Source organism: Eumetopias jubatus, unplaced genomic scaffold (genome assembly GCF_037043125.1).
Source record: "Eumetopias jubatus isolate StellerSeaLion01/CBP00866 unplaced genomic scaffold, mEumJub1_p1.0 scaffold_1, whole genome shotgun sequence".
Lineage (NCBI taxonomy): Eukaryota > Metazoa > Chordata > Mammalia > Carnivora > Otariidae > Eumetopias > Eumetopias jubatus.
In genome coordinates, this window is record NW_028274807.1 from 114,935,071 (window position 1) to 115,079,249 (window position 144,179).

General features: G+C 36.3%; 1 protein-coding gene across 2 annotated transcripts; it reads left to right on the top strand.

Annotated features, from left to right (window-relative positions):
• The first annotated feature begins 12,550 nt into the window (after positions 1-12,550).
• On the top strand, positions 12,551-106,964 carry PLOD2 (procollagen-lysine,2-oxoglutarate 5-dioxygenase 2). 2 transcript variants are annotated; one of them, XM_088021023.1, is made up of 20 exons: positions 12,551-12,659; positions 54,973-55,064; positions 58,628-58,764; positions 69,432-69,595; positions 72,675-72,787; positions 75,009-75,072; positions 76,301-76,398; positions 83,280-83,381; positions 86,294-86,419; positions 88,047-88,168; positions 91,229-91,333; positions 95,258-95,383; positions 97,630-97,771; positions 98,922-98,984; positions 99,990-100,103; positions 102,923-102,988; positions 104,960-105,064; positions 106,242-106,388; positions 106,496-106,621; positions 106,809-106,964. In XM_088021023.1, the coding sequence occupies exons 1-20, from the start codon at positions 12,551-12,553 to the stop codon at positions 106,962-106,964; spliced, it is 2,277 nt and encodes a 758-aa protein (XP_087877149.1). The 2 variants fall into 2 exon arrangements, with proteins under 2 accessions (XP_087877149.1, XP_087877150.1); XM_088021024.1 differs by lacking the exon at positions 98,922-98,984.
• Positions 106,965-144,179: the final 37,215 nt, after the last annotated feature.

Genomic DNA, 144,179 nt, shown 5'->3' on the forward strand with positions numbered 1-144,179 from the left:
GTAAAGATTGGTAGAGTTACACCAAGACCTATTTGTCTACACAACAGGAAAGCAAGCATACTTTTTTTTTTAAGATTTTTTAAATTTATCCATTCATGAGAGACAGACAGAGAGAGATGCAGAGGCAGAGGGAGAAGCAGGCTCCCCATGGAGCAGGGAGCCCGATGTGGGACTCGATCCCAGGACCCTGGGATCATGATCCGAACTGAAGGCAGACGCTTAACTGACTGAGCCACCCAGGCATCCCGCAAGCATATGTTTAAACAAATTTACATGGCCTCAAATTAAACTTTATTTAGTCCCTCAAAACACTGTCTTTTAAAAATTCCATAATTAAACACCTTGGAGAAATGACAAATATTTTATAGTAAACAGTTGATAGAAAAATGAATATTTTTTGAAGAAATCAATGTGACATCATGTTCTTAGTGATGTCCAGTTTAGATTGACTGACTTTACAAAATACTAGTAAATATATTTTATTAAAATCAGAAAAGGTTTTGGGGCACCTGGATGGCTCAGTTGGCTAAGTGCCTGACTCAATTTCTGCTCAGCTCATGATCTCAGGGTCTTAAGATTGAGTCCGTGTCAGACACCAGCTTGGAGACCGCTTAAGAGTCTCTCTCTACCTCTCTCTCTGTTCATCCCCTGCCAGCCCCCCTCTTGCAAACTCTCTCTCAAAAAAAAAAAAAATTTTACAATAAAAAAATCAAAAAAGGTTTTTTCAACCAGTTACAGTTTTCTTATGTTGTCTGTGAGTTGCCTCTTGTTTTCTTTTGACTTCTGATGGGAGAGGTAAATTGAAAACATTTTGTTCTTATCACATAGTATTATTATTTCAAATCTGATAATACATCACACTTGTTTTTAAATATTTTTAAATGCCAGTTTTCAGATAAATTCTGATAAGATTCACAATAAGTCACAATATAAGACAGAAAACTAACATTATTTTTTATTTATGATGAAACTAGACTTTGACAAGAAAAGAGCATTATGGCTCAACTGAACATCCCTCACTGGACTGAAAAGGTACCATGTTCAATAGTCACTCTTCCCAAACTGATAGTACATGGTGGTAATCTTAACACCAGCTTCCTAACATCTGAATCAAAAAGAAGCGGAGAAGTGGAGATTCAGGTATAATGATGCAAGTGAAGCAATTAAAAACTGGGCTGTACAACTATAATAGTTTATAGAGTGGGCAGTGGTATACAATTATATAAGAGGAGTCAATATCCTGTTTTATTAATCTTGGGATAGTAAGTAAAATAAGTATATATCAATTACTGAAATACTGGTTAAAAAAAAGAAAACAATGAATTGGGTCTTTATATACGACAGGGGGAAAATAGAAAAGGCACTCATTCATTCATTCATCAGATATTTATGGCATGCCTACCATTTTCAAGGCTTTGGGGAATACAAACATGAATCAAGTACAGCCCTGCCTCAAGGGAAAATACAACCCATGTGCGAGGAAGTAAATATACTCTGAGATGGCATATGTGATGAAGGATACAGTCGAAATGCCAGGAAGGGCAGAGAAGGAAGGGGTACTTGCAGTGGCATGGATCAGGGAGGCCCTTTAGTGATAAAATGATTAGCTGCTTCTTTTTTTTACAGAATGCCCAGACACCATTAAATGTATTCTTATTGACTAGGTCCATCCTGATGATATAGTTTTTAAAAAATAGACCTCTAATATGTTGATCACTTGGACCTTATGTAGCCTATAGTGATGACGATTTCTATCAGGCAACACTATGGAAGTCCCTCAGGTTTTGATAAATGAAAGTTTGACAATTAGAAATATTAGAAATATTTATAAATCCATTTCTAAGTCTCACTCACCCTCCCTTCTCCCTAAATCATCTTATTCACACCAATAATTTGCCCATAGGAAATGATTACAAAAATATCATTATTTATAACCACAACAAAGAGATAATTATTTGCTGGGATGGGGGACAGGGAGGTAAAATCAATATGTACCAATGACAATGGGTTTTCTAAGCTTCCATTTTGATGATTTCAGCCCAGTAGGCCTACATGTCTTCAGCTGTGAAATGCATGATTGTTGACTACAAAGATGTTTTCTTTATTTAATTAGTAGGTTCTTAAACGCACGCATGAAAAATTCAATTCAATTTAATTAGAAAAATATGTATTAATCAATAAACAGAACAGGCAACATTTCTATTCTTACGGAATTTTTAATATAAAATAGAATTGAACATATTTTCTTGTGCATTATTTGTTGCATATATGTCTGTTTTATAACTATAATAATAATAATAAACATTAAGTTGCTGTTTATTATGTGTTAGGCAATGTACTAGCAATTTTAATACTTGCTCCTTTAATTCGTCAACCATACCATGAGCTAGGTACTGTTAACATTCTCATTTTATTGACGGGGAAATTGAGGTTTAATGTAGTTAAACAGATACTTAGTTAAATATAGCAAATTAAACACATGCATTTCTGTCTTTCTCCAAAAATCCAGCTTAAATGTTAAGGGAAGGAATAAAAACTAAGTGGCTAAACCCAAAAGCTAATACAACTAGGTTGAGAGTAAGTGATATCAGTAAATTATGGGAACGTGTGTAAAGCAGATAGCTCCCTAGTAACCCTCCTAGCAGAGTGGAGAAAGCTGAAACCTGAGTGCCTGCAGACGAGAAACAAAACAGTTCTTGGTGGAGAAAAGGCTCATAATTTGGAGCTGCCGAATACCTTGGAATGCGACATTGAGTGGTACAAACAAAGGGCTTGGTTAAAGCTCTGTATAGAAAGTCTGTAGGCCTCAGATCCCCTGTCCCACCTGCATTGCCAGAACACTACTCTTGCTTTGACTTCCTTCCTCCACCAGTAGCTGGAAATTTATTCTCTGCAGAATACCGAACAGAGGGCATGGATTCAGGGACCCACATTAGATGAATATAAGGAAGGGGGGAGGGGCAGAGGGAGCGAGAGAATCCTCAAGCAGGCTTACTCACTGAGCGCAGAGCCCGCTGCGCGGCTGGATCTCATGACCCTAAGATCATAACCTGAGCCGAAATCAAGAATCCGAGGCTTAACCAACTGAGCCACCCAGTGCCCCATGACAGTTAAATTTTTAAAAATATAATTATTAATCCAAGGAAAAACAGAAAACATACAAGAAAGGAAATGAAACCATAGAAAATTATTTACCTTAACAGTGAATATTATTTACACAACAATAATCATGCAAATTTAGATAGTAATCTAACTAAAATCATGACACATTTTGGGCGGTTTAGAGAGGGAATATGTGTGTGTGAGAGAGAGAGATTGAAGTACTGAATCCTCAATTTACTTGGTAGCCAGCCAATAAACAGATAATGGGCTATGTTGGCTGTCAACCATTTACTCATTCTTCCTAATGGAACCTTAATTTTGTTTTAAGTTTCCAAAAAAAAAAAAAAAAACAACTCCCTCCCATGTGACTCAGAGAAAGGTGACCCTATCCACATCTCTAGGGAAAGATTCTGACCAGGATGTGAGTGGCAATCCCTTTCCCCTACCATGACTGGTTTAGTAATGACCATGTGACCTAATTCTGGCTAATGACACCAGGGGAAGTCTTTTGACATGTTTTTTGGGGGCTGCTGCTGGGCAAAGACATGAAAAATGGCAGTTCCTTTCCTTTTTCAGTATATCTTCATGTCAATGTAATGCCTAGGACGCCTGCACACATTCTGACCAGTCCAAGAACGAAGGTAGGGCAGGCCAAGAGCATCAGAAAGAATCAGAGCCACAGACCTAACCCACTATGCCTGGGGACCCTCCTGCTTCTGGACACCGTTGGTTGTGCAGTAGCAGATTTTCTTTAATTTCAACCAGTTCAAGAGGTCAAGAAACCAGGTCAAGATTTCACAGGTGTTAAGTGGTAGAATTAGGATTGGGACCCAGGTTGACCTGAGTTGAAGATTTGAGGTAAACATAATGCCATATCACCACTGCTGAAATACCTTCAGCATATACTTTAAAAGTATACTTCAGAGTATATTTTGAATACTCACAAAACTGGTTTTGTGACAGAGAAAAAAAATTAGGGCACATGAAAGTTTAACTGATAGGCAATATTGGTCATGAGTAATGGCTATATTAAAACTTTAATAACTTACCTTTCAATGCTTAAGTTTTGCAATAAAAATGACATTTTTTGTGATTTTTTTATGTAACTGAAGTATCAAAATTAATTATTTCCTAGGTGTGCACTATACTGAGAATTGACATGGATAACAACAAAAAGACATGAAAGAACATAATATCTCTTCTATTATTTAACTGGGTACCAAAATCGGTAAACAACAAATGTTATTCTTATCCTTATAAACAAGAAATGACAAAAAATATTACCTTGAGAGGATAATTCAGATTATTATTTTATCTGGGACATCAAGGTCTATCCTGTCCCTAATATTCTGTTATCCAAAATTCAGAACATTTTTTTCTTTAAGGAATTTTATTTAGATATACTATAGACTAAAGAAATGCATAATATGATTTAATTTACTATATAGCACAGTGATTTAAACACGCATGAATATATTCAAAGTGAGAGAAGTGTCTAATTCATTTTGAAATCCTGAGGACAAAGTAGTGTCTGGAATATGGTTCCGGCAGGTAACTATTTGTTGACGGAATAATGAACAACTGTGCATCTACTTTAAGGAAAACATGGGTAGAATAAAGAGAAAAAGGGATTTTCCACTTTTGTGACTGATTTGTGGCAATTTTGCTGTGTGGATACTAGTTGTAACATTTATTTGTTTTTATTTATGCAATAAATAATAATTATTGAAAAACTGAAAAATTCAAAGGTTGGCATTTACATACCTGATTTGATAATACTTTTCATTTTAAGAGATTTTTAAATTTTTAAGAAAAAAATTCTTGTTTAAGAACTTCTTTACATGATTATTTACGCCTGAAACATTTTTTTTAAGCTGATAATCCTTTGCAGCTAAATAGTGCTCCCACTTTAGGTTAAAATTGTGGTTTTTAAGAATCATTAATAGCTGGAAAAAAATGATGGCCACACATTAACAAAGTAACATGAGAGCAGTAATTAAGAAAAACACTGTGATTGAAGGTAAAGATAAATTAGAGGGCACTCACTAAATGGCTACCTTCAGATACCAGAGTGGTGTCAGAGATAATATCAGAGAACTTTGCAAAATATGATGCCGCAGGGAGTTCACTGAACATTTCACATATAATACAAAGAGGCTCACAAGCAGTCAGCAAGTGCGCTGCATGATCATTACAACCACCTTCAAAGGTATGAAGGTACTCTGTGAATTGAGATCTGTGTCTATAATACATCGGATGAAAACCATTTCTTTTGGAAACCTGTAATGGAAAATTCTCTAAAGAAGACAATACTTATAATTATGGGTGCTGCATTCAGAATGGGCATGGCATGGCACGCTGACCAATGCCATGCTTTTCTCTATTGACACATCCTTTAAATTAAATCCTACCTTTCCGTTCTATTGCAAAAATATTTCCTTTAATGTATGTCACAAAATTCATTTTCCAGATTTTAGGAATGATGAATTAAAAATAGTACTAGTGCTTTCATGGCATATGTTTAAATAATATTCATTTCCTTGGGGCCAAAGCTTTATAATATTCTATGATTTTATTCTCTCTGTTCTTTTTATAACACCTAACATTAAAATTACTTATGTCTGTTTTACTGCATAATGGATCTATGTATTTCTTAGCTTGGCTATGATTCATTTCCAATTAACATCATTGGAGATCTCACCAAGTGAAATTATAATACAATCATTTTACTCATAGTATTCTGGCTGAGTCAAACACTCATAATCAATGTATGCTAAGTTCAGTTCTGCCTTAATCAGCTCTGCCAGAACAGGGATGTTCAGAATCAGACCAGTCAGTGGTGGGGCAGAGAACATAAGGAAGCACCCAATAGCAGATGGTAAGATGGTGCCAGCAGGAGGCCTTCAGGAGGTTCAGAGGTTGGCGAAGCTAAAGAACTCCATTCTCTGGAGATTTATGGGACAAGGAAAGCTCTGGGTCTGCGATGAACTAGGCTATCAGGCAGGGACCCAAGATATAGCTAAATACTTGAGCTAGGGTATGCAAAGAAGAGCCCAGTCACATAGGAAAAAGGTGACAATGTCATTTTTAGAAACTGGGCCTGGTATAATAAGATCAGAGTTGACTCAGGAAGGTGCAACTCCAAGCTGATCAGGAATTACTGATTATAGATTCCATATATTCTCAATACTTATGGAAAGGATTGGATCTAGATTTAGGGGTAGGACAATGAAAAAACCAAAGGTTTAAAGTTTATATCAGTTTAGGCATTTTTAAGAAGAAAAAGACCATAGAGTTACAAATATAAAATAAGGTAAAGAGGGAGTACTTATTTAGGGTAAGAAAAGTAAACCTAACAATTGATGGAATCCTTGGGGTTCAGGTCTCCATTTTTTTCCCTAAGATCTCCTTTGGTAGTTTCTGCAAAATGCTTTTTTAGTACCTGTTCCTGATTACAACCTTGCTTCCTTCTCAACACAGGATATTATACAATTCCCAGACTCTCCCAATACGCCCAGGGGCTCTTGCAAGTGAGGGTACTGATGCTTACACTCTGTTAGCTTCAGGGCAAATGTGCCTCTAGGTAGAGATGTTTCCATAGAGAGGTGTTAAATGGTCCTGAGAAGAAGCAGGTCTGGGAGAATGAGGGACCAGAAAATAGGAAATAGGAAATCATTACATACTACTGTTGAACAAGAAATTTTTGACACTATATTGTGGTTAATCAGAATTAATGTCATTCTGGTGTCACCTATGTCAGCCAATATGTCACAGCTTCGGTATGGAACTTTGGCAAAATTGTTTAGAAGACTGAATGCAGAAGCCACACATTTCTTCTGCTGACCTTGTAGGGTGACTCATGGCCCAGACAGTGTGAATAGTCATAAAACATCTGTTAGGATCATCTTTGGAGTCCTTGTGTGCTCTCTGGCTCTCTTTACTATCCTGGTCTTCTCTTCTTACTTTGAATCTGGCTGAGTTTAGCTTTAGGTCTGACATCATTTTGCTAGGTATGAGGGTTTCACAATTCATACCTAGCCTAGGGGGAGATTCTATACAGTCATGCTCAGATGCCTAAATCATATAATGAAGGTTAAAAAAAAAAGTGGCTGAACGTGCTAAATGGGAACTTGAATTTAAAAGGGGCTTCTGTCTTTTCCTGAAGACAAAAAGAAGCCAGAGAAGTAAAAAACTTCAGAAAACAGCCCATGCACATTTCCCCTGTGATAAATAAAAGTTGTTGTTGAAAGCTTTTTTGCTTACCATATGTTAAACATATGTTTATTTTCTCATACTGGTCTTGTCTGGATCGCCAACTCTTGAAAAAGTCACCTTGGAAATCCTTCCCCTCAAATTGCAGCTTGAAGAATTTAAAAAGAAGATGGCTGGGACCCACAGAGTGTGCTACGAGCCTCTCATTCGTAGAAGGCACCTTCAGCTTGGTGGCAACTTGCTCACCCTAAATTTAGAAAGGCTGGCTGTGACGTCTGCCGGGAGGCTGATTTAGACCAGAGGGGCCGCCTGAGAGTTCTGTTGCGCAGTGTTCTCCATGCCCTCATCTCTAGTGTATGTTACATTCTCTGTGGTTTCTGCTCCCATCTAAGATTTTGAGCTTAAACTCATGTCCATAGTGCTAAAAGCACTGACCTTTTCCCAGGCTTTTTTCTATCCCGTCTCTCTTTTGCAGAATGTTTGCTATTTCTCTGACTTTATCAGTCTCCTTCGCTGACTCCTCCTCTTCCCCTTAAAGCATTTGTCATCTCCAAGTTTCAGCTCTTGGCTGTCTGGTTGTTTTTCCTTCTCATCTATTTCATTTAACCTCTCCTTTCCTCTCCACGCCCAGGGCTATTTCATGTCTTCCCAAGGTTTGACTTCTCATTCATTCAACAAATATTCATTGAATAAATATCTCTGTCTCCTTTTTTTTTCTCACACCTACATTCAAATGATCAAATTTTGTTGGCTCTACAATCAAAATCTACCTAGAAGCTGACTTGCTTTTACCAGGCTGAAAGCACCATCATCTCCTGGACCACTGCATTAGCTTCCAAATTCATCTCCAGGCTTTGTATTTCATTTTCCCATGCCCCTTAGTCTAACCATGCATCTGGATTCTGTGAGCCTTCTCAAACCCTACACCAGACCACATCATTACTATGTGTACAACCATCTGGATGGTGTTCTCTCTCTCTTTTCTCACTTGTGGTGAGAACACTTACCATGAGATTGATCCTCCTAACAGATTTTTTAAATGTACAGGAGATTATTGTTATCTATGGATGCAATGTTATTCAGTAGATCTCTAGAACATACTCATCTTGCATAACTGAAATTTTACAGCCGCTGATTAGCAGCTAGCGCCCCTTTTCCCCCTCCCCCCAGCTCCTGGCAACCACCATTTTATTTTTAGTTTCTATGAGTTTGATTGTTTTAGATGTAAGTGGCTTATTTCACTTAAATATAATGTCCTTAAGGGCAAAGATATTACCAAACTCTATGACTGACCTCACACTGTCTGCATGTCCACTTACCTTTGCCCTCCTTGTCACTTCTCAGGGGCTACATCTCTCACTGCTCTTAGCCATGGTCACTGAACTCCTGCTCATTGCTAGCTTGCCTTCTTTTACCACTCTAGCTATGTTCTAGGTTCAGAATCTTTAAACTCCCTGTCTCTTCTTCACAGAACACAGTTTTCCCATACAGCACAATGACTCTGTTTCCCTCACCACTTTTAGGTCTTTGCTCAAGCATCATCTTTTTAGTGAGGCCTTCCTAGGACTTCCTATTCCAAGTTTCCGCATACCCTCTCCTCCTTGGTCCTTCCTAGTTACCATTCCTGATTTATTTTCTCTCTACCACTTATTACCATTATATGTTTATTATCTCTTTCTTTATGTAAGAGTCAATGCATAGGGATGTTTGTTTTATCACTGATATATTTGTTTTATTAGCATCTAGGACAGTGCCTAGTCAGAGTAGGTACACAGTCAGTGTTTTCTGAGTGAATGAATGAATGAATCAATGAAAGAATACATGTAACTATGTGCCAGTTACTTAGTGTGCAACGATGAAGAACAATTGGATTCAAAAAACAAACTGTTTAACAAAACACTGTCACTAATGAGAGAGTTTTGTTTAAGGAGTTAGAAAGCCTGGAATAGGGATACCTAACTCAGTCCAAGGTAGGATGAGGCGCCAAAGTTGGGCTTCCTGTAGGAGGTCGCACCTGAGCCTGACAAAAGTTAGCCCATTGAAAGGAGAGGTTTGGAGAGGAGCCTTTTAGATGGAGGGACAGCATGAACAGAGGCATGGTGCCTGCAGATGCTGTTAGTGGTCCTCTCATTTCTCCTCAAAGCTTTTTACTATTTCCGAATGTGTCAACCTGACTCATGGCCAAGAGCTGCATCATTACTGGGAGCCTGCTGTGCCTATGAACATAAGCAGGCTGGAATGCCTGAGAATTAATAAGTGCCCCCCAGCTCTTAATGACTAATGAGTGTTGGGGTATGTATACCCCTGTTCTCTTGCCCCTTGGCCAGGATATTTCTGAGGGGTAAGGACAGCAATTTTGTGGGATTGATATCTTATTTAATCACGGTTGTTGATTTAATAATGTACCCATTATCGACGAAATTCTCTTTCCTGTGTCACTTCACCCTCAACTACCCCTTTTCTTTGAAACTCCAACAAACTCTTGATCCTGGAATCTTGGCTTAGGATTGGCCCTGGAAAAACTCAAATGAAGACAGTGATTTTTACCCAAACTCTAGAGAATAAAAATAAAAATAAAAATGGGACATAATAAAGCAAGCCATATGGGTTGTATATAGGTATAGGGAGAGGTGATTAGGTTTGATAGTAAAGGAATTTGAATTCTACATGAAGGGATTTAGAATGTTTCCAAATTCCTTATGAAATCTTTGAGTTTGGGGATAAAGTAATCAAAAGAATATCTGAGTACGATGAATCTAGCTGTGGTATATAGTGGTATTGTACTGGGGGCAGCAAAGGTCTACAGTTAGGAAACAGTTCAGGCAACACAGTTAGGATATATTCAGGAGTGCATTAGTGAAGCGGCAGTGAGAATGGAAAGGAGAAATGGAATGGAGAGAAAATGTCAAGGGAAAAAATGACAAGATTTGGAATCGAGTTCTGCGTGTTGCGGGGGTGGGAGAAGAGCAGCAAATGTCTGTGAGTTAGAGAGCAGAAGTATCATTAACAGAGATGAAGAAGCTGTGAGTGGGATCTGGATTTGATGAGTTAAAGACATCTGGGGTTTGTGCCAATGGAATGTCCAAGCAGAAATGTTCAACAGACAGCTGGAAATATAAGAAGGCAGGAAGGATTTGGTTTCAGAATTGGGGCTCTTTTAGACAGCGATAGATGTGCCTGGCTCTGTGAAAATCCCAAAGAAACACTTGCTTTATACAAGTCTTATAGTCCTGACCTTGTGACTCTCAAAAGAGGAGAAATTTCCTAGTAACCTGCAGGCATTGATGGACTTTGCAATTGAAATACATACTTGTGATGTGGAGAGGCTGTAAGTGTGTATAGAGGCAAAAGGGGGAGTGACAGGGCAGAGAGGTATGCTATGACCAGGTGAATTCTTGAAGATACTGGACAACCAGGGAAGCAAGAAGTCCAATTCAAGGAGTTTGGCAGAGTTCAGGTACGGTTGACAGGTTCTGGAATTCTGGAGACTTAGATTTGGCCAAAAGACCAGCCATTCCTTTCAGAGTCCTCAGGCTCAGAAGACTGATGTTTGTTTTCTGCCTAATTTTATGGAGTGGCACTGGCCACACGCTGAAGGATGTTATTAAGGAATCCATCCCTTAACTTTTCCTTCTTCAGGCTAAATAAACCTATTTCATTCTTCTCACAGGTCATACTTTCCATTTCTTTAATTATTTGTTATCCTTCTCTGAATGTTCTCCAATTTTCCTTTAAAAATCCCGAGACCAAACCTTCAGAACAGTAACAACTGGCTTAGTTCTGGGCACAGGAAATGATTTTCTAAAATGTCACACCCAGGCAACATTTCTTTGCAGGTTTTTCCACCTGTTTTAAATGCGACCATTTATTACTCATCTTATCTAGATACCATTCTAATTTTAGACAAAATGTGATCATAATGGGATATCTTTTTCAATAATTTTCTGTTTTAACTTCACAGGCTCAGAGTTGGAAAAGGTATTGGCTCGATTTTTTTTTTTTCATTTTAGGAAAATGAGGTAGAAGATTACAGAATGCCACCGTATTACCAGTCTGATTCTTTTTCTCCCATAAGATAGCTCATGTCATGAAATATATCAAGCAAAATTGTCACGCTTGTACCTTTTGCCCCTGCTCATCCCAACAGATTAAATACTGGGCTAGCTAAAATGTGATGAGATGTAGTACAGAAAAAGGGCATTTGCTTAGACATGAGTCAAAACTGGAAGCAGGGGAGGACGTGCCAGGTACCTGAGTGATCGCTCAGACAACTCTGGGAGTAATTTTCCATGTGGACTGAAGGAAGATCTTGTAAGGCACAGCCCCAGGTTACACATGCTGGACTCCAATTCCGCAGTATTTACAAGCCATTACTGGAGAGAGTCTATGGCTCTCCTGGCACAGGCAGAAGAGGAAGAAATGTTCACCGGACAATAAAAAATTTCGGTTTACAGGGTAAAACAAAAGCAGGGCCTTCCTTCTACGGAGTGAAGAAACTTGCCCCCCGAGTAAGGGTTGGGGCGGGGGGCGATCCATTTCCACGACTCAAGAGTCTGGCGAGGTCTCTTCAGCGAAGATTGCTGAGGATTTGCAGTCACTTGTGATTAGAGAGTAGTCTCCAAATTCAGAGAAGAGCAAATTCACACCCTCTGAGGCTACTGGGAATCTTCTGGTGCTGAGGCAGCAGAGAAGAAGGGGAGGGGAGCACCGCCCGCCCGCCAGACTCCCCGCGGCTCCTCCCCACTCTCCCAGGCCCACTCCCAAACTTAAGTACACGCTCCCCTGTTCCAGCCAGAAGCCCTGCGTGAGCCTCTACACGTAGCCGCAGACAGCTCCTTAAATAGGTCGGAGTTGAGCAAACAGTCGCAGACGTGGGGCCGGCGAAGGCGAGCGGAGGCGACCGCACCGACGCGGCGGGTCAGCTGGCGGCCAATAGCCGGGGCGCGCCCGCCCTGTCGCCTCCCCCTCGGGGAGCCTATAACTTGCCCGCAGCGCCAGGGAGCGCCCGCTCCTCCGCGCCTCCGCGCCGGCCTCATTTCGGCCGCTCTCCCTCTCTCCCTCCCGCCCGCCGCTCCAGCTGCCCGCCGCCGGTCCGCTCCGCTCACTTGGCTCGCCGGCTCCCGCCCGCAGTCGTCGGCCCCGGGCGGACCGGGGGGTCCCCGCGCTCTCGCGAGAAGTGCGCCGCTGCTGGGCGGTGGGGGTGCCGGAGCTGGCGCGGGCTCTCCGGAGGCCGAAGATGGGGTGCTGCGCCGTGAAGCCGCAGCTGTTGCTGCTGGCGCTTGTCTTCCAGCTCTGGAATCCCTGCGTGTGTGCAGATTCGGAGAAGCCTTCCAGTATCCCCACAGGTGAGCCCTCCCGCGATTTGCCCGTGTCCCGGGAGGCTCGGCCGGGTGGGCAGTTCATTCATCCACCGGCCCTTGGCGCGGGGCTTGCCAGGTGAGTAGGAGGGGCGTCCGTCCCTCCCCAGGACTGCAGAGGTAAGTAGGTGGGAGCCTGTCCTTCGCCAGGACCACCGAGGTGAGTGACTCAGGACCGCTGAGGTCTTCCCCAGAACTGCGCTCGGGCGGCGCTGGTCCTCGGGGAAAGTGTGGGAGACCCCGCCCTCCTGGGTTCTGGGAGTTCACCGCAACCTGTGAGCGCACGAAGTTTTCTTCAGCACAAGCTGGGGTTTCCTTTTCGTCTTGCAGGTCACTGGGCGCCAACACCTTTCGGGCAACTCTCCTTTCTCCTCCTTTCCTGGAATTGGCATGATTTATTCGTGTTGGAAGAGGCAGTAGTCCCTCTGTGACCCAAACACGGGGCTCAGTGTACTTTCTGATTGATGGTGACACATTCCTTCCAGCGCCCCCAGGAAGCAGCCGGTAACACCTACCTTTTGCCAAAAACAAAGCTCAAAACCTTGGTTGTTTTCAGTAAGGCTCCCTGGCTACCCAATACCTCCAGGCGGCGGCTTTCCTCCTTGGGGATTTGGAGGGAAGCTGTGGACACATATCTCCCCTTAGCCACCCTTTTCCTAAGCCTGGTGCCATTTCTTGTTTTCAGAAGCTGGAACTGCTGCGAAGAGTCCAGCCAAGTTCATGTAAAACAAAACTTCTTACATTTACCAAGATTAAAGAGTTTCACCACATGTTTGCCTAAACATACTTCAGTGCCGTTTGCTGCACAGGATATATCCTTGGAGTTTTCCGCTTTTGTGCTCTTACTCCATGCTCAACACTCTGGAATTAGATCTCGTACTTAAATGTCCTTGTGCTGTACTGTTTCTTTTTTTAAATTAGGATCATTTTCTCCTTTTGCTTTTGGTAAGTAAATAGGGCGTTTTTCTGTTGGAACTTTAAGCACAAGGACACATTTCTATTTCAGGTTTACAGTCAGAAGATGACATTTGGTGTAGAACCCAGTTAGTCCATCTAAGCAGTAGTTTTGTCTTCATCTTTAAGTGTTTAAGAAGGCTTCAGTGGGCTAAATTGCCCATCTTTCTACATTCCTGCCAAACAGTACTTGCTTTGTTAGCTTTGAAAAACTTCAGCGTGTAGATGGATTTTTGTCAGTTACATGATGCTTTTCTTTCTTCTAGATAAATGTGTTGGTTTCACAATGGATTTCTGAACACTGTGTGGTTTCTTTAAATTTGAACTGAGTTTTTTCATAACTTTAAAATTTTCTTTTAGTATAACACCTAGAAAATAGACGAGTAAATGCCTTCAGCAAACTTGGAAATGGAGACATTAAAAAAAACAGTCCCCAGAAAAATGACTTTCTTTGTTGAAACACCCAAGGAAACCTTACTGGGAAATAAAATAACCTCGAAGGGTTTTGCTACTTTTAGAGGGACCTCTTCAGCTCTGTATATTTTATTTCAGTGCATTACCAACCCCCCCGCTTTTTTTTATAGATGGCATCTCTTTGTAGCTTCCTTTAGGTTTTCAGTCAAAATCATCTTGCTTTCCCACTCTGGCTTTTAAGTTTCATAGAGCTGGACAGTAAAGTTTTAATGGATTGTAACATAAGGGAAAGGGAATTTTAGATATGAATGTTTTCCTCAGAAACTGACCACATAAAACCCACTGCTGAAATCTGAGGTCTGGTCGATCTTGGTGGGTAGGCATGGAGAATTCAGTTAGTGCCTAAATGCAGGAAAATATTAATTTGTAGTACATGGAGGCAGCAGTAGCCAGTTTGATTATGAACTTTTGTGTAGGTGAATGTGATGAGCTGATAAATATAGATGATACACTGCTCAATAACACGGCCAGTCATGTACTATGTCCCATTTTCTCCCTAAAATATTGCAACCGAAAATTGCTAAATTGGAAATTTTATTTATCCATCTATCAAGTGAACTTTAGAACTCTAACTTGTTTCACTTAATAGGAGGTCTTTAAGAAAAGTACTTATCACTTCTATCCACCTGTGTTTGTCACCATGTCCCAGGTAGCCGTGAAGAAATAGATTAGACCAGGCTTTCTTGGCCCAATTGACATTTTGAGCCAGATAATTATTTATTGGAGTGGGGCTGTCCCATGCATTGTGCTATGTTTAGCAACATCTTTGGCCCCTACCCACTAGATACCAGTAGCACCCTCCTCCATGTGTGAGAATGAAAAATGTCTCAAAATGAAAAATGTCCAAATGTCTCCTGAAGGACAGAATTGCCCAGGGTTGAAAACCCCTGGATTAGAAAAATCAATGTGTATCTGAGGTAATGTGGCATTATAATGTTACTGGAATGATACTAGCAACTCCTTTTTGAAAGCAAATGTTTATAGTGATTTTCCATTTTTCCACTCTAGTAGGGAATGTGCTATTTGAATCACATTGATCAAGTTTTGGAATATGTTTTTTCCTAGCTTTCTTTGATGCTGTGTGTTGACTAGAGTTGAGAATACCACTTTTAGTTATACCTACTGAGGGTTTTACTGTGTACTGTGTTCATTCCTATTTGGTTGCCATTTTGTTTTTTAGCATGGAAAGAATCTAAATAAGATTTTGGTTAAAAACAATTATTTTCTCCTAGAATTATTTATTGGAATTTTCCCTTAAAATTTTATCCCTGTGGGGGTTTTTGAGGCAAAACCCTCCTAATGAGTGTCCACAAATCAGATTAAAACCCTGATTTATCTTTCATCTACTTTTCTGCCTTCTGGATGAGAGTGGATGTATTTATGCCTCATATTTACAAACCAGGTGTCCAGGCTTGGATAAAAATTTCTGTATGTTTTCTAAGGTGCCTTGACTATTCCATGATCTAAATTGGGCAGAAACCAAGTTTTGGGCAAAAATGGAGGAAATGGTTTCAGATATTTCTGTCAAGACCAGTATTTTTCAACCATGTTCATATATGAACTCTTTAATTTACTCTGGCACATTCAGGGAGGAAAGGAAAGGTTTGTCCCATCTGCTGAAGCAAACTGGCAATTTTTGGGGTGGAGAGGAAAAGACCAAGGTCCTGGAGAAACCTCTGGAAAGGAGAGAGCGAGGCCTGTCCTCTGTGTACTTTCTGTGTCCTGGGCTCCAGCCGCACAGAACGACTCATCATGCTTAAGCAGACTATGCCTTTTATTTCATAATATAAAAAGGGACCTATGAAACACCTATGGAGAATGTGAGGATAGGAAATGAAAATTAAATTGAGATACCCTTTTCTACCCATCATGTTGACTAAAGCATTTAAAAAATGAACTCTGTTCATAACAACTGTTCTAAGGATGGGAATCCGCAAACTGTTGATAGAAGCACATCATTTTTGGAGAACAGTCTAGTAGAATTGATAATCCACATACCCTACAATTCTAGATACATACATGTACAGTACTCTGAAATTTCTGTGTCTGTCTGTTCTTAAAGTTCTATTCATTGTTAAATCTAGCTCCTAGGAAATTCTTCCCCTTACTTTTTTTTTTTTTTTTAAGATTTATTTCTTTGAGGGGGGCGAGTGGCAGAGGGGAAGGGAGAGGGAGAGAGAGAATCTCAGCAGACTCCCTGCTGAGCGTTGAGCCAGACGACGATGACAAAGGACCCTCTTAGGACCCTGAGATCTGCCCCTGAGCTGAAATCAAGAGTCCAAAGATGCTGAACCCACTGAGCCACCCAGGCACCCCCCCCCCCACTATCTTTTGTTTGGCTCACTTTCTAACATTTTAATGCAGTTGGTATATAGATCATACCTGCTTTGTATGATGGATTTTTATGTTTAATAAATTGTAGATTCTTTGAAATGAGGGACTAAGTTATTCATTTTTGTGCTCACAGTGTCTTCTGTGTTCTAACACAAAGATTCTCATATTCTTTCATATTTGTTGAGTGTCTGGCCCACATGTAGAATTTTGAAAAGTGGCATCCAGTCAGTGAGATTGCTGGATGCTCATTTTCCCAGGATTTTAACTAAATTCACTGAACTTCCTTTCTCTACCTGGGGACCCATATACTACCATGATCTAGCAATTTATCAATGAAATATCTGGCAAGGCCTTGTTTCTGAAGTGTGGTTTGGCAACTCTTCTCTACAGGTTCTATTTTTCTGCTCTACTTACTTTATTCAATATAAAGTCACACCTTCAGAAATACTCTCAGGTGATTGGATACCATGATTTTTATTTCTTTTTTAAACTTTATGGATGGTGAAGTGGAGACCTTGGAATGGTTATGTAACTTGCAGAAAATCATGTAGCTGGAAAGCAACACAGGTGGGGCTTGTGTCCTTTCTCCAGACTGTGCTCCATGTCTTTCCTGACCTCCTTATTGTTCTGTTGGACTTTTGGGACCTCTGGGAAATAAATAGAGACTAGACATCAGAGCCCTAAAGAAGTAAAAGGAATGCTTTGCTAAAAGGAAAGCACATATTTGTAGGTTTGTGTAAATGGAGGGGAAAGGGATTGGCACAGGCTGAAGGAAAACGGCCCTAGCCCAGAGTGGCAAATGGTGGCCCGTGGGCCAAATCTGGCAGGCCACAGCTATCTGTTTTTGTATGACTGGTGAGTTAACAATAGTTTTTACATTTTTAAATGGTTGAAAAATATCAAATGAAAAATAGTGTATCGTGACATGTGAAAGTTCTATGAAATTCAGTAGTCAGGGTCCATAAAGTTTTATTGGCCAACTGCCACATTTATTTATTTACATATTGTTTGTGGCTACTTTGGTGCTCCAAGGCAGGGTCTTATAGTTGCCATAAAGACTGTGGCTTGCAAAGTATAGATTACTTACTACCTGGCCCTGTACAGAAGAACTTTGTGGATCCTTGCCTTAGGAGATGACATTTCCATTTAAGCTATGGCTCATGCTGAGCTGCTGCTGTCTTGGAAGGAGCAGGATTCTGGACAGTAGCAGCTGATTCCGGGCATTTGAACAGTCTGTTTTTCATTTTAGACTTTCCAGTGATTCCTATGGTGTTTTTAATTCAAAGATAAAGCTTCTCTGTTACATCTTTTTAAACATGGCACTTGATGCTAACTAGACATGTGCTGTGATGTAAAGAGTATACTCATGATCAAAAAGGAATAAAACACTGACGGCTGATTGGAAAGGAGATGCATGTTTCTTCTTCATAGCTTGTGGGTGTTCTAGAATTTGGTCTAGAAACTTGCTTATGAATTTGTGGCTCTGTTCCTGGGAGGAAATGATTAGCACATTTATCAGTGAGTACTTTTATTTTTCTTCAACAATTGCTACGAATTAGGCTAAACTGAGAAATTGGTGGCTTTTAAAGTGACATATTTTTCTTCTACATTTTACTAGTTTGCATTTGCAGTGGTGTGCTTGCCTCACTAAGTTAAACTTAAATAACAGAACTAATTTTTAGAGCTATGGAGATTATAGTTAGCCAAGAAACAGTTACCCTGAATAGTAGAATTATAGACAGTCTGTTATGATTTGTTATCAACATTCTTCTTACTACCTTAAAGCTTATGTGTTGCAGTCTGTGTTTGGAAATGCTGTTAGGATGGTGTAGCGGTACAGAATTTATTACTATCCTATCAACTATGTCATAAGAATGCCCCTGCAAGGGGCGCCTGGGTGGCTCATTCAGTTAAGTGTCTGCCTTCTGCTCAGGTCATGATCCCAGGGTCCTGGGATCAAGCCCCGCATCGGGCTCCCTGCTCAACGGGGAGCCTGCTTCTCCCTCCTCCTCTCCCTCTGCTGCTCTCCCTGCTTGTGCTTTCTTGATCTCTCTCTCAAATAAATAAATAAAATCTTAAAAATAATGCCTCTTCAAAAACTGTTGTTTATAATTAAAAAACAACTTTTCAACATCTCCCACTCAGGATAACTTTCTTTTTTTTAAGATTTTATTTATTTATTTGAGGGAGAGAGCTCAAGAGGGGGAAGGGTCAGAGGGAGAAGCAGACTCCCTGCTGAGCAGGGAACCCGATGTGGGACTCGATCCAGGGACTCCAGGATCATGACCTGAGCTGAAGGCAGTCGCTTAACCAACTGAGCCACCCAGGTGCCCTTTTAAAACAAAATTCAAAGAGTGGAGGTATGTTATTTTTATACACAGAGGAAAGATTTCTATTACATATTTTCTTTTGTATGTTAAAAGTGGGAAATTGACTTCTGTTAATAATTTTACTTAATTTTTAAATATAAATCTCTTTATTAAAAAAACTAATTCAGGGGGGCCTGGGTGGCTCAGTTGGTTAAAAGACTGCCTTCGGCTCAGGTCATGATCCTGGAGTCCAGGGATCAATACCCGCATCGGGCTCCCTGCTCGGCAGGGAGTCTGCTTCTTCCTCTGACCCTCTGACCCTCTTCCCTCTCGTGCTGTCTATCTCTCATTCTCTCTCTCTCAAATAAGTAAATAAAATCTTTAAAAAAAAAAACTAATTCAGGGTAGTGCATTCATATACTTAGTTGCTGAATTGACTCAAGTATTTTTCAGGTCTTAAATTGTATTAGGAGCATACTGTAGCAGTTTTGGGAAAATAACAATCACTTTTTATTCCTATTGAAATACGTATATATCTTTTCCCTTAAATTTATATCTTTTTTAAAAAAAATATTTATTTATTTGAGAGACAGAGTGAGCGAGAGAGAGAGCACAGGAGCGGGAGCAGAGGGAGAGGGAGAAGCAGGCTCCCCTGCTGAGCAGGGAGCCTGATGTGGGCTGTATCCTAGGAGCCTGGGATCATGACCTGAGCCAAAGGCAGATGCTTAACCGACTGAGCCACCCAGGCGTTCCTTAAATTTATATCTTAAAGGAGATGTGATTAAGTGAGAAAAAGCTTAATTTGTTAGTAAAGAAATATACTTTACTATTTCTCTTCTACAAGAAATTTGGTTTTTTTTAGATTTTATTTATTTTATTTGAGAGAGAGAATGAGAGAGAACACAAAGAAATTTGGTTTAAAGTTTAGTTTGTATAGGTTTAGAATTAAATTTTGTCTAACAAGGGAAAAGCTTTAAACAGTAAGTAGTAGATAGTCTTTGCTCTCATTTAAGATCAACACTGAAATATTTTCTTTTACTGTTCTTTTGAATTTTACTCTTCTTACGAGGGAGTATCAGCCAGTTTCTTTGCATATTTCTGAATGATGGGAGCACTCCAGTCATTATTAAGATGGAATGGCAGGGTCTACTACATCTGAGTATCTTCTCCCCTTAGGCTGAAGGCTCATATTTCTGGAGAATTACTGGGTTTATAATCAAAGTCTTCACTATGAAGGGAAAAGAGCCCACCACATTTTAATTTTAATACAATTCAAAGAAAATGCAAAAATATATTCTCTACATATACTCTATAATAAGTATACAAATATATAAAACTTAATTTTAACACTAATAAGAGTTTTGGTGAACATACAGTTAAAGTGAGGGGCTAAATGAGGGCAATGGTCAGGAAAAGTGTTTCTAACAAATATGTTTAAGTTTCTAAAATGCGTCAGTTTCTAAATATCACTTGTTATATTGATTGTTATGTTGATTTTAATAATTGCTTTCATTATTTTGGGTGCACAAGACATCCCAGTGTGTATCACATTTACTGGCCATCTATGCATTTTCTTTAGGATTACATTCTCAAACGTGTAGAAGGAATTCTCCTATTTATTTTCTAGTTACTGTTAGTCTGTTTTATTTATTTATTTATATTTTTTTAAAGTAGAAGGAATTCTCCTATTTATTTTCTAGTTACTGTTAGTCTGTTTTATTTATTTATTTTTATTTTTTTAAAGATTTTATTTATTCATTTGAGACACAGACATACAGAGAGAGACAGAGAGAGAGAAGCAGGCTCCCCGCTGAGCCAGGAGCCCCATACGGGGTTCCATTCCAGGACCCTGGGATCACGACCTGGGCTGAAGGCAGACCCTGAACCATCTGAGCCACCCAGGTGCCCCTCTGTTAGTCTGTTTTAAAGTTCCTTCCAAAGAGAAAGAGAGAGGGTTTTCCTCTGATTTAAATGCTGATGTGGTTCTGCTTCTCTATGCTGTGGACATCACAAAGGAAAGGTTCTTAGGGCCTGAAGGAACTTCCAAGCACATGCAATTTTTATCTCTTTCACCACCATCTGCGGTCAGTCCCAGACACAAGTACACTAAGTTGAATATGCGTCAGCCCACCCAGCTTCACCCTCCGGTCCCCACAGCGCAAGTGGAAGATGTATGTGCAATCCCGGCAGTTTCAGATTCCTGATTCTGGGCATTGTTCAGGAGAAACTCCAGCTATACCCCTTAATTCCAGTGGACACAGAGTCTCGGTCAGGGCCATTGTCCCATTAGCAAGGCTCTGTCATTGACTAGTGACTGGTTTGAAGCCACAACTTTCATGGTGCCTTAGGGTGCTAATTACTTATAGGTACTACACACAGTGCTAAGAAGGAAGCCAGTTACTTTTAGATATTTTAAATACATTCTCCGACCGGTTCTTTAAACATTTAATCCTTTCCTTCCTGGTTCTGTCAGGATGATAAAGACCAGCAGCTATTTCAACATCAAAAAAAAAAAAAAAAAATCAGCAAATATTGAACTTAAATCATTTCTTAAAAAAAGAGAAAAACTGGCAAACATTTTGCAGGCAGACTAAAATGACCTTCCTAATTCAATCATCTAGGGAAGTCTCACAGAGCTGTTATGCAGTGAGCAAACTGGTCCTTTGATGGGATTTTCCAGTCATGCCCAAGCCAGCTCTGAGGCCCCTTGTCTTCAGAGGTACTCCCTCTCCTGCTCTAGCCGTGCTAAGTCTTTCCTTGGCCTCCATCTGGCACCACCACTGTGACCAGAGTGCTCTGCTTGTCTAGACCCTCTGAAATTCTTGTCAGCCACATCTAGAGAAGGACAATTCTCCTTTTCTTCTTAGTTTAGTTTAAACAGGGTTGGAATTTTTTAAACAGTGACTTTACTAGGTAACCAAGGGCAAAACAAAACAAAACTCCAAACTGGAAAACCACCAAAGCAAAGAAATGAACAGACTTACAAAGTAGAGACTGAGTCCTTACCGTATTCTGACTTTAGTTAGAGACCTGCATACCTGGCATATTTTGGGGGGTTCCTAGGTTCTGTGTCCTGGCTTAGCTTTTCTTTCTCCATTCTTCAATTCCATTTCTACTTCTTCTTACCATGTTCTTTTACACAGACAACTCTTTCTTCTCCAGGGTTGGAGTCCATAAAATCACGGACTTTGTAAGTCTGTAGTGTTAATAGGTTGTGAAATAATAAGAAATATGTATTTTGGTCTCTGCCCCTGGTTCCTGCTAATATTTGGTCTTTGACCCTGGTTCCTGACACAGAGCTTCTAAAACCGTTGTAATTTTTGAGTGATAGGAGTACCTGTCATAGAACTACTAAATCCCTTAGAATTCCCTGGGTGAAAAGAGCATCTTTTCTTCTAATGATGGGCTCTCGAATGGGGGCTGATCACCAGAAAGATCAAGCCATGATTAGACTCTTGAAGCTTTCAGGGTGCCTGGGTGGCTCAGTCAGTTAAGACTCTTGATTTCGGCTCACATTGTGATCTGGGGTCATGAGATCGAGCCCCACATGGGGCTCTGTTCTTGGTGGGAGTCTGCTTGAGATTCTCTCTCTCCTTCTCCCTCTGACCCTTCCCCTGTGCTCTCTCTAAAATAAATAAATCTTAAAAAAAAAAAACAAAAAAACACTTGAAGTTTTCAGCCCTAAACCTCATTTTCTGAAGAGGGGGAGGGGTTAGAAAATAAGTTAATAATTGATTATGCCTACAAAAAAGACCTGAAGTGTGGGGTTTGGAGAGCTTCTGGGTTGGTGACTGCATATATGTGCGAGAAGGGTGGTGTACCCCAAATCAATGGGGACACTTGGGATCCTTTCAGATCTCATCCTATTTATCTCTTCATATGGCTGTTCATTTGCATCTTCTAAAATATCCTTTGTAGTAAACCTGCAATAGTAAACTGTTTTTCTGGGTTCTATGGGCTGCTCTAGTAAATTGTCAAACCAGAGGAGGAGGTCTTGGAAACTTGGCCAGGGTGAGAAAAAAATCTACACATCTGGTATCAGAAGTATTGTGTGTGAGTAGGTAGAGGAGAAACATGACTGTGTTTTCCGTAGACATAGGGCGACCTGATATCTCTAAAGTTTCATGGAACACATCAGCATAGCCCTAGCCATTAGGCAGTCTGTTTTCTTCTGTGAGTGAAAGTTTTTATGCATTTTTTTTTTTACCTATAACTCTGTTGGTATTGCTTTAATTCTTAGTTTTGAGTAGCAACTTATATTTTCTTTTATGAGTCTACATACTTTAATAAATCTATGTTTATTTAATTAACTAAACTTTAAAAGTTCTCCCAGAATACATTTTTTATAGAGGTAATTTACATATTGTAACTTCCTAGATACAAATGTATGCTAAGAATGATTCCCATTGTGTAATACTCTGAATATGACAATTAATATTTCAAAATTTAATTCTAGTATTTATTCAGTGACTTGCCTGTGTTCTGTGTTGCCTTATGCGAAGGAAAAATAGAAAAACGAAACAAAACAAACAAAAAACACACCAGGCTCAGTTCCTGCTCCACACTGAAATTCTAAGATTCATGCAGAAGGAATAATGCGTATATAAAACTGAACAAATCAAAGAAGCTTTTAAGGTGAAGCAACCTGGCTTATGGGGAAGAGCACTGACATCTGGGCATCAGGAAACTTTGATCTAAGTTCTGACCTTTCCGTTCACCAACCTTGAGCCAATTACCTTGCTTCTCCAAACTTCCTTTGTAATTTATGATCTTTATAGCTCTGTTATTTGATGTCTCTTGAATTCTAAGTGTCAGGATGTGGAGTAGAGACAAAGGCTGCAGGAGTCAGAAAACAGGCCTGAAGGAAACTTACTATTAAGACATTCGTTATGCCAAAGGAAGCATAGATACAAACTTGTTTTGTGCTTTAATATTCTCGTTATTCTCTCAGGAGTTGGACTTGGACAGGTCTTGATATTGCTTTTTTTCCTAATTAAGTTTTGATTTGGAGGTAAGAAAGTAAATCTAAGAATAACTGGAATTAAATTTACATTTAAAAATATTCCAAGTGCTTTAATGTGAGAAAAGAAAATAGTCTGGTGTTTGTATGAAGCTATTTTCTGTCTTCTGAAAGGAATCGTATACTCTTCAGTACATTTGAATACTGTAAGCTGTTTTAAAAAATAACTACATTCTTCTGCTTCAGTCTTGACTATTTAAGTCCTACTGGTTAACAAAAATGATGCTGGTAACTCTTTAAAGTTAGAAAAAGTTTTGGTTTTTTTTTAAATGAAATGTACTGTTTAAAAATTGGAGGCCCTCTTCCAAATTGTTCCCGAAACAGTTATCAAATCACCTAATTTTTAGATCCACTAAATATCTTTAAAATATGATTGGATTCAGTAAACTAGAAACATGGTAAATAAAAAGAAAATCAGTTTATGGGAGAAAAGTATTTGTGTGAGTATCTGTCTCTGTGTGTTTGCATGTGTCTCTAGCCGTGGAGATTACTGTTAAGCCTTAAGAATGGAGTAGAAAGTTGGAATGCCTTTTGATCTGGAATTTTCTTTGATATGCTGCTCGATCTTTGTCACAGTAACACTTATTCTACATGTGTTTGCACCTCTGGAATGGAACATATCTTGTGAGTGGTACTATCTTAGACCCAATCTTTGGAGGAGATGGTGGTGCCCACTGCTTTTTCTCTTTTCTTGGCTTTTCCCCCTACTGTTTGCAGAAGAATTTTATGTAAATTGAAGGAAACAGTTCAAATAAAACAATTGGAGGAGGAAGAGGGTGGCTTAATTTTGAAAATATATACTGTTGTTGCTTTTTCAAGGGTAAGATTACTAAAAATCACAGAACCATTTAGGCTTGCTGTTGTTTTTGGAGATTAACTGTGATTTTTTTGAATAAGCAAGTAAGCATTAGCAGATATTTTTCCTGTAGAGTAGGTTAGGTTAAAGAAAGATCTATTTTAAAATCTGATAAACTAACCTTTATGTTATGATTTAATATAAAGTGGTTGATATTTTTATATCCCACAAATGTAAGCATAAGGTTTTTTTTTTTTTTTTCATATGGTATAAAACCCTAAACAGCCAAGCCCCTCTTCTCCATAGCAAGTCATGGAATGGCTCTATTGCACCAGGATCAGCAGTGCCATCATGGGCTACAGTTTATGGATGAATAGAGAGGTAAGATTTTTCAGGTTGTGGTAAAAGATAAACTAAGCAGCGTACTTTAAAACATGCAAACTTAAGATATGACTGCAATTGATAGTTACATCTTCTTTTCTGTAACTGGATTTAATTTTTTGTAGATGCAAGATATGAATTTTTCTTAAGTATCAGAATAGCCCATACTTGAATTTGCTTCAAGCATATTTGAGTTGTAGAAAATCCTTTCGAGAGTGAATCCTATTCAGTGTGAAGAGGTGGTGGAAGGTAGAAGGTAAGTGGAGAAAGGAAGGTGAAATTGCATGTAAGCATGTGAGAAAATTATAAAATAAGTGATTTGAATGTGTTCAGACAAGTAATTAAAAAAACTCTGAACTAGAAGCCACTGCCCCAAATGCTGGCAAAAGGGAATTTTGCTTATGTAAAATTGGATATGCACCAAGCAGCAATATGGTTTGCATATTTTCATACTTAGGAATTTGTTTATCTGGATTATGCTAGTTGATGGTATAGCATTTCATATTAACCATAATAAGTTGTATATCTCAGCCGTTCTTGCCATGCCCTGGCCCCTAGCCTAGCCCAGCATACGTGAACCCTAGTGGGACACGCACTAGAGGCAGTGTGCAGTACTGGATTCACTTTTCATTTGGTTGCCTTGGGGATCAGCAGAAGTTCAGGAACATAGGTACTGTGACTCTGTGAAGCCAACCGTGGCCATGTTCATGGTGGCAGAGAGTGCCTCACATCTCTTGGTATTTCTGATAAACTGAGGTACAAGTCTGTTGTGCTTTGAATTATCGGGAAAGCTGTCTTGGTGCCACTTTCATTTTGAATATGGTACTAAGAATTTGAGGGAAATGCTACTTTACTCTTCAAACATTAAGCAGTACAGAAGAGGTTGTTTGCTTTCTAGATATAGCCAAAGAGGGTTTACCAAATAGGAAGGGGGTTGGACACCACTAATTGTGAATTGAAGGTATAAATGGGGTTGCCTGGCTCACTGGGATACATGATTTATTTTAAGGCCAGATGCTAATTAACTGCTTGCCTGCTAATTATGAAAGTTGCCCTGTGGGAGACAGTGTAATGGTTAAGGGGATAGGGTTTTGTGATCAGACAGCTTGAATTTAAATCTCTTCTCTACCACTCATTTGCTGATTATCCTTGGAACAAGTTACTTAAGATCTCTGTATCATAGTTTCTTTATAATGATAATTGTCACCTAGGGTTGATTTGAGGATTACATGTGACAATGCCAGTAAAAGCCTTAGCACAGGGTCTGGGAACAGAAATTGCCCAGTACGTGCTACTAAGTATTATTTTAAACAGAATTCTGATTAACATTATTCTAAAGTGGAACCTAGAATTATTGTATAGAATTAATTCTCATCGTGCCTGGGTGGCTCAGTTGGTTAGAATTAATTCTCGTATTCTGATTGGTAATGGGAGAAAAGTATAGGCTGTCAATAAATTCTAGAAAATAAGTTTTAACAAGTTAAGATTTAAAGACAATTTTTTTCCAGGGGAACCCAAAGGAAATAAATAATAAATTTAGTGGTGCAGTCTCTTTGGTGATGTTCTTTATTTACTCAAATTCAAATCTTTGAAGTCGCTTTTCCTCATTCCTCTGATTTATTCTTGATATTCAAATGTGTTGAATTCCACTCATTACTTTCTCTCTTTTTTCGTTTCATCTATAATGGAAAACATATCTATATATAACATATAATTAAATATCTCAAACAGATGAGTCTTTTTTTAACATAATACCATTATCACAGTCAGTAGTAATTCCTTCATGTCATCTAATGCTTATTGAAGTTCACTTTTCCACCTTTTCTCAAAACTGTCTTTTTACAGTGGGTTTGTTTGATCAGGATCCATTAATTTCTCCTCCTGAATGCCCTCCAAGCTATCATCACCTTAGTCCAGGCTGCAGATCTTGGATCGCTTGAGGGTTAAACCCAGCCTGTTTATTGTTTTCCAGAAAACTTGAACTAAGTCCTATATTTTTAAAATCAGGAAATTTTACTTAAAAATCTGGAATTTACTTCTCTTGGAAGGGGAGGTGGGGAAGAAAGAAAGGATTTGCCTTCCCATGGCAACAACAGCTGGCCAATGCCGAGGGTTCTCTCCTTGGGATGGTGCTTGTGTACCTGTGTTCACCACAGCTCCCACCTGGCCTCTGCGCTAATGTGTGTGTGCAACTCCTGATCTGGGCACACATCACAGAATGAGATAGTTATAATTGCTTGTTAAATGATTACTCTTATCTCATCTTTCCACACTAATCTTTCTGGAGTCCAGTAGCTCTTAACCAGGAGTGATTTTGCCCCTGGCCCAGGAGATATTTGGAGACGTTTTTGACTGTCATGAGTGGTGGGTGCTACGGGCATCCTGTGGGTGGAGGCCAGGGATGCTGCTCAAACATCCTACAGTGCACAGCACAGCCCCCACAAGAAAGAACCAGCTGGCTCCAAATTCTTCTAATCTCTAATTTCATTGCCCTGTTCAGAAGCTTCCAGTGCCTTCCCTATTTTCAAGTGTATCTATTATTTCCCCGTTTTCACTCTGTATTCATACTGGACTCCTCGCTGTCCAGTGAAGGTATCATGCTTTTTCACCTTCCTTAAGTCATATCTGTTTTTCCAGTTCCTTCCCACTCTCAGAATCCCACTTGTCTTTTTTAAGACCTCCATCTTTCCCATTCATGAAGCTGTCTTTGATGTCGCCTTATCACAGTATTCTCCAAAAATCATTTTATTAGAACTGGGAACTTTCTTAAAGAGGACTGATTTTAATATTTCCCCTTACTACCTCCTGCTTCGCTAATCCAAGTAACTGTATCTAGAGGTATTAAGTGACATATTCAAGGTGTCTCCTGGTTCTTTGTCTCCCCCCCATGCTAATATATAATCTGTTACTTAATTAAGTACTTAATATATTATTCTCAGTCTTTTCACGTGAATTAACTTCATTTTCTCAGCTGGATTTACCTGCAAGAGGACAGAGACAGTATCTCTTACTGGGGTACCAAGTCTGTGAATTGCTATGCCTTAGAACTGCATGCCTCTGGAAGTTTCTTTGTGGATCCTACAGAGGGGTCTGATAACCCATGGCTCACCTCAGTCACAACTACCGAGAGGGGTAGGCACCTATGTCTGTCAGAGTTCCATTCAGAAAAGGGAAGCCACTTTAGATATTTGGAGCAGAAAGGGATTTAGCAATAGTAGATATGGGCTTACCCAATTGTGGGAAAGGCTGGAAGGGCAGGCTTTAGGCTGAGCCTTCAGCCTTGACACCTAAGACAGCAGAGCAGCTGACCAAAGTAGGAAGTTACTACCTTGATTATAGTTGGGGGGTAGGTCTATTGAGTTATGAATATGCTGCCGTAAATATAATTCAGGGATCAGGAAGCTGTGTCCACTGACTCCTTACTCACCTGAAGTTGGTGACTAGACTTTAGAAAGCAGAATTCCACTACTTCCGCTGCCACATGTCTGTCTGTCTGTGTGTCTCCCTCCCTGTCTCCTTCATTTTCTCCCTTTCCTCTTCCCACACAAAATGGAAGACTAGAACACTAATGTAGATAACTCCACATCTTGTTGAAACATGCTTCCCAGGAGAAACAGCCAGTAGTCGAGGGGAGAAGACCATCTGTTTTCTACATCTCATAGATGTGAATCTGAAAGATGGTCCATAATTTTTATCTAGAAGTTTGGCTCCAAAGGAGTTGGAGGAATATAGCTTTAACATTTATTTTTGTATGACTTTTTTTCAGTATTGTTCTTGAAGGTTGACAATTCAATTTCAGAATTTTATGTCTTTTTGACAGTGGGGATCCAAGTATGGGGTCAGCATTACATAAAACATTATGCTCTACTCACTCACATGAAGGTCTATTATAAAATTCTAAGATCTTTGAATACTTTCTCAAGTTTTAAGAACAACTGCTGAAGAAAATCATGAGGAAAATGAAATTAAACTATAAAATAGAGGCAGCTAAGTCTAGGATTTTATCTCCCCTTACCCTCTTTTTTTTTTTTTTTTTTTTTTTAGGCCAGTGGATCATAACTTAATGTGGAGGACAATGTAGTGCAGTTTATCTCTAATTACAATTTTATAGTGTTTACTTGACTTTCAGCTATTCATGCATCTTATTTTCTAGTGTTTCATCTCACACAACACCCTATTAGTCTTCAGTAATTACATAGCTGACTAAAGTCACTTTTCAGAGATGAAACAACTGGAGCTTTTTTAAGGTTTCTGGAATTTGAGAAGGTCAAGAGATAACCGGAAAAAAATCTGGCTTATTTAGGAAGGAAGGATTTAATTAGACTCCACTTCTTAAGTATTTATGAAAGCAACAGTACAGGAGAAAACTTTTGGATCACCATAACTATACTTCACAATTACAGATTTAATGATTTTTATTTGAAAGTTTGGTTTTCATGTAATTTTTAAAAAACTTTTATAGTTTCTTTGCCCATTGCAGAAACAAAAAATAAGCTTGTGGCTGAAACTTCTGCTGAGCAAAATCTACAGGACAATCTTGAATTATAGTTAGAATGTTGGGCTTCCTCAAATTTATTGGAGTTGGGACATACAGTGCTTCATTTTACTTCTCTAGGCTCTAAGCTCTTCGCCAACTACACATGGCATTTATTTATTTTTAATTACATGTGTTTTGTTTATTTTTGATAATTTTTGACAACTCCAGAGGACAAGTACATACACTTCAATGTTAAAATGAACAAATAAACAAAACTAGGTTGGAAATGGATGGGTTAGATTAATAAGTGCTAATACAGGTTTAATATGCTGCCATGGAAATTTTAGCTTTTTGGTTTTAAGTACATGTGTTTAAAATGATAAATCTTAAAAATTTTTGCTTTCATTTTGATGAAGATAAAAATCTTTGGTGAATCTGGATTTATTTTGATGGCATGTGCCCAGTAAGCAGTTAGTTTAGCCCTTTCTAAACATGTTTTTCATCTGAAAATCATTCTGAAAACTAGTAAAAAGTGACAAATCTTTTCTAAGACATGTTGAAGCACCAGTGGGAGTCAGTAAGAACTAAGATACAACAGACTTCATGGAGATGGTATAACTTCATTTAAAAATTATATTTTGGTTATAATGAAAGTAAACATATAAATGAAAATGAAGACATTTAAGAAGAATAAATTAAATTTGTCCATAATCTCACTATCATTAGTAAACAATATAAAACATTTTGATAATTTTTCCCTTTTTTGGTTCACATTTCTTCATATATTTTCTTTATAAAATCAGGATACATGCACAGATCGAAAAGCATAAAGAGATAATTTTACATTCTACCATATTCACAAAACACTACATTGTAAGTATTTTCTCATGGCTTAAAATACTGTTCAAGTCATGATTTTTAAGTAACATTTTGATATCTGTTGTGGGGTTATGCCATAATTTGTATAACTATTCTATTATTAGATATATGGTTTCTTTTCTATTTTGTAGTAACAGAAATAACATTATAGGGATATTCTTGAAAAAGTGTTTGGTTTCCATTTTTACAAGATAGGTCCAAGAAACAAAATTTTGAAATCAAAGGATATGAACTGTTTTATCTCTTGTTGCATATTATCAGTTTGCTTTTCAGAGGTTATATGGATTGTCATCTCTGCCAGCAGGTACCAAATGGTCTGTTGTGTGGAATTCTCAGTAGCATTAATTTTAAAAGATTTTCTTCTAGTTTTTATGGGAAATAAGAGTTTGATTCTCAAATTTATAATGATTTCTTTCTTTCCTTGTCAAAATAAAAGCATTTTATTGTCCCTGTTGTTTCTTCTGTGAGTTGCATCTTCGTATCAATGAAGTATACATTCTCGTGGAGTAAGAAAGGACCATAAACAGATGTACTAGGTAGATATAAGTATCACAAAGAAAAATAAAATGGGATGAGGGCCAAGAGTGCTGAGGTTGGCAATGCCATTTTAGGTACTGTTTTCAGAGAGGACTTTTCATATTCGTTACAGACCAGACATGAAGGGAGGACTTGTTGCTGGGAGAAGGACATTATAGGCATCAGGAATCACAAGTACCAATGCCTTAGAATGTGCCTGATGTGTCCCTGGGTTAGCAGGTTTTCCCATGTGCCGGCAGCAGGGGCAGGGAGGGGCTAGTGGTGGGAGAGGAGCTCAGAATGACAGGACCAGATCACTTAGGGACTTGGAAACTATGGTAGGAAGTTTGAATTTTATTGAGAACAAGCCCCTTTGCTAGGTGACTGTGGAATACAACTGCTCAACTATACACTGAAGCCCTCAGCTGACAGAGTTGTAGATGTATCATTTTAGGGACAGTGGAAGGAATAGGTTGAAGTGGGCAGGGATAAATGCAGGGAGATCCTTCTGGAAGCTATTTTGGTAGTCCAGAGAAGCAATGATGGTGCCCAGATTTAGACCACTCACGGAGATTTAGACCACTCACAGGTAAGGCTGGATTCTGTAGTGCTGCTAGAATTTGCAGATAGATTGGATGGGGAATGTGAGCAGAACAGAGGAGTCAAAGTTCCGCATATTAGAAGTTTAAATTTGTCCGGGAGTGTTGATACATATCCCCCACCAATAAGCCAGGGGGAGATGGCGACGACAGTACTGTATATGTAAATCAAACCATCATGCCGCACACCTTAAACATACACAATGATGTATGTCAATTATTTCTCAAAACTAGAAAAAAAGTTTAAATTTGCCTAAATTTGTGTCAGTAATATAGTCTAGCTGCCATTCTTATTTCTCACTTTTGTGAGATTTGTGGATTGGAACTTCCTTGAGGAATTTTGGTAACTATTTTATACAGTTATTTTAATAATCACCATTACTGAAATTTACAGTCTGTTTTGTGTCTATAATACTGTTATCCAAATGTTTATTTGGTAAAGTGCTGGTACTGAAAAACAGACCCCCTACAAGAGAAATTTTGTAAGCGAAGTGAGAGTGTTAAACTCTAGGAGGAAGGCCAGAACAGCTGCTATGATTCACTGAACTGTGAGTTTGGGAGGGAGCACTCTGCAAAAATGATAGTTAAAGTGCTGAAAAATTACAGAGCAGCTTGCAGCAGATTTTTAAGTTTATGGAAATACCATATAACCAAAACAAGGAAGATGGGAACAAATGGGGGGAAGCTCTGGTTTCATGACTGTAAGATCAGTCAGTGCTGCTTCAGGGCTGAGTCAGCTGTGGGTTGCACCAAGGCATTAGTGCATTTGATTTGATCAGAGATTGGAATGTGCTGATAGTGCTTTTCTCTTGTAATTTGATGCAATGTATTAATTAAAAAGCTTTATTTGAATTCAGCTGTTATTGTTTGTTACTTATCATGCTTAATATGTTTAAAGGCAAGCACTAGGAAGGAGATGTATGTTCCTGGAAAATACTCCCCTCAGCCTGCTTTCCATTCAGTTCAATGGGAAAATTAATAGTGTAGTAGAAGAGGTTTGGATTTTGCAGTATTTTCACTGACTATCCTTCGCATAACACATGCAACTTACCCTGTAGTTGGAAAAAGGTCCCCAGTGCTTCTGATATGTGCCACTGTTAGTTTTCTGAAAGGAGATGGAGGGATAAAAACTAGAAAAAGACACTGAAAACAAATAAGCAAAGAGAAGAGAAAAAACAGTAGAAAGAAATGTCTGGAGGGACTAGTTTGATACATCTAGACAGTGAATTTGGTGGTAAACTTTTTTGCTAATTGAATCAAACAAGGAAACTTGTTGGATTGCATAATTTTCTATTTACAGAGAAAAAGAAAATACCATATGCACGTTGATTTAGGTGACAAAAATTTGTTTAGAAAAATTAGTTGCTTTTAATGAAGGAAATTAAATAGTAGGTAGTAGCTGCAGTTGTGGTTTATTTATTGTTACTTTCAACAGGATGTTTTCTTATTGTGTTAAGTTGTATCTTGGTAATCACTTTTCCCACAGTACATTTGGTAAATGATATAGTAAGAGACATTGTTACAACTCCTCTAACCCTCTAGGAACAGAAATAAAAAATCCTGAATAGCTGGCTTTTAAAGAGGGGACCCCTGCGATGTCAAAATTGCTAGATTATATTCAATTCCACTCCCTATACAAACAGTACCTTTTTTCACCTGAACTCATCTTTCCTCCAGGTCTCAGCTTCAGTGTGAATTCCTGAGTTCTTCCCTAACCCCCCAATTTAAAACAGTTTCCTTTATTAAAATCTCTCCTCTCATTCTTGCTTTGAATTCATTCTTAACATTTACCAAAATTTCCACTTATACTTAGTAATGCAATTATCTTCTTACTATCTGCCACTCCACTCCCTATTATATTGTAAAATCCATGAAGGCAGTGATTGATTTTTCCAACAATATTTACTGAATGCCTACTATGTGTCAACTAGGAGTTGGGAACACAGCTCTTAAAGTTTACATTGTCTTAAATTCTGGTATTTGCTTTTATCTCTAACATTTAGCACACAGGGGCCTAGTTCACAGAGACCCATCAATAACTATTTGTTGAAGGAATGAAGATGAAAGCCATTGATGATTATTTGCAGGGCTCAAAGGTAGAGGCAGTCAAGGTTTAGATCTGTAGTTCAGGAATATAAACTTCTGCTGAGGCTGCGACTCTTTTCCCCTATCACAGGCTGAAATTTCCAAGTGCCCCTGCCTATGTGGTATTCCTTTGGTGAACGAGGGTTTCTCTCTGACCACAGTGATCTACCTCTCTGAAAAGGGAAATAAGAATAATCCAGAGATACTGATGATTAATTGGTGTGAGGTGGGTTGGGGCATCAGTTTTTGTTGTTTGTTTGTTTGTTTGTTTAAAGATCTTTAGGTGTTTTTGCATTACGCACACCAGGTCCAAAATTACTATCCTAAAGAAAGAAGAGAATGGAGTTTATGTCTAGAGGGTTCTCCTCTCTTCAAATACTGCTTGTTTTATTTTGGCAGAAGAGTTTTTAGGTAGGGTGTGTGCGTGTATGGTTGTGCATTTTTTTTCCCCAGAAGGAATTTTGAATTTTTTCCAGGCCATTCTAATAATTATCAAAGCAACACAAATTTTCACCAAATACCATGGAAGCCTGAGATATTTTTCACTGCTTCAGCTTGAGGATGTTTTAGGTCAGCATGACTTTTTTTCAATAAAAACCTGAACCTTCCTAATGTTAGATACTATTTTGTAACCACATTTGGGGAGTTTATACAGTTTAAGTAAGTTGCAAGATACATCTCTAAGACTTCAAGTGGTAGTGATCACTTGATAAACATTGTGAAATACAGAAATTTTAATTTTAATATAGTTAACTGTATTTTCATTTTGGACATAATCTAAACATCCAGCTGTCTATATTACTGATAATTAAAGATAGAAAAACCATTTATTGACTTTATTTAATACATAGTATGGACAAATGAGTTTTCTACCTCTCAGGACATAATATGTTATAAAAATTATAAGGGGGCAGTAACTGGAGAAACATATTGTGTTGTTGATAGAAGCAGGCATACTGATATTCAGACATCAAAATGGAGACCAAGAAGTTAAAGGTAAGAAATAGCATGTGAAAAACTTATTATGGGGAGGGATGCCTGGGTGGCTCAGTCGGTTAAGCACCTGCCTTCAGCTCAGGTCATGATCCCAGGGTCTTGGAATTGAGTCCCACATCAGGCTCCTCGCTCAGAGGGGAGCCTGTTTCTCCCTCTGCCTGCCACTCTCCCTGCTTGTGCTCTCTCTCTGGCAAATAAGTAAATAAAATCTTTAAAAAAAACTTATTATGGGGATAAATAGCTGTATAGAATTAGATGTGTTTTGGGGAATTCCTGTATCATGGGAAGATATTGTAAGGAATGATCATGAAACATCAGGAAGAGATTATATTTAGTATTCTCTGCTTAATTAGAGAATTTTATAGAATGATTCCTGTTAAGTGTTTAGAGGCAGATCAAAGTCTCCATGGTTTAACTGACTGGAATGCTAAATGACCAAAAACGCTAACAGAGTCATTTGTGACTTTGAGAAAATATTTTCTATTTTTATTTTAAGCCATATTGTATATTTCTGGAAAATGACACATGAATAGTGTAGCTTAATCTGGAATATCTGATATAAACAATATACCAACTTATGAAATCAATGTGAGTTTTCTCTACTTTGAGAAATTCCAGAATTAAGAGCAAGTGAGGAGTGCTGGAGAGGTGTTCAGTACTAAGAAATACTGAATGCTTACCCCTGCTTCTAGGTCACAGTGAAGTCAGACTGGGGAGCTGTTCTCTGATGAGTAATGTCAGAACCCTTTCAGCAGTGGGAATGTCTCCTTGTTTTACTCTTGGGAGTTTGGATTTTGGGGGACTCCTCACATCAGTGGGTCCCATGTGACACTGGCCAAGCTTTCCAACCAGGGGATTTTCATTCCTATTACAGAAGTTCTCTGACTGAAATGCTGACTCATTCAGATACAACCTGACCCAGTACCTGAGAGCATCCTGCCCTGAATGGATTGATACTGCTGAGATTAGACTGCATTCAAAAGGGAGCTATTTTATAAACATCTGTTTTAAATATGCATCTTGTTTATGACTACTTAATGCATTGCTATGTTTTTCTTCTTTTTGAAGAACCAGTTGAACCATTCATTTCTAATGTGTTGCAGCTAGGTATTAATAGAATATGATTGTACAAGAGACAGGGAAAGAGAGGGAGGGAGAGATCAGCTTTTTCACAGTGACCATCCTCCAACAGTGCTCTTTGCCAACAGCTGATACTTCTTTTCCCCAGCTGCTTTTCAATGTACGTGTTCTAATCCTTGTAACACATTTCTTACTAATGACTCAAAGTGATGACATTTATACGGGAATGTGCAGCTATGCCTTGCTTATTCTAAAATAGGTTTTTTTTAAAAAAACCTCTTACATTTTAGGATGAGCTCAGTCATTATCCTGTTCTGTGCATTATAACAAAACAATCTACATTTAGGTTGTCTAATAGTTGGTGTCTATAATTCCTTCAGGAGCAAACAAATGACAAGGAAAAGTTATAGGGAAGTTATAGGGACTGTATCCCCTTCAGGATAGGGAATATGGCAGTTAGATATTTTTATTATCTAGAAGGCACAGTAAAGGCTTTTAATTTAAACATTTTCTTACCACTTTATCCACACAGCAGGCTAATCTTTTAAGGTTAGTCTTCTTAAACAATCTGGAGTTCTTCACTCCTTTTTCTCAAATCTCCCATTTAATCTATCAGTCAGTTTTGTTTAATCTACCTTCAAAACATATCCAAACTGATCACTTTTTATCTTCTTTACTGCTACTCCTTGATCCATATCACCATGGCCTCTACCCAAGATTATTATTATTGTGAACACTCCCAAACAGGTTTCCTTATTTTATCCTTGACTTCTTTCAGTCATAGCAACCAGAGTAATCCTGTTAAACTTCAGTCTGATTATGGGACATAGTATAGTATAGCAGTTATGAGCACAGACTTTGGAGCCAGGCTGTCTGGGTTCAAATCTAGGTCCTGCCATTTATAGTCTGTTCAATTTAAGGCTACTTATTTAAGTGTAAAATTGGAATAACTGTATCTTTTTAGGTTTCTGGACCCAATGCCTATGGGGGGGCCCCCCAATAACACCTAGCAATTCTCAGACACCAGCTGGGTATCTGAGAATTCAACTCAATTCTGACACCATCTATTCTGGAGATAGCATCAGATTTCATAGGTTAAGTGCTCAGTCCTGTAAGACTGCCTCCCACCCCCCACTTCAGACACCCGTTGCGAAGTTACATGTGCTTCTGACCGAATGGCTATAGACTGGAGGTTCCAGTGAACTCCTCCTTAGGTTCTTTTAATTTGCCAAAATGGCTCACAGAATTCAGGGAAACACTAAAATACTTATACTAGTTTATTAGAGGACGTAGTAAAGTATACGTGTCAACATCCAGATGGAGGAGATACATAAGGCAGGGTATGGGGAGAGGATGCAGAACTTCCATGCCCTCTTCAGATGTGCCATTCTCCCTTAATCTCGATGTGTTTACCAACCCAGAGGCTCTTTGAACCCAGTTCTCTTGGATTTTTATGGAAGCTTCATTGCATTGTCATGATTGCATTGTCTGATTCAACCTCCAACCCCTCTCCCCTCCCCAGAGGTCAGGAGGTATGACTGAAGCTCCAACCCTATAATCACGGGGTTGGTCCTCCTGACAACCAACCCCCACCCTTGGGTGAGGTCCAGAAGTCCCCTTCATTAATAACAAGACACCCATTTTCACCTTTATGGCTCTGAGGCATTTTTAGGAACTATGGATGAAGACCAAATTATATCTGAGAAATATGTTTTGGTCATTGGAATGACCAAATATATATTTCTGACCAATCATTATATCACCCTGTAGTACTTAGATTAGATTAGTTAATAGTATCTACATAGTAGACACTGCTCTTAGTAGTAGTAATAGTAGTAGTTAGCCACTGTTACATCACCCTTTCACTCAAAATCCTCTAATAGCTTCCTATTGCATTTGGAGAAAAGGCAAATCTTTACAATGACCTCCTAGGCCCTGCACAATCTATTTATTCTGACTTTTGACCTCATCTCATTTTCTTTCTTGCTTAGTCTGTTCTGCCCACTCTGGTGCCTGTAGTGTCCTCTCCTCACTCCGCCAAAGACATACGAGGACTGGACCCAGCTTAGTCAGATTCATTGTATTCTTTGCCTCCTTTTCCTGGAAAGCTTTTCCTGAGGTGTCTGCCTAGCTAGCTCACTTCCTATGCTTCATGTTACCCCTTCAGTGAAATTTGGTTATGCTATTCAAAACTGTAACATAGTCAAGACTCCCTATTCTACCCCCCTTCTTTTTAGCCCTGTAAGTTAAATGAAAATATTTTGTTTGGTTTTTGTCAACCACATGCATGTAAACTCCATGATGGCAGTCTTATCCCATCTTTGAGGCCCACCTAAAATTTTTACTTATGTGGGAATATCCCAACTACTCTTGATTTCTTCCTTCATTGTTTAACCTCCTTATTGGGCTATAATCTATAATTGGAGATGTTGAAGTATGTATATTCATTGGCATAGCTGTTCAGCATCATCACCATCTCCTGTGCTGAAGCCTGGTGCTCAGAAGTTATTCCTGAGCTTTTCCCAAGACATACCAAATCAAAAATTCTGGGGGCATGGTCTAGAAATTTTTGTTTTAATAAGCCTTTGTGTATTTCTCATGCATGCTAATATTTGAGAACCACTGGACAAGGACATTGGCATGAGTGATCAGATTGGGAGTGTCTGGATTAAGGATCCAGTTGGATCTTCAGGGTTCAGTGATTCCCTGGGGGTAGAAGGAAACTAAACTGGGTATAGGAGGTGGAATGTTCCAAGAATGAATAAACAAAAGCATTTCTCTGAAATGTATCAGAAACTGGGAAGTATGTCTACAAGATAAAGGGTAGTCAAGGGAATAGAAATCTGTCAAAGATTTTCTTGTTGAGTAAATTTTGGAAAATAGATGGTTAGCAGGGAACTTGGAAGTTGAGTGCTAGCATCAGGCAGATCTTGAGAATGGTAAGCCATGCAAAGATTAAGGCAATGCATATGTCCTTTTCTGGGTGGTGAGCATTTGAGATACCAGCTCTAAGACTGGAAATTTTTGACAGGAACTAAAATTAAGGAAGAGGGTACAAAACCAGATTCTGGTCACCTATCGAAATGATGTCATGATAGAGTTCTGACCACTGATGGAAGAAGGCCAAGAAACCCAGTTATTAAGACAGGAATACATCTCTGCAGAGGAGCTTGGAATTGAAAGAACCTGAGGACTGAGAATAGGTTGGTGTGAGCTCCTGGAACAAAGTTACACAATCTCGGGGATAGTGTTTGGAGGGATTGGTTATCACATAAATCATTAAGGTCAACAGTGTCTACTCTGTGTTACATGTCCAATTAAATATTTTACTTGAAGACAAGTGATTTGTACATTATACATCTTTCTGTCTCTTCATTGCCTGAATGATAATGGATTGAAATCAAATACTTCCATAGCTTTCTGTTTATGAGGACTTATTTTAATCATATATATGTGTTTACTATGTGATAACGATCTTTTTGACTTTCCCCCCCTAAGTTTGGATTTGAATAAAACAGTGCTTCAATAACTGGGAGAATATAGCACATGTTCAGAAAGACTTTTGGCTCTCTGCTATAACTGACTTACCATATGTATTACCATGGGCACAAAACAGAAAAGTGAACATGTTCAGGGTTTTATATTTTGCATGAAATAAGATAGAAGTTCAATTGTATAGAATTTCTGTGCTGCTGTTCTTCAAGCGTTCTAAGCCCCATGTTGAGGTGCATGCTTACCCACACCACACCATCCCCACCTCATGGAATTTGCCTAGATCTGGGAGTGTAGTGTAGGGGTTCTGGTGCACCATGACTAGTGTGACCATGGCCATACTGGGAGGATGGCTGTCTTAAGGTTGTGAGGTTAATCAGACGCAGGCCAGGCTTGTCTAAGAGAGAATCATCCATGTATGTATCTTAACATATGACTTGGTTCAGAATTTAAGTAGGTTTCTATTCAAAATTGAGAGAAGAAATAAGAAGGGAGGAAAAACAGGCCCTTAGACAACAGGGAACTGATTGGGACAGAGGTAATTACACCTTAGGTGAATTTTTGTCATTGTGGCAGATGGGAGCACATCGAGAACCTTCTATATAGAGAACCTTCTATATAGAGCTTTATATCCAAGCTCTATATAGAAGAGCTATTTTATTCATTAAAATAGTGTTAGAAAGCCAATTTTACTTAGAAAAAACCTTTATGAAAAGTCATCTTCCTGTTATTTTTAGTGTTTTGGGGATTTGCATACTTTAAGACATATAAACTACCTTTTGGTTTATTCTGTCTTTAAAACAATCACAGGTCACTACCCTGTCATGGTTTAAATAAGTAATATTTTTCATAAAGCATTCTTGTGTTAATTCATCATAAATTCTGGTAATTCAGAGTGGAATCTAACGACTTCCTTGTTTGGAATAATATGAGAGGAAATCTCAGCAGGTTCATCACTTCATTTATTCAATATCAGCTATACGAGAAAAGAAAGAAATGTGAAAAAATGAAATTTTACTAGAAGAAAATATGGAAAGGTTGTTGTATAGCTGTAGAAGGTAGAAGGTCTTTCTAAAACCTGGAAGACATAAGAGTTAATGGCTGATAAAAACAGCACTATAAAAAAAAAATTCTGCCTGGCAAAAATCATACAATCAAAATAAAGTCAAAAGATAAATAACAAATGGGAGGAAAATATTTGACCCAGAAGTTCTACTTTGGATTTATTCTACAGATACAATCTTATATGTAAGAAATACTTCTATAAATCATCCATTACAGATTTTTTTTTTTTAGTATAGCATTGGATTGGAAACAATGTGAATACCTGTCACTAACATAGTGTTTAATTAAATCGTAGTTTATCTATATGATGGGATACAGTGTAGCTGGATTACATTTGAAAATATCTCAAAGATATGTAGATCTTAAAAAGAGATGCAAAACAATTTTTGAACTACAAAATAGCCAAAAAACTGTTAACAAAATGGCAATAAACACATACTTATCAATAATTACATTAAATGTCAATGAACTAAATTTTGCAATCAAAAGACACAGAGTGGCAGAATGGATTAAAAAAAAAGACTCATTTATATGCTGCCTATGAGAGACTCACTTTAGATGTAAGGACACACTGGAAGTGAAGGGATGGAAAAAGATATTACATGCAAATGGAAACTAAGGAAAGCTGGAGTAGCTATACTTACATCAGACAAAATGGACTTTGAAACAAAGGCTGTAGTGAGAAACAAAGAAGGACATTACATAATGTTAAAGGGCTCTCCAAGAAAAAGAAATAACATTTGTAAATATTTATGCACCCAACATATACAAATAAATATATAAAGCAAATATTAACAGATCTAAAGGGAGGAATAGACAGCAATAAGTAACACTAGGTGAGTTTAGTATCCCACTTACATCAATAGATATTTCATCAAATGGAAAATCATTAAGAAAGCACCAACCTTAAATGATACATTAGATCAGATAGACTTAATAGTTAACATTCCACTTAAAAGCAACAGAATATACATTCTTCTCAGTAACACATGGAAAATTTTCCAAGATAGATCATATGCTAGGCCACAAAACAAGTTTTAATAAATTTAAGAGAATTGAAATAGTATCAAGCATCTTTTTTGACTGCAGTGGTATAAATCCAGAAATTAATTAACTTGAAGAAAATGGGAGAATTCACAAGTCTGTGGGGATTAAATGACATACTACTAAACAACCAATGGATCAAAGAAGAAATCAAAAGAGAAATAAGAAAAATACCTTGAGGCAAATGAAAATGGAAATGTAACATACCAAAATTCATGAGATGCAGCAAAAGCAGTTCTAAGAAGGAAGTTCATAGCAATAAATGTCTATCTCAAGAAACAAGAAAAGTCTCAGACAACCAATTTTATATCTCAAGGAACTAGAAAAAGAACAAATGAAGCCTGGAAAGAAACAACAAAGATTAAAGTAGAAATAAATGAAATAGAGACTAAAAAGATAATAAAAAAGCCAGTGAAACTAAGAGCTGGTTCTCTGAAAAGATACAATTAATAAACCATTAGCTAGATTCACAAAAAAAAAAAAAGAAAAGAAAAAAGTAAAAATGAGGGCTCAAATAAAATCAGAAATGAAATAAAAGTTACAACTGATATCACAGAGAAATATATATATTTTATTTTAAGTAATTTCAAGTATTTTAAGTAATCTCTACACCCAGTGTGGGGCTCAAACTCATGATCCCAAGATCAAGAGTCACATGCTCTTCCACCTGAGCCACCAGGTGTCCCAACATCACAGAAATATAAAGGATCATCAATACTATGAATAATTATTTGTTAATAAATTGGGAAAATGGATAAATTCTTAGAAACATATACCACCACTAAATCATGAAGAAATAGAAAATCTGAATAGACTGATTGCTAATAAGGAGATCAAATCCAGGTCCAAGACTGAATCATGAAGAAATAGAAAATCTGAATAGACTGATTGCTAATAAGGAGATCAAGACCAGGCTTCCCTGGTGAATTCTACCAAACTTTCAAAGAAGAATTAATATCAGTCCTTCTCATTCTCTTCCAAAAAATAGAAGAGGAAAGAACTCTTCCAAATTCATTGTAAGAGGCCCAGCGTTACTGTGATAGTAAAACCAGGCAAGGAAGCCTGGATACAGGATGTCTTTCTGGAAAAGAAAATTATAGGCCAATATCCCCAATGAACATAGATGCAAAAATCATCAACAGAATATTACCACATTGAATTCGGCAATAATTGAACTATTAGGATCATACACCATGATCAAGTGGGATTTATTCCAGGGATGCAAGGATGGTTCAATACCCACCAATCAATCAATGTGAAATACCACATTAACAAAATGAAGGATAATAATCATATGATCATCTCAATAGAGGCAGAAAAAACATTTGACAAAATTCCACATCCATTTATGATAAAAACCCACAACAAAGTGGGTATAGAGGGAACGTGTGGCAACATAATAAAGACTAAAGTAGTGGTAAAAAGCTGAAAACGTGAAGATCTGGAGTAAAACAAGGATGCCCACTCTTGCCACTTTTGTTCAACATAGTATTGGGAGTTCTAGTCAGATAAATTGGCAAGAAAAAGAAATAAAAGGCGTTCAGATTGGAAAGGAAGAAGTAAAACTGTCACTGTTTGTTAAGGACATGGTATATTATATATAGAAAATCAAAATTTCATCAAAAACTGTTGGAACTAATAAATGAATTAGTAAAGTTGTAGACATAGAGTCAGTATGAAAAATTCTATTGTGTTTCTATATACTAATGAACTATCAGAAAGAGAAATTAAGAAAACAGTCCTACTTGCAGTTGCATAAAAAATAATAAAAGTACCTAGGAATAAATTTAATTAAGGAAGTGAAAGACCTATACATTGTAAACTATAAGACAATGAAAGAAATTGAAGAACACAAATAAGTGGAAAGATATTCTATGCTCATGAATTGGAAGAGTTAATATTGCTAAAATGTCCATAGTACTCATAGCAGTCTGCAAACTTAATGCAATCTTCATAAAAATTCCAAAGGCAGTTTTCACAGAAATAGAACAAACAATCCTAGAATTTGTATGGAACCATAAAAGACCCTGAATAGCCAAAGCAAACCTGAGAAAGAAGAACAAGGCTGGATGCATCACGCTTCATGATTTCAAACTGTATTACAATGCTATAGTAATTAAAATAGTATGATATTGACACAAAACCAGACACATAGATCAGTGGAACAGAATAGAAAACCCAGAAATAAACTCATGTGTGGTTAATAGTTTATCATAAAGGAGCCAAGAATATGCAATGAGGAAAGGACAGTCTCTTCAATCAGTTGTGTTGGGAAAACTGGGCAGCCACATGCAAAAGAAAGAAACTGGACTACTATCTTATACTATATACAAAAGTTGACTCAAAATGGATTAAAGACTTGAATATAAGACCTGAGCTATAGAACTCCTAGAAGAAAATACAGGTGATAAACTGCCTAACATTGGTCTTGGAAATTATTTTTTGAGTCTGGCCCCAAAAGCAAAATCATCAAAAGCAACAATAAAATACACAAAACCAAAAAGAAAAAGAAAAACACCATAAACAATAAATGTGTTGTACTACAGCAAACTAAAAAGCTTCTTCACAGCAAAGGAAACCATCAACAAAATGAAAAGGCAATCTACTGAATGGGAAAAAAAAATATTTGCAAACCATGCTTCTGATAAGGGGGTTATATTCAAAATCTATATAAACTCATATACCTCAATAACAACAACAATAACAACAAAATAACGTGATTAAAAAAATGGGCAGAATGTCTGAATAGACATTTTCCAAAGAAGAAATACAGATGGCTGACAGACACATGAAAAGATGCTCAACATGATTAGTCATCAGGGAAAAGCAGATCAAAACCACAATGAGATCACCACACATTTGTTAGAATGGCTGTTGTCAAAAAGATAAATAACAAGTATTGGTAAGGATGTGGACAAAAGGAGAACGCTTGTGCACTCTTGGTGGGAATATAAATTGGTCCGGCCAGTGTGGAAAGCAGGATGGAGATTCCTCAAAAAATTAAAAATAGAAATACCGTATACTCCAGCAGTTCCATTTCTGGGTATTTGAAGATGAAAACACTAATTCCAAAGTTACATATGCACCCCCCATGTCCATTGTAGCATTATTTACAATACCGAGATCTGAAAATAACCTAAGTGTCCATCGATGGCTAAATGGGTAAAGAAATGCAGTACCTATATACATATATACTCAGCCATAAAAAAGAATGAATCTTGCCATTTGTGAAATAAGTCAGAGAAAGACAAATATCATATGATCACTTTTGTATGTGGAATCTAAAATATACATAAAACAAACTCATAGATACAGAGAACAGATTGGTGGTTGCCAGAGGTCAGAGATTGGGGGAGGGAAGGAAAAATGGGTGAACATTTTTTGCTTTTTAAAAAAATTTTAAATAAATTGAATAATAAAAAATTTTAAATATGCAAAATTGGAGTGTAGGATATATATTGACATCTTTTGAAGCATCCATAAGAACAACATTACTGGTAGCTCCTGGGAGAAAGTCAGCTAGAGGTCTGGGAGAAAGATCTGGGAAGGAATATCACTTCCTACTTTATCACCTAGTCCAAAAAATTAAATTACTAATTTGAGTGTCTGAGGAAGGAAAAAATCAGTCATCTGTATACATAAACATATTTTTAAAATCTCTAACTTGGCCCAATGAATGCTAGAGCTAGAATGTTTCTTACATTTTCTGGGACATACTTTCCAAAAAATAGGACATTTCTGTTACATAAAGATGAAAGTTTATGACAGTTTACACAAATTAAATAATAAAACTCCTTGTTTTTTTTTTTTTTGGAGTCTTACAGTAATTCCATAGAAGAAGGTATCCATAGTTGTAGAAATCAAATCATCTACATTTAATTTTACGTTCCCCAAGAATCAAAAATACAGATTCAATTTTCTAGTAATCTCTTACATGGCAAGTTCAAGTTGTTGAACAATGGGGGAGGATTCTGAGCTGCCAAAATAGATGCCATAAAACTTTGCAGACAGAGTGGGGATGGACTGCTGCTCAGATTAAATGTACTCATTTTGTGCAAGATGGATACAATGGAAAATACCTTCTTCGAAAAAATGTATTTATAATCTGTTCATGGCAATGTGGAGTAGAAGAAGCAAATGTTTATGTTTGAAGATGAGGAATGAAAGTTATGACTTTTTTCTTGTTTCCATTTCAGCCACTCAACACTTTATCAGGTGTGCTTTTAATTTTGCAACCCAGATGCATTTATTTTTATTCCTTTAGGTTAGACAGACTTCATAATGATTTTTCTTTTTCCATTATGGAGGAGTAAGGCCATTTTGGTTCAGACACTTCATCCTTACAACTTTCTCTCAGAGCGTGGCTTGCTTGGAGACAAGTCCATCTCAAGTTGGCCTCTGCCCAAGGGCAACTCTTCTTTTCATTTGTAGTTGAATTAGCAGGAATATGTTATCTCAGCCTCTGCTGTTTTGTACTCGTTGTTAACTTTACTATTGATGACCTTTGCTTATGAGTCTGGGAAATATATTTAGTGCTTATGTAAAATATGGAATAAACAGCAATAAATCAAATTTGTTTGAACAAACTACATAACCTTGGGACCAGATTTTTGGCAGGCAATTTAGAGTCTCTGCTAAAGCATTTGGCTTGCAGATGGGTTACCCCAGCCCACTCAACGGAGGTTCTCATTATCGGTGCATCTTTCTACTTTGGAGGTTGCTGTAACCTTTGAACCCTTGGAATTCTACAGATTAAAATCTGTTCTTTCTGTTAGGGGGCAACGCCTTTTCCTTTTGACATTAATATTATAACCGAGGTATAAATTTCATATTTTGAATGTATCAAGTGTTCCCTGCAAGTCATAAATCCTGGAAAATGGACCTATCCTCTTTGTATTAATGTTTATAAAGATAGGAAACACTGCTTTTCCAAGACAGTCCATTCATCCTGGATGCTTTTAATCATATTTTGTATTTGCTATGGTCTGAATGTTTGTGTCCCCCCCACCCCATATTCATATGTCAAAAACTTAACTCCCAAAGGTGATGGTATTAGAGGGTGGGGTCTTTGGGAGGTGCTTAAGTCACGAGGGTAGAGACCTCATGAATATGGTTAGTACTCTTATAAAAGAGGCTCCAAAGAGACCTTGACCCATTTCACCATGTGAAGACACAGGGAGAAGGTGCTGGCTTGTAAACCAGAAAGAGGGCCGTCACCATGCTGGTGGGGTAATCTTGGACTTTTAGCCTCTAGTACTGTGAGGAATGAATTTCTGTTGTTTTTAGGCTACAGGGTCTATGGTGTTTTGTTAGAGCAGCCTGAATGGACTAAGACAATATTGACACAAGATCTGCCTTCTCTCCATTAATTCTTCCCCAGCCAGTTATCTTCTTTAAAATAAGATAGAGGAAATCTATTTTTTTCTTCTCAAATGTGATGAGGTTGGGAGGTGTTGAGTCTTTTTTTCAAGTAGAAAAATTCTCAATCCCTCAACTATTCAATATATGAAATAATTGCCAGACCTCTAACCATGCTGGTCAAACTCCATGTTTGTCAAAATTTTCCTCAGTGTAGCATGTCAGACATCTCATAATTTTCCATGCATGGGCTGCACTGATTACACAGGGATCATCACCTCTCTTGTCAAGATAGCTTTTTTGTTTGTTTGTTTTAGTCAGCTGTCTCACTTAGAGACACTTAGGGCACTTTTTATTCTTTCATTTTTTTGTCATGTCTTACCCAGATCGAAGCCCCCCTTACTGTGATCATTCTCGGTGTTTAAACTTTAGTTTCCCCTTCTAAACTCCAGAAACAATTTGTTGGAACTCAGTGTATAGTTTTTGGCTGCAATCAAGTCCTTGCATTTTTATCTCCATGTTTCTGGAAGGGGATGGGGATGGATGTAGAGGAGTGGGTCTCCTTTAATTTTCTTCTTGTCTATCACCTTTAGGTTGAGTTCTTAAAATTTAGCTCATGGATATTTATTGTGAAGGATGGTGGGGTATTACCAAAGAGAGTTATTGCATTGGAGTTCTGAACAAAGTTTGTTCTTTTTTTTTTTAACACAGTTTGAATAGATTATATTGTTCATATTAATGTTTTTCTAAAGTATGTGAATACTTCTGTAATTAGGTGAATATACATTTATTTAAATATAAATTTATTTAAATTTATTAAAGATGTATTTATGTCAAGGTTTTTCATAAATTTCTCAGTGGTTGCTATGATTAATATGGTTATAGAGGGGCCCATGATTTTTGATATTAAAAATTTCACCTCATTCTAAAATTCCAGTGTTATCCTAATAGTTATTCAAGTTTTACTGACTACAGATACACTAAATTTGATGTTTTTTGCAATATAATTATCTGTTTGGATGCTATTCTTAAATGCCTTTAAGCTTTCGTAGCCCTGTGAAATCAACTACCTGCTAGGAATTCTTGGGCATAATATTAAATAACTCTTTTGACTGTGTCTTGAAATTTGTCTTTCATTCACTACTAGGTTACCTAATAAACTAAACATGGGTATATACCATCAGGAAACATGGGCCCCCAAAAAGAAAATTAGAAAACCTTTTTTAAAAAGGTGATACTAATTTTAGTGTATGTACAATTTTTTATTTGAAAAAAAGTTTAAAATGCATATTATGGTTTGAAATACTTATGAGGGAGAGAGGTGGTCTCTGTCCACTTTGACCTTTTAGGTGCCTAAGGCCTCTGTCGGTCTTAATCTGGTCCTGCTTCACTTGATATCTGGTGTTGGTTGAACTTCTGGTTCTAGAAGTGTTTATCCTTAACTTAATGCCCTCCCACCATTTGGCTCCTGGACCATTTGTCATTCAGTCTTTTATACATAACTGGCAACATTCACTTTCTCTAATCCCACTGCATATACTGCTACAGGGATCAAATTGTCCTGATTTGCTCAGGATTTTCCAAGTTGGTTTTTTTTTTTAATTGTGTGGGTTTTTTTTTTTTTTTAGATTTTATTTATTTGGCAGAGAGAGAGAGAGTACAAGCAGGGGGAGCAGCAGGCAGAGGGAGAAGCAGGCTCCCTGCCGAGCAGAGAGCCAGACATGGGGCTCGATTCCCAGGACCCTGGGTTTATGACTTGAGCCAAAGGCAGATGCTTACCCGACTGAGCCACCCAGGCGCCCCAGGACTTTCCAGGTTTTAAAACTGAAATCCCTGTGCTCTGGGAACCTCCTTAGTCCTAGGCAGACGGGTGATTGGTCACCCTATATACTACCTTCCCCCTACTACCTCATGGCACATCTCCTGATTTGCTGTATATCTGTGCATTGTCCAGAGTGGGCTATGGAAGCTCAGGCATCCATTTGAATGCTAATGTGTGAAGCTGTTCCCTATGTAGCATTAGTGGTTGAAAGTTTACTTTTTTTTTTTAAGTGTTCCCTTTTCTCCCCTCTTTCCTACAAAAATCCTAAGGAATCCTTTGATGTCTCTTTGCCATATCCTTTTTAGGTTTTTTCTTTGTTGAAATTTTTGGCATTAATTGTTCTTGAGGAAACTTTGTTTTGAATTTTTTTTCAACAATTCCACAAAACACAATTTGTTTTCTTGCTACCTACACGCTGTGGGTTTAGTTTAATTGTCATAGTGTTTGGGTGACTCAGGACTTAAGAAAGCAACAAAATTGTTCAATAGGACCTGGAAAACCATGTTTTTAGTAATTGAGAATCTTGAGTTCCAGTCCTAGATTGGTTACCACTGAGTTGCAGGATCCCGGACAAATGTTGTTTTTTCTTTAGGTTTTGGTTTCCTCCTCTCTAAAAGAAGTAGACTTTGCTACATTATGCATCAGGTCACAATTTACATTAACATAAAATGACTCTTGGGGCGCCTGGTGGCTCAGTGGGTTAAGCGTCTTCCTTCTGCTCAGGTCATGATCCCAGGGTTCTGGGATCAAGCCCCTCATCTGGCTCCCTGCTCAGTCAGTGAGGAGCCTGCTTCTCCCTCTCCCTCTGCCCATCCATGCCCCCTCTCCCCCACTTGTGTTCTCTCTCTCTATGTCAAATAAATCTTTTAAAGAAATATAAAATAAAATAAAAGAATATAAAATAACTCTCAGCAGAGGAACAGAGTGTGATTGCCTTATGTACCAAATACTTCTCTAATGTCTGTTTGGAGTCTTTTCTATATCTCTCTAGCATAACCTTTGAGCCCTGAACCTAATACCTAGCCCTTTATCAGACACATAAACTAATTAGGCCCATAATGTCTTTTTCAGATGAAGACTTGCTGCTTGTAACTAGAAGCATGTTGGGTCTGGCATCCTCAAGACCATCCATTCCCAGATTCAACCATTCATTAGGAGGGCTAAGAGGATTTAGCATATAAGTCATACTTATTGTTGTGATTTATTATAGTGAAAGGATATTAAGCAAAATCAGCAAAGGAAAAAGACACATGAGCCAATCAGGGAAATCAGATGCAGCTTCCCAAGTCCTTTCCCAGTGGAGTCACACAGGATTTGCTTAATTCCCCTAGCAACTAACTGTGACAACACGTGTGAAATGTTATTTATTAGGAAAACTCATTAGAGACTCAGTGCCCAAGGTTTTTAGTGGGGGCTGGTCATATAGGCAAGCTCTGTATCAAAATTCCAAGCTCCTAGAAGGAAAGCAGCTGTTCAGCATAAGTACATTGTTTCTACATTTTAGGCCCAGTGAGCCATTCTTATTGGGAATGGTGGGAGCCCTCCCCAAATCCAATTTTCCAGATGGCAGCCAAGGACCAACCTTGCACGCAGGTCTTTCTAAGGATAGAAGTTTCAGCTTGCTACGTTCTCTCTTTTCTACACATGTAGTGAAACTCAAAGTTTGCGTCTAGTCTCTTAACTTCTCACTAGCAAGTAAGTCCACGTGAAATGTTGGAAAGAAATGGACTGAGAAATAACTGAAGTTCTATTCCTGGCTTTGCTAGTAACATGTTTGGGTGACTTTCATAAAATTGTTTAACTTATTTAAACCTTACTTTCTTCATCTGTGAATAGGAGATAATAAAGCTAATGACATAGAGATTTTGTTGAGAACAAATTATTTTATATACACATTCACATGAAGCATAGCATTACTTATCCTTGAATCTACTCATTCACAAATGTTTATTAAGAACCTACTATATGCTAGACATTGATATACCTTAGAGGTATATTATTGAGAAAAAGACATCCTGTAAGACATTTATAGTTTAGCTGCGGGGGAGAGACTTTAATCTCAAATAATAATTGTGAATATTAATATACAATTTGTGGTAAGTGCCCTGAAAGAGAGGTAGTCAGGGACAGTCTCCCTAAGGAAATGGCCTATTGTAAGAATCTGAAATTTCTACTGTAGTAGGAAGGGAGAAGTGAAGGGGGGGAAATCAGAGGGGGAGACGAACCATGAAAGACTATGGACTCTGAGAAACAAACTGAGGGTTCTAGAGGGGAGGGGGGTGGGGGGATGGGTTAGCCTGGTGATGGGTATTAAATAGGGCACGTACTGAATGGAGCGCTGGGTGTTATATGCAAACAATGAATCATGGAACACTACATCAAAAACTAATGATGTAATGTATGGTGATTGACATAATAAAATTAAATTAAAAAGAAAAAGAATCTGAAATTTCAATAGGCAGTGACTTCATCAAGAGGTCAGGAGGGGAATTAGATAATGATGTTGTATAGGCTCTTCTCTTTGGGTGGGACGGAGCAGGTGTTGTTGGAGAGTCAAAAAAGCCAGGGCAGTTGGAGCAGAGAGAAGAAAGGAGGGAGTGATAATGAGTGACAGTGGAGAGGGCCACTGTCAAGGACCACATTTAGGTGATAGAGTTTGGGCACCATCCTAAGAGCAATGGAAAGCCATTTAAGGGTGTTTAGCAGTGGAACAACATCACTCTGGCTGCTTTGTAGAATTGGAGTGGGTTTCAGAAGCCTGGGCTAGTCATGACCATAACTGGAGTTAGTGTTATAGCTTGCTTGGAGCTGGAGAGAAATGTAAACATTTGAGAAGGCATATCTGCATTTTCTTGCTAAATTATTTGATTAAATAGCTTCAACCTGAACTGATTTTACATAGGTTGGTTTTGTGTGTGTGTGTTTCAGTCTAGCATCATAAAATCTTGAGAGTTGGAAGAGATGTCAGATTCTTGAGTATGTAACTCTGGTAGAGAAAGAGATGGAGTTATAACCTGCTGAGATTTGCACAACAATAGCCTACCTTATCCATGCATTTGTTGAGTAGAAATAAGAAGATACTATCTATGTAGATATATGTAGACTTTACAGTGTGTCAGCCACTTTCCATATATTAACTAATTTAATTCTCACAACAAACGTATCAGGCAGGTGCTATTATTGCACATATTACAGTTGAGACATAAATGGAGACACATATAGCTGACTAATTTCTAACAAATAAATGGTAGAGCTGGGATTTGAACCCACGTATTTGTCTTCAGCTTCATATGGCCAACACCAGTGGCAAACTATGACTCTTAGGCCAAATCTGACCCACTGTTTTTGTAAAGACAGCCAGAAAATTAATAATTAAAAAAAATTTTAAGTGTTTAAAAAATATAAAGAATCATGACAGATTATATGTGGTCCATAAAGCCTAAAATATTTGCTTTTTGGCCTTGTACAGTGAAAGTTTGCTAGCCCCTGTGCTACGCTAACCATTACTAAGAAGATATGATATGTTCCTTCAGTAGAAAGTTGAGAGTCACTGATCTTTATAGATAAAGGACATATCTGGTCATAAAATGAGTTAGTTGCAGAGTGAGAATAGCATACATATAGTTCCTGTTTTAGAATTATTTTTCTTGACATCTGCAAATTTAAAATTGAGGACTGGTTTGACTTTGTGTGGAGAAAGTTTCTTGGAAAGATAAATTTATCCTTCCCATAGTAGGATCAAAGGCAGCTGGGCTATTGCTGAGTTACTTAATGTGATGACTGTCATTAAGACAATGAATTTCAGATGAATTTTATGTGTTGCTTTAGCATTTGGAAATGATATATTACACAAAACTTTCTATTTTGAACCCATGGTTTGCTTTTGAAAGGAAAAATTAGGTCAGCACTAAATGTTGATAATTCTGCTCTTATAGCAACACCTATTTGGAGAAAGAAGAATGCCTCTTTAACAATGCATTTCTCCTGTCCCCCAGAACTGCATTAATAAGAGAGAATATAGCATATTTTTGGCCTTTCTAGATAAATTGACTTCTTTTTGAGAAATTCTGATATTCATCTGAATTTTATAGAGAGGTATATGTTTAGCCGCTTAAGTATTTATTAAATCTTACTATAATGATAGGCATTTGGGGAGATTGTAAAGATGATTACAGAAGTTTTTGTTTGTTTTTTGCCATGGTGTGAATTTTCATTGATAAATGGTGGTTCTAATCTACCACACTTTATAGATGCGTTACATGTTTCTTGCTCATGCAAACTGTATTAATCTATTTTATAATAGGGAGAGACAGTGGCAGTAGAGGTTACATTTGGTCACAGTTAAGCTTCCATTTGCTTTTTGACACCATTATAGATACGTTTTGGTAATGGTTGATGCGTGCCTCTTATTCAAGCCCATTTCCTTCCTCTATCATCTCACATTATCATTTTGGTTGTGGTGGGTGGATTGAGTGAAGTACTAATAGTAGTTGTTTAAATTACATTTTTTATTAGAATATTTCTGGTATTTCATCCTTTTTACTTATTTAGACATTAAAAGTTTTATATTGAATATTTTTCTGTATTTTTTCTGATTGGAAGATTAGGGATTGTGCATAAAGTTGAACTCTTTTAATTGTAGGAATTTCCAAACATATAGAAAAGGAATCCAGTTTTGACAGTCATCACATATGGTCAGTCTTGTTCAATCTTTTATCTTCCTCCTTCATCGCCTCCTCTCAACCTCAGACAATTTTAAAACAAACTGTAAATACTGTATATTATTTCATTGGATAAATACTTAAATATGTGTCTCTAAATTATAAGGACTCTAAAAAAATCAATGCCATTAGCACAATAAAAAATTAAGTTTCCTATATCAACAAATATCCAATTAGTGTTCAAATTTCCCTAATTTTCTCAAAAATACCTTTCCACAGTTAGTTTTTCAAATCAGGATCCGACTAAACTCCATGGTTTACATTTGGTTGAATTATCTCTTAATTCTGTTAATATACTACATTAGTTTCCCTTCCATTCTTTTTCCCTTTTGCCACTGATTCATTAGGTCAATTGTGAAATCAAGTATGTATCGTATTTAGGTTAAGGTTTTGACAAGGATACTTCATAAATGGTGACCAAGTTAGACTCTTGAATTGATTGGTGAAACTTATAAGTAGTACATGTCAACACTTTCTTCTTTTATTGCCCCCAATTGAGTAAGATTTATTTCTCATCATAGTAATGATACTGAATAGCAGGTAAGAGGAAACAGATACTTATACATGATGCTATTAAACATACCTTTCTTTAACAAAATTACTAATTCACTATTTTGTTTTGTTTTTGTAATTAGCAACAATAGTAAAACAACAGGAGTCCTTATTTGACATAAGACTGCCAGACATAGACTATACATTTTTAATTTTGCCTTCTGAGTCATTGGATTAGGTAACATTTCTGTCTACTCGGTGGTTTGGCCAACATTACTTTTCCTATTAAGGATGTTAAAGTCCTTGCTGTTAATTTTATACTGAAAATAGTGTCAAAATCCATCTAATCACAATATAAGGTTGTAGATAATTTTTATGATTTATGTATAAAATATTTATAAAAATCTGGTATTCTCTTTCAAAATTTACTGTGAATGGTAATATGTCACATTTTCTCAATCATTTAAGCCTTGTTTAAACTTTACAAATGAAATTTAAAAAAAAATAATTGAAAAAGTACTCTTAAAATATATTGATTTGGTGCCTGACAACTTTATGAAAATAACTTATTTTTCTTTGACTATTTATTTCTCATAATGGTGAAAATTATGTGAAATATACCTTTTTCCAGAAAAAAAAAATGTTGATATTTATCTCTATGGAAATGTTTTCCTTTTTTTGGTTGACTAATGAATGTTTGAATCTGTTATTTCTTCATGTGTATTGCATCTATATATGTTATTGTTTTATTTATTTTAAAAATTTCATAGAAAATTACTTTGATTTATATTAAATTATTTCTAATTAAATTCTATAATGCATTAATGCTATTTCTAATAATTGCCTATTGCTTAGCAGACATTTATGAATTTGTGGATTTTTTGTTATTGGTAAAGGGCAAGTGAGGATCAAACAATACAGCTCAGTGCCTAGAATGTTGAAAAGATGTTAACTTCTGCTTTCTTAGTCCATGGGTCCTTCTTTGTCCTATGGTTGAAAGAAATGTCCCAGCACTTTTGATATCTGCTAATGTACTTGTTTCCTCTAGGCATTTTCCAACATGCCTTTTTCTGACATGGTTTCCTCTTAATAGCTTTTATGGATATTTAAAAATGATTCCTTAAATCTACCTCTTCCTATTGAGAAGTGGTTTTATGTTGGCTAGAAAATAATCATCCATTATAAAATGGCAACTAAAGCTGTGTATTTACTAGAGCAGTGCTGATTTTGGTTCCTTTATTTGTTAAAAAAATGATGCATTGACGGTGATGTAAATGTTGCTGTGGATTTTAAGACTTCATTACAAAAATTAATAGGAGGTAGGCGGGTGGGTTTAGTGAGGAGTGGAAAGTGGGAACATTTAACCTCTTGGTAAACCATCTTATGCTAGTCCCTCTGTCTTTGCAGATAAATTATTAGTCATAACTGTAGCAACAAAAGAAAGTGATGGATTCCATCGATTTATGCAGTCTGCCAAATACTTCAATTATACTGTGAAGGTACAGTATATCTTTTAATTCATGGAGGTGTTAGAATATGTGACTAAAGTACATTTTTTTCATAACAATAACAACAATACCACCACCACAATTTGCAACCCACACAAGGGAGTTGAAATTTGGTTACATAGTTACTGAGTTTGTATATATAGTTGATTGTTTTTTTTTTTTTTTTTAAAGATTTTATTTATTTATTTGAGAGAGAGAGAGAGAGCACGTGAGAGGGGGGAGGGTCAGAGGGAGAAGCAGACTCCCCGCTGAGCAGGGAGCCCGACGCGGGACTCGATCCCGGGACTCCAGGATCATGACCCGAGCCGAAGGCAGTCGCCCAACCAACTGAGCCGCCCAGGCGCCCTATAGTTGATTGTTTTAAGGGTACATTTTGACCTTATTAATACTCTGCCACGTAGACAATAATTTCTTCATATTTGCTAATGCTTTGTATAAACACGTTCCATAAAACAACAGAAAAATATGTTTATATATATGTTTCTTTTGAGGGGTCATATACAAGCACAGCATAACAGATTTGATAGTAATGTTTTTCACTTACTTTGAAGAATTTTTTTCTGTAATGGGTTTGTCTCTCGTAGTCTGTTTCTTCACTTACAGAGAACTGGAAACATGGCAGTGAGGGGAATACCTTTTCTGTCCCATTATTGAGAGTTGCTCTTCCTGTTATTTGTTTTAGAGAAATTTGGGAACATTATAAAAGTATAAAAAGGTTTTTTAAAAGACTGACCTCCAGGGGAATATCTCATCGATAAATGATCAGAGGAAACCTGGGAACTTTGGTAGAATTAGTAAACTGAGTGTGAAAGGCCTGCCTTTTTTATTTACTTATTTTTTTTTTTATAGAAATGAGGATCTGTCAGCCAAGTCTTTTATACAAATAAGAGGTGTATGGGGAGGTATCCCAAGTAGGAAAACAAACAAACCAACAAACAAACTGAACATTTACAAAAAAAAAACTACCCCCCCAAAAAAAACCCAAACCAACCAAACAAAAAACGACTTAAAAAAAAAAAAAGAGGGGGAGATTGTTTTCCTTAGGGAAAAACTGAGCTGTTCTAGTATGTAATGTAGAAAGAAGGCAGTATTCACTTACATAACCCCTCGGAGACTAGGTACAGATGTTAATATAGAACAGCTATTAAGGAGGCTAAACTGTGCTGGAAAAGAGATCTAGTGTTAACAACCAGATGTTTAATGCAGGATAAATGAGAAATATGTTAGAAGTTTGTTAGGATAGAGGAAAAATATACTAGTATGTACTGATAGGAGGCATGTAGAGAAATCAGGGTAAAATGATGCTGAATAATGCTGAAATCTAATAAGGGGGGATCTTTAGAGTTTGGGGAGAGTGTGGGATGTTCCTTATATGTGAAGCTGTTTGGAATTTTATATATTGTATGCTGTTGAAACCATATATGTTAGATATTACTTTGTTTCTAGGTAAAGAAAACTTGCCCCAGGGTATATAGCTATGAAATGTCAAATCTTGGACCCAGCCCATTTGAATGACTCTAGCTGTCTTCCCAATTATGAAATGCAATAGTTCTTAAAGTGTGGACCCCAGACCACCAGCATCAGCATCATCTGGAGAATTGTTAGAAAGGAGATTCTCAAGCCTGACATCAGACCTGCTAAATCACAAACTCTGGCAGTAGGACCCTGCCAGACACAGTAGGACCCGATTTTTTTAAAACATTTATTTGAGAGAGAGCACGAATGGGAGAATCTCAAGCACACCCTTCACTGAGCACAGGGCCTGTTGTGGGGCTCAATCCCATGACCCTGAGATCATGCCTGGAGCTGAAACCAAGAGTCAGGCACCTAACAGATTGTGCCACCCAGGCGCCCCAATGCAGTCTGTGTTTTAACAGACCCTCTACATGATTCTGATGCATACTAAAGTTTGACACACTGATGGAGTGGAAAGAAAATAGAGAATAGAGCTTAGCATGCTGCACTGCACAGAGTAGGCTCTTGGAAGTGGCTGGGTCTGGTATTACTATGATATTGGAGAAATCCAGAAGGGTTTTGGAGTGGAAGTATTACAAATCACAGGGTCAGAGGAGGCCAGTTTTTAGGGCAAAAACTAATAATTCTACTAAATTAATAATTCTCCTAGACTAGCCCCCAAATGAATCCAGATCCACATCAGTTTTGAGTTTTCTTGGTAGCGTTTATCCCCAACCTGCAGTAGAGGTGGTGATAAAGTAATAACTAGAGATCTGAGGCTAGGATCTGGGCTTTGCCAGCCAGGTTTATATTTGGTTCAGTGTTTAGTGATGTTGGAGCTAATAGTATTTATTTTCTAATAAGCAACAAAACTAAAAGGCAACTACTGAGTGGGAGAAGATTTTTGCAAATGATATATCTGATAAAGGGTGAGTATCCAAAATATATAAAGAACTGAGTATCCAAAATATATAAAGAACTGATACAACTCAATACCTAAAAAACAAATAATCCAATACAAAAAATAGGCAGAAGACATGAACAGACATTTCCCCAAAGAAGGCATCCAGATGGCCAACAGACACATGAAAAGATGCTCAGCATCACTCATTATCAGGGAAATGCAAATCAAAACTACAATGAGGTATCACATCACACCTGTCAGAATAGCAAAAATCAAAAACACAAGGAACAGGAAGTGTTGGCAAGGATGTGGAGAAAAAGGAGGCCTCTTGTACTGTTGGAAGGAATGCAAACTGGTGCAGCCACTGTGAACAGTATGGAGGTTCCTCAGAAAATTAAGACTAGAACTACCCTACGACCCAGTAATTGCACTACTGGATTTTTACCCCCCCAAATACAAAAACACTAATTCAAGGGATACATGCCTCTCTGTGTTTATAGCAGCATTATCTACAATCACCAAACTATGGAAGCAGCCCAGTGTTACCATGCACTTGCAATGTGGGAGGCAACTGCGGAGCCTAAGGCGAACAGTGAGGAGAACAGCTACAAGTTTAGCTTTGATTAATTGTGCTTAGGCAATTTCTTGCATTGATAAATTATTATTAAACTTTTGAGAGTAATGTAAGTTTAAGATTTATAAGGTAAAGAAGGTGACATTTGACCTAATGTCCTCTGTCTTTCCTTGAACAATCCATTTGGTTCAGTAGGAAAATCACCTAAGGGCCCTGTTCAGGAGTTTCTGAGCTTTGTGTTCATCATGCAGATTTCCTGCCAGATTGAAAAGTTATGGAAAGTTTCTGTATTTTCTTTTTCATTTTATCTGAACAAATAGAAATAAGATATGAGAAATATTGTTTGTGCCCCCCATACCCCTTGATCTCCTTAGATTAGACTCTACTTTTGAAATGGTAAAATTGGGAATGGCATTTTATGGGGTGGATAACATTGAAGAATCATGACCTGACCTAATGCATCAAGTGTTTTTCTCTGTAGCATCGTGATTTTGTGATTTAGTGAAATGTTTAAAGAGTGGATACTGTGTTATACTATACAAGTTGCTGATGACTTCTAGCTTTTATGATACTGTCATAACTTGAGTTTTGCTCAGTGATAAATGTTGATTTCATTTATAGGTCCTTGGTCAAGGAGAAGAGTGGAGAGGTGGTGATGGAATTAATACTATTGGAGGGGGCCAGAAAGTGAGATTAATGAAAGAAATCATGCAACATTATGCCAATCAAGAGGATTTGGTTGTTTTGTTTACTGAATGGTAAGAGAAATAATTTATGGATTTTTAAGTTTACATTAAATTATTTTTTTAAAGTGTCAAAATTCATATTTGTGAATTATATATTAAATTACTTTATTCTGAAGGAATTACTGTTTTAAAAAGTAGATTTTACTCATAATTATAAAACCATGGTCTGACATAATTATTTAATGGATTGAATCTGATGATTTACTGTAAGCAACAATGAAAAAACATGGCATGAGCTAGCATTTTTGTGAAATTCATGTTTTAATTCTAACTTGAGATGGAAGAAAGATCATGTTGAGCTTTTCTATTGAGGAAAGTAATTCAGTGGATCCTGGTCAACCAGAAAGAAACAGATCATGGAAAGTTATAAGTGAGAAGTGAGAAAGCCTATTTTTTAAAAAGAAAAGCCTTTCTAGTGTGCGAATATCTTTTTGTATATTGTTTTACTTTCCTTCTACTTAATTTTAAGTGTCCACTGTCCTTCTTTATCTTCTTTCTGCAAGTTTTTGTAATGTCAGGTTATCATGAGTCATTAGTGGTTGCTACCTTCTCTTCCATTTTTTCTACCTTTTTGTTTTTTGTCCTTGATTGCTCATTTTAAATCTTGTGTTTTCCTCTGTAACTTAGCAAAGATTATTTATATCTCTTCCTCAATTTGAAAATCCAACACCATAAATTAATGCAGATAAAAGTAAGGGTAATGCTTTTTATGCAAGTATATAAGTAAGAAAGGCATAAATTTTGAAATGAAAATAGACATAATGAAGTCCTGGTGCCATCAACCATTAAAAGTTGAGAGCATCTGTATACTTGCTTCTTTAGAATTTCCCTAATGTCTCCCAGGAAAGAAATAAAGTTCTGCTTATAGCTAACTTGTCCTTGCAACATGAAATGTGGGATAGCTGTTGTCAGCTTGTGTACCAGGAATTTTTTTGCAGAATCTATTATTATACATTTTTTATCCTTGAAAAAGAGTGGGAAGCTCATAATAACTGTTCAGATTAAATATTGAGTATGTTTTGGTTTAAAATTACTGTGGATTTCAAACAACCATTTTGGTCAGCTTGAACTTGCCACACATATGTTTTGATTTTGACTTTGAGGCCAATTCTCCTTGTAAAAGTTACCACATATGTGCCAGTAATGGTTTTAGACACCCAAGCCTCCTTTTGTGTTTTCAGAAAAACCTCTTAACCTCTACCTTTACCCTCCTGCCCCATTCCACCTGCCCCCCCCAAATCTAAGATTTAGCCTTAGAAGAAACTGATTTAATTAGATGCCAGTTGTTTCTCTTAAGAAAAGGGACACTTTGAGATATCTTAAAACTTCTTGAGGTTGCATTTGTTTATTTAGATGATATGTTAAGATCCAGCTTGACAAAAAAGACAACAGTAAGATTTATATGAGGGGGAAGAGGGGCAGAGGGTGAGGAAAAAAGAGTCTTTTAAAAAGATTTTATTTATTTGAGAGAGCGAGTGAGAGAGCACAAGCAGGAGGAGAGGCAGAGGGAGAGGGAGAAGCAGACTCCCCGTTGAGCAGGGAGCCCGATGTGGGACTTGATCCCAGGACCCTGAGATCATGACCTGAGCTGAAGGCAGATGCTTAACCAACTGAGCCACCTAGGGGCCCTGAGATAGAGAATCTTAGGCAGGCTCCATACCCAGCACAGAACCCAGTGCAGGGCTTGATCTCACAGCCCTGAGCTTATGACCTGAGCCAAAATCAAGAGTTGGATGCTTAACCGCCTGAGCCACCCAGGTGCCCTTTAGAACATTTCTAATACCTCCAAATAATCCCTTGTGCTCCTTAATTTGGAAACAATTTTATAACATTGCTTCCATGGGAATATGTCTTCTAAACTGTCGTTTGGATGAACATTTAAAGTTAGAGACTAGATGTTTATAAATGTACTCTATAAATGTACTTTATAAATGTACTCTATAGGGTAAGTTTATCATATTTAATTTAGATACAAACAAATATTTGGCAAGAGTTTGGGTTCTTAAAATGAAAACTGAAGCTATTCATATGAGAAAGTATCACAAATTTTTTTCAAGTTATTTCATACTGTAGTGTGTGTATGTATGTGTGTGTATGTGTGAATATAATTAGATGTTTTGTAAAGCTGAAAATCTCTCCTTGATTAGAGCAACTACCAATAATTATAATGAATTTGATGACTTGTAATGGAGGAGTACGAGGAGTTCTTTTGGAATTGGCTCATAAAGATTTTGAGGACAAATATTGTAGCATGGTAGCTGCAGTTCCCTTAAGGAGAAAAATTATTCCATAATGATTTTATAATTTACCTTAATCAAGGTAACTAAACACTTTGAGTTTTATTACAAGGTACATTGCATTACTTTTAGAATTACCTTGCAAATTATGTATTTCTTTTATTTTAGTCACATTGAAGACAGATGGTCAGATCTAATTATTATTATATAGTAAACAGGTTTTTTTTCTTATTTTAGAATAATGTATAGGCCAATATGTAACAGAAAGTGTTTTATTATGAATAAATTAGATACAAATTGAATATCTCCACAAGCTTGTTCTGTACTAGATACAATAAATTATAAACCAGCAGAGTCCAGACTCCAAAATAAGCATGTGGTAGAATACTTTTTTTGGGTATCACATTAATGTCTAATAAAAACTTTGGTTATTTCTTTTATTCTTTTTCTTTTAGACTTAAGAAAATTCTTTAGAAGAAAAGTAATTAGAAATAAAGTTGGTGTAAATATTTGAGTTTGAATTTGGACTGAGCAGAAATTTCTATTTTTTTGGTGATGCTGAATATAATGCCAATAATCAGAATGCAGATGTGCTACATTTTGAAAGACTCCCAATATATGAAATATTTAAAAGACATGTTTGGTGCTGGTTATTGGCCTCACCAAAAAGTGTTATTTCCTCTGTGATAATACGTACCCAAGGATTTTGGTAGATAGAGACTCCTCAGTTCATTTAAGTATTTGTTTAAATATGATTAACTTTATGACTTTGAGGTAAGATAAAGGAATTGACTTTGCAGTTTATAAGCTCTTGCTATCTACCTGTAGCAGTAAGGAAGACTGAACTTAAAAAACTAGAATGGTAGTCAATGTTACAATACAACAGCCTATATAGAATTAAAATGAATATAAAGTAAAGCCATTATTATAATAGTTTTCTAGTTGGCTCTGGTATGGGGACATTGATTGAGGATAAGTAATCCTGGTTGAAAACACAGGGATGATCTTAGTCATACAAATCTTTTCTGTTAATATATATGTCTTACCGCTTGTATATCGCTAGCTTCCATTCACTTACCATGTTGGATTCTAATTGTCCTTATTTCTAGACAGTGAAACTTGGGGATGTACCTGATTTAAATATTGTCTGGGTAAATAGCAAGGTATTGATAAATATTAGGTAACAGAAACTTGCATTAAAAGAGTGAGAAATAGATCTTCCAAGAGGAGAAATATGGTGGGTGTTTTGAAACTGTTTTTAATTTTGTTTTAAGATTTACTTATTTATTTTGGAGAGAGGGTAGGGGAGGAACAGAGGAATAGGAACCTATACCTATCTATAGGTAGATAGCAAAAGCTTATAAACTGCAAAGTCAATTCCTTTATCTTACCTCAAGCGGAATCCCCACTGCATGTGGAGCCCAATGTGGGGCTCAATTCTACAACCTGAGCCAAAGCCAGGAGTCAGCACTTAACCGACTGAACCACCCAAGCTCCCTGTAACTGTTTTTAAAGATTGATTTTCTTCATTCACTTAGAGAAATAAAATGATTTATAAAGGTAGGAAAGCATCCAAATTTTCTAAATCTCAAAGATTGAAATCATTAGAAAAACGAATTTTGATTGTCAGAAGCCATGAAAATGATGCTTCTGATCTTCCAGATATAGGCCAATGTTTCTTTTTTTGACTACTAACTATTATTTTGCTGAGAAAGTGAGATCAGTGGACAGATTTTTCGCTTTGCATTTGGTACACATGTCTTGAGCAGACTGTGATCCAGGCATTAAACTTAACACTTCAAAAGAAGAGATAAACATAGATCCCACGCTCAAGGAATTCTTATATTATACTAATTTTGCAAATAAAACTGAACAGACCTAATTTGAAAGACATAATATGTCTTCAAAAAAGTTTGGATGTTAAAAAAAAATTCACATGTTGGCATAATCTCTTTAGAATCATTTACTTTTAGAAAATTGTCAAAGGTTCTGTTTTATTGAATCATTTTGGTAATTGTTTATAAAATATTTTTATGATTTTATTGTTCTTGTCATAAATATAATTTATATGTATTCATTTTATAGATGACCAGATCCTCTCTATTTTATTCCATGAAATAAATATTTTATACCTTTCAGAGTTCAGGTTACATACCCAGCATGCCTGCATTTTATGTTGTCTTAGATAGTTTATACAGAAGACAGAATAAAAATTTTCTGAAAGCAAAGCTTTTCAAGTATGATGGCTATAATTTTAACCAACTAGGGCAGATTTATTTGATGGACTCCTCCTTCCCTGCAGTGATGACAATTTAAATTAAGTGCAGACACAAAGAACCTATTCATTAGCAATGGACAACATTTCATTATATTAGTATGAAGGAAGGCCAAAATACATCAGAGTTTTTAGTTTCAGTATTGCTTTTTTCTTTTTTCCCTTTTTTGAAGGAAAGATTGAAATCATTAGCTGTTACTTAAATATATTGCACTGCCTTCTGGGTCATCCAGAATAGTCTGAAATATGTTTAGGAATTATGTAGGAAATGAGTGATTTTTGTTATTTTCAAATTGTTCAGATGTTCTTGTTAATATTTACTGAATATATCAGTGGGTATGTTGGAATGAGGAAGAAATAAATTGTATACAAAAGAAGCATTGGATGTATGTGTATGTATTATCTATTTATCTGTAGATTGATATATATGATACTCTTATATGGCATTACTTTGTGTATGTATGTGTACAAATATATGTGTGTGTATATAATGTATAACATATATATATATAATTTTTTCCCAAACCACATTGCCTACTCCTTAAAGTTTGTTCTTTTGAGTAAACATGTATTAAGTATCTGTTATGTGCAAAATATGGTGCTGGCCCCTGTGGTTGGAACTGGAGTTGGGGAAACGGGCTGAGTGGGACAGAAATCTTGCCCCCTGGATACGTTTTTCTATCCATAGCTCTGTATATGGATAGAAAATGCCAATATGGATTGGCATGTCGTAGCTGCGTAATCATAAATTTGGGGGATTTTTAAAATTTTTTTAATTCCCTCATTGATTTACTGAATACTTACTGCGTACTAAATATGTGTCAGATTTAAAAGTTCTCATGTTGCAGAGATAAACTTAACTGTTATTTAAAAGTAGAGAGAAATTTTCATTTAATTAACCACCTTTTGACTATTTTCCCAATAAGGAGACTGACCCAGAAACAAGTGCTGGTGACTCGTGGCCTCACAGGTAGCTAGCAGCTTGAGCAGTTTGATGTCTTGCAACCATTCCTGTCTTGGCTGCCTTCTTTGTTAGGTGTTACGTAGCACTAGCCACTCAGAAAACAGTCTGGAGAAAATGACTCTCCAGCTCGGCAGTGTCCTCATTGACTCCTGCCTCTACCCAACCTCAGTAAGAATTCTATACAGGAAATGAAATTCTATACCATTTGGAGGAAAAAGCCTCCCAGTAATATTTAGTTTTTAAAGTAGTACCTACTTTTTAAGAGCTAATTCCTACTTCTTCCTTCAAAATTCTTACAGAAAATTTATTTATCATTTTATACTATGATTTTATTGTAATTTATTTTGCAAGTTCGACTGGGTCAATGTTGTTTAAAAAATATTTGTTTACTTATTCTTTTTAAGTAGGCTCCACACCCAATGTGGGATTAGAACTCATGACCCTGAGATCAAGAAGAGTCTCATGCTCTACTGACTGAGCCAGCCATGCGTCCCCTGGTTGACAGTTTTAACTGCCTTTTTTTTTCAGGGGGAGGGGAGAGTGGTTTCCTAGTACTGGTTTGTGCTATAATCTATAGAAATAAAGATACGTATTTAAGGTGAGGACATGATTAAAGACGAAAACATCAGGTGTGTTGCTACTTGTGTGCTTCAGTTTCGTTAGACTTTAAGCTTTTAAACACTAGCTGCTAATAGTTTGGATGATTATAACTTTTGGCTTAAGTTTGTGTCAGTGATGATGAAGAAATTGTTGGATTGGGGAGGAACAAATAAATAAAATTAGGGTACACTTCTGTTGCTTTCTTTTCTGGCTACCCGATAGCTTTTGCTTCTTGTTAAGACTGGGGATGACTCATTCATTCATTCATTTATTCATTCATTTGTTCAACAAATATTTACTGACTATCTTCAAAATACAGGGCTAGGGGAATACACAGATGAATAAAGATGTGGATCTGGCCCAAGAAGGAAGAGCAGGCAGTCTCATGTAAGATAGGCATTCCAAGCATGAAGAGCAAGAAATAAAATGTTTCATGAAAGGAGAAACGAAAAGAGCTGTGGGAGTTAAAAGGAAGGAAATGATCTTTTCCATTTAGGTTGATCCACTAGAAGTTTTTAGAAGAGGTGAGACTGGAAATGGGCCTCAGGAGTGAAAGGTGTGGACCCAGTTGGGAAAAGATGTGCTAAGTAGATGGAACATTATGAGTAAACACAGATGACAGATCAAATAATTCAGTCTGGTTTCAGAACAGGTTATTTAATGGAAAGTTATTATTGTGGTGCTGATTAATTTAGACTTTATTCCAAGGTCAGGGATTGGTAAACCATGGTGTAGCCTACTTCTTGTTTTTAGAAATAGTTTTATTGGAACACAGCTATGTCAACTGCTTCTGGCTGCCCTTCCATCACAACAGCAGAACTGGGTCCTTGTGAGGGAGACCATATTGCCCTCAAAGCTGAAAGTATTTTCTGTAAAAGACTAGATAGGAAATATTTGTAGAGTCCTGCTCTAGACCTAGTTGAGAACCACTGATCCAGTCTGGGAACTGGAATGGTTTCCAGAGGAGTTTATATTAGTCAGTCCTTATCAGAAGTGGGGTGGAGGTAGGTAGTGTGGGGGCTTGTAGGATTTTTGAATTAATCTAGTCCAGTGTCTCCTAGAAAGAGTGGAGAGGATTTGAATGCTAAATAGATTAAGTAGATGGAATCAATAGGATTTGGTGAAATATTTGATGAGAGATGCTATAGAAAGAAGGAAGGAGGCAAGGCTGGAAGAAAGATTTTCAACTTGGGTGACTGGGTGGTTGATGGTGCCACAGAAACAGGGAACACAGAAGAATAGACGCTTGTCTGTTAGAGAATTCAGTGTGACCACATTAGGTGGGACCTTATGCTTTTTGCAGGACCCAGGAATATTTACCAGAGTTAACTATGGAAATTTTTATTTTATTCTTCATATTTAAATGGACCAAATTCCTACGAGAATTATTTTTGTGACCGTTGTGCATTTTTTTTTTAGATTTTATTTATTTATTTGAGAGAGAGAATGAGATAGAGAGAGCATGAGAGGGGGGAGGGTCAGAGGGAGAAGCAGACTCCCCTCTGAGCAGGGAGCCCGATGCGGGACCGGATCCCGGGACTCCAGGATCGTGACCTGAGCTGAAGGCAGTCGCTTAACCAACTGAGCCACCCAGGCACCCCCGTTGTGCATTTTTTTAAAAATTTGATTATTTGGGTTGTTGTGGCCAAAGTAATTTTAAGTAGAAAAACTTTCTTCCCTTTGAAAAGTTTTAAATCAATTTAGAGAACTTTTCTAAAGTACTTAAACACAGAAATGACAATGCCACTAAAATGATGGGAAAGTTTTAGCAACCTTAAATTTTTATTCAAATTCTTACTTAAATTATGTGAACATAATTTTTGCCTTTACATTTTGCTTTAAAATAATTGTTTTTTGTTATAAAGGTAATGCATGCTTATAAACTACTAAATCATAAAAGTAAAAGTTGCTACAAATCCTCCTTTTCAAGCTACTGCCTTTTGCTAATAGTTTGAGACATACAGGATAGATACTGTATCCCTTCACTAGGGTTATAAAGACAGAAAATATTCACTTTCCAAATGTGCATTTATACCGCTAAAGGCAATGCTACCTGCAAAATTTCTGAATCAGTTGACCTCAGTGTCCAATCATGTGATTCTCTGACATTATATATAGCCCCTTTTTCCATGTCCAGACAATGTATTGGGGTTCTTCTGCAACTTGCAGGGCAATCTCTGTCTCAGAAGGTTTGATTTATTTTCCTTGCCTCTCATGGCTCAATTACCCATGATGCTGGTCTTCTTTCCTAATCTTTAATGTTAAAAATAATATATCAACAACTAGCAGTCTTCAGGAAATTACCCCTGTTAGAAAAGAGGATGGATTATCTTAGTAGGCAGAAGTCTAAAGTGGTCATACTGAGGAGTTAAATAGTACTTGTTTATAAGGAAAAAAGGAAATTGATATATTTTTATAAATATTATTTTGTGTAGTCAGGTTAATTCCGTTTTTTAAATCAACAGGGAAAAGTTAGTTTGAGGTTTTAGTCAGAACACATTTATTCTGATTTAGAATTTATCTTAACACATGTGTATATAAAAATAAAAATTATTTTAAACTACAGATTGGTATAAACTTAAAAGTGAGTTTTCTTCCTGCCTCTCCCATTACTGCAGTCTCTTTCTTCTAGTAACAATAATGTTAATTTTTAACTCCATTGGGTGTTTATAATGTGCCGTGTATTCTTAATTTTTAATTTTTTCAATAACTTGATAAGCTCTCCCCTCCCCCATTTTCTGCATAAAGAAACTGAAACATAAAGAGTTTAAGTAACTGGTTTAAGGTTACTCAGATAGCTCAGGGCAGAGCTGAAATTAAAAACCCAACTAGCAGACTTTAAATTGTATGTCCTGAGTCTCTTTGTGATTATGTTATTAACAGTATTAACAGAAGCTTGCCAATTGATTCTGGAAGAAAGAAAAAGCTATGTACCAAAATGTTGTATATATAGATATGTTTTAATTTTGAGGTAATATTTTCTATAACTGAAGAAAAAACACATCATAAAATTTAAATCCTCTAGAACAATATAAAATGAAATAGTCTATCTCTCTGATCCCAACCTTATTTTTACTCTTTAAAAAAATTGGCTGGGTACAATTACTAAATTTAGTTGCACATTAGTAATATTTTAACTCTCTTAGTTTGACTTTAAGATTCAGAAGTGGACTTTATGGTGAGGATGTGTGTATGTCAAGTATTTTTTACTTGGGAGGTGTAGTTCACCATGAAAGGGAAAGAGAGGGAAGGAGAAGAGGGCAAGCAACTTCTTTTTAAAGTACAGGACCAGGAGATTAGAGAAGCACACCAGTCCCACTCACATTCTACTGGATAGACTTAATAATTTGGCCACATCTAGCTTCAGAGTAGTCTTCAGCAGGATGGCCATGTGCCTGGTTAGCACAGGGGGATTCCATTATTCAAATAAAGCTTGGGAATGTATATGGGGGCTCAGTTATCATCTCTTCCACAAGAATAAACTTGCACTATTCTTGCTAAAGTAATTTTTAAAACTCGTGTGGTGTTTACTTTTATAGAGATGAGCAATAGTGTGTTTTATTTTGATAAAATAATTCATATATAGAAAGTTATTAAATCTTGCCTGATGCAGTACTACCCTCCTGGCATATTAACAGGCTCGCTGAGAGCAAGTGTGGCTGGGATAGGAATGTGGGACAGCCTCCTTACTCCTCCACTCACATACCCCAGCAGTGCATCTGGACTATCGGCTGTTAGGAAGACTTGGTGCCGAATTCGTGAACGTTAGTTTGTTCTTATTGTTTGCTACGTGGGATGTTAGGTCAATAAATTATCATCTTTAGAAACTTTTGGACCTGAGGTACTCTGATGTGAAAAAAAAAAAAGGATGCAAAACAATTTGTGTTTGTAACAAGAATAAAGAATTTATTGCAGAGTGGAAGCATATCAGGTAGTGGGTTTTACACTTCCTATTTTGTTAAGTCATTGTCATTCTGTGAATGAACAATGAGCAATAATGTCTCCAGAAAAGTCAGTGAAACCATAGACATTATAGTGTCAACTTTTAGACTTTTTTTTTTCAAATTTACTGAGCTTTAAAAAGATGCACTTGTCTAAACACTTTTATTTTAAGATTTTAGGCTAAACAATGATTCAAATACAAATTTGTATAGGTGACATTTAGTAGTCAAACATATTGTGTTAAAGATAATGAAATCTTCAGAAATTTTAATGGATGGGTACAAATTACATTGAAATATTAGGCAGTTATAATGGCAGCTTCTGTCAATGACTATGTCTTTATTATTAAGTTATACAGTGAGTTATTGACTTTTCAACCTTTCAGCACTGCTTTAGCATTTTGATTTGAGGGGATGCTAAGACTAGTACTAAAAACGTTGTCTTTATTTGGACTTCATTTGCCAATATAATGTAAATATGAATAACTTAGTACAATCTATATAATTTAACTTGAGGGAAAATTGGAATATTCTGTAAATCGTTGGTATTAATCTTAGTTTGGATTCTGAATTCTAACTTTATTAGTGAGTATTTCTTGGTTTATGTGCCTAAATTCTGACAAGTGTATTTTAAAACTTCTTTTTCCCCCCTCATTAAACAGCTTTAATGTCATATTTGCTGGTGGTCCAGAAGAAGTTCTAAAAAAGTTTCAAAAGTCAAACCACAAAGTGGTGTTTGCAGCAGATGGAATTCTGTGGCCAGATAAAAGACTAGCAGACAAGTATCCCATTGTGCACATTGGGAAACGCTACCTGAATTCGGGAGGTGGGTAAGATACTGGCAGAGGAGTTTAATGCTAGTCACAGAAAATTATAAAGATTGATGAAACAACCTTTTTTTTTTTTTTTTGGTATATGTAACTATAGACCTGAAGCTTTAAATAACCATTATCATTTTATTACTATGAAAAAATAATATCAGTTTAGAATCCATGGTGGATTTTGTAGTTGACAAAAGATTTTCCACATGTCATATCATTTGATGCTCCTAACAAAACTAAGTGGTGTAAATATTATTTCCAGACTGTAAGTGGAAAATCCATGTTCCCCCAATTTAAGTGACTTTTCGGGTCTTCTGATTATAGTTTCATTGAGAATTTTCTGGCTATAGGATAATGGGGTTAGTAAGTTCCCTTAGGGCGAACTAATTATGTAGCTATAAAAACAGGCGTTACTTAATTTTATGTATATTTTAAAGATATCAGAGTAAATGAGTGATTTGTCTTGAAATCACTAGACAAAAAGCTCGGCACTGAGTGGGTATAAAGTGCTGCATTAGCTTTAATCATGGATTAAAGGAACAAATTATCACATTTCCCCTCTCCGTTCAAAAAATAAAATAAAACTTGACTTTGGACATTATTATGACTCCAAAATGTTTTCCTTAGACTGGATTAATGTAAACATATGACCAGAAGACATAACCAAATAGGATGGGGAACATGTTAGAAAAACAATTTGGGTGGAAATTGCAAGCCACACTGGGAAAACAAACTTTTGGGGGTGATTTGCATGTCTATAACTCATATTATTCAGTCTAGTTCAAGTAAGGACCACTTGAGGTAACAGCATTTTTGGATTCTAGGCTCTGCTCAAGTCACTTATAGAAATGAAACCTTTAGCAAGTAATATAATTTCTCTGAGGTGCCTCAATTCCAGCTCTATTTACCTGCAATATATTTTAGCAACCCATTCCCGTCGTTGTACCTTGGAGCTTTGTCAGCCCATTATAAATACTGCACTTCTGAAACCTTAAATTCCAGTTTGTATTGCCTAGTTTCAGCTCACTTTTTCTCTCCATCTCAAGATAACCACAGTTTATCGTTTGGGAGATCTCTTGACCATTTTATTTTTCTCCCAATCTATCCACCACCTTTGGATTTTACTTCCACATTCAAGTCAGAACCTAGGTTTTCTCAGATTGGTCACTCCGACATCATTGCCTTAGCCGTCTTTTCCTCTTACATTTGTAGTTTATGTGCTGATGAAGCTTCTCCTAAGACTGTTGCCCACTCTTGACGTCTCTGTCTGAACCCTCATTTATGGATTGGTGCAACTTCTACTTCCAAACTGTCAGGTTCTCAGTAACACATGGCTAGCTTTTAACTTATCTGAAGTCTTAGAGAGTTTAAAAACCATTTAGCTATGGACCTCTGGGAGAAGTTTTATTTTACATTTATTAATTTTTCTAAACATGACATATGTAGTAAAATATCACATGTAAATTTATCTAGATAGTGACGTATCTATTCAGGAATCTAAATTTCAGTCAGATGCACAGTGCTGTGGAAACAGCAGAAGATTAGCAAGTGAGTGCCTTTGTGAGCTAGTTTAATTAAGGAAAAGGTGCTTTTAAGTGGGAAAGAGATCATATAAGGACATCAAAACATGATCTTTGCTTTCTGTAGTCATAGTAATGAAAGTGATGCTAGGAAATCTAAATATATTCAGTAAAGGTTTATGTAATTTCATGAATGGTATATTGACAGTTATTTAAGGGACAAGAGTTTTGTTTATGATTATATCATTTAGTTGAAAAAGGTTTTTCATGGAAAGAAAACATGTTTCCTAATCAGGAAAATTTCAGAATATTATAAACTTTATTAGTTTGAAATAATATGGCAGTTTAATAAAAAATATAAATCATATGAAATATATCTCACATACTTTGAAATAGATGAAATTTCTTTTCATTTTTGAAATAGATTTATAAAAAGGATAAGGAAACATAATTTTTGAAAAACAGCAATATAAGCCATTGGAAAATGTCATGTGTCACTATTTGGACATATTTTTCATCACAGTAGATGGGTCATAGGAATTAAAAATGCATATTTTTCAGTGTTTTAGGATTTTTTAATTTGATGAAAATAACAAAAATGAGCAACCAGTGATTGGTTTAAGTATGTTTTCATTTTGTCTTGTTTTCTCTAGGTTAACAGTATTATTCCCGGACTTATTTCTTTTCATTCTTTTATTCCTACAAGGAAATTTTAATTTTGAGGGTAAAAAATTAGGTTTTCTTTCAATTCACAGGAGTGACATTGGTCCCTTTTTAAAAGTATTGCATGTCAATGAAACATAGCAGCTTGGCTGCATTTCTGAAATGCAGAGGAAGATTCAAAAAGGGGAAAAATGATCCTGTTGTCTGTGTCTTTTATAGACAACTGTTATTGGCAAATTTAATGCTTATGCTCGAAGGCCAAGGGGAACAATCCAATTTTAGACTTCCTTTCTCCAGACTGTGACACAAAAAATCTGGCCAGAAAATGGTTTAGCAGGTACAGTAATGACTAGTTCAAGGAAAGGAAAAATTCCCAAAATGTCCTAGATATAGAATTTCTTTGAGATGTTTGCAGTCAGTGGCATTTCCAACATTCCTTTGATTTTGTTAGCATCACCAGCACTGACATTAAAACCACTATAGTAGAGATTTTTTTTTTTCCCCCAGAAACAGTGAATCCTCTCCAAAGGATCCAAGAAAGAGCATTTTAGAAGGTCAGGAAGAAAATTCTTCTGTCTTATTCTGTTCTTTTCCTAGTAACTTTTTCCCTTAGGAGCCTTGGCAAACATTATTCCCTCTCTTGTGTCAATTAATTTGGGGAATGTGTTTATTCAAAACGAGTGTCTGATTTGTAGTTGGTGGTAAAAACTCACTCTATTATAGTTTATATATAAATCAAAGGATGCTCAATAACATTTCTTTCATGGTGAGCTGTAAAATTCCAACCTAAGGATTAGGCCTAATGGCTTTACAACTCTGTGCAATTGGTCAGTGGAATTAATAGACACAAGTTTTGGTCTTTGACTACTAAATTCTCTAATTTCTCTCTGTTATATTGCAGGATTTATTGGTTATGCTCCATATATCAACCAGATAGTTCAGCAGTGGAATCTCCAGGACAATGATGATGATCAGCTATTTTACACCAAAATTTACATTGATCCACTGAAGAGGGTATGGAATAGCTCCCATTTTCAATATAACCTCCTTGTTTAAGACGGCTACTGGAGCTCCAGCCATTGCATCCATATTCTAGGCAGTTAACAGGCAGAATAGTAAATAAAGGGCCATCTCAGTTGAATCAACTCTCTTTAAATAACCTTTTTAGAAAAAAAAAAAAAATTCTCTTACTTTTCTTTGACCAGAAGATATTTATGTGGCTATTCACAATATGGAAAGTAAATGTTGGCCTTTATTTCAAGCAGAAACATCCTACTGAAAATCTGAGTTCTGTTATTAAGGAGGGGATGTAGGGAACAATAGCTGTGTTACCGGCCCTTGAGAGAGAACATTCCTGAGATTGATTTAAATGAAACTTGGGAGAAAAGTAGAACCAAAGTTCCCTAATTTGAGAATATTTTTAGTATATTTACATAATGTAAGTTAATGTTTCATAAATTCACTGTATGTAACTGATATAATTTAGAACTGATATAGTTCTGAAATGTACTGAATTGTATAATTTGTGGGTACTGTTATTGGAAACAAGTTTTTTAAAGTATATGTTAACGGTGAGTTTGCAACTGTAGCTGTTTCTATTCCTTAGATAAATATTTCAGTCATCTAAATATTTTCATTAGACACTTAATACTGAAGAAACTTTATTCTTAAAATGTTTATTTTTCTTCATCTCCATTTTTTGCTTTCCCTCTTCTGTGCCTGACAGAGCAAACCTGAGGACTTGCTCTTTCATCTGGGTGGAGAAACCTACTGTTGGCATGAGTGCTAGCCCATGCAGCATCATGCTTGTCTTTCTCGGTGTAATTCAACTGTGAATGTACTTTGAGTCATATTTAGTTGTCTCTGCTTCAGAATGCTTTCTCTGAACTCTCACTGCTGAGTTCATAATATTTTTAGTTGTATAAATCCTGTTTAAGATTCTTTCAAGACTCTGGACTCTGGGAAACAAACTGAGGGTTGCAGAGGGGAGGGGGTGGGGGGATAGGGTACCCTAACCGGGTGATGCGTATTAAGGAGGGCATGTGTTGTGATGAGCACTGGGTGTTATATGCAATTAATAAATCGTTGAACACTATGTCAGAAACTAATATGTTGGCTAATTGAACTTAATAAAAAAAAAGATTCTCAGGAAGGCTAAGATTTTATCTGGTTAGCATGTGTCCTAGTCTGTTTGGTTTGTCATAACAGAATACCATAGACTGGTTGGCTTAAACAATAGAAATGCATTTCTCACAGTTCTGGAGGCTGCAAGTCCTAGATCAGGGTGCCAGCATGGTTAGTTTCTGGTGAAGACTCTCTTCCTGGCTTGTAGATGACAGCCACCTTCTTGCTGTATCCTTTCACGCTGAAGAGAGACACAGAGACACAAAGACACACACACACATACACACAGAGTGAGAGAATGTGTGTACAAACTCCCTGGTGTCTCTTCTTATGTGGGCATTAATTCTGTCATGAGGACATCTCATGACCTCAAGTTAACCCTAATTACCACCCAAAGGCCCTGTCTCCAAATACTATCACATCGTGGGTTAGGGCTTCATGTGAATTTTGAGGGGACACAAACATTCAGTCTCTAACAATATACAAAGTCAATTTTAAGAGTATTATTATACAGAGAAATGTAGCTGAAAAACTGGTGCATTGAGAATCATGAAGTTTGTAAAGCAGATTAATCTTTATGGTTATGTTAATTACGTATCTATTGTAGCAGTCGGATTGGGGATTATGCTGTAATAATAACCGAAACCCTAAGAGCTTAACACAACACAGGTTGGTTTCTCTTGCTATGTGTCCGTCGTAGGTCAGCAGAGGGTTTCTGCTTACTGTCCTCACTTGGGACCCTGGCTGATGGAGCAGCCATCTTAGACCTTTTACCAGTTCATGTGCCAGAGAGAGAGCACACCTAGCGTCTCAAATTGGAAGCTCCATGCTCCAGGTTAGAAGTGAAATAATTTCACCTCTGCTAAAAATTCACTGGTCAGAATTAGTCATAAGGTAGGGAAGTGGAAATGTTTGGAGAATAGCATGAATACTTTGCCATTCCCTTTATCCTTTAATTCAATCAACTATAAAATTACAGTCTTTCTGAAGAATATTGCTGGAATAATTTACAAATAGGATCTTTAAATTCTGCAAAAGAATAAACTATATTAACGTGATAGTGTTGTTTGCATATTGTCATTTTCAATGGTATCTGTATTCTCATTTTTAGGAAGCTATTAACATCACATTGGATCACAAATGCAAAATTTTCCAGACTTTAAATGGAGCTGTAGGTATGCTTCCTAAATACTGAATTGCTCATGTATACAAATGAACACCTGTGATTTCAACTGTCTGTCCTTTATCATATCAATTTGGGGCTATGATTAAGGTTTACTGTATAGATATTACAACTTTTAAAAAATAATGGACTTGAGCTTAGCTTGATATAGTGAAACACATTTACTTAAAATCATGTCCTAAGACTAGTGCAAAAAAAGATAAGCTTCTAGCTTTAGGTAATTTAGAATTTAGTGTCTCACCATCTGGAGACTAGATGTATTTTTAAATTAATTATACCTTATTATTACACATTTTTCAGTAGAAGTTCTTTATATTGTGAATTACTCAGGAGTATGAGTATTAGACTACTTTACCTAGCTGAAGGTAACTGGTAACCAGACACATATACTGTGAAATGTGTGTGTGTGTGTGTATGTGTGTCTGTGTTTTTGTGTGCATATGCATGTATGCCTGTATTTGTTTTTCTAGGTAGACATATGTCTTGGAAAAAAATACACTAATACATCAATTAATTAATATATTAAAAATAAAAATACATTAATTCATTAATGCATTAATACCTTAAACATGAAAAATACATTGCAGTTCAGTACAACTCTTCAAGGCAGTTCATACCTTAAAAATTTCTCAGAATGAAAGCATTTAGTTTGGAGTGCTTAGGAAATGCGAAGAAACTGGAAAACAACAACAAAAACACCCAGCTGTTTCTGCTCCCACCTGACTTGTGTATTCCTGGAATTGGCATTAGGCCTGATTTTCAAGAACTGGCAATGCTCTCAATGATGGCCAATGGTGGAGACCTTGCTTATGTCTGGCAGTGTTCTATTCACCATATTTATATTGTTATTATCATCATAATAACTTTGAAAGGCAGGCAAAGATCCCATTTCACAGCTGAATAAATTCAGACAATAATTTAGTTCATCCTGGATCACATTACTATCAAGAGTCTTGGAGGCAGGTTTGCAAAGATGCTTTCCTTCTGCTAGACACCTCAGTGGATTAGCACCTCAGTTCGCTAGTGCCAGGTTGGAGTGATTGAGGTGCTCTCTGATGTAGCATAGGCAAAATTTGTAAAAGTGTTGTGGCATGTGGAATGGCATTTGTGGGAAATTTTATAATAACCAGAAGATATATATAAATGTACACATATATGTGTGTATATGAATACATACACATTTTAAATTACTAAAATCTGTTTTTTTCTTTTTAACCCAGATGAAGTTGTTTTGAAATTTGAAAATGGCAAAGCCAGAGCTAAGAATGTCTTTTATGAAACATTACCAGTGGCAGTTAATGGAAATGGACCCACCAAGGTGAGTCACAGTGACTTTTCCCTGTTTCTTTATTTCTTGGCAATAGACTCTAGAGCAATATGTAGAATATCATCTTCTTCTCTTCCTCCTCCTTTACCTCCATCCCTCCCCTCCTTCACCTTCTGCTCCTTTCTTTTTTGGTGTCTTTGAGAGGCTCTATTTTGGTGCTAGCAATCTACTGGCTTCATCTTTTACACTGTAGATTAAGTAGTTTCTTTCAGATTCACCAAACTAATGATGTTTCCTAAGCAAAGTGATACCTTTTCATTCTGTTGGTAACACATTTCACTTTAGTGCTTAATAATAACAGCGAATGTGAGAATGGGCCATATTTCCCTCATGCAGGTATCCTATCTGAATAGGAAACGTGCAGGTCTGTAAGTCACCATTTTCTCACTTAACAGCTCTGTTGAGATTGAGATGTAACTATATGGCTGGAAGCTTCTTCTTGCACTTTTTTTTTTTTTTAGATTTGATGTTTAATTTTTTATTTTTTAAATTAACATAATATATTATTTGTTTCAGGGGTACAGGTCTGTGATTCATCAGTCTTACACAATTAAGAGCGTTCACCATAGTACATACCCTCCCCAATGTCTGTCACCCAGCCACCCCATCCTTCTCACCCCCTTCCACTCCAGCAACCCTCAGTTTGTTTCCTCAGATTGAGTCTTTTATGGTTTGTCTCCCTCTCTGCTTTCGTCTTGTTTCATTTTTCGCTCCCTTCCCCTATGATCCTCTGTCTTGTTTCTCAAATTCCTCATATCAGTGAGATCATATGATAATTGTCTTTCTTCTTGCACTTATCTTATACGAAGGTTGCTGGGTTATAATTGACAAAGACTTAATGTGACTAATGAAATTTTGGATGCTTTTCAAATATATATAATTGAGCTTGCTGAAAATATTACTGAGTGAAAAATTCATAGATAAATTTGATATCTATCGGTCTTGTGAAAACTGTGCTTAAATTAGTGTTCTGAGATACTGAGATGCCTAGTTTACTCATAGTACCTAGGAAAGAGATGAACAGATCTGCACTGTGGGAAGAGAGGGTGGGGAGATGTCGCCTGCTGTCTCAGAATATTGAGTAGTCTGGAATTCCAATAAAAGCTATATGGATGGGAAGAAACGCAAGGGAAAGCCCATACTGACAGCCTTTCCAACATCAAATTGGAAGAAGTAGATTCCTCTTCTCTCGTTAATCTTTCCACCTTGGTTTTTGTCCCCTTCCGGCCCTCCTACGAAGCCATCTTGCTGGGTGCATTCCTTTCTCTATCTTGGATCAGTTTTCCCTGCTCTATTCTCTCCTACTCATCAGCATTTTAAAGACCCTCTGCTCTTTCCCATCTTAAAACAAAACTGAGCCAGAACAAATTAAAACATCCTCCTCAATCCCCTTGCCTTCCAGCCTGCCTGTCTTCCTCCCCCACCACCCTTCACAGCCACACTCTTTAAAGTAAAGACAACTTACTGCCCCCTCCCTCAGTCCCTCTTCCCACCACACCAGGAAATGCTCCTGCTGACGGGTGTTGTGACATCCTCTTCAGTCCTGATTTTTACTTTACCCAAAGATAACATTTGACTGTGTTGATCCCACGGGGTCCTCTTTCCCTTTGCACAATTCTCTGCTGGTTTGTCTACTAATTATCTGGCCTCTTAAACCTCTCTCATTTTCCCTTTATTTTTTAAATATGCATTTAAAAAATCTAACACATTGTGTGTGGGGAGTGGCTCAGGAGTGGTTGGGGGTAATCCCTTTATTTAGTTTAGTTTCAGATAAGCGTTCCACAGGTATCTCTGAGACACCTTCCTTTTCTCTTCTACACAAATTCTTGGTTAATTTGCTTCATTCCTACCTTAATGTTGTTGATTTCCAAATCCTTACTCTAGCTCCTGTATCTTTCTTGACCTCCAGGTCTGAGTACCCAGTTGGTTTATTTGTGTATCGTATGAGATCTGGAGCTCAAGACCTTCAGCTCTGCCTCCACTTTCATCCATTTGGTTAACTGGAAACTAGGTTTTGTTTTGGCTCTAGTTACTTTCCCACTCCCAATCCAAGAGCTATTTTTTTCTGATTCCTGTGCATTGTCTAATTTTCTCAGTGCCAATGATAGTTTCCTTAGTTCTTGCCACCTGCACCCTACCACTCCTTGCAGTCACCCACCAGGAGCCTGGAACCTAGGGCATTCTGCTGAAGCAGAAAGCCAGTCATGTCATTCACCTGTGTAATTGCATCTGTGGAGTTCAGGGTGAAGATCCAAATTCTCCACTGGCCTTTTAAGGCTCTTTTTAAAATTTCACTCCTGGTTTAATGGTCACTAGTCCACCGTCCCATCTACTTCCCCACTCCTGACCCTACAAATATCCACACATACATTTCTCATATTCACTCATTCTCTCCCCCTTCCTCTCCCTCCCCTCCTACCATACTGAATTACTTTGAACTTCGCAAGTTTCGTGTTTCCTCATTCTACAAGTCTTCTGTGCCTGCATTTCACTCAGTCTGGAATCCTCTGCCCCCAATTCCCACTTGCTGTACCCACCTACTAAATCTTCACCTTTTAGGTGTCAGCTTAGTCTTTACTCCTCCGGTCTCCTGCATGCTTTTATAATATTTGGAACTTCCTCCATCACAATACATATTGCCACACTCTGGACAGGGATGGAATTTACTTGATTTTTTGGTCTCCCTTACTGGGCCTTTAGCCTAGGAGTTACAGAAATCATATCTATCCCATTTACTTTTTGTACCCCCCTGGGTCCAGCACACACCGGTCTGGCATATATTAGCCTTTAAAAAATGTCAGAGTTTAGAAACAATGTAACAACCTAGCATTATTCATGGGAGTGGCAAGACAGATTATTTTTTGGCAGGGCAAAAAAGTCATAAAATGTAACTCTCCATAAGCAGATGAATGGACAGATTTGTCTCCGAAGCATTTTACAGTAAGGGTGTGTGCGCGTGCCAGTGTTTGTGCGCATGTGCATGTGTTTGTGCCCCTTAACGCGCGCTCACAGTGTCTGTTTTAGGCCTCTGTCTGAGACCCTTGGTGCCAGTTAGGCAGGGGCTTTTGCACAACTGGACCTCTCCTATAACTAAATAGGGTGCTGTTTCTTCTTGGTAGTTTTTTAAATCAAATGTAAATGGCTTGAAAGAGGGGGCTTAGCCCTGAGAATTCAGCTGTTGTGAGTAAGGCCTGATGTTCAGTGATTGCCGTATCACCAGTGCCTTCCCAATTCCCAGGATAATGCTGCCTGGAGTTTTACAGAGTGACTGATTTAGGACATCTCATAAGAAAAGGAGCCCTAACCCATAGTGCATTTAGAAAGACCTGGTCTAGGTCTTCTAGGAAACATTCTCAGTCTGGACTATCACAGTTTCTGACATGATCCTATCTGTCTTCCTGGGATGCTATTTGGTAACAAAGTGAAGTAAATTTTTTATTATAAAAATTATACTTGTTATAAACATTTGAGAAAAGATTAAATAAGCATTTACTTTATGCTAATACCTTATTAATATTATGTTAAAGTTAGAGGCACATGAATATATCACATTTTCCTGTGTCCAGCCTAATGGAGAAAGAAAGCAGATTATTCTCTAGATACAGACTTTGTTTTTTTTAGCCATCATGAAAGGCAAAAGGATATTCTGTATGAATTTTTGTAAGTTAATTTTACTTATTATTTTATTTAGTAAGGGGTGATTATAATGTCAGTGGCTTTGAACCATAACATTGACATAATATTTAAGCCATTTTTTTCATTGAAAAATTATACATAATCTGTAAATGATAAATTGTTTTTAATGTGTTTATGGACTGAAGTTATTAAAGTTAATTAGTTACTTTTTCTAAAACTCATGCTATTAATACAAATAATTTTTAAATTATAATTAAAAATTAATAATTTTTAAATTATAAGTGATTTTAAATATCACTTATAATCCCACTAACCTTTGATATTGTTTTGTTCATGATTGCTTTCAGTTTTTATGTCCTTTCAGTCTATATCTATGAGCATTATACTTTTCATTTGTTTTCATAATGATGTGTAAACAATTTTGTGTTTTAAGTAACATTTTATTTAAAATAAAGTTTCATTTTATTTAAAAGATGTTATCTACATAATTATTTTCATGCTTGACTAGATACATACAATCTGATATAAATAACTTTAGACAGAAACTGTGATTTCTGGCTGAAGCTTTACTTTTTATGCTTGAAGCTCATTTATTGTTAGGAACACATCATAAGATGCTTACTTTAATAACTAACCTTTTCTTTTAAATATCGGGTAATATACATGTTAAGGTAATCATGAAATTGGTGGTATTTTTATAGAAGCTAAAGTTGAACAGAAGAAGATCAAATCACCTAATTTGCACATGAAAACAAGCATTTCTGAAACTAATTTGATTTGCAATAAAAATAGGGATGTTAATTTTGTGCATACTTGGTGACTGACCTTGAATAATTGGCTGATTTGGAAGAAAGACAGAGAGAGAAAGAGAGAAAAGAAAAGAAAAAAGAAAAGTTTGGTTGGAAAAGTTTCTCTGCCAATGAAATGACATCATTCCTGGAAAGGGTTTGATAATTGTGCAAGAAGGATCAGGAAAGTACTACCACCTAGTAGCGGGGGACTGCCTGGAACAGCCAAACTACATAAACAGTCTTCTGAACTTTCCAAAGCCACCAGCATGAATGTCTGCAGATTTTAATGAAGAAAACAGATGTAAATGGAGCGTGGAGGTGATGGATAACTTCTCCCTGTGTAGTGAGAGATCCAAAAGAGAAAGGTTTCCAGTCAAAAGTAGTGTTTTTAAAATATCTTAATTATCTATGAAAATTAAATTGAGGCAAAAAGTAGAAAGGGAAAAGGTTAAAAATAAAGTCTTAATTCTGAAAACTAAAAATAATACCTTTTATGCTCTAACCTTTTAAAAGATATCAGTCATTTTCATATTCACATAAGGGTTCTAATAGACTGATCAATAATTCATGAAATAAATATTTAATTTTTATGAGATTTCTGAGATGAGGAAAGTGCCAGTCTTTACACATTGTTGGGAATTTTAGATATGGCCAACTATTTGGGGGATTTTTTTTCTTCCTTAAAAAAAAAAAACTCTTTCCCAGGATATTTTAAACAAATTATATTTCCCACTAGCCTTTAAAAAAATGTTTTAAAATTTCTTTTAGAATAATGCTTAGCACAGGATCCATTTCCACATGAATATATTTTTTTCCTTCAAAACCATATTGTGTAGAATATGATTAATGTTTGCATTTGTAATTTGACAATAGCAAAACTTTTTGTTTTTACTATAGAGGTCCATTAAAGTGACCACATTGACTCTTGAAATGTCATTAATGAATTTCATGAGTACATATTTCCTGCCCTGTAGTTTGTTTCCTGAATTATCATGTAGTTCGAAAGAGATGTGAATGAGTTACTTTTCCATGTCCTATGATCATACTACGATTACACAAAGATTTTCCCATTGTAATGAATACTGTACTGTTTCAACAACATTTGTTTCAGTTTTAATACAATAGAAATATTTGGATGGCTTCCCAAATATTTGAGAGGAATCTGGTAAAATGGTATTAGACTAATTACCTCATCTGTTCTGTACTGGAAGATCTTTTAGGGTCTTAGAAAGCTAGAAAAATCCAGTTGGCACTACCATACATTTTGACCATCATATTTAGTATATTGACACTTTTTTCTTTTGAGTTCATCTCACTTTTCTAATGAAAAATTAATGATTATATAAGCATAGTGAGGGTTTTAGGTGCTTCCTTTTCACAGTAATATAAAATCACAGCTAAAGCTAGTTTGCTGCAACTTTACTGTCTTGAGGTGAAATAGTTTTTGAAAAGAAATAAAAACATAAAAATTTAAAAATTACAAATGGTCATACCACTACAGGTATTAAAATTGCATGGAAAAGTGTACTGATTTTTTTAAAGGTAAATCAAAATTTTCTCTAAAATGTTTACACTCTAGGAATACTCAGGATTTGTTTGAGGGTTCATATTTTAGTGTTTATGTCTGTCCTCTGTCTACCTTCCCTCATTTTCTTCTCCACCCAAAACACACTCAAGGGACTCAGATTTTACGGATGAAATGATTCCCAATAGATGCCTGAGGAGAGGGGGAGATAAGTTACAAAGGAGATGTCTGAGTGATTTGAAAGGGGAGGCAGTATTGTACTTCAGTTTATTGTTAATAGGATTTGTAGGGTGGCAGTAATTAGGACCTTGTTCTAGATCTGTTTTAATCTGCAACTTCTGTTTTCCTGAAGTCAGTGCCCCTGAACCACTGCCCAGAAGCCTAGTTTATAGTAGGTAGCATAGTTTCTGGGACGGTTTAGTGCTTTTTGGTGATAAGGTATATATATATAATACCTGTTTTGTGTGGTGACGGTTGGCAAGAGGTTACGTTGGCACTGCCCCATTCACTGCAGGTGTCTGCACCAGGCCTTTGAAACTATTTATCTTATTACTAAATTACTATTCACATGACTGCTCTTATTGGTGTTGTTTTCGCTAAGTCTCATTAGCTCAATTAAAACTCTGTGTTTCATTATTTGACATATTTATTCAGTTATGTCTCTTCTGGTATTATTTCTAACTGAAATAAAATGAACTTTGTGATTTATAATGCATTTTTTGGCCTTTCTAGACAAAATTTGCCCTGATTTTATGATTCATTATCTGGAGAGAACTTAGTTCAGTGTATATACCTTTAGGTGCTAAATATTAGTAGAATTATTAAGGAATATACCTAATGCAGAAAGTCTGCTTTGAAGATAGATGTTTATAGAATTGATGGGAAAGGCTTGCTTAATATAGTTTTCCTTCATTTACTAGATTCTCCTGAATTATTTTGGAAACTATGTACCAAATGCATGGACTCAGGATAACGGCTGCACTCTTTGTGATGTGGATACAATTGACTTATCTACAGTAGATGTGAGTAATTGACTATGTGTGAAAAGTAGAAATAAAAAGCACAGTGTCATGAAATGCAGTGATTTTTTTAAAAAGCAAGTTATTTTATAGATTTGGTAATATGGTAGATAATGGATTTTTAAAGCTAAAACGATGATTCAGAAAATTGCTAGATTTGTGTGTTTCTGAACTGTTTTTGAAAGTGAAACTGGCTAGTAATTGATCCCAATAAAAGGGACTTAGTTGTTAATATTTAATAGTTGTTATGATTGGATGCTCTTGTTCTATTTTAGTCTGCTAACTTAGCCAAAGCATTGAGGAAAAAATGCTTTAGCATTTGTATTGACTAGTGTTATCTGTGCTTGATTTTCAAATATGATGATTTAAAAAATAATAATATATGATTATGTAATTAAGGACCGTTTTAAGTATTTTACATAAAGTAACTCAGTTAAACTTCACAAAATCTCTTAAGTAGATTGTACTAATTGATTAAGTTTTACAAATGAAAAACTGAGATACATACAAATTAAGTAACTTGTTTAAGGGCGCCCAAGTTTTTTAGGCATTGGAGGTGAGATTTGAATTTAGGCAATCTGCCTCTAGACCCTGTACATATTATATGCCAGGCACAGTGCTACTTTTATGTATAGCTCATAGAGAATTATAGCTGTAGTTTATCTTTTACACTTTGAGGGTAAAGGAGCAATTATAAATAATATTTACCTGTAGAACATTTTGATGCATCCTTCTGTCATCAACCAGAGCAGTTTTAGGATATCTTATAGTAACATTTTTCTTCCAAAAAATTGCTCTTGTAACTTGAAAGACTGTTATTATGTGTATGAACAGTTGGATTCTAGGGATGATTTTGTCATTAAGGCTGATTCTTTCCTTCATTCATCATAAGTTTATTGAGTATCTACAGCATGCCAGATAGGTAGAACCAATATAAGCAAAAATAAAATTCCCAGTTACATAGTCTTGGTAACTCCTGGATCCGTGCAAATATAAAATACTCTTACTGTAAAGAACTGACCTCCTGAATTAAATAGTTTCTATGCTTATCACTGTCTGAAAGGAGGACAAAGAGTAACTTGTGCACATTTAGGAGCTTCTGAATAGAGCCCTACTTTTCTTGAAAATAAGACTTTTTGGCTGGTCTCTCAAATAACAAACTGGATATTTCCTATCTGGAAAGAGCGCCAGAATATTTTTGAATGAAGCAGCACCATGATGTTTAAAATTCATCCTGATCTTTTTTGCAAAAGTAGTGTTGTCCTTTGTAGGGAGGGTTAATTCTTTTTATCTGTTCGGTCTTCTTTTACATAAACTTTCTGGTGTAAATATAGAAAAACATTTGCTTTAAAATTTTGTAGTTATTATGCAATAGGGATATAAAAATTAAAATGATGTGGGTAGTTAAGATCTCAGGCCTACCATATTCTTAGGTGTGGGCCATAAGCAAGTTTCTTTCTATATAAAGAAAGGGAGGGTTAAATGAAACTTTATACATAGATATGTAAATAATATTTTATATGTATAAATTATATATACATATGCAGTGCTAAGCCTTCAATCTATGTTAACTGTTGTATTATCATTAGTATATAAAAAGAACTTAGGTGGATAATGAAAAGGTAGCACATTGAAACCCAGCTCTTTACCTACTAATTATGTGTTCTGAGTTGCTTAATTTCTCTAAACCCCATTTTCCTCATGTTTAAATTTGGAATAGTAAGTAACTCTAAGGTTATTATGAAATGTATTATTTCATTTAATAAGGGAGAGTTGTGATCAACTTTTTACTTCCCCTATTAAATTGAGAACTCTTAGAGGGTAAATATTTTGTCTTTAGTTGTTTGTATTTTTTTGTTCAGTAATAAATATTTGAGTGAGTGAATAAATTGATAAAGAAGTAAACAGTAAATAAGTTGTACTTCAATGTAAACAAATATTAAGTTATGATCCAGATAACAGAAATATATGAGGCATCATGCATGAAAAGATGGGAGAGGCGGTACCTAATTCAGCACTTAACATATATGATACTTATAAAAATCTTTAATCTTTAAATTCAGACTTTAAGACATGTTTTAAAAAGGCATAATAATGAAATCTTTCTTATAGTTTTGTTAATAACACTATTACATGGTCATTTACTTATGTTTCTGTCTTCCCCAACCATTTGTAAATTTTTAAAGCCAGGAACCTTTTACTCCTTGTCCTAAATGTTGCTCCTCACAAGGACTGACAAATATGATGAATTTTTCAAAAAGTTCTCATGCAATTAATGAAAGATAAACTATCCTGTAAAACATACCCAAAAAGGATTTTTAAAAATCTATAGAAATAGATTGAACAAGATAAACTATATTAGTGAAAGAAAATAGTTTTCTTATATATAATAATGAGCAAAATAAAGTACTATCCATAAAAGGAGATTAAAGGAAATATTCAAGGATAGAAATAAAAGTTCAAGACCTCCATGATTGCTTTATCTGAGCTACAAATTAAATGTTGAACTTCTAAGCCATGGAAACCAAAAGGCAAAAACAATTAGCATTCTGACTTCTTAGAAGAAGATGACAAAGTAGATTCAGATCTGAAGGAGATTTCTTTAAAGACTATCATAAAGGAAGCATTGAATGGTAGAGTAGGCAATTTCCTTTATTACATTCATGTAATAAATATGAGAGTTTCCTCTTCAAACCTAAGTCATAATGCCAAGATGTGATTAGGTAAATCACTTTGTTGGGGGCCATAGGAATGTTATTTTAAGTGTTAGAGAATTGCCATGGGGCAATTGAAATTTAGCAGATTATACATGATATTCCTAATATATTTTATGTTGTATTGATTAAGACTTAAATAGAATTTAGAGTATACCCACACAAATAATAATTTGCTTTTATGTTTGCCATAAAACAAAGGTCCATCCAAATGTAACAATAGGAGTTTTTATTGAACAACCAACCCCTTTCCTACCTCGATTTCTGGACATATTGTTGACACTGGATTACCCAAAAGAAGCACTTAAACTCTTTATTCATAACAAAGTAAGTGTTTGAGAAATGAATGTTTTATGTGAAAATTGTTTTTCACCTTCTTTGGAACTATTTGCTATTATTTGTTTATGTCTAAAATAACACATTGGGCTAAATACAGTGGGGAATTTTAGGGGTAATTACTGTCCTGTTTATTTAGGACCTAAGGATTTTAGAGTCTGGAAACTAGTATCATAATATTGGAATAAGCCACATTAAACTCAATTTTGTAGATCCAAAATGGTGGAATATCAGCTCTTTTCATATGGTTCAACTTAATATATAAGTGAAGAAATGTCAAAGGTCCTCATATTCCTTTGCCTTTGGGTTAGTTCTAGTACCTTCTTTGATGGAACTGGTCATTAAATTGTTTGCAGCTTAAGCTAATATTGTGACATCAGAACTTAAAATAGCTTCCAGATATAGTATTGTTTTGATTAATCACACAATGGCATGCTCTTCCCCAAAGGATTTTGATACTGTCATTTTTTCCAAAAATAATCAGACCCTCCCCCAAACCTCCCACACATAATCTAAACTTAAAGACATTTTTGCTCGATATTTTCCCATTTACTTGTCCCTTTCCTGTTAAAACAATTGACACTTAACATCTTCTAGAAAAACACAATAGCTATGAAGTATGCATTTTCTCTCTTTTGTCCTAATGCTTTTTGTTTAATATTGTTTTTTCTTCCTAATGTACATGTCAGCTTATCGTTTGCCTTTTCCAGAGAATATTTTAAATTTGCAGAAAACCAGCTATAATAAGTTTAAAAGGGTGAATCATTGAGCATTTGCTTTGTAAAATGTGTCATAATACATTTATTTACATTGAAGTGTTTTGTTTTTATATATTGTGTCATTTATTAATGTCTTCCTCCTTTCATAGGACCTCCTTGATGAGAGGGAATTTTGTCTTCTCTCTTTTTTTTATAAAATTAACTCTGCAGCTTTTATGATATAAATAGTTTTAACAAACTGTGAAAAGCTTTTAAATAACTTAGTGAAACTCAATACACAAAAAGCTCTGAAATGCTCTGTTGGAGACACATAATCTTATCTAAATTTTAGCACAGTTGAATCATACTAATTTGATGACTTATGTTCATAATTTATCAATAAAGTTTTGTTAAACTTTACCTTCTTTTTGTAAAAATACAGTTTTATATGTGACCATTCATTTTTGTCTCCAGCTTCAAAGAGTATTATAATACTTATTTTATAAAATATGATTATATTTATAACTTAGATTAATATCTGTTAGGTTTAATAGACATTTTTTTGGATATTTTAAAGCACACGTCTGAGATTCTCAGGCCACAAGCCATTTTTCCTTCAAGTCAGAAACATTTTGTTTAAATTTAAACCCAGGATTTAAATATTTCTTCAAGGACCTGTCCAGGAGTAGATGTTAGAAGAATTTTGTAGTATCTTCTATTTAAAAAATATTGATGTTTATCTATTTTAGATTCTTCACGTGATATGTGTTTGATATAGGTTATCATTTCATCTGTAATTGAGGGAATATGTGAATTGTGGAATTCACAACTTTGAGTAGGATGCCATCCCTACATATGAATACTTCAGTCATCCTATTTTCATTTTTGCACTAATTTTCTGTTTTTAAAATATGTTACAGGAAGTTTATCATGAAAAGGACATCAAAGTATTTTTTGACAAAGCTAAACATGAAATCAATACTATAAAAATAGTAGGACCAGAAGAAAATCTAAGTCAAGCTGAAGCCAGAAACATGGGAATGTATGTTTTAATCAATTTAAGTAATTTCTACTAAAGAAATTTAAAGAAAAACAACTTTTCTTCAAAATTAGGATCCTGAACTTGGGTGTCTCAGCTCTGTGTGGGTGTTTGCATGTGTGCTGTGTATGCTCATGAACACACCTCCACTGTTGGACTATATTTACATTTGTGTGTATTTACATGTATACAGAGAGAGAGATTGGTTAAGAGTCAACATATTTAATCAAACTATTAATTGAACTGCAGATCAAGATTCAAAAAATAGGGATGCCTGGCTGCCTCAGTCAGAAGAGCATGTGACTCTTGATCTCTGGGTCATGAGTTTGAGCCTCATGCTGGGAGTAGAGATTACTTAAAATAAGAAATAAAAAAAGATACTCAGACAAATGAATAGTATGACTGATGTAGCAGTGATCTAAATGTTTACTATCTGAAGATTATGTGTGGTGAAAATGTGTGTTTCAGATTGTGGAGTATAAAGGGCATTCCTACTTTCTAGTCAGCTACTGGTCTAGATAAAACTATACCCCTCAGAAGAAAGTTTTAGGTCCTTTGTTTAGCCCCTTTAATACTTTAGACAGATTATTAGTAAAATTCTGGAAATAATAAAAACGATCATTTTTCAGTGAATGTTAATTGAATATGCCAGCAGTGAGTTAAGAGCTGCTGAGAAAAAAGATAAATCATGTGACTTCTCTTCAGATGTTCTCTTGTGTTGTAGAGTGATGGGTAGTGCCTGGTGTGGGAATAAAGGCATAGGCAGGAAAACAGGCCTCGGAAAGACAAAACTAATGGTTTCATAATTTATTTATTGGAGAATACCTTGGATCCACATTTGGAACTTATTTTCTCTCTCTCTCTCTCTTTTTTTTAATATATACTCTGTTGTGTCCAGCTTCTTTGGCTCAGTACAATGTATTCTCATTCACTCATGTCAATGCAGTTATCAGCAGTTCATTCCTTTCATGACTGACTAATACTCTTATCATGTGAATATACCACAAATAGATTTTACACTTTCTTGTTGATAGAATTAGATCATGTCCAGTTTGGAGCCATTTGAATAAGATTGCTAATGAAGACTCCTTATTAGAAGTGTATATGTGGGTGTATGTGTGTACCTATTTTGCTTCAGTATATTTTAGGAAAATACACAGGAGTAGACTAACTAGGGCATAGGGTAGAGTAAATGCATGTTTAACTTTATAAGAAACTGCTAAATAGTCCTCCAAACCTTTATACCATTGTACACACCTGACAGCAGATAGTTCAGACCTCTGGCTGCTCCATATTTGTCAATAGTTGATGTTGTCCATCTTTTTTATTTTAGCTACTTTATTGAGTATCAAAAATATCTTACTGTATTTTAATTTAATTCCCTGACAATGAATTCTCTATTTGTATATTAATTGGCTATTTGTGTGTATTCATTTGTGGAATGAATTTTGTTTACATTGGGTTGTCTTTTCTGTTTATTTATAGGATTTCATTATCTGATCTGTATACAAGGGGTGTGTGTGTGTGTGTGTGTGTGTATGATGTTTTGTGAATATTTGCTCCATTAGGTGGCTTGATTTTTTTTACTTTTTAAATCATGTCTTTTGATAAGAAGAAATTTGAATTCTAATAAAATTCTATTTCTCTTTTTTTTTCTTTTATGCTTTGTGCTTTTGGGGTTTATTTTCTATTTAAGAAATCTTTCTTATTCCAGTGTCATGAAAACATCCCTTGAAATTTTTCTTTTATAATCTTTATTGTCCTAGCACTTATGTTTAAGATGTTTCAATCTATAATTCATCCTGAATACATTTTTGTGTTTGGAGTGAAGTGGGGGGTCAAATTTTATTCTTTGCAAAAGGAATTCCAGTTGTTTCAATACTCCTTTTCATTTTAAGGCTTTTCTTTTCCTATGTAATTGACTTGGCTTTGGTCAAAAATCAATTGACTGAATATTTATGAGTGATTGTGAACTCTCTACTCTGTTCCGTTGATTTTAGATCCATGCCACACTTTATTACCAGGGATTTATATTAATCTTGAAATCAAGAAGTGTAATTCCTTCAGTTTTTATTCCAAAGTAATTTTGGCTATTTTATTTTTATTTTATTTTATCTTATGTATTTAATTAAGGTATAATTCACATATAGCATATTAGCTTTAGATGTACAACATAATGATTCAATATTTGTATACACAAAATAAGTTTAGTTACCATCTGTCATCATACATAATTACAAAACTTTTAAAAAATTTTCTCTAATTTTTTGCACAAGTTTAGCAATGTTTCCTGTATGACAGTTACTTAGAAACAAACGTGATATAGAGATTCATACTGACAATAGCGGAAAATGATAACTAGGATCAGCAGTGAGGGAGGGGAGCTCAAAAGGAGAGAGCCCCAGATGTAGAAATCATAATACTTGGAAGCATCTCATGTATCACAAGTAGTTCATTCCTTGTTGTTCCTGATGAAAATGCTACAAACCCTACCAAGAAAAACATATGTCTTAGTCCATGATCCCTGATAAGAAGCAGGGGAGTAAATTTCTTAGAAAGAATTCCATGCAAATCAAGTTTAAAAAGTATTAATACCTAAAGAAGTACACACTTGTATCTCTAAGATTCACTTAAAACTGAGTTGTTGGATAAGCAAGATTTTGCACTGTGTGTGTATACGTGTGCAGAAAGCATTTTGATCTGTGAAAAAAAGTTGTTGATAAATACATTGAAATAAATTATGTTTCCCTTTCAGAGAGGTCTAAGTACCAAATTCTAAATTGCCATTCTGACTGGGTATCTTATGCCTTAAACTTTTTAGTGGCTTGAAAATGTATTTCACTTGACCTAAAATTTTTAGTGTTGATCTCCATGTGAATATCTATGTTGATAAACTGACCATTTTGAAATTTAAGACAATATTTATCCCTTTGGCGACTGTCTTACTATTTTGATTAGAAGAATATGTTAGAGAAACTTTATTTTATGTATAAGCTTTATGTTGACATTTTTCAACTAGCAAGTATTTATTTTATCTAATTCTTATTTCTTTTTCAATGTTAGGGATTTTTGCCGTCAAGATGAAAACTGTGATTATTATTTTAGTCTGGATGCAGATGTTGTTTTGACAAATCCAAGGACCTTAAAAATTTTGATGGAACAAAACAGGTACTACATAAGATTCATTGTCAATTTATTTTTAAAATGATAATCATTTTCTGTGTCTATGTGGACACACCATGCTTACATATCTATGTTTAGTGAATTGAGGGAACTCACATGAAGTTATTTTCTATGCCTTATAAACTTTCAATTCTGATTAGTTTTCTTTCAAAGGAGTCAAATAGAAAACAACATGATGAAAATTAGAAGTATTTAATATTAGTTACAATCACAAATGCATGTTTATTATATTTGGCCTATTTTTCTGTTTAAAGCAAGATGAAATTGTGATATATCTGTAAAATTTGGAATTTTTACATTTTTTGTAGATATTTTTAAAGTAGAATTTCATAAAACTTATGACCTAAAAAATTATTGCAAATGGAGATCTAAGTTCTTAGAATTTGAAACAAATTTCAGAGATCTGTGACTGAACTGATAATTATTACTTGTCAGTACCTATTTTTATTTAGTGGAATTGAAGTGTGAAAAAGACATCTATACCAGCTTATAATGATATTAGTCATTATTTATTATATTACACCTATTGCTACTAGTAGTTTATTAATCCTCCTACTAATAGCCCACCTTTAATGAGTGCTTATTAAATGCCAGGTATTGTTTTTAAGTATATTTACATATGTTAACACAATTATTTCTCTTAGCCAATAGTATGATTAGCAGTGAAATGTTAGAATTACTGTTTTTATTTTGCTGAGTAAAATATATGAGAAATCTGTTATGCTATACTAGCCTCCTTTATATGTAATATGATTTGCCAATTTGAGAATTCAGTTATTACTTCAAAATCTAAGACCTCTTAGTATTAATCTGTGTATACAGCCCTACTGTATATCTATAAATTGCAAGTAATTTTTCAAAACATGAATAACCTTTTGATCATCAGGCAAGGAAAAGCCGTTAGGCTACCTTAGAGATAGGGGATAGAGTTGCAATTTATAACCCTTAAAACCTAGTGGAATTCAGTAATATTTTCTTGAATTTGCAATGTTAATTGCCTCTTAATTTGATTTAAATTCAATATTATGGAATGTAAATTTTTAGATAATATTTATATGTTTTTATTATATGACATTTTTGCAGGTACTTATTCTTACAGTGAACTATTTAATGAATTCATACTATGTATTTAACATATATCCCCTTTAATATTAATCTAATGTTTTAAACCTTGTAAAAAATAAAATTCCTTCATAAGTAACTCAACTGCCATCTGGGCCCATTGCCCTTGAAAGGCTAGAAAACTCAGGATATTTTTCCAATTCCATAAATTTCTGTTACTGATCAAAGGTTTAGGTTCATATGATACATATGGTTCTTGCTTCTGTATCCAAGCATGTAGTTTTCATAAAGAATTTACATATACCAAAAATCTTGTGAGATTTAGTAGACTTGACTGAAGGTTAGAGGGACAAGGGATGGGTCACATTTTAGGGCATGTAGCTTTCTAGCATTTCATCAGCTCTCTTTTCCCTCTTTTCCCATCTCTGCTATTTACTGCCTTACTCCAGGTTTTACTCCTTCAGTAATGTAGTGTAATTCATCATCCCCCAGCTGCTATCCTGATAAAGTAGTCCCCCTTATACACAGGGGATACGTTCCAAGACCTCCAGGGGATGCCTGAAACCACAGATAATCCCAAACCCTATATACACTATTTTTTTTTTCCTATACTTACAGACCTGTGATAAAGCTTAATTTATAAATTGCTCACAGTAAGAGATTAACAACAATAATAAAATAGAACAGTTATAACAGTATGCTGTAATAAAAGTTATGTGGATGTGATCTCTCTCTCTCAAAATATATTTTTGTTCTGTGCTCACCCTTCTTGTGATGATGTGAGATGATAAAATGCCCACTTGAGGAGATTAAGTGAGGGGAATGACCCAGGCAGTGTGACTTAACGTTAAGCTACTATTGATCTGATGATTCATCAGAAGAATCATCTGCTTCTGGACTATGGTTGACCCTGGGTAACTGAAACCAAGGAAAGTGAAACCATGGATAAGGGGCCTTACTGTATTTCAGTACTCAAAACTGTTGAGGCACACCAAAGATGGATTTTGATTTCCATTTCTTTGCCTAACCTTCTTTGGAAGGCAGCGGGGATTATAAATTACAAGATTTTTTTTCTATTATATATTTGATCTTATCAGTTAACACCATTGAATTATTTCTTAACATAATATATAGATTCTAATTTATAGTATCATTTCTAATATTGTAGATATTCTCTCTTTTATTATGTTATGTTAATCACCATACATGACATCATTAGTTTTTGATGTAGTGTTCCATGATTCATTGTTTGCATATAACACCGAGTGCTCCATTCAGTACGTGCCCTCTTTAGTACCCATCACCAGGATAACCCATCCCCCCACCCCCCCTCCCCTCTAGAACCCTCAGTTTGTTTTTCAGAGTCCATCGTCTCTCATGGTTCGTCTCTCCCTCCAATTTCCCCCCTTCATTTTTCCCTTCCTACTATCTTCTTCTTTTATTTTTAACATATAATGTATTATTTGTTTTAGAGGTACAGGTCTGTGATTCATCAGTCTTACACAATTCACAGCACTCACCGTAGCACACACCCTCCCTAATGTCTATCACCCAGCCACCCCATCCCTCCCACCCCCCACCACTCCAGCAACCCTCAGTTTGTTTCCTGAGATTAAGAATTCCTCATATCAGTGAGGTCATATGATACATGTCTTTCTCTGATTGACTTATTTCGCTCAGCATAACACCCTCCAGTTCCATCCACGTCGTTGCAAATGGCAAGATCTCCTTCCTTTTGATGGCTGCATAATATTCCATTGTGTATATATACCACATCTTTATCCATTCATCTGTTGATGGACAATTTAAGTGTTTCTGGTTAACATTTCCTTTTAATAGGAACCAGGAAAAATAAACCAAAATCACTATTTTGAATGATGTGTATTTATAGACTGTTGCACTTTTCTGTAGGTAAGGGAAAGGGCACACCTGGTCTTCACAGGACTGGAGTGTAGTGAAATAGGTTTTTTTTGTGGCGAGTACCTGGTTCATAAACTTCCTCATGGAAGAGTTGGGTGAGCTTTTCTTAAAAATTGATACCACTATAATTCACTTCATTTTTAAAGTAATTCTAGAGGAACCTCAGAATTACCTCATTTGGAAAGTGTTGACACATTATAAATTAGATTTTCCTAAGAAAAAATCTGACATATTTTGAATCTGTAACATGTGCTTATCTCAAAGGAACTACTTTCCTGGTAGGTAGTCAGACAGAGTGCTATGGCAATTACCCTCTATTTTGCTTTTTAAAATAGTTGAAGGGCCAGAAGAATGTCCAGTGTTGCCAGGGCTAGCACAACCCATTTTAAAAAGTTGTAAAAAAAAAAAAAAGGAAACATACTTTAAAGTAATTCAGGACCTAACTTTAGGAAAACTGGCCTATTTACAAATATCTCAGCTCATCTTTATTCATTTTTTTATTCAACAAATATTTACTGGATACTTCAGTGCACCAGGGATTATTAGTTCTTCTCAATGACAATGAAACTATTCGATTTCATTTTGTATAATTTCTGAAATACTTAAAATAATTAAATAATTAAGGTAGTTTGACTTAATTGGATAGAAGTAAGGTACTTTTAAAACTCATTTTTATACTTTCATTAGTATTTTCTGTTACTTTGCCTTTTTAAGAAACATTGAAAATCAGCAGTGTGCTTATTCAAGAAAAAGTGGAAAGAAATTCCTGTTTATCTTTTATTTTACTTTTTTTTTTTAACTCACTTCATGGGTATTGAATGAACTTTAGTGTTGTATGTGTCATGCTAAGCCCAAAACACATAATTCTGTGGTAATTTAAGAATAAACAATTACTTGGATTTGTTTTTCCTTTCACGCTGTCTTTAGAAAGATCATTGCTCCTCTCGTAACTCGTCATGGAAAGCTGTGGTCCAACTTCTGGGGAGCCTTGAGTCCTGATGGATACTATGCTCGATCTGAAGATTATGTGGATATTGTTCAAGGGAATAGAGTGTAAGTTACTTGGTCAGTCTTTTAATGTAAAGTGCCATAACCTCAAAATGTGGTCTTGTTAACATTACCTGAGTTTTTGTTCCTCTTTTCTTCATGATTAGTGGAAATCTGCAAACCTGGAGACCATTTGGGATCCTGAAATACTAGTGTAAAATAATATTACAAAAATCTGTCTTTGAGATTCTAAATCTTCACAGGAACAAACTTGTGGGAAATACTAAGAGATACTACATGGTAGGTGGGAGTAGCTGTGAGAGGGTTGTCAGAAGACTAATATTATTTAGTTAAAAGTTTAGAAAAGGAATTTAGTTTAGTTCATTTAGTGGCCAGGATGAAAGTTGTTTTGATAGCTTTTAAAATTTGAAGTGAACAACAAAATCAATAACAAAGGCAGTGAGTTACCTTCTGGCATTTCCTACTGTAAGAATGTTCTGTGTAAAATAGCTAATATTCTCCTTTAAAGATCAATTTCTTCACCAATATCTGATTTCCATTTCCAGAGTTTAAAAAGAATATACTTGCTACAAAGCGTATGCATGATTGATATTTATTTCAGAGACAACAGTTGATATTTTTTAGACTAAAAAATAATCAGAATTGAAATAGTGTTTTTTTGCTAAGGTAGTATAGAGTGGAATGTTATCCTTTTTCTTCATACAGATGATGGACCAGAGTGACTGATATGTTAAAAGGCTTATGCCTAATTTCTCAGATACATCAGCCCAATTAAAAAGGGAAGACATTCTTTCATGACTAAAAATATGTGCCCCTAAATTTAGAATAAAAACCCCACATACTTTCTGTTGAACAGTTGAGTATTAAAAAGATGTTTTACTTGTGAAAATAGTAATAGTAAATTTGAATGATAAATATGATTAAAGCTTTTGTTAGCTGCAATTAAGAAGCATGATAGCTGAAAAAACACTGTTCAGATCATATTCTGTTGTTTCAAAGTATTTTGTTATCTCTGGGATGATTTGTATAGACCAAATGCCTGATATTGTCTGTGGGTATAACAGAAATAAGGGTTCACAGAAGTAGAATATAGAATTAATGTTTAAGTTGCTTTAGGCACTGGTGATATTTTGTATAGCCTCCTGTCACTGTTGTTTAAAGTATAAAGAGAAGAATATGGGAGAGGTTTTTGATCTAGTTAACACAAAAATGCACTTCATGTCCAAAAGCTACATGAAGGAATGACATCTTATGATACGTATGCACATGGGTGTGTGTGTGTGTGTGTGTGTGTGCGTGTGCGTGTGTGTGTGTGTGTCTTCAAAACTGCATACTCTGCCAGTGACAAGTTTTTGAATTCAGATAATACACTGTATTATCTTTTATGGCTATTTCCCTTGAGGTTCATCTAGCAAAACAAAATGAAATCATATTCCTTTTAATGTCTAACTGCATTTCCTTGGTCAGAATCTTTCCTTTCTTTCTCTAAAAGCAATAGGCATTTGCCTTCAGATGAAACCTTACTCACTATTCTTAGGAAATGAGTCATGTTCAGAGTGAAAAGACAAATGTGGGGAAGAATGAAGGACAAAATAAAAGTATCTCCCACCCCTCACATACTTCTAGCTCTATTTCTTCATATCTTCTGTTTCTCAAGAAATTTGAGATGGCTTAGTGAATGTCAAGAGGATTTATTTTAGGAGAATTTTAGGCTGTACTCAGTGGTGTGCTGGTAAAGGTCTAACAACTGGATCTTGGGGTTGAGGGATGCCCTGATTTGTAGTGTTTGCCGGTTTCTGCGGTGTAAATGCTTCTGCAGTGGCTGATTTCAGGCTCCTAATGTGAAGTCACTGAGTATAGCTAAGTGCTCTGGGAGCCAGTGTGAACCAGCTGCAGTACACCACAGGTTGTATGTGATTATTTTTGCTATCAAACTGCTTAATCCTAAATGGAAACTCTTTTTGTACAATAGAAGATTATACTCTAACTATAATAATGAAGTGAAGGATTACAGCCAAAATGCTAAACAGGTATCAACCCTAAAATGAAGTTAATGTAGGGAGATAGTGATTTATTGCATAAAAATATAGTATGTAGCAAGTAATGTCATATATGTGTGTATAACTATGTTAAATATCATTACATATGTTTGCATTTACATGTAATTTGATTCAATGATTTATATATACAAAATTTAAAAACATACAAGGTAATTGTTTTGAAAACATAAAAATAAACCTTTAAATATTTTTTATTTGTGGTATTTTGGAATGTCTTGTCTTTACTTTCAGGGGGATATGGAATGTCCCATACATGGCTAATGTGTACTTAATTAAGGGAAAGACGCTTCGATCAGAGATGAATGAAAGGAACTATTTTGTTCGTGATAAATTGGATCCTGATATGGCTCTGTGCCGAAATGCTAGAGAAATGGTAGGGTCTACAATGATGGCTGGCTTGAATGTTTTTATAAAATGGCTTGCTTTACCAGTTGATGTGTCATTGTGTTTTGATGTCCCTTTTCTTTCTAATTTGTAAGTACTAGCCAATTTTTTTGGTTCCATATTGAAAAATTGGGAGCAGTTATGGAGAATAATTTGTGAACATTTGTCTGTAGAAATAGTTTGGAAAATGTTAGGTTCCATGCTTAGGCATAAGCAACAGAAAGATTTCAATCATAAACGTGGATTTGTTACAAATCAGCTTTGCATTTTTAAGAATTTATCTTCACTTCCATCTGAAATTTTATAGTGGAAAACTGACTTAATTAAAATTAATTAGATAAAGCCTGGGTGAAATAATCATTTATACATTTAAGAAGAAACACTTTTGTTCTGAAATCAATGCCCATTATTCTCTTTATCATTATAAACTGCACACTCCTCAAAGCAGTTCCTTATCAGTAAACTGAGAGAGGGATTGTGATATGTAGTATATTTCATCTGTGTGAAAAGTAATGATATATTGCTATTCTACAAATGTACTTTCATTATAAAACTTCAGTGATTGTAGAAAATAGTTTGTTTTTCAAAATGTATAAATGTTTTAGAACATGTTTATATAGTTTTCTATTTTAGAAATGATTGGGTTATTTTACTCAAATTCATATAAGCAAATGTGATTTGGGAAAAATCAGAAAAGTTGGCAAGTATTTTTTTCTAGTTTAATAAGGCATGTATTGTTTGACTATGTTTGTTTTTCCCACAAACCTATGTGCATCGTTATATTGAGTATCTTCAGTACTTGTGATTGTAATTTGTGCTCATGTTCTGCTAATTTGACTCAACAGCGCATCCTGGAATGGCCTCTCTTACACATTTTTTCCTTTGTCTTAATTTTGTGTCTAATGAAAATTCTACTAAGGAATGAGCTTGGATTTATGTTTGACAAAAAAAAAAAAAAAGAAAGGGCTGGAGTTGTTTCTTTGTGTGCGCTGTAAGCTTTGCTTGTTATGCATGTTGTCTATGAAGGACATTTCAGAATGTCAGCTTTTGATCAAGGGCTGCTAATGTTATTTACCTAAGAATACCTAAGAGAGTGTGGGTGTGCAGGTCAACTTACCCAATGCTTCTCTTCATTTTAGACTTTACAAAGGGAAAAAGACTCCCCTACTCCGGAAACATTCCAAATGCTCAGCCCCCCAAAGGTGTTATTTTTATTTATTTTTATTTGTTTTTATTTAATTAATACTAGATATGGTATATTATATTGCCTACCAGTAAAGCTTAAGAGTCTTCTTTCCACTTAGCATGGTAAAATGTTGGTATTCATTGGTTCTTAAATTGTATATGTGTGTTTATGTTTTGTGTGTTCGGGTGGGCATTATGTGATATTCAACTCTTAGTTCTTTGGGCTGATTTACATTTTGTGGTTGACGAATGAGAAAATTAAACCCAAATCCTTTTCACTAGTTTTTCTGGTTTTGTTTTTTTTAAGGGAGAGAAAAAGTAGGAGTAAGTATAAAGTACATACATGTTGACTAAAATGAGATTGGGGTGTACTCTTCATTATTATTGTTTTTATTAATAACTAACCCTTTTACCATTAAAACAGGTACAAAAAGAAACAAACTTACCATAGTGGTTTTTGCCACATTTATTTGTTTTGGGGCAAGGAAATGAGACCGGTTTTCTTTAGCTGCCTTTAATGAATAAGTAATTTCTATGTTCAGTTTTTAAGTGTCAGAACAATAAAAAGAATGACATAGTCTGATGAAATATTGACATTTGAATTCTTGTTTAAAAATGTGACGTTTTCTTTGAAAGAGAAAGAAGCCAAAACAGGTACAATTCATTGCACTTTGGTGTCTCAAAAATATTTCTGCTTTCAAACAGGAATTTTTTTCCCTGATGTCTACATCTAGGATCAATGAAAAAGGGACAAAAACAGTCATTCTTCCTCTTCTTTTTTTCAGTTGAGTGTTAGTGCTATCAATTAGTTTTAATTGTGTGGTGTCTGAATTCATAATTAATAAAATTTTTTTCTTTTATTTTAAATTATGCATGTTTTATATGAAAAATAAAAATGCATATTCAGGAATGAGATATAAAAGTTGAAATTAATATCTCATATATATATTTTTCCTATGGTTAAGTTTATTTTCTTGTATTTTCCTCTAAGATTGTTAATACTGTTATTCTTTGGCACATAGGGTGTATTTATGTACATTTCTAATAGACATGAATTTGGAAGACTTTTATCAACTGCTAATTACAATACTTCCCATTATAACAATGACCTCTGGCAGATTTTTGAAAATCCCATGGTAGGTATTTCATACTCAACTTCATTTATTTCTTCTTTTCCTATAACTTTAAATGGATGTAAATCAGTTGGGTTAATAATATGAAAATGTGATAAGAGGCTTTAAAAAGTTTAAAGTTTAAAAAACAGCTTAAGAAATATAATTAATTGTGTCTTTTAAAAATAATATAATTTAAAATATTATTATTTATATTATTCTTTAAAAGATACAATTAGGAGTGCCTGGGTGGCTCAGTCGTTAAGCGTCTGCCTTCGGCTCAGGTTGTGATCCCAGGGTCCTGTGATCGATTCCCGCAATGGGCTCCCTGCTCAGCAGGAAACCTGCTTCTCCCTCTCTCACTCCCCCTGCAGTTCTTTTCTCACTGTCTCTCTCTCTCTGTCAAATAAATAAAACCTTTAAAAAAATAAAATAAAAGATACAATTAATTATATTTCTTGACCAAGAAATTTTTTTAAATTAAGACATATATTAGGAGTGGGCAAAGAAATTAATCAGTTTCTATGATTTCTCTCAATATTTCTATTTTATATATTCAAAAGCATCATAAAATTTTTAATTGTAATTTCAGAAAAACAAGGAGCTCACATATGATAATATTATGTTTTGATTTTCAAGAAGAGAATTCAAGAAGTTAGTTTGGGAAAATACATTTTATTTTATCATTTTATTTATTTTTTTATAACAAGTTTGTGAATGTACAGCAAAGACAGCCAGAGAAGATTGTAGAGTAAGGGGATTCAGCATATATAGAAAGTCTGAAGTTGAAGAAATTATCTCCTTCTAACTCTAAAATTATTTTGTATCTTAAAGATTTGAATCATACAGGAATTCACTCCTTTTTTGTTTTACGGGAGCCTGTTTTCTTCAGTCAGTTTGGAACATTTATTCAAGGGAAAATACTCTCTTTATTAATCATCTCTATAATGCTACTGTTCATAGTTTTCCTCTTTTCAATAGCAAAAGTTTTAAATTACAACGACTCAATCCACCTGATCAGAATTGTCTTTTATTTTGTAGGAGTAGTTGACATCCAGGAATAGTAAATTTATTGGTCTCTGAAGACTCTGTTCAATAGAAAAAGAATGTCTTTTGACATTTTTGTATTTTAAAAGTATTTTCATTTCATCTTAGCTTCGTATCAATCTTTCACAGGAGTGTAATTAAAAAGAGGCTTTTTAAAATGGTGAGGATGTAATTACATATTTTACTTTGGCACTGAGTCTCTTGGTTATTTTGAGAAATAGAATTATTTTATTTCTTGGGTAATATTAGTTCCTGAAAAAATGTCCCAAATTATATCCTGAATTGTAGACATTTGTGTCTGAATTCATATCTTTGGAGAATATGAAATGAAAACATCAGAAGTAAGTAGGAACTGCTTTTCTTTCCAGGGCTTTGTTTTATTTTTGGTAAATTAGCCTGATCGATAATGCCTCCTAAGGGATGTCCCATAGCAAAATATTTGACGATTGTCCCATTATCAGAATTTCTAAGAAATGAGTAAGTCACAGTTTGCTCTATGATACTTGAAAGGTAGCCTAAAATGAGAAGTTAATGCCTTACTGTAAGATCTTAGGGATTTTTTCCTTTTACTTCAAAAAATCAATAATGATACATAGGAAAGAAATAAAGATTTTGAAATGTTATGAATGATTATTTTTTTCCTAATTTCCCACCATATTTTGGAATCAGAGAACAACCACTATTGAAGAGATTAATGAGATAATACAATAATTTGATTCTTATAATTACATACTATGTATAAATGAAATTTATTGAAGAATTTGAAGATAACTTTGGTTCTTCCATATCAAAAATATCTGAGCTACATATAAACAAAGATGTGCAAAGCTAAGAATAGTGTATAAATTATCAGGGCCTCTCTGAAATCTGACCTCAAAAGATGTATTTCAGACAAATATTTTCTGCAACATATTTTGTTTGGAATTATTTTGAGTCTATACCTCAGTTCTTCCCTCCTGGCTCCCTTTGTACTTTGTAAAGAGAAAATTAAAATTTTGTTAAATATGTCTAAATTCATTTAAGAAGAGATCTTTTTTGATACTAAATCACCCCATATTTTCATATGTACCCTCTAAAGATGTGGTTTTTAAATAAAACACTTGACCCAGGAAAAGGATTCTTTAACTGATGTTGACAAAAATTGACATATCTTAGTATGTGGTTCATGTGTCAGAGATTAGTCAAAAAGAAGAATCAGGTTCCTGAATTAGCATGAAGAGAAGCTATTTCTCAATGTATGATTCTATGCCTTAATTTCAGTAATTAAAAGAAATGAAAGTGTTAGTAACCCATGATCATTTTTGATACATATTAAAAACTGAAGTGAACAAATTTTTGAAATAATTTTAAGAAATCAAAATTATTTTAGATAATTCACTATTAAAGTATATATAGGTAAAATGCTACTTTATTAATTTGCTAATTTTTACTAATATTTGTTGGTAGGATTTTGTTGTTATCATTAACTTTTAAGCACATATTTACCTATCCCGGTATATATGCATAAAGAATACAGTATATAAATCTAATTGCTGTAAGATTACTCAAATTTTAAAATCTTGAGGTATAAAACTTCATAAATAAAAATTTGATGTTTCGTAGAATGATGTGAGCATATGCAGAATCAGACTATGTTTAAAAAACATAAACTGTGATTTCTGAAAATTCCTTTTTTGTCCAGTACACATAGTCATTTATAAATTGAGCAATATCTAAAATGCATATACTTTGGATTTTTCTATTACTTATAAAAAGGTATTTGCTTTAATCTGGGCAATTGTTTTTTTTTTTTGTAGGACTGGAAGGAGAAGTATATAAACCGTGATTATTCAAAGATTTTCACTGAAAATATAGTTGAACAGGTTTGTATTAATAATTACTATGATGTGTAGAGCACTTTTGCCTTGTTTTCCAGAAGGGAACAATATTAATGCGATATTGCTTTAGCAGAGGATGTTGTGAAAGTGCAGAAACCATCTTTTAGGTAAAAATCATGTGGCTTAATTACAAATGTTATAGCCTTAAGGGTCATATAGTTGTAAAAATGTAGAATATGGGATCGAACAATAATTTTAAGATCTTGCCCTTTTTTTTTGACATGGTTCCAAATGTTGTAGCTATCTCAAACCATGAAAAATAAGGAACCTTTGGCAAATCTTTGGTGTAGGCCTCATTTAGTAAGCTTATCTTTGAAAGAAATTGAACTTTAAGAGTCCCTTTTCAAAGATTTTTTTTTAAAAATGAACTCTAGATTAGTGTTCCAAACTGTTGCTAATAGCTTATTTCAGAGAATGTAAGGCATCTTTGATTCTGAGATGCTGTTATTTTGTGTACTGTGAGAAAGAATAAGAATACTGACAATTAAACTAAGACACAATGTTTTCTAGTCATTTAGAAATTTTTTATTTTATACATATTGGAAAAGCTAAGTTAGACTTATCAAGGTATAGATGTTATCATATGTCATAGAGCACTGTATACATAATAACTTTCATTTCTTCTTTTTTATTTTATTATGTTATGTTAATCACCATACATTACATCATTAATTTTTGATGTAGTGTTCCATGATTCATTATTTGCATATAACACCCAGTGCTCCATTCAGTACGTGCCCTCTTTAATACCCATCACCAGGCTAACCCATCCCCCCAGCCCCCCTCCCCTCTAGAATCCTCAGTTTGTTTCTCAGAGTCCATAGTCTCTCATGGTTCGTCTCCCCCTCCAATTCCCCCCCCTTCATTTTTCCCTTCCTGCTATCTTTTTTTTTTTAACATATATTATTTGTTTCAGAGGTATAGGTCTGCGATTCAACAGTCTCACACAATTCACAGCGCTCACCATAGCACACACCCTCCCTAATGTCTATCACCCAGCCACCCCATCCCTCCCACTCCCCACCACTCCAGCAACCCTCAGTTTGTTTCCTGAGATTAAGAATTCCTCATATCAGTGAGGTCATATGATACATGTCTTTCTCTGATTGACTTATTTCGCTCAGCACAATACCCTCCAGTTCCATCCACATCGTTGCAAATGGCAAGATTTCATTCCTTTTGATGGCTGCATAATATTCCATTGTGTGTGTGTGTGTGTGTGTGTGTGTGTGTGTGTGTGTGTGTGTGTGTGTGTGTATACATACCACATCTTCTTTATCCATTCATCTGTTGATGGACATCTTGGCTCTTTCCATAGTTTGGCTGTTGTGGACACTGCTGCTATAAACATCGGGGTACACGTACCCGTTTGGATCCCTACATTTGTATCTTTGGGGTAAATACCCAGTAGTGCAATTGCTAGGTCATAGGGCAGCTCTATTTTCAACTTTTTGAGGAACCTCCATACTGTTTTCCAGAGTGGCTGCACCAGCTTGCATTCCCACCAACAGTCAATGACAAATCATAGTGTAAATTATTTTGAACACATTTCAAAGGGCAAGTCAACCCAAGTGCAACACCAGCTACATCGTGCATGTACGGGCACACACACACAGATGTATACGTACACTCAAGGTGAGGCAGAATGGAAATTTGCCAAGTATACATACACTGTAGCATTACAACTACATCACGGTGGCCCCCTGGCCAAATGTGAGTCTAAGATACATCTTGATTTTATAGATGTTAAAATGCAAAAAAAGAAAAAAAGTCTTAGCATTAAAGAAAAGCTACTATTATTTGTAACAGTAATGTCAGTGTTATTGGGCAAACCTCTTAAAAAGGCATCTAAATGAGGTGAATATTGAATATCCCATCCTGTTACTTTTGAAATGCCATTTATTACTTAAAAGACACAAACTGTTATTCTCTTAATGGTGATGCCTTGTTTTATAGCCTTGTCCTGATGTCTTTTGGTTCCCCATCTTTTCTGAAAAAGCCTGTGATGAATTGGTGGAAGAAATGGAGCATTATGGCCAGTGGTCTGGGGGGAAACATCATGTAAGTGGTAATTTCACACAAGGAACTATATAATGTGTATGTGGGATAGAAGCAGGGGTAGATATTTAGACAGTTAAAGGGAATTATCTGTTTTGTCATGCATCTCTGACTCCTAAACCTAAATGCAGGGGCTAGCCAAGGCTGTTAGGAGCACTCTGGTAGCATTTAATCTATCTGGCCTCAGGTTCTCATTTATGTATGTAATTACACTGGATGGTTTCTAAAGGTCAGTGTCTCCATGCTGGAATGGTAAGGTAATATATGTCTGTTTATTCTGTGGTATTGGTCTTCTCCAGGGCCACTTTTTATTCTCTGCATTTTCACAGTGAGCTATAATAGTGAAAGTACCCAGACAAAGTTTATCTGGTTGACTGCCAAAGCTGTGTGTGTGTGTGTGTGTGTGTGTGTGTGTGTGTGTGTGTGTGTGTAAACATTGGAAGAAGAAATCTGTTTGAATGCCATTGGTGTAATTCAGTTTTGCATTTATATTCAGTGTCAAAAACTTGGCAGGAAGTATTGCTGTTGGTGGTTCAATGTGTTTCTTTTCCTTGGGGAATCCGCAGATGCCTGCTCCTTAACAATACGAAGGAATTCTAGGGGAATACTCTGGAATATTACTGTCTCTGCTCAATTTCATACCCCAGCTAGTTAGCTGACCAGAGAGACAGAAGTTCAAAGTATGAGGAAGAACTTGAAGTCAGCAGGTTGTAGGATCATAAAAAGCAATCATGGAAGGACTTTGGGTATCATAAAATTCAAGTGGGGAACATAGCAGGGAAAGCTTGTTTTCAGTGGTAGGGGATCCAAAGCGCAGACAAGCAGAATCTTTGTCTGTCAAGTAGCTAAGACTGCCTGAAGGGTTACTGTAAAACACTAATTTTTTAGGAGGAATGGGAGGGCTTTGGAAATACGTTTTATTTACTTTATAGTCAGACCTCACATATATATTAAATAAGTAAGAAAGGAGTCTATTGACTCTGATACTTTGCTGCATTATTGATACATGTTATCTAAGTCATTTTGATAGTTTTGCAATTAAAGCAGATGGTATACCATAATTGAACAACTGTTATTTTTATTGTCTATTATGATCTTGCGGTTGAGAAAAATTCCAATGTAATAGAAATATGAATTGCATGTGGACCATACTTTATGACATCATTAATGCTGTTTCTAGGATAGCCGTATATCTGGTGGTTATGAAAATGTCCCAACTGATGATATCCACATGAAGCAAATTGATCTGGAGAATGTATGGCTTCATTTTATCCGGGAGTTTATTGCACCCGTTACACTGAAGGTCTTTGCAGGTTATTATACGAAGGTAGTTATCCTCCTATTCCCCCTGTCTACCTTCTACTAGTTTTTACACAAATGTGCTATTGTATTTTTATTGATAAGCAAATCCATTGGTGTACTTTGCGTTTCTAGGGGTTTGCTCTATTGAATTTTGTAGTAAAATACTCCCCTGAAAGACAGCGCTCTCTTCGCCCTCATCATGACGCTTCTACATTTACCATCAACATCGCACTCAATAACGTGGGAGAAGATTTTCAGGTAATTACGGCTTTGATTTTTTACACCTTGTAAAAGGAATATGTCATTATGATTTTTAATTTTTTTAGATTTTTTTAGATTTGCCTTTTTTTTTAAGATTCCAGTTAGATGGCATAATTTGAATTTTCCCACTGATTAAAAATTAAACATCATAAGCTGATACATTCATTGGTTCCATCTCTTTTAGGGAGGCGGATGCAAATTTCTAAGGTACAATTGCTCTATTGAATCACCCAGAAAAGGCTGGAGCTTCATGCATCCAGGGAGACTCACACATTTGCATGAAGGACTTCCTGTTAAAAATGGAACAAGATACATCGCAGTGTCATTTATAGACCCCTAAGTTATTTACTTTTCATTGAATTGAATTTTCTTTTGGAACGACGAACATGTCTTTGAAGTTGTGCTTGAGAAGATGAGAGGAATATTTAAATAACTTCCATGGAACAACTTCACTTTGGGCCAAACATTTGAAAAACTTTTTGTAAAAAATTGTTTGATATTTCCTAATGTCTGCTCTGAGCCTTAAAACACAGATTGAAGAAGAAAAGAAAGAAAAAGTAAAAGCAAATATTTATTTCTATGCCTTATTTTCTCTGAGAATAATGACAGTTTTCTGAATTTGTGTTTCAATTGAGAAAATACTCAGCTATAAATGTACAAGTGACAAGAGACTAATAATATTTTATTATTAAAAAGGCATGGGAAGAATTTTATTTATTAACATGTAAACAAAATATAAGTGAAAATTGACAATTTTTGAAACATTGGAAAACTGGAGTTAGAACTAAATTTGTATGCAACTAATTGTGTAAGTACTTTTTTTATGACCTATATAGGTACCTTTTATAGTAGTTACTGAAGGAATACGAAGAACAGTAAATATTACACAATGTTTTTCCTCAAGAAACTTAATACAGAATACAGCTGAGGTTTAGAGCCAGTTGAAACATGTTTGTTTAGATTGTTAGATTTCGTTTTGTTCCATTTGTATTAGAAATCAAACCCTATGTTCCTTCAGATCAATTTGGATTATATTGAGTAGGTATGAGATTTAGGAAAGTTTTCAAGCCTTTCCATTTTGTAAAGTATATCGAGTATCAACTGAAGATCAGCAGGTGTCCTTGAGTCAAAACAGGCTTTTGATTTTAATTCTAGAAAATAATGAGGAAAAAGAAAATTTCATGAGATTAGTAGTAGCATTTTATGATTTTTAAAACACTTTGTTAAGTACTTGAATTTTATATCAGGAAAATAAAGTTGGTGAGCCTTTCTTCTTCTCTTTGCCCTTTGTCTCCCTCCTTATTCTTTTTTAGAGAAGGTTATTTACCTTTTTGTCTTTCCAGCATAGTCTCCATTTTATCCTTCCTACTTTTTTTGTTACCTTTTCTTAATCCCATTTTTAAAAAATTCCCCAGCACAAAAAATTTGTGACTTGATTTTTCACCATTTCTCTGAGTGAGGTTTAAATATACTTATTATAGCTACTGTTTTTAATTTAAAGGTTAAACTTGAAATAAAGTTCTAAGTCATGGTGCCAAAATTCACTTTTCTAACACCATGTGTTAGAAAATTATGAAAAATAAAATAATTTAAAATAAGTTTCTGTTGGCCTCTTTATTACTGGTGATTTATCTTTAGAAGAGAATGTATGATGGAGTATCCTAAAGCAATATCTGGATGTAATAGGCTATGATTTTTTTCATTTTGATTGGTATATTTACTGATATTATAACTTAATGAAAACTCTACTTACTGAATTATGAATTGAATTGTATTATCCTCAATCTCATAATGACTAGGGATTGATCTAATTTATTTTACAAGTGAAGAAATACAGACAAAACATTTATTCAATATATATCTATTCAGTGGTATTTTATTTATTGACTCTTCAGATCACATTTATTAGGGGATTTTTTTTTTTATTATGTTCAGTTAGCCAGCATATAGTACATCATTAGTTTTTGATGTAGTGTTCCATGATTCATTAGTTGCGTATAACACCCAGTGCTCATCAGAACACGTGCCCTCCTTAATACCCATCACCCAGCTACCCCATCCCCCCCAACCCCCCTCCCTTCTGTAACCTCAGTTTGTTTTCTGGAGTCCAGAGCCTCTCATGGTTTGTCTCCCTCTCTGATTTCTTCCCATTCAGTTTCCTCTCCCTTCCCCTGTGGTCCTCCACGCTATTCCTTATGTTCTACATATGAGTGAAACCATATGATAATTGACTTTCTCTGCTTGACTTATTTCACTTAGCATAATCACCTCTAGTTCCATCCATGTCGATGCAAATGGTGGGTATTCAACCTTTCTGATGGCTGAGTAATATTCCATTGTATGTATGTATTCAGTGGTGTTTTTCAAGTCCCTAACTATGGGCCATGCAGTGTTCTAGGCACTGAAGAGATAGTGATGATCAAGATTATAATTACTGGAAGATGGACTTAGGAAATAAGGAAGTTGGGTTCTACCTCTTTTCTCTTCTTTGGTGGCACTTAATACTCGAAGTAAATTCCTACAGCCCATCAACTTTGTTGAAGAGACATGTTATTATTTCTGAATTACATTACTATACTTCAGGGATGGTATTCTAAATATGTAACAACTTGTATGTCGTGGATACCAGCCAATCAGAGCAGACTCTGGTTATAAACTGTTAACAGAGTGCAAGCCAGCGTAATGTCCCTTGTGATACACTTCAGAAGAAAGACATCTACTAGATCCTAGTTCTTTTCAGTTGTGGTTCACATGCGCGGCAACCTATAGTAACTATTTTAATCTCATTCTATGTTTTCAGAAACTGGATCAAGGCAGTCAGTAGCATTTTCTATCTTCCCTCTTGTCCCAAGTTTCATGAAATTATATGAAATGTACTTTTATGTACTCTTTAAAAAGAACAATTCATAATTAGGAAAAGTGTGAAAAATTCCCGTAAGTAGATCAGCAAATTGGAAAGATGGAAAATAGGATTGGATGCATGGAGAACACTCAGCTCTGGCAATCACCAATCTGTTCTTCTGTTTCTGTGAGTTCATTTTTTTAGATTGCACATGTAAGTGATATGCAGTGTTTGTCTTTCTCTGTCTGACTTATTTCACTTAGCATAATGCCCTCAAGGCTTGTCCATGCTGTCACAAATGGTAGTATTTCCTTCCTTTTTAAGATTGAATAATATTCCCTTGTATATATACCACATTTTCTTTATCCATTCATCCACCTGTGAACACTTAGGTTGTTTCCATGTCTTGGCTATTATAAATCATGCTGCTACAGTGAACACAAGGATGCAGATTGCTTTTTGAGATAATGATTTTCTTTCAGATACACTCCCAGAAATGGAATTCCTAGATCATATCATTGCTCTTTTTAGTACTTTATGGAAGTGAAATATTTTACTGTGAATATATATTTGTGTATTGTTTAATATAAAGAACAAACAGTAGAAAGAAAAGGGGGGAATTCCCATAACTAATTTAATTTGAATAAATGGAAGTATACTGATGTCAATAGTAACTATTTGTGTTTATGGATACATGTTTGTGTGTGTGTGTGTGTGTGTATACAAGTATTCCCAGAGAGTTTTAAGTGCTCATATTGGTGGCTTTTTTCCTAATTCTGAATGTGCATAGGAATTAATGTGAATATTTTTCCTTAATACAGATACTTTACTATAGCACATACTCTCCCCAACATAACATAATAATTTAAAAAAAAGGAAAAAAATACAGATACTTTAGTAGTAGCTCAATATATTAATTTTCTTGATTCTGGTTCATTTTTGAAAAACACTAATAATTTACTTGCGTTGGTAACTAACCGAAGAGATCAAATACCCCTTCACAGAATTAAAATAAGGAAAACTATTACCATACGGATTGAGTCCCTTCTGTCCATCCTAATGACAGAATCTCTTTATATATTCCTTCACTCCTATTTTCTTGCCTGTCATCTGCACTTATTAATTTCTCTGCTTGCTAAGCCCTACAGTCCATCTTGTATGACATTTTGGGGGCCTGTCATTCATTTGGAATATGGAGTGGTCTATTCAACAGATCTCTTCAAGTTGCAGGAAAAGCCAAATACAATTTTTAGTCACAGCTGAGAGTCAGTCTCAGCAAATAGCCCTCTTTGACTAGATGTTGACTATTTTGGAAAATTTAGTCCGTAAGACTTCATGAAAGCAGGCTTTGTCAAACAGCGCTGTTTATCTTGGTCTTTCAGAATAGCAAGCTACAGACTTCTTTTAGAATAACTCTTATTAAGAAAAAGCCCCTGGGGTGAAAAAAGGGGAAAATGTATAAAACTCTTTAATGATAGCAATGAATTTTGGATGAAATTTGAAGAGAAATACAAATAAGTAATGAAAAGAGTAGAAAACTACATTTAGACATGTTTTAAAATGTGAAGTACAATATAGCTTAATTATTCTAATAAAAGAAACTAGAAAAATTGGAAAGATGAGTATACATGCTAGGGATGTGTGGACTTTATAAATCTAAACTTTTCCTGACAGCTTTCTTTTAAGGATTAAATTATATTTTTGTATCATTGTTAATATATTAGAATAGATTATGTGGGGGGCACCTCAGTGGCTCAATCAGTTAAGCCGTTGTCTTCCCCTCCGTTCTTGATCTCTGGGTCCTGGGACCTTGTCGGGCTCGTTGCTCAGCAGGGAGCCTGCTTCTCCCTCTGTCTCTGCCTGTTGCTCCCCCAGCTTGTGCACTCTCACTTGTGCATTCTCTCTCTCTCTCTCTCTCTCATATAGATAAATAAAATCTTAAAAAAAAAAAAAACTCGTGGAAAGTAGCTTCTTTGCTGATTTTTGAGGTGGTGGTGTTTGTTTAATAAATCAAGTAACTGATTATTTTGGCATGCTGTTGTGTCTCTACTGAAAAATGGTTAAGAAATCTGAATTTTTATAATCTTTTGAAAATTAGAAAGGAATTTTGGCCTATTTAATAATACAAAACACACAAGTAATCAACTTAAAGAAGTTTTAACAGATGAAACGGAAAGATCATTCATGCCATAAATAACCTAAAGAAAATACGGTTTCTTTCAAATCATCCTTACCCCAAAGTAATTACAGTTGTCCCCTGAACAGTGCAGAGGTTATGGCACCCAGACCACCCTTCTACTCCCACTCCCTGCACAGTCAAAAATGTGTGTATAACTTTTGACTCCCCCCAAGTTTATAAATAGCTTCCCGTTGATTGGAAGCCTTACTGATAGGTAAGCTAGAGAAAATAAAATGTTAATAGAATCATAAGGAAAAGAAAATACCTTGACAGTACTGTATGGAAAAAAACTCACAAAGTGTATACGTGCGGTTCAAACCCGTGTTGCTCAAGGGTCAACTATATTAGATTACAAAAAAATAATTAAGGGATAGAATAGGAGAGAAAAATTTCATGTAGATTTGTAATGAATGAACTCTGTGCTTATACAATAATTTTAAAAGTATTTCTAAAAGACATTTTTCTTAACACTGATTTAAGTCCAGTAACTTTTAAAAGTGCAGAGTGAAATGTTAACAAGAATCCTTAAAGAAATCACATCGTTATATATATAATTTTGCATCAACACAGGAGAATTTTTCATTTGAAAAAGTTCAGTAACTTCCAAGTGAGAAATGGACAAATTACAGTGTGATTTTTTTTTTTGCTGAGCACTAGTGATTAATTGATTAATTGAAAATATATGATATTTGAAACATTATCTTATCAAACTTTGTTTTATTAAATTATTTTAATCTGTGTTTAATTTATGTATTTTATAAATCTTGCCAAATTGTGACATCACAGCCCCATCTTGTGGTCAATGTAGATAACTAATAGGGTCTAAATATGAAACAAAGCAGGAACCTTAATTTTTTTTTTTAATTTATGCTTTCAAAATTTTTCTTAAAGGCTAATATGAATAAAAATGATAACATTGGATGATTCTGAGGGGGAATTTCTTATTTCTTTTGGTAACATGATACAATATTTTAAAAGAAAGAATTAGATACCTTATTCTGAAATAAGGGATAGCTAGCATTATTTTCAGTTAGTAGTGAGGAAATAATTTCTTTTCTGTTTTTTTAAGATTTTATTTATTTGGGAGAGTGTATGTGTCAGAGAGAGAGTGTACATGAGCAGGAGGAGGGAGTGAGAGGAGGGGGAGGGGCAGGGGAGAAGCAGATTCCCTGGGGGCTCTAGGTGGGTGCTTAAGGGGGGCTCCAGGCGGGGGCTAGATCCCAGAACTCTGGGATCACAACCTGAGCCAAAGGCAGCTGCTTAACTGACTGAGCCACCCAGCTGTCCCTATTTGTTTTCTATTCTTTTACCTACTTTGTAAACTGCTAAGTCCCTATTTGTTTTCTATTCTTTTATCTACTTTGTCAACTACTATTCTTTTACCTACTTTGTAACCTAATTTGTAAACTTTGTAAACCTGAGAGATTGTACAAATTTCACTAGGAAATATGGGCCCTAGACTAATAATAAAATCAGTGTAGAAGTGGTCAGACTCAACTACAACTGATACAGTAGTTGGTTTTGAGTAGACAAAATAACTTACAGTAGGACAGTTCCAGAGAGTTTAATTGTAAAAATAAATGTTTTTAAAAACTGCATGGTGGGCAAAGATAAATCACAATGATTTTTTTCTTCATAATCAGCAAAGGGCTAATAAGTGCAGCAACGAGGGGGCGCCTGGGTGGCTCAGTCGTTAAGCGTCTGCCTTCGGCTCAGGTCATGATCCCGGGGTCCTGGGATCGAGCCCCGCATCGGGCTCCCTGCTCCGTGCTTCCCCCTCTCCCACTCCCCCTGCTTGTGTTCCCTCTCTTGCTGTCTCTCTCTGTCAAATGAATAAATAAAATCTTAAAAAAAAAAAAAAAGTGAAGTAACGAGGACAGGATTCCTGTGGTACAAAAAATTGAATGATTCAGACAAATTTTGAAAGTTAATAATCTCCGTTTTGGCTTTTTGAGGATTAATGAAATGTGTTCCTGCTGAAGTTGTTGACAGGAGGTGTACTAAAATAGTGCTAATTTACTCTAGCTCTCCTGAATTCAAATGTTGACCACACATCCTCTTGATCGCCTTTCCTTTCATTGGGTCGTCACCCTGTGCCCTGGCTGCTTGACTGAATCCAGGTGCTCTTCCTCTAACTCCAGAGGGACTCCATTAATTTTCACATTGGCCCAAGACAGCTTCCCTGTTGATCTTCTGTGAGCTAAGAGGAAATTAAAAAAAAAAATACATACATGTATCTATATATATACATTTATAGATACATGTATACGTATATGTGTGTGTGTGTGTGTGTATTATTGAAACCTAAATGATTTGGTGCCTGTGATAGCAAGTCTCCAAAGGTCATCAGTGAGCCATGACTGCCAGGATTCATACCTTTGTCCTGTTCCCTCCCACCTTGAACCTGGGTGGGTCTTCTGAGAAGCAACTCTGCATATTGCAAGTTGAGTCATGAGAGGCCTTGCGGCTTTGCTGTCTTGGAATATTCATTCTTAGGACACTCCCTCTCGAATCCAGGTGCCATTCTGTGGAAAGCCCATACCACATGGAGAGGCCATGTGCAAGCGCTCTAGCTGACAGCAGTAGCTGGGCTCCTGTATGGTTTGGCACCACACAAGTGAATTATTTGGATATAATGAGCCCAGTCGAATCTTCAGATGGCTATTGTCTACATGGTTGACTTCTTATTGCAACCACATGTGAGTCCCCCAGAAAAATCCACCCATTAAGCACGGTCAACCCACAGAACCATGAGAAACATAGATAACCTTGTTTTAAGTCACTAAGTTCTGTGTAGTTTGTTACGTAGCCGCAGATAGCTGAAACACGGATAAACGCCTATCTTGCCTCTCTCATTGGGCCTGCTTTTCTGCGCACCTAACATACTGCATTGTTCATTTACCTTTAATTTTCCACATACTGCATTGTTTATTTACCTTTAATTTGCCACAAGCAATTTGAGGAAAGGGCTTGGGTCTTACTTAGTCTTTTCTGTTTTAGACCCTAGCATACAGCCTGGCATAGAGTATGCACTTCTGTGTGAATAAGTAATGGAGAGTTGGTTTTATGTCAGGTTTTATTGCATTTGAATCAAAATGATCCCTGAAAGGAAGAGGAGTTTTGAATTTAACAGATAGACCAAAAATAAAAATAAATCTGTTTTTAATAATGTGTACTTTGGTTTTGATGTGTGAGGTAAAGACTTGAGAAAGATTGTACAAGGTTGTTCCTGAATAAAGGGATATGTAGGAGGCCTCAAGTTGGATAGAATGATATACTACGATGTTGTAAAAATAAACTGGTATCATTGTTATTCTCAGCATTTTATGCTGAAGGACTGAGACAGGGAGTGATCAATTTATGAGTAACCTCTTTAGTGGCTATATGTGTATTAGACTTTCAATAAATATTTTGAATTGCATGAATTTGGTTTTACCTATCTTAAAGCAGTTTTCAACAAAATGCCTTAAAAAGCATTATGCTTATATAGCGACTAAAACTCCGTATTTTATCATCCCACTTTAAACTGAGAAATATAAAATAGGAAAAGGGAAAGCAGTGCATTTTGAAACTCCAAGGAGAGTGTGGCCTTGATGTGCATTTTTGTTGGAACTACAGTTGTTACCATGGTTACAGATTGCACTGCTGTTGGGTGTGGCTCGTTGATTTTGACCAAGCACGATTTTAATATCTATTCAGTGTGGTCCTAGAAATGTGATGAATAATGGCATTAAAACTTTATAATTTCAGAAGTATGGACCTGTATGAATCTGGCAAAAAAAGAAATGAATTGTTTAGGAGAGTTGTGGTGGACATTATGTCAGAAAAATCCAGAACTTAGAAACTTCTTGACAGCATGTAACTAATAGTTTGAATAAAGCAGACTTGGGGAGCAGTATTTTTATACAAATATGGAGGAGATATTTTTAACTACTTAAAATTGGTTAAGGATTGGGATGCCTGGGTGACTCAGTGGGTTAAGTGTCTTCCTTCGGCTCAGGTCATAATCCCAGAGTCCTGGGATTGATTCCCGCATCAGGTTCCTTGCTCCTGCTTCTCTCTCTACCTGCTGCTCCCCCTGTTTGTGTGCTCTCTCTCTCTCTCTCTTTCTGACAAATAAAATCTTTTTTAAAAAAATTGGTTAAGGATTTGGCGGATCTGAGACATGTAAAAGGTAACAAACAGTGGATTCAAACGTGTAAAGACTTGGGAGAAAGTAATGATATTCAGGAGTTATAATCAATCTAATTATATTTCAAAACAAGAATGTGACAAATGGGCATAAACCCACATCTAACTTGCCATGGATTGGAAGGGTCACATCTGCTAATTTGGGACATCTGTTTTGACCTTAAGATGTCAGATTATTCTATTATTTTTGGAAAGTATGTTGTGTGCACTGTTTTTCAGTTTCATCCTTCAACAGACTTTCTTGCAAATATTTAGTCCAATGTTACACTATTTTTTTAAGTTCTAAAGTGAGTACAGAACAAGAAGTGCAGAATATGTATTCGTCTATGTGACATGATTAATTAGTATCCACTCTCAGATGCTTGTAGCCCAGAATCTAAATCTTCAATAATGGTTTACTTTTGTGACAGTTTCATGTGCTTTTCACAGAATATCCATATGCTTCCCAGATTTTCCACTCATAGGTTGAACCATGTGACTGCTTTTGGCCATTGGCTTATGAGCAGAAGTGACATGGATAACCCAAGGCCAACCATTTAAGAGCCCACAGTAGTGACCCTTGAAGCATATATATATTGAGACGTCTGGGTCCTGAGTCACTATCTGGAAGGGAGTTTGCCTTAACAGGTGCCAGGCACACAACAGGTGTGTGTGAGAAAGAAATGAAGCTTTATATGTTATGGTTTCAAGGTTTTCAAGATAGCTTCTTTTTACCTGACTAATAAAACCAATCACATGTTTGAGAAAATGATACATATTTTGTTTAGAGAAGATGGATTGAGGTATGTATTGATTTTAAAATAATAAAAATCTAGAGTTATTGTAGGGTTTAGTGATTTAATTTGCTCATCTGACAACAGAATCTCAAAATTGGAAGCAGTCTTAAAAGCTAGGTAGTCCAATCTCTGCCCTGCTCCCACCCTAAATAAATCCCTTTCAAGCTTCCTTGGTTGATGATTATCCAGACTATACTTGAAAACTTTGTTTAGTGAATGTTTGTTAGGTATCTGTTACATGCCCATCATGCTACCTGAAATTATAGACATGACTTCAGTATCATCCTTGCTTTACAATCCAGTGATGGGCTCGTCCCTGAATTCTGACACAGAGACAACAAAGCTTTTTCTTAACTGTGCTAAAATCTGTCTTTTGTAATTTCTGCTTAAAGTTTATATTTGTGCATTTGCGAATGGTAGGAAAAAATGCCTTTTAATATGGGCTTATCTTTCAGTTATTTAAAGCAGTAATCACCAACATTTCCTCTCTCCCCTTCACGTCCTTCGCTTTACCAGATTATCTTTTCCACACTTAAAATATCATATTCTCCACTAGTTCTTGTATGACCCCCTCTGGACCTCCCTCCAGCTCAGGGTGGCTTGCTGATTTTGCCAAGTGTTAATATCACTGAAGGCACTCTCCCTTCTAGTTGGAATGATCTGTCAATATGTCCATGGACGTTTGATCCCTCTGGCCTGCCTTCGGCAAGAATCCTGTTAGGTTGGTTTAGCCAGAATTCCCCCTTTCCCCGATGTTGCCTCTTAGGAATTTTCCATCAGCTGACCTCCACCCTGCTCCTCAGCTATAAATTCCCACTGCCCATGCTGTGTTCCATGTTGAGCCCAATCTCTCCCCCTCATTGCCACATCCCCCTGCAGTGGTCCCTATACCTATTGCAATGGTCCTGAATAAAGTTTGCCCTACTGTACTTTAATGGTGTCATTCAATAATTTTTCTTTAACAAAGATGTTATTTCTATCACCACACAATACTTATAACCTATGTTTAGCTTACTGCAGGAGGATCTTCAGCTAATTATTGGGACTGTGTTAAATGGAAAATGTCTAATCAATCATCAAATGGCAATCTAAACAAAATCTCAAGGTTTCTATATTGGAAGACAAAATCACCAACTTCTCCCTAGGTTACTACATCCGGAGACCTGACCGGTGCTAAGGTGGCCATGTTGGACCTAGTGTGATCACATAAAAAAGCAGTTCATGACTATAGACGGCCTTGGTTCCGGCCGAGTTCCCGCAGTCAATTGTTTCTTCTGTTTTAGTTCCCAAAACACTAGAACACAGTTTGAGATAGTTCATGAAACTTCAAGATATTCTCTCAGGTTATTAGCACAACGATAAAGAAAAGATCATTTAGTTCAACCTCCTTCTCATGTTGATGACAGATCATTTGGCCTCTACTTGAGGATTTTGTAGGTTGCTCATCAATGGATGAATGCTTTTGTTATCAGAATTTTCCATATATTGAGCTGATACAAGTTACCTTCTTAACTTCTTCCTGTTGGCTCTAGTTCTGCTTTCTGGAGGAACATAGACTAAGTTGAATGCCTTTTCCATGTGTTAGCAATGCAAATGGATTGTGATGTTCCTAAGTCTGCTCTCCAAAGTAAACGTTTTAGGTTTCACTACCATCCCATCATCCCGTCCTCTGTGACTCCCTGCTTCTTTCTCCTTTGCCAACGTCACACTTCCAGTGTATCGTCTGAGTAGGGCACAGACTACTGCAGTGGCTCCAGTTGCCTCCTTTGGTCTAGTCACTGTACTTCTAGAAAGAACATCTAAGATGGTTATTAGTTCTTATAGGGGTCATCCCACAATGACTTAAAAGAAAATACTAGGTCAGTGGTTTTCAAACCAGACTGCAAATTAAAATCACCCGGTGAAGCTTTTAAAAAATACTGATGCAAGGGGCACCTGAGGGGCTCAATCAGTTAAGTATCCGACCCTTGATTTCGGCCCAGGTCATGATCTCAGGTCCTTGAGATGTTGAGCTCCGCACTCAGAGGGGAATCTGCCAGAAGAGATTCTCCCTCTCCCTCTGTCTCTTCCCTCACACACTCTCTCAGTCTCTAAAATAAATAAATCTTTAAAAAAAAGTAAAAAAAATACTGATGCTTAATGTTCTGGCCCTAACCAAATAAACCAGAATCTCTGGAGGGAAGGCCCATGTATAGGTATTTTTTAAAAGTTTCAGTGATTCTAATACGTAACAAAATGTGTTTTGCTTTTAAATGAGGTTTCTCTCCAGTTATATGTAAATGCAATTTTTAAATTTGAATGTAAATATCAGATTTTGCTCTGTTCCAGTGTAATTTATCTCTAATAATAGGATTCACAGAATATCCAAATGTAATTTTATAAGGTCAATTTTCAACTAAATTAGAATATTAAAATTGCTATTGATGTCCATAAAATGTTTAGAAAAGTTTGGAAAGGATGTTAAAAAAGCATAAAGATTAATTCACTTCAATTGAATATTTCTTATCTTATTGAATTTATGCACAACATAATTTGTATTGTATATAAAAGCATCCTGCCATCATAGTATGAATAAACTTGGAGGATCATCTATAGCAAATGACATGGCCCAGTAAGCATGGGATAAAAGAAAGGTTTTCAAATTCAAGGTCTTTCCAAACAAAACAAGCATTAATGCTATGCTAGTTGGCTCTCTTTTTATTTAAAACACTGGGTTGTAAGGCATATCCAAATTAAACTTCTTTTTAGTCCTTTGACTTTTGGTATCTTTCAGCTGTTAAAAGCGTTCCTTCAGAAAGTTTGGCAGCAGAAAGCTTTCAGTCTGGCACATCTGAAATTAATCACAGTATTGAGTAAGAGTTAAGAGGAACAACTGTAATTACTTAAATTTGCATCTCTGGGGCATTTGGAAAAGGCAATTTTTTTTTTCAAAGTTGTTAAGATTGCCTGAATATTGCAGTGTAGTGAATGAGAATTTCACAAAAGTCAATGGTATTGGCCCTTTATTTAAAAGGCCAGGAGCAGCCCTCATGTAGTAACCCCCATAATTCTTGGTATATTGAGTACATTGTTGATGATGATCATAATGTACAATTTTGAAGGCATTAGTTCATAGGCTAAGGCATCATATGATATTTATAATATCTGTCATACCTATCTGTAAAATGAATTATAGATAGTCTGAAGGAATAGTGTTTTGTTTTGGTTTTGGGTTTTATTCAAAGGAATAGTGTTAATACCATTAAATTGAAGATAAGAAAGGTCAGAAAACATTTGTAGGAAGTGGTGGAGAAGTTTACGGTAATTGCACGTAAAACTTAACATTCGGCTCCCTTGATAGCCAAGTCAAAAGAAGAAACACAGTGCTTATCTACGTGGTGGCCTCTTTATATTGCCATAAAAGCATTCCTCTCTCTTCAGCTACCCATCTGTTTTTTTTCCTATTTCTGTATTTATTAGGCGTTCACCTAGAGATTCGGTCTTGCTTGATTTTAACTCAATTCTATTCTTGTCTGTGCTTAAGGGGGCCCCAAGTAGATCAAGTAACAAGCTAACATTGATGCTTATTTTCCTTTGACTTTTTCCTTTCAGATCTGTTAACCACGTTTTATTTTGAGCCTGTGGAGAAATCATACACTCCATTTGCTAGAACTGGATTTGTCTTGTTCCCTTTGTCTGAATACTTTCCTAGATATCTTGATTCTCATTGCTATTACCCTAAGACTGGGATCCTGTGAGGGACTAGGGGTCAATTTGTGCTTTAGAAAGATAGCAGTTAGCCTTTGCCACACAAAAGACTCATGGCTCTGTGAGTCCCCTGGGCTCAGTTTAATGGGATTTTCTCTATAAATATCTTATTTCCCTCGCAGGCTTAGTGGGCTAATCCCAGCATGTGTTCCTCACGGCACCGATAGAGGCATAAGAGCGCAAATGGAAACATAGAAGGCCTTTCAGGGTCTAGGTTTTGAACTGGCCCATCACCACTTCTGCCTTATACATTCGCCAAACCAAGTCATGTAGCTGAACCCAGACTGAGGGTTGGAGACATATACGTGGAACCCTTAGGAAGAAAAACTGCAAAGTCACATGGCAGAGACTGTTGAAGCAGGAAGGATTGTTAAAAGGTATAAAGCATTATTTAAATACATTAAAAATTGTGATTTCAGTTTTTGCAATGAATTAATATATTGCCAAATTACTATTTTGAGAGTAAAGTGCTGGTTCATTTATCAGTTCATTTCTTTCAACAAATATTTGAGGGCCCAGTACAAATGCTTCCACTTTTTCTTCTAACTCACCACATAAAAGTCACATAATCTTGGGCAACTCACTTAAAGGTTTTGTTGTTATTATTGTTGTTTAACCTTTTCTGGTTCTGATGTATAGTTCTGCACTTTTTAACATATGTGTAAATTCCTGTAACCACCACCATAATCAGAATATAAAATAGCAGCATCACACCAAACAATCCTTTTAGTTTCACTTTCCCCCTGCTTCGAAATGCTGACACCAACTAATCTCTTCCCCTTCCACATAGTTTTTGCTTTTAAGTGGAATCGTACAGCGTGTAACCTTTGGAGACTGGCTTCTTTCCTTCAGTGTATTGCCTTTGGGATTCATCAGTACTGTTGTGTATATAAATAGTTCCTTTTTATTGCTGAGTCGTAGTCTACTGTATGGATGAATTACAGTTTTCTAACCCATTTACTTATTGCAGGTCATTTGGGTTGTTTCTAGTTTTAGGTGACTATGAATAAAACACCTATAAATATTTATGTGCATGTTTTGCATAACCACAAGTTTACATTTCTCTGGAGCAATAGCTAAGAGTGGGACGGCTGTATTATGTGGTAAGTATATAATATGTTTGTGACCAGAGTACATGATTTGTATGATTACCATTCTTTTAAATGTGTTAAGGTTTGTGTTATGACCCATGATGTGGTCTCTCAAGGCGAATGTTCCATGTACATGTGAAAAGAATGAGTATTCTGCTATTGGTGGGTGTTCTTTTGGCCCAATTGTTTGATGGCGTCATTCAGTTCTATACCTTATGATTTTTTATCCACTAGTTCTATTGATTACTGAGAAAGGAGCGTTGAAATCTCCAAGTACAATTGTGGATTGACATGTTTCTTTTGTCAGTTATTACCATTTTTGCTTCATGTATTTGAAGCTCGGTTGTTAGTTGCATACATTTAGCACGGATGTTTTCCTGATGTTTTGACCCTTTTATCATGATGTAATGTCTCATTATTTCTGGTAATTTTCCTGGCTTCGAAGTTTACTTTGATAAAAATATAATCATTCCAGTTTTCCTCTAATTAGTGTACTAGTATATTATAGCTTTTACCATCCTTTTTTGTCTACCTATATCATTATATTTTAAAAAGTGGGTTTCTTATAGACCACATATATTTCTCTCTTCTCAGTCTGACAACTGTGTCTTTTAATTAGTATGTTTAAACCATTCATCTTTAAAGTAGTTATTGATATGTTTAGAGTTAGGTTCCCATTTTATTGTCTGTTTTCTGTTGTCCCCTTTTTCATTCCACTGTGCCTTCTTTTGGATTAATTCAATATTTTAAATGTCCCATTTATCAATTAAGTTTTGAATATATCCTTTTGAATATTTTTCCAGTCTTGCTCCAAGTATTACAATACTCATGCTTAAGTTTTCAGAGTCTACTTAGAATATTTCACTCTTTCTAGTTGAATGTAGAAACCTTACCACCATATCTCCCTTTATGTTTCGATTGTAATATTCATTAACTTTATGTTTATTGGAAAACCCACCAGAAAATGTTATAATTTTTACTTTCAACAATTCAAAGAATGTACAGTCTACTTATGCAGATTTTTACCATTTGTGTTGCTCTTCTTTTATTCCCAAATCTGTTTCCCTCTGGTATTTTTTCCTTTCACCTAAAGAAACTCCTTTTGCAATTCTTTCATAGCAGATTTTTGCTGGTGATAAATCCTCTTAGTTTTCATTCATTTGATAATGAATTTATTTTATTTTGTGAATGAAAGTTATTTTTACTGGATAGAGACATCTAGGTTGACAGATCTCTTCTTTTAGTACAATATCATTTTTGCTCCACTGCTTTCTTTGTGATGACAAATCTACAATCATTTACATAGTTACTCTTCTATATGTAATACATTATTTTTCTCTGCTTTCAAGATTTTTCTTTATCTTTGATTTTTATTAGTTTGATTATGATGTATATGGGCATGAATTTTTTTAAGAGACCATGTGTATTTATTCTTTCTTTTTTTTATTACTATGTTAATCACCATACATTACATCATTAGTTTTTGACGTAGTGTGCCATGATTCATTGTTTGCGTATAACACCCAGTGCCCCATTCAATATGTGCCCTCTTTAATACCCATCACCAGGCTAACCCATCCCCCCCCATGAACCCTCAGTTTGTTTCTCAGAGTCCATAGTTTCTCATGGTTCATCTCCCCCTTCGATTCCCCGCCCTTCATTCTTCCCTTCCTGCTATCTTCTTCTTCTTTTTTTTTAACATATAATGTATTATTTGTCTTTTAAGTGTATCCTGTTTGGGGTTTGCTAAACTTGTATCTGTAAGTTTATATCTTTACCCAAATTGGAAAGTTTTCAGACTTGATTTCTCCAAATATATATATATATATATATATATATATATTTTTTTTTTTTTTTTTTTTTTTTCTGCACAATTACCTTTCTCTTATTTTCCTGGAACTCCAAAGACAGAAATGTTAGACCTATTGATGTTCTCCTCAGGTCTTAAGACTGTTCATTTTTTCTTTAAACTTTGTCCTCTCTATTGTTCAAACTGGATAACTTCTATTGATCTAGCTCCAGGTTCATTAATTTTTTCCTCTATTTTCTCCATTCTGCTGTGTAGCTTGTTCAGTGATTCTTTTTTTTTTTTAATTTTAGTGATTGTATTTTTCAGTTCTAACATTTCTGTTTGTTTCTCCTTTAGAACTTCTATTTCTCTGATGACACTTTCTATCTTTCCATTTGTTTTAAGAATGTTGTTACATTTTTGAGTGTTTTATGATAACTTCTTTAAAGTCTTTGGTAATTTACCATCTGATTCACATTAATTGATATCTGTTGTTTCTTTTCCATTGGTAATTTGTCAGATTTTCTTGATTCTTTTATAAGTTGGGGTTTGGGGTTAGATGCTGGGCATTTTGAATATTAAGTTATGAGGATCTGGGTCTTGATCAAATCCTATGGAGAATGTTTTGTTGTTGTTTTGTTTTGTTTTAGTAGGCAATTGAGTCAGTTAGGTCCTGGCTGCAATGTCTGAAATGCTTATGTGGACTGTAGTTCAAATGTCCATATACTGTTTAAAGCTTTTGCTATGTTATTCAGCATTCTCCTGCATGTGTCCCAGCTGGGGACCAGTCTGAGGCCTGGGTGGTTGTCTACCTCCTACTTCAGTCCTCAAGGCTTTTGGTATACTGTTTAGGGTCACATCTACTACTCAGCTCAGGATTAAGCCAAAGGGTTCATTTAAAATGTTTTGGGGTCCTTTTCTTTCTCCACTGTCTTCCCTAGACTGGCTCCCAGTGTTCTTCCTTCCTGGTCCCCTGACAGCCTGCTTACACTGCATACATGTCCTGAGCCTGCCTCTGCTTCCAAATGCAAATGGCAGGAGGATGGAAGGGAAAAATGAAGATTTTCCTCCGTGGTCCTTGGATCACACAGTTTCTCTGTTTAGAGAGGATTCTCCTCCTTGCCTCGTTGTATCTACCTCGTTGCCAATGCCGTCCCACCATATGGTTGCAGCTTCAGGAGTGGGGCTTGCTGGCGATAAAGCTGAGAGAGCAGGAAAAAAGACCATGAATTTCTCCACACTCTGTCCTCCTTTTACAGGCTCCACTTTTCAGTACAAAGACAAAAAAAAAAAAAAAATTGTTGTTTTTCTCTTGGAGCTCTTTTTGTCCATGCCTGCTACCCTTTACTATTCTGGGACTTGTGCTGACTCCAAGACAAAAAGATATGGGTGGAAAAAGAACAAAACAAGGAAACTTTCCACTGATTTCTTGTACTTTGAGTTCTGATTTTCTTCCCCAAGTCACGTGCTCCCATTTACTTAGAGTTGTCATCAAGCATTCACTCCATGCATTCTGGGAGGGAGTTCGGGTCCTATTCAGATGGTGAGATAGAGTAGAGTTGCTTACCTCATCTTCACCAGAACAGGAACCCTCACTTAAGTTTTGTAAGCTTTAGTTATTTCATCTTCAAAGTGGGTGTGATTAATACTTGTCCTTTCTCACTCCCAAGGTATTTACAGAAATAAAATGAAATGGCATATTTGAAAGTGTTTTGTAAACCGTAAAGTACTTTAGGATTGTGATGATGGTGATATATTGACTTTTGAATATTTACATGCAATTTGAAAACATTTCATCCCGTTTCAACTTTATCACTTTTGGCGATTCCCTAAACATACACGGCCATGTTAATAAGTATTACAGTGCCTGAAAAGTTGGGAAGCCCTGTTAAACAAAGCTAAACAGGTCTCCCTACAGCAGGACTTCCTAGAGTCTCTGAGAGGTTACTGTACATTTTGAACTCCCAAGAAAACATTGAATAGGTTTAGGGACTTGCCTGTCAGCTATTTTCCTTGCTATAGGTCTTTTAAACAGAAATAAATGCAGAACTATGTATTATAAGCACATTCTAGAAAACTCTTCTCTATGGTGTCTTTAACATTGAATAAGAGTGTTGTAAGCTTTGGCAAAACCTTTCCTGCTTTTAAATACCTGTCAAATGGAAAACCTTGCTCAGTGACAGACATGTGGCTATGGAAAGAAAAGATATTTGTGGAGATCACAAGGCTTTAAAGAAGCACAGACACAAAATAAAATAATGTGTATTTGGCTATCTTTCTGAAGTTTCATTCAAGGCTTTATTTTTCAAACCATGCTCTATTATGTGAGAGTAATTAGAAGGCCCTCTTAAAATTTGGGACTGCCATGAAAATCCAGACCGTGTTCTTGTACTATTTGTTATACTAGAGATAAAACCCAGGTGTTTAGAAAAGTGTTATCTGAATCTTTATTTACAACTCTTGCTTCTTTCAGTTAAAAAATAATTTTAAGAATTTAGGAACATAACACAATAGTAAATTTTATGTATGTAACCTCATTTTTCTTGTTGGACTCCTATTGTTTCCTATCTTTAATGGTCAAAACTGGACACAATTCAAAATCATTTTTCTCTTCCACTTTAGATTTTTGTGTAAATAAGTCTATATAAACAAAAAAATGCAAGCAGAATCGATTTTTTTTTTAAAGATTTTATTTATTTATTTAATTGACAGAGAAAGAGAGAGACAGCGTGAGAGGGAACACAAGGAGGGGAAGCCGGAGAGGGAGAAGCAGGCTTCCCACTGAGCAGGGAGCCCGATATGGTGCTAGATCCCAGGACCCTGGGATCATGACCTGAGCTGAAGGCAGTCGCCTAACCAACTGAGCCACCCAGGCACCCCAGAATCGATATTTATTAAAAGAGAAAATGAAGATAGTATGGCTTTAGACAAAGAGGAATTTGATATTTTGAAAGTAAAGTGTGGATGTTAATTTATGAATCTATTTAAAATCTCAAATTCACTATAAAGAGATCTAATTCTAGAAAAGGGTCATTAAAATATCAGTCTATTGATTTATATGTATACTTGAAAAGCTAGTAAGTAGAGGAACTTATATTTACTAAAGACCTGAACTTTGATCAAGAATCATCTTTTTAAAAGGTAATCATTATGCATTTTGTCACATTGTAATCCAGCTCTAATTATGGCCCTAGTTTACCACTACTTCTCCCTAGAGACATTTATCAGTCCGATGTGCTTGTAGTCTGTGCCACGCAGACAATACTGAGGCTTTCCATGCATGCATTTTGAGAGTACAGACTACCATGACTTGCTAGTTTACAAGCCTAGGATAAATAAAGCACAGAGAACAGTAATTGAAACTTACCACAGTAACAGCAAAGTCACATTTGGGGTCAAGTCTAGCTATATCCAGCATCTGACCAACATCTGTCTTGTGTTATTGAGAGATCAGCTGTACTCTCCAAAGAACAACATCGGATGGACCCTAGCTTAAGGCAGTCTGCAACACTCCAGTTTATTTTTATTTAAACAATGTACATATCTCATCTCTTTCTTAATAAGGGTCAAAACTTTTGTGAGAGGCTATATTACAAAAGGCTAGTGCACTCCATAGTTGCACAGAAGAATTTCATTCATAGATTGTAAGTTTTGGTGCCTCTTTTGTGTCATCATCAGAATTTCCGTTTATGGGCAGATGTAAGCTTTGGCTGCCTCTGAACCATTCAGAATTCTCATCTCCCGTCACTGTCACGGCTGGAAAGTGGAAATATTCAATTTCTCAACCTTCCCTGGGTGGGACACCACATCAACCCTAGGCTACTGGCCTCTGGAGGAAAAATTTATATTGTGGAAAAATGGAATTTGAAAAGATTGTGGAGATGCCCTGGATTCCAGTAAAATTGCACCTCTCTTATGGAACAAAATATATGGGGTTTTAGTGTCTGAGTTAAAGTAAGCAAGATTTTATTTTCTTTGGGTAGTCAGTATAGCAATTTTTTTAAACAGAATCATTTCATATCTCCTTTTAAAATCTCATTTAGTTTTAGTTTGAAACTGTTGTTCAGAAGGTAATCATCTGTGATAAGAGACCCAAGCTGTTTCAGAAAGTGCCTGCATCAGGAAGTGAGCCATGAAGAGTCAGAGGCTGTTACACTCACTCTTCAGGGAAGCCGAGGAAAAGTGCTGGTTTAGTTCAGAGGCTTCGTGAGGAATCAGAAATCTGAGTGAGGCTAGAGAAGACTGTGCCCTCTTTAGAAAACAGCAGGAAAAGGGCGCCTGGATGGCTCAGTTAAGCGGCTGCCTTTGGCTCAGGTCATGATCCCCGGCTCCTGGGATCCAGCCCCGCATTGGGCTCCCTGCTCAGCAGGGAGTCTGCTTCTCCCTCTGCCTCTGTCACTCCCCCTCTCCCGCCCCCTTGTGCTCTCTGGCTCTCTCCGGCTCTCTGTCAAATAAATAAATAAAATCTTAAAAAAAGCAAGCAAGCAAGCATGCAGGAAAATCTCAAAAGTCAACAGCTGAAGAGACAACAGTTGATCCCTTGTACCCGTGAGGACACAGAAAATACAGCTGCCTAAGAACCAGGAAGCAGGCTCTTACCAGACACCGAATCTGCTAACACCCTGATCTCCGGAGTCCCCTGTTTCCAGGACTGTGAGAAATAAACGTTTGTTGTTTATAAGCCACCCAGGCGTTAGTATTTTGTTAAATCAGCCCAAATGGATGAAGACACTTGGGGGGAGTTACTAAACAGTAACTGAATAATCCTAATTATTTTCTGTCAATTTCTGCCAATTGGGAAGGGAAGAGGGGGGAGTTGTGGATTAGAAATACTGATGGAGGCAGAACTTCTGATGTTTAGCAAAAGTATGTGATTTCGGGACGCCTGGGTGGCTCAGTCAGTTAAGGGTCTGCCTCCGGCTCAGGTCACGATCTCAGGGTCCTGGGATGGAGTCCCACGTTGGGCTCCCTGCTCAGCGGGTTGTCTGCTTCTCCCTCTGCCTGCTGCTCCCCCTGCTTGTGCTCTCTCTCTCTGACAAATAAATAAATAAAATCTTAAAAAAAAAAAGTATGTGCTTTCACTTGCTCCTTGGGGCCTCTGTTGCTGAAGGAGGGATTCTGTTTAGACTTTTTTGAAGCTGTGTTTAGCTGCAGTAACCCCTGGACCAGTCAGAGTTTGGGTTTCATACACAGCTAAGATGTACAAAGTATAAGCTGATAAAAACAACATAATAGTTTAATCAAAATTCACTAAGAGGTTTTATTAGTTAAATTGATATCTGAGGTAGTGATACTAAGTGAAGAAAACAACTGTGTGGTTCTTTTTTTTAAAGATTTTATTTATTTATTTGGCAGAGAGATAGAAAGGAGAGAGAAGAGAGCCCAAGCTGGGGGAGGGGCAGAGAGAGAGGGAGGAGCAGACTCCCCACTGAGCGGGGAGCCCAGATTCAGATTCGGGGCTCAATCCCAGGCCCCTGGGATCATGACCTGAGCCGAAGGCAGACGCTTAACCTACTGAGCCACCCAGGTGCCCCTGTTGTTTTCTTTGAATATTTACTTACTGGGTATTTATGTTTAATTTGGTGCTTGCCAGAGATAACTGCATTTAGTTAATTGAATACAATGTTTTTTTGGTAACAAAAAAAGAAAAATATTTAATTGAGGTAAAATTAATATACAGAGAAATCCACAGATTTAAATATAAAATTTGTAGAGTTTAGATATTTGCATATACCCATATAATCAAGATATAAAGCATTTTCATCACCCTAGAAATTCTTCTCAGTCAATCGCTAAATATTACCAGCTACTGAGTACTATTCTGTTGTATGACTACACCATAATTTCTTTATTCACAGCTGATGGATATTTGATAATTTTCAGTTTTTAGCTACTAAGAATAAAGCCGCTGTAAACATTCTAGTACACGTTGTTTTGTGGAGATATATTTTTCATTCTTCTTGGGTAAATACCTAGAAATGGAATTTCTTTATCACAGAACAGCTTCATGTTCAACTGTATAAGAAGTTGCCGGACTAACTTCCCAACTAATTTACCAACTTACACTCCAGCAATGTAGGAGAGTTCGTGTGCTCCATATCCTTGCTAATATTTGGTGGAATCAGTCTTTTTTATCTTAGCCATTCTGGTGGGCATGTAATGCTTTCTCATTGTGACTTTAATGTGCATTTCTCCAATGACTAAGGGTGTTGAACATCTTTTCATGTGTTCTTTGGCCACTGGTATTTCTTCCTTGGTGAACTGCTTGTAAAATCCTTTTGCCCATTTTTAAATTAGGTTATTTTCTCTTATTGAGTTAGAGTTGCTTATACGTGTAGGAAATATTTTCTCTCAGTCCATGACTTTCCCATTCAATTTATTAATAAATAGAACACAATGGTGGTAGCCTGATGAACAGAAATTTAACGTTTTAATGAGCAGAAATTTAAAATTTTGATAATCTATTGCATTAATTTTTATTACTTCAGTAAATGATAGTTAAAAATAGTCTATTTTAAATAGTTTAGAATAGTTAATTTTAGATTCTGCCTAGAAAATTTTTGCCTCCCCCGAAAATATTCTCTCTACATTTAGGTCTATGATCCATCTCAAACTAATTTTTCTGTCTGGTGTGAGGTATGGGTTGAAGCTCTTTTTTTTCCCCCAGACAATACGGAGACAATACTGATTCTTTTTTTTTTTAACTATTTACTTTTAAGAAAGATAATTTCTGGGTTGTAGTCAACCTAATATAATGCTAATTCGATCACTTGCTGGAGTGGAGTCTCAGATGAGCGCACAGCCCTCCTAGAGCATGCAGCCGCTCAGTGCCAGCCTGTTAATGCAGTGCGAGAAAGCTGGCCCCGTGTGGTTCAATATTATCATTTTTTGTTATTTTTAAAAAAACAGAAATCCAAATATAAGTAAAATTCTCTCATCATTTATTATTAGTTGGCAATTAGTTGTCTTTTATCACTCTCTCTAGGCCAACACTGAATGAAGTCAGACCTCGATTGTGGGGGTGGTTTGCAAGCTTCTGTCCAGACATGGTAGTGACTGCTGACTGAAGGCAGTTGTCTCTACTTCGTCATAGTTATAAAGAAGTGGTTAGGGTATCACAGGTGTACTCTGCAAACAGAGCCTAGTAAGTATCTCTTGGATACAAGGCCATAGACCCTTAGACCTTGAATAGGTGAACTTTGTCAAGTAAACAATTCCCCAGCTGGTTTGCCCAGTGAAAAAGAATTGTTTTGTCTTGTTTATATTGTTTCAGAGTACACTTTTCTGGAGTGAATGTTTCCTCATTCCCTATCTGCATTGTTTCTCATTAAACAAATGAAATCATAGAATCTTTGGTGGTGGCTCTGAAATCACCAAAAATGCCTGAGGCCCTTTCCAAATCATGAAACTAGAGATTCATTTATACATTTATTTTTTGATATATATTTATTTACTTGAGAGAGAGAGACAGAGCATGAACAGGGGGGAGGAAGCGGAGAGAGAGGGAGAAGCAGACTCCCCGCGGAGCAGGGAGCCCAATGCAGGGCTCGATCCCAGGACCTGGAGATTGTGATCTGAGCTGAAGGCAGATGCTTAACCACCTGAGCCACCCAGGTGCCCCTCTACATTTATTAATCAAATATCAATTACTTATGGAATGCCTACTCTGTAACAAGCACATTTTAAGGATAGGAATTTAGAAGTTAAAAAACAAAAAATAAAAACCAGGTCCCCATCCTCACGTAGTTCAATTTCAGGTTGTGATTAAGCCGGGACAACTGCATCTATTCTGGTTAATATATCCAACCAGCCCTCTACATCTTCACTTAGATCTCTCATGGGCATCTCAAACCTACCACACACAACACTGAATTCTTGATTTCCCCCTCCTAACTTTGGCCCTGCCATAGATTTCTCCATCTCCACACAACGGTAACTCTACTCTGCTAGTTGCTCAGATAAAAACTATGGGTGTAACCCTTGACTCCTCTCTTTCCCTCACATCTTGTGTCCCAGACATCTGCAAATTCTCTTGACTTTACCTTCAAAATATGTTCCAAGAACATCCACTTCCTACTGCTTCCAACACTACATGGCAGTCTAAGCTACTATCAGCTCTTGCCAAGACTACTGACTGCAATAGTCTTCCAAATATTCTCTTTCTCCCACCCTTGTCTCTTCTTTCCCACCCTTTTCTCCAAACAGCAGTCAGTAATCCTTCTAAGTCAGGTCATGTTGCTCCTCTGTTCAAAGCTCTATAGCTTCCACGCTAGGGAAAATAAAACCCAGAGTGTACGTGAGGGCTGTCAATGGCGTAATGATTGTGCTGTCTGCCCTTACTCCCTCTAGTCTACGCTCACCCTTATTTTCTCCTCTTGCCTCCTGGGTCTTTCCTTGTCCTAGATTATGCTCAGCTCCTGTCTTAGTACCTCTGTGTGTATTGTTCTGCTCTCTGGAATCCTCTTCCTCAGAAATCCGTATGACTTGCTCCCTCTTTTTCATGTCTCTGCTACTCTGCTGGCTTATCAGAGAAGCCTTACCTAGTTTTCATTAACTATACATTTCTTCTTGCTCCAATTACACTACCTATTTGTTACTCTGCCTTGTTCCTTTTCATGGCACTTTCTACTCTCTGACATGTATTTGTTAATTTAATAGCTTCCATTGAAATATAACCCATGAGAATGAGAATTTGTTTGTTTCGTTCACTGCTAAGAGTATCTAGAATAGCCCTTGGCATAGAGTGGACACTCAATAAGCCACTTTTTGAATAAAGAAATACATAATTGCATTACAGTATTGTAAATTTTAAGATAAGGGAAGTCCAGTATGCTAGTAAAGCACATAAGAAATATCCAGGGAAGCTTTCAAGGGAAGCAATATCTAAGCAGAATTGTGAAGAATGATAAATTAGACAACTTAGGTCAGGAGGAGAGACCGAATGAAGTGGAATGGGGAAAAATAGTTCAAGGGATGCTGAAGATCACATAGACCATGTAAGCCTTGTGTGTCTTAGACTTTACCTTAAGAGCAATGGGGAACTACTGAGGTGTTTTAGCAGATGAGTGTGGTCTGCATTATATTTTTTAAAGGTCAATCAGGGGGCACCTGGGTGGCTCATTTGTTAAGTGTCTGCCTTCGGCTCAGGTCATGATCCCGGGGTCCTGGGATCGAGCCCCACATCGGGCTCCATGCTCGGCTGCAAGACTTCTTGTCTTGCAAGGCTTCTCTCTCTCCCACTCCCCCTGCTTGTATTCCCTCTCTCGTTGTGTCTCTCTCTGTCAAATAAATAAAATCTTTAAAAAAAAAAAGGTCAATCTGCCTACAGAAATTAATTATTTGTAGGGCATTTTAAAAAATGGAGAAGCAGATCCCAGCTAAGAAGATATGGCAATAATCCAGGAAATATATCATGGTGTCCTTCAATGTAAGTATGTAGAAAGTTTGGCAGATTATAAGCAAATGGGAATGCTGAATAAAACAAAAATGCCTAATTGGTTGGATACAGGGAAAAGAATGAGAAAAAAGAGCCAATACTTATAACCAGATTTTTTTGTCTTGGGCAATTGGGTGGATAGTTCTTTCTCCTGGGACAAAAGCATGTTTGTTTTCGGGGGAAGATAATGAGCTCATTTGGATATGTTGAATTCGAGGTACCTTTAAGACAGTTAGATATATGAGCCTAAGTTCAGGAAAGAGGCTTTGCCTAAAAAAAAGAAGAATGGGGGAATCTTCAGGAAAAAGGTAGTATTTCTCATCATGCCGTTAGGTGAGAACCACCCCCCTTCTAACCCCAAGAAGATGATTAGGGCATAAGATAAAGCAGTCTCTGGGTTCAGGGGTAGTGACACAATCCAAGGAATTGTGGGATGGGGGGTCAAGTTTCTCAAAGAGGTGCCAACTGAGGGGAGAGCTCCATGTTTATAGTTATCCTAGGAGGTTCTGTCCCTCCCACACAGGCTGACTACAGGCCACCTCGATAGGAAAGCAAAGCAGAAGGAAAAGACTTCGCTATAAGGTATGATAAAAGGTATTCTGAATTTTGTAATGACATTTCTGGAAATGAATTTGATTATCGTAAAGTTGTGTCTTTACTAATAATGGTAGAGAAAAAGAATTCAAACCCAAATTACCTTGACCTTTATTTTCCTCCCTTTCTTAATTTTAACGGTAAATACTATGCCTACATCTCTTCCCACCCAGAATGTTTGTTTTGTTGACTAAACCTGTCAACAATAATAGACAACTCTGAAGATTTGGATAAAAAAAATACAAAACACAGGAACTATATCTTATTAAATTCTTTTGGTTGAATGCTCATGAAAGAATTTCCCATTTATGTGTAGCTCTGTATTGTTTTTATCAAAATCTCCAGGTCTTTGAAGGAGACTTCTAATGACAATAACAACATCAGCTCCCTAGAGGAAAATAGTGCTCTGGGTTCCAGGGATCACCAAATCTTTTCCAGTATTATAAAATATTGCCGTCCTCAAATCTCTCACACATTAAAATGGTAAACATCTTTGGTATAAAAGCAGATACGATATAAATATTTATAATTCACAGTACTCCTGATTCCTAAAATAATCATGATTATATTAGAATCTCTAGAAATCTACTAAGTTTCTGTGCAGAGCCAATTTTAGAGTGAAAAAAACACACATGTGGTGCTGAGTAATTTTAAGTGTTCTGATAGTGAAGGGGCTATAAGCTGTAGACACTTATTTTACATAATTACTTTTCAAATACTGCCCTAAAATTTCTTTTTCCTGTATATCATTGAAGGTGTATTGAAGGGTCCTTTTCCTAAAAAATACCTTTTGAGTCATATTTATGTTAATAAAATGATATTGTTCCCTAATAGCGTTAACTTCCTATTCATTCTGAGCACACAACTTTTCCTTCTCATCTCTTGTCATCTTTCTGTCCTTTTGGTCTTTTATAATCATCATTTATGTACCATCTTTATGCTTCTGACAACTTAGAACTTCGTTTCTCTCATGGAATCTTTGTCTCCAAGGTTTATCTGCATAAGGTAAGTCGGAGTACTTCAAAACAAAACTAAACTAAACTAAAACTTTTGTTAAATACTTATTCCTGGAACAGCTTTTATATTCACCTCAGCACCAACACATTGGAAATGCTTAGTAGAAAGAAAAGACATAGATTTCAAAACATTAGGCCCAGCATGGAGGGAAGGTTTCAATTACACTGACTCCAACTCTTAGATCCTCCATAAAACATTAGTGTTTAACCTTCTCTTCCAACTTGCCTCCCAGACTGAGAGAAGATTTACTTGATGGACCAGAGCAACGTTGGCTGTGGAGCTGGAGTTTATCCGGAAACTTTTCAACCAAACTGCTAAATTGAGGGAAGCACACAAGCAAGGCCACTGCCAAGCTCTGAAGAAACTTAAGAATTTCAGTGTGAATTTGTGAAAATATCTGAATCTGCACAAACTAGACAAGCACTGAGCTGGGAAAAGGGAGACCTGCATCCTAAGATGATCTCTGCTCTTCCAATAACTAACTGTGTGATTTTGACCGAGCCCTTCCCTTCTCATCGATCAAGCTCTTTGTTTCCTTGTCTCTGAAGTGCTGCGTGGGATCAGAACTCTGGTAGCCCATAGATGTGATTTATTTGATTCACATAGTGCTCTTCCTTCCTCTCTACCTCCCTCCCTCCCACCCTTCCTTCCTTCTTGCTTTTAATCAAAGATTCTTGAGCATTTATTTTTTGTTAAAAATTTTATTTATTTGTTTGTTTGTTTGTTTGTTTATTTAGAGAGCATGGAGGAGTGGCAGAGGGAGAGGGAGAGACAACCTCAGTCAGACTCCCCTCTGAGTGCAGAGTCCGAGGTGGGGCTCACTCTCTCAACCCTGAGATCAGGACCTTAGCCAAAATCAAGAGTTGGATGCTTAACAGACTGAGCCACCCAGGTGCCCCAAAGATTCTTGAGCACTTAAAAACTCCTCATAACAACAAGGAGATACCTCTACTCATGAGAATAGCCAAATTCCAAAACACTGACAACACCAAATGCTGGTGAGGATATAGAGTCACAGGAACTCTAATTCATTGCTGGTGGGATGCAAAATTGTACAGCCAATTTGGAAGACAGTTTTGTGGTTTCTTACAAAACCTAATATACTCTTAACATACCATCCAGCAATTGGATTCCTTGGTATTTACCCAAAGGAATTAAAGACTTATGTCCACACAAAAACCTACACACAGATGTTTAAGCAGCTTTATTTATAATTCCCCACAGTTGGAAGCAACAAAGATGTCCTTCAGTAGGTGAATGGATAAATAAACTGCAGTCCATTCCAGACAATGGAATATTATTCAGTGCTAAACAAAATGAGCTATGAAGTCATGAAAAGACATGGAGGAATCTTAAACACATATTACTAAGTGAAAGAAGCTAATCTGAAAAGGCTATATACTGTATGGTTGGGGACTTAGATGATGTTCTGGAAAAGGTACAACTATGGAGACAATAAAAATATCAGGGGTTGTCAGGGTTGGAGGGAGGGAAGAATGAATAAGCAAAGAGCAGAGGATGTGTAGGGCAGTGAAACTTCTCGGTGATACTATACAGTATGTCATTAGGCATTCGTCCAAACCCATAGAATGTACAGCACCAAGAGTGCACCTCGGTGGAAACTGTGGACTCTGGGGGGGGGGGGGGTAATGATGAGTTAATGTTGGTTTATGAGTTGTAACAAATGTACCACTCTGGTGGGCAATGTTGGTAGTGGGGGAGGCTGGGCATGTGTGGGGGAGGAGGGCACACAGAACTCTTACTTTCCACTCCATTTCTGATCAGTTACCATTTATCTAAGATTGCTTTAAAAAATCAAGTTTATTAATTTGAAAAGTTGTTGGTGGGCATTTGGAATTGAGAATTCATTTGACACATTGGAAATAACATGGCATTTGGAATCAGACAAACATGATTTGAAGCTATATGTGTGTGGGGTGTATGGGAAATCTCTGTACCTTCTGTTCAATTTTGTCATGAACAGAAAACTGCTCAAAAAGCAGTCGATTAAAATAAATAAGCAGATACAAAAAGAAAACTAGGTTATTTTACATATAAATCTGTTTCCAGTTTCTCGTGAGAGATTAGAAGTTCTGGCCATGCAGAGCCTGGGTTGCACATGGCAAGACAAGGTGGGGCTAAGTGGGGCTACCTGCCCCTCTTCCCCCCTTTGTTGCTCACCGTGCTCCCCACTGGGCCCCCTTCGGACACTCACGTCCCTGACCTCAGTACACACGTTGATTTGTGACCTAGGGGATTTTAGGTTTGTGATCTCTCTGATGTTTTCCTTTCATCTCAGAAAGTCTGTAATTCTCAATGGCAAACCAACAATTGTGTCTTATTTATATTGCCATTTCAGCAGCCTCGCCAATAAGCTGGAAAACCTTAGTACAAGACTGGACTTAACTGACATAACCAGAAATTTGTTCTCCTCCAGATTTTCCTTGGTAGGTGGCAGACTTTCTACACCATGTAGCTTTCCACATCTTTTGAAGACACTGACTTTCCCTTTAACCACCGTATCCTCATAACAAGATGATGCAATAAAAAAAAAAAAAAATGGCCTCCTCCTTTAGAACTGATTCTTTTTTTGAACTACAAAGTATGCAACTTTAAAACTTACAATGCCATTGCTTGAAAATGTAACCAACTCCAGCTCAGGTAACTCCTCAAATGATCTCATCTTTTAGGGAAATAATAAATCAAGAGTCTTTTTCCTTATTCCATCCCCATTTCCCATCTACTCCTCTTCCTCCACCCCCAGTTTTCCACTCAATATACACTTCTTCCTTTTGTTCCTTGTTCCTCCTTTCATCCCCCAAATATCTCCCTCAGCACTGTCTGCCCCTCCCTTCTCCATTCTGTCTCACCTCCCTGCATGAAGGAGGAGAGCAGAGCAAGGAGACAGAGGTAAGGCAGGCACCTGGAGCCTGTTTCCAAATCATTTTCCATGTTTTCTGTTAAGTTCAGGGCCATTGGTATATTTAATTTGTTTCACTTTTTTTTAAACCAGACAAAGCGTCCCACAACATTTATATATCTAATTGAAATTAATATTATTGAACATGAAAAGTTTTCTGTTAACTTTTTTCGAATATGCCTTATAGAAGGAATCTGCACGACCATAATATAAAGTTGGTCTCTGGAGGCAGGATTAGTGTTTGGGATTGTGAATCTTGTGGGAACTTTTTAAAATAAATGTGTCTGAGGCTCAAACCCTTTAACTGGCTTTTCTTTGTTTCTGAATGGTGATACTTGGCCTTGTGAAAATTGTCTATTTCCTCTTCTGAGATAGATGACTATTTTCTGTGTTCCTCTTTATTATTATGCAATACTTACCTTGTGACATCCCCCCTCCCCTTTATAATTCAGTCCTTTGCTGATCTTTGAAATAGATGTGTTTTTTTCAAAGCTAATAGGACCTGAATTTTACTATTATTTCTAATTTACTGCCTTGTTTCCTTCTCTAGCAATGTGCTCTCTTCCTGAACAAAATTTGTGATTACAGTTGATTAATCTTCATTACTGTTCTGACATCAATAATTGTCTTTAATAAGAAATTTATATTAAAATTGGTTAAGTTTCTGCTAGGGTTTCGAGTTCCTCCATAAGAGCCAGATCTTCGAGATTTTTGAAAGGCTGTTTTCTTATGCTTTACTCCTTTTCTTTTGAAGAAAATCGAGTCTCATTTTATTCTCATTTATGTATGCCATAACTGACTTTAACTTTCTACCTGTGGAAAGTCAGTTCTAAAATTAACTCGTCTGACCCCTGACAAGTCCCACTCTGCTTAAGCATTTTGTTAGGGAGACTCAGTTTAAGGGGCTGTTCCAGAATACTTTCCAGGCCAGCTTGACGAGTTTTCCAGCAGCTCCTGCAAATTGTTCCATCCCCAAACAAAAGGATCAACTCAATTAATTACTTTTACATCAGGCACTTACTAAAAGGAAAGAGGCCTATGTATTTGGGGGTTATAAACAAAGAAAAAATTGCCATTAACTATAATCGTTTCATTGTCTTTATCCTAGCATACATTAATTTTAGGGGGCAGGCATTCTTTCCCTTGGAACAAGTATTGATTTCTGTAGCTGCTGAAAGTGATGCCCTCTTGCCACAGTTCAGGGACATAGAGTTACCTTTTCATATCTCAGAGAGATAAGCAGAGTAGATTTGGATCCCTGACCGGCATCTAATTCGGGACGATGTAATGTCATCCAAAGCAACCCTGGTCTGTGACTCAGGATCAGGCATTCCATATTGCTCCCACAAAGACTACACCCATCAAAAGAAAACAAACTGTTCGCAAGCTTCTCTCACCCAAGCAGAAGACATGATTTTTCATTGCCTCATTTCTTGATAAGGTACAAGTCTAATTACATTGGCTCAGAGCTTTACCTCATAGAAGGAGAAACATTAAATAAATCTTACTAGGTCTCCTAACCAGTACAAAGATATCTGATTTGTAGAGTGTTTTATGAGAAAAAAATATGTATCAATAATTTTACTAATTTAAAAAGGCAGTATCGGGGAGTGGTAAGAGCTCAAGCTCTGGAATCAGACACCTTTAATTTGAATATTGGGTTTATCTTTGTTGTTGCTGCTTTTTTTTTAGAGAGAGAGAATGCACGCACATGTGCCCTCATGCGAGTGGTGGTGGGGGGGAGGGCAGAGGGAGAGGGAAAGAGCGAATCTCAAGCAGGCTCAGCACAGAGCCTAACTTGGGCTCCATCTCAGGACCCTGAGATCATGAGCTGAACCAAAATCAAGAGTCAGATACTTAACCAAATGAGCCACCCAGGAGCCCCTATCCGTGGTTTTAATATGGGTATACCTACTGAACATGTGTAATCTTGAGTAAGGAACCTATCCTTTGTGGACCTCCGTTTCCAAACTTGTAAAATGTGTATAATAGTACATTCATATTTCATAGGTTTGCTGTAGTGATTAAATGTGTCACTTCATGTGAAGGACTTAGAACAGTGCCTTAGCATTAATTAAATACTAACTCTTGTTATTTCAAACCACTTTATGGTTTGGCTTACATTTCCTTTCTATGTTCTTTGATAATGTCCTTTTAGATGGTTAATGCCTACTAGTATTTTGAATGTATCTTTGGTGAGTGCTGCAAGTAGCTTCTTTTGCCTCAGAAGACTTGCTCAGCTCCTTTCTGTGATTGGAGTGTAATTAAATAGTGGAATCTTTTCCTTCCCCATCTTTGCTTGTCGCTAGTATTTGAATTCCTAAACATACTGGATGTTGAAGAGGATGCATATGGCATAAATAGTCCTTGGGACCAAGATGATTGGAGCCTATTAAGCCCAAGAAAGGCTTTGGTTTTTTTTTTCTTTAAGATTTTATTTATTTATTTGTCAGAGAGAGAGAGAGAGAGTGCACATGCAGGGGAAGCAAGAGGCAGAGGGAGAAGCAGGCTTCCCACCGAGCAAGGAGCCCGACGCAGGGCTCGATCCCAGGACCCTGGAATCATGACCTGAGCCGAAGGCAGACGCTTAACTGACTGAGCCACCCAGGCGTCCCTCAAGGAAGGGTTTATAGAGTGAGTGGCTGAAGCTTCATATCCTGGCACACCAAGAACACACAGGAAAAAGATACGATTTCCAGAAAAGACATCTGAGAACACTTTGGCCTGAAGATGAAGGGCCTGGACTCATTTCTCCAGCTTCTCCTGCAAACGGCTCCTACCACTTTTTTTGGAGTGCGGATTTGTAAAGGTGTTGAGAAGGTTAGTCAATTATGTTCAGTTGTGGGTGTGAGTTTTTATAATAAAACTTTGGTTAAAGTTTCTGTTCCTGTGAATTGCATTTGAGATGATGAATCTGTTGCTTACTCTCATTAAGTTCTTTAAAATTTCCCAAGCTAGATTGATCTCTCTGTACTCTGAAGGAAGCTATGCCACTGAGTAGTGACTGCAATAATGGTAATATATTTAATAAGATTAGTTAATATATGTAAAAGAGCATGATAAATTCTAAAATCTAAGGTGACAATTATGGATACTGTTGATTAATCAGCTGCCCTTTATACAACGGCTACTCTATGCCAATATATGTGCTAAGTGAGGGATTTTCCCTGGGTTACTTCTTATCTCTACCCTCAAACTTGCAAAACAGGAATGAAAATACTATTTTACAGATGAGAAAACTGAGACTCATAGGGGTTAAAACAACGTCTCCTGGACTTACTTGTAATTATTTCACAATCATTTAGGAATATTCTTTTCATGCACTTTGTATGAAAGTGACTGCTGTTGGACCACTTTTTCCACCATCATCTGCATATGCATAAAACATTTCCTTACTATTGTAATTTCAAAAAAGGACTGTATAATGATTTTTTATTTTTATGGTTTTTATTTTAAAAATATCATCATCCCACCCCCTCCTGTTTTCTTTTTCTTGATCCAGCTTGATCCCATCTGATGACTCACTGGTTGTTTCTAGCATACCCAATCACTGGACTCTCCCACTTACACAAATTCAGTCCAGAAGTCCAGTTGAGTTCCTCACAGAATCAGGCTTATTTCTCTTAGGCAGTCTAGACTACCAAACTGGCAAGCACTTTTATTCTTATCCTAATTGGTGGAAAGTATCCTTTATATGGAAGCTCACCGCACCTCCCAGAAGTCTACCAGGTTTTATAAATTGTTAGCTTAGGAAATACCTGCTACCCAGGAAGGAAAATCACCTTGGAATGTCCCTGTAATTACTGGCCAGATTCAGTGAAATAACTAATTTGTCATGATGTTGCTCATTTCTCTGCAATGATTGCCCACCCACAAGACCACTGGTCGTCTAAAGCTGGGAAATCTTTCCAGGGCAGAACTGATCAATGGAAGGAGGAGTTCAAGTCTGATAATGATCACTTAGCGATGCTGCTATTCAGATTTCTGAGACTGACTGCTTATTTTAAAACCTGTGCTATAGGAGTACGATTTTCCTATTTCTTTTTTAAGTATCTGAAATATCATATTATGGCTTTTAGTCCATAGGAGGGCAATGTTGAGCTGCAGGAAAATCCTTCCAGTTTTGTGCAAAAGAACATATAGAACTGATTAATTTAAAAATTAATGAATTGAAACAAATTAATTTAAACATACTGCAAGATGACAGTTATTTAATAATATCCCCACGTCAAATACCAACTGGCTTCATGTTTGTCATACTGGTGGTTAATTTGTAAATTGATGTAAATTATCCTTGTCACTTAAAGCCAAATGATTGCTGTCCCTTTGGAGAAGCCTGGGCTCTTCTTTGTGTATGTAGCTTTTCTTTATTTTAGATGGTGGAAATGCTTAACTTCTTTACAAGTAGAATAATATCCTTTTATATTTTTATGCATGGTCTGCTGATGATGGCTGTGCTTCAAGAGATAAGAATTCTTGTGAGTTCAAATTTCTCATCTGCTGTGAGACCTTTCCCTGGTTGAGAACTTGAAGTTGCCTTTAAATGCCAACCTAAGGCTCTCAGAGCAAAGAGTTAACCAAATGTAATATTTAAAATGAGCTATAAAAGAACAAGATGAAGTTAAATTTCACCCAAATTTTAAGGTATAAAATTTGGTCATGTATCAGAATTATTTCCAACAGAGGAATCATGGACCAATACAACACATTGTCCTTTCAACCCATATTGAAAACCAATTCTATTTTGAATTTTTGAAGCAGGCATTGTAAAGAGAATTTCAATATAATTATATATTTGTGTGGGAAAGTCACAAATTTTATGTTGCTGTGAAGCTTTATCTGACTCTCCTACATACAGCCTTCTGCATGGCTATCTGTCCCATTTACCAGAGCATAGTGATAGGGGTCTGGTTGTTGCCTCCTTACGACGGCATCATCTGGCTGCCGGAGCGTGGTGCATCTTGCTGGTGATTTAGTTCCTGAGTCCAAGGAAGCAATTAATAGAAGCAGCAAACCACTAGATCAGTAATAATAGTCAACATTTATTAAATGCTTGTTATATATCAAACACTGTAATCTAATATCAAGCATTTAATACTGTTGTTTATTTATTTAACCCTCACGAAAATGCTGTGAGTTCTATTATTAACATCATTACCAGGAAGCTGAGTTGCCAAGTGAGTAAATTACTTGTTCAAGGGTACAAAGCTTCCCAAGAGACAGAGCCAGGCACATTCCAGGGCCTTTGCTCCTCATCACCAGTTTCAGCTTAATAGAGTGGGTCAGGGGCACCTGGGGGGCTCAGTGCTTAAGCGTCTGCCTTCAGCTCAGGTCATGAGCCCAGGGTCCTGGGATCGAGCCCCACAACGGGCTCCCTGCTCAGTGGGGAGTCTGCTTCTCCCTCTGCCTCTCCTCCTTGCTTGTGCTCTTTCTCTTTCAAATAAATAAATAAGTAAAACCTTTTAAAAAATAGAGGGGTCGAAGACTAGGAGAGGTGATACACACAGCGTTTCAGAGGAAAGGGGGGAAAACATAAATATTAGAAAACATTTTAAATAACCTCGGTATCTTTTGTTTAATGTGATATTTCTTTACATATGGGCAGATGGGAAGGGGCAAGGGTGCCAATGAAGAATGTCATCGTAACATTTACTCTTTCAGTCTACCTGTATGTCTTCACATTAATAATGGCAGAATTGTGTTCTTTTTATATTATAATAATATGATAAATGAATGATAATTTCCTGGAGGGTAGAAATTGCATTTTACAATCCTCTGTGTCATCCATTACACTTAATCCAATAGAATAATATGTGCATATGGTAGATTTGGACAAATAAATAATTGTTGACCAAAACAAAAAAATTATGCAGGGCTAAAGGCAGATAGCTGTAAAGTCAAATGCAGAAATCATTGACTCACAATCTTTAATCCATAGTTTAGATGTGAGTAACATTTTTGGGAGATTTATTCTGCTTTTATACAACCAGAAAGAATTGTTTGGGTCTGAACGAACATCTGGATGATTCACTTTAACCTTATCAGAAAAAGTAGATTTTATATAATAATCGGTAGGTATGTTTTTCTGTCTAGTTATTTTACTTTAAAAGATGACCTCTGATTTGCCATTCTGAACTTTAAGATGTATGATAATTTGAACCCAATGCGATTTTCTAAATGGACATGGTTGGGATATATGGAGAGAACTATTTGACTAAGTGCTTTTAATTTCTTATCTAGAAGTAAGTAGCACTATATAATTCCTGCAAAACTGTAGTCAAACGCTGAATTCTCACCTTAGGGCATATCTTTATTCATTTGTTGAGATTTAGAACATTATGTTAACCAGTATTGTTCAAGAAATTATACACAGGGAGGAGTGAGTAGTTTAGTATAGTCAAGAAACTCTTCACAGGGAGGGGAACATTAGTGCACCTCTGGGCTGTGTGTGCACACGTGTGTGCATGGTAAATAGAAGGAAAATAAATGTAGAACACCACAAAGTAAGGGATATAGATTTTATAGACAGAGGATAAGTAAAGAGAAAAAATTTAGAGACTAATCAGGGAAGGCACAGCCAAGGAGGACTGAATGGATTAAAGCAATTTGCACCGTAATTTTCCCATTTCCCTGTTCCTCTTTGGCCCATTAATAAAGGGTTCTAATTGAATATGTGCAGTGATATGGCCCATAGGTCATTTCAATGACTCTGCAGCTGTGTGAGTACACAATGCAGGTAATGCTGTCCCTTGGCTGGCCCCGCATCACATGGGGCTACAGGAGCATGTTTGCACATTCCATTCTATACCCCCCCCCCCAGCAGTAGGCACCCAGGCTTAGGTGGAAATCTCCTATCCTCAGGTTTCTCTCTAGGACATGGAGAACTATGAAAAAAAAAATGCCAAAATTAAGAGAGAGAGGCGGGGAGCGGGGGAAAGAAGGCAAAGAAAAAACAAGAGAGTAAAATATTTTT

Excerpts from the sequence above, each read along its gene's own strand:
- PLOD2 (XM_088021023.1), top strand. The coding sequence starts at position 12,551 with ATGGGGTGCTGCGCCGTGAAGCCGCAGCTGTTGCTGCTGGCGCTTGTC. Across the intron at positions 55,065-58,627 it reads ACTTCAATTATACTGTGAAG|GTCCTTGGTCAAGGAGAAGA; the intron begins GTACAGTATATC and ends TTTCATTTATAG. Across the intron at positions 100,104-102,922 it reads AGATTTTTGAAAATCCCATG|GACTGGAAGGAGAAGTATAT; the intron begins GTAGGTATTTCA and ends TTTTTTTTGTAG.